Source organism: Coregonus lavaretus, assembly GCF_964263955.1.
Source record: "Coregonus lavaretus genome assembly, chromosome: 7".
Taxonomy (NCBI): Eukaryota; Metazoa; Chordata; class Actinopteri; order Salmoniformes; family Salmonidae; genus Coregonus; species Coregonus lavaretus.
In genome coordinates, this window is record NC_139994.1 from 27,439,645 (window position 1) to 27,583,823 (window position 144,179).

At 43.4% G+C, this 144,179-nt stretch overlaps 3 protein-coding genes across 8 annotated transcripts; 1 reads left to right on the forward strand and 2 right to left on the reverse strand.

Annotated features, from left to right (window-relative positions):
* Nucleotides 1-24,066: 24,066 nt before the first annotated feature.
* On the forward strand, nucleotides 24,067-64,178 carry LOC311131785 (uncharacterized protein; the record flags this gene model as incomplete). Its single annotated transcript, XM_084164916.1, has 65 exons — nucleotides 24,067-24,184; nucleotides 34,219-34,380; nucleotides 35,318-35,528; nucleotides 36,214-36,376; nucleotides 36,937-37,059; nucleotides 40,374-41,621; nucleotides 43,465-43,584; nucleotides 45,073-45,276; nucleotides 46,229-46,282; nucleotides 46,538-46,579; nucleotides 46,671-46,733; nucleotides 46,874-46,948; nucleotides 47,170-47,256; nucleotides 47,479-47,535; nucleotides 47,723-47,776; nucleotides 48,013-48,066; nucleotides 48,358-48,411; nucleotides 48,596-48,649; nucleotides 48,953-49,006; nucleotides 49,242-49,286; nucleotides 49,473-49,526; nucleotides 50,252-50,296; nucleotides 50,428-50,481; nucleotides 50,669-50,713; nucleotides 50,992-51,045; nucleotides 51,301-51,345; nucleotides 51,507-51,560; nucleotides 51,662-51,706; nucleotides 52,319-52,372; nucleotides 52,612-52,719; nucleotides 52,930-52,983; nucleotides 53,098-53,151; nucleotides 53,293-53,337; nucleotides 53,547-53,600; nucleotides 53,806-53,850; nucleotides 53,960-54,013; nucleotides 54,122-54,175; nucleotides 54,419-54,472; nucleotides 54,622-54,819; nucleotides 54,949-55,002; nucleotides 55,130-55,237; nucleotides 55,327-55,434; nucleotides 55,989-56,042; nucleotides 56,204-56,257; nucleotides 56,375-56,482; nucleotides 56,594-56,647; nucleotides 56,777-56,830; nucleotides 57,033-57,086; nucleotides 57,195-57,248; nucleotides 57,381-57,488; nucleotides 57,590-57,643; nucleotides 57,877-57,930; nucleotides 58,472-58,525; nucleotides 58,695-58,748; nucleotides 58,992-59,099; nucleotides 59,336-59,389; nucleotides 59,553-59,714; nucleotides 59,917-59,970; nucleotides 60,248-60,283; nucleotides 60,404-60,457; nucleotides 60,719-61,004; nucleotides 62,784-62,896; nucleotides 62,995-63,063; nucleotides 63,331-63,567; nucleotides 63,976-64,178. 65 exons carry the CDS (start codon nucleotides 24,067-24,069, stop codon nucleotides 64,120-64,122), a joined length of 6,558 nt encoding a protein of 2,185 aa, XP_084021042.1. The 3' UTR covers nucleotides 64,123-64,178.
* Nucleotides 64,179-67,146: 2,968 nt separating this feature from the next.
* On the reverse strand, nucleotides 67,147-71,131 carry hsd17b8 (hydroxysteroid (17-beta) dehydrogenase 8). The gene is made up of 9 exons (XM_084165192.1): nucleotides 71,069-71,131; nucleotides 69,974-70,176; nucleotides 69,630-69,746; nucleotides 69,328-69,423; nucleotides 69,136-69,221; nucleotides 67,976-68,060; nucleotides 67,829-67,871; nucleotides 67,477-67,551; nucleotides 67,147-67,372 (listed from the first exon to the last, which is right to left on the reverse strand). Exons 1-9 carry the CDS (start codon nucleotides 71,112-71,114, stop codon nucleotides 67,353-67,355), a joined length of 771 nt encoding a protein of 256 aa, XP_084021318.1. The 5' UTR covers nucleotides 71,115-71,131; the 3' UTR covers nucleotides 67,147-67,352.
* Nucleotides 71,132-81,960: 10,829 nt separating this feature from the next.
* On the reverse strand, nucleotides 81,961-91,563 carry LOC311132914 (bromodomain-containing protein 2-like). Of its 6 annotated transcripts, none has more exons than XM_084166297.1 (12): nucleotides 91,426-91,563; nucleotides 87,471-87,777; nucleotides 87,021-87,158; nucleotides 86,544-86,691; nucleotides 85,973-86,163; nucleotides 85,234-85,713; nucleotides 84,961-85,089; nucleotides 84,628-84,831; nucleotides 84,078-84,352; nucleotides 83,599-83,924; nucleotides 83,230-83,355; nucleotides 81,961-82,953 (listed from the first exon to the last, which is right to left on the reverse strand). In XM_084166297.1, exons 1-12 carry the CDS (start codon nucleotides 91,455-91,457, stop codon nucleotides 82,835-82,837), a joined length of 2,475 nt encoding a protein of 824 aa, XP_084022423.1. In that variant the 5' UTR covers nucleotides 91,458-91,563; the 3' UTR covers nucleotides 81,961-82,834. The 6 variants fall into 6 exon arrangements, with proteins under 6 accessions (XP_084022423.1, XP_084022422.1, XP_084022421.1 ...); XM_084166296.1 differs by having other exon boundaries at nucleotides 81,961-82,956; XM_084166295.1 differs by having other exon boundaries at nucleotides 81,961-82,956; nucleotides 83,230-83,358.
* Nucleotides 91,564-144,179: the final 52,616 nt, after the last annotated feature.

Here is a 144,179-nt window from a genome sequence, read left to right on the forward strand (position 1 = left end):
TTACACTAGAGGAGGCTGGTGGGAGGAGCAATAGGAGGATGGGCTCTTTGTAATGGCTGGAACGGAGTAAATGGAACGGAGTCAAACATGTTGTTTCCATGTGTTTGGTACCATTCCATGAATTCCATTCCAGCTATTACAATGAGCCTGCCCTTCTATAGCTCCTCCCACCAGCCTCCTCTGGTTTACACCAACGCAAACACAGTACACACACACACACAAAGCTAAGAGTGTGCAAGTACACACACACCCTCCACCTTTTTCCATCTTGAAACAGATCTACTTAAAATAGGATTCCCACTCGGCTGTATTATTTTCAGCCGATCCCCTAGATTGACTTGCAGTCAGCCCTTTCTGACGAGAGGAACGCCTCCCCCATGTAATGTGGATATGGGGGATTATACCTGTGTGTCCTACTCCAAGCCTGTGAACAGGCAATGGGAGCACTGTAGACTATTTACATACCTGTCAGTTTATGTATGTCTATGCATGTGAACATGCTCTGTTCCTCAGTGTCCAGATTGTGAATGTACAGAGAAGAGGTGTGGTCGCTTGTTGTCGCATCAGATTTCAGAGTGGGATCTCTGAATCAAATTCAGAATTAATGCCTGCAGAATAAAATTCACGAGTAGAACGAATTTAGTCCCACAGGGTAGACTATGTTATATGTGTGCATCCTCAGCGTGGGCAACAGCCCTTTCTGCAATTCCCTCATGTTTTTTTGGAGCTTCCTCAGTTGAATGTGAACGCCTTTCACCTCCCATTTCTTTAACACTAGAAAAGTCTGGCCTCGAGGGACCCCCCCCCCCCCCCCCTTCAAGCCAAAACGAGTCCTTTTGACTCCAACATTTTAAGTCTAACAAGTACATTTCATATATGCTATCAGATAAATAATATTTGGTTGTGTTTATGGATGTCTTTATTATAAAAGATGTGTGTTAAACAGACTTATTTAGGAAAAGTCAAGGACAGCGATATTTCAATTTAAAATTCATATAGAGTCAAAATTGCTCACTTGCCTCTTCTAGTGCTAAAACAGTGCATTTAAAGTGAATCCCTTGCTATGCTGTATCTTATCCTATAAAATGCAGTTTTGCTATGAGCAGAGATTATTTAGTACTGTAAAGTATACGTATAACAGCTCTATACAAATTCTACAGGTTTTATAAGCTAAGCATTTTCAAGTTGGTCAGGCACACAGTTTATCAGAAGATGGTCAAGTTATTTTTTAAACTGCCTGTACAGATTGTTGATATGTCACTGTGTTGACTGCGTAAAATGAAGCCTTGTTCTGGTTATACCAGAAAGCTCGGGTGTGCTGCAGCATGGAGAGAGGTTTTCAACAAAACAAAGAGATGCACAGAATAGCAAGGCGCAAGCAAAGGAGTGTAAATTGGCATACACGTTGCCCAGCCCCTTCCTCTTCCCTTGCTAACGGAGTGCAATGTCCGTTTGGTATTACTTGATGGCAGTGTGGCGGCGGTCGTCTCTCTTGGAGACAGACCGCCGGCGTACGGCCCAAAGATGCGTGTCCCTCGTGACCGCGTGCACTCAAGGCAGACGCCTGGACCTTTGATTACATTCAGTATCTCCAACTTACTTTTGAAATCAATTGCTTAAAAAAAAAAAGCTTCTTTATTAAACTGGGGCTGTGAAGCTGTCATGTATTGGTATCTAGCAGGGTGCAATACTTATTTACATAGGCACCCTGGAGCAAAGGCCCTCAGCAATGATCAAAACACCCCATGCGGTTGGCTGGTTTGCGCCATCCCTGTAACACTGCCAAACAGGTGTGAAGGCCAGCGTTGATGCTGTGCCACTCGGAGGTCCCATGGCTGACTGGAGAGTGTTCAGAGTGGTGTGCTTTGTCACTAAAGGCCCCTTATAAGAAGGGTGTCACAGCAAGAGGGTAGAGGGCACTGGTCAGGGGGGTGAGGGCCAGTGGCCCATATGGTGCTTATGCTGTGCGTTGGTGCTTTTTTAAGGGTCGACTTTGCTTTGATTGCCAAGAGGGCAGAGTTACAAGCTAGGAACGTGCACAGATAATTTGGCTATTTGGGTCTTCTGTGTCCAGTGCAAACAGGAGTGTTTACGTAGAAAAATATGTGTTGGACACTGCCAGCAAACCTTGGCTTCAGCTGAGAAAAAAAAGTGGAGCCAATGCATAGACCCTATAGGTGTGCACTGAAGTCACGCCTCTGGATAGTGTCCCATTACATGGAATGAACTTTGAAGGGAGGGCCAACTCAACATGGTAGATGCCACTCTTTGAGGAGGGAGGTCGTGCTCTCCAGTTGAAAGAATGCATTCAAAGTTGGAGAAGTGTTTAGGGTGGGGCATAGGGTGGGACACTTTCACTTGATCAGATGTTGATCAAGAAAAGCTGTTTTCTTTTTTATTAGATCTAGAGATTTCCTGTCGTTGTCTCCCACCAATATACACTGCTTCTTTGTTGTTTGACTCTTTCCGTTGACCGTGCTGTTCATCTTTCTGTATTCAGGAGTATTAAACAAATGCAAAAACTTGTCACGTGGGTTTCCTTTTTCTCATGTTAATTCTTTGTTGAGTTTTTATCTCTGACTCCACCATACAGTATCAGTCAAAAGTTTGGACAAACCTACTCATTCAAGGGTTTTTCTTTATTTTCACTATTTTCTACATTGTAGAATAATAGTGAAGACATCAAAACTATGAAATAACACACATGGAATCATGTAGTAACCAATTTTATATTTGAGATTCTTCAAATAGCCACCCTTTGCCTTGATGACAGCTTTGCACACTCTTGACATTCTCTAAACCAGCTTCACCTGGAATGCTTTTCCAACAGTTTCCACATATGCTGAGCACTTGTTGGCTGCTTTTCCTTCACTCTGCGGTCCAACTCATCCCAAACCATCTCAATTTGGTTGAGGTTGGGGGATTGTGGAGGCCAGGTCATCTGATGCAGCACTCCATCACTGTCCTTCTTGGTAAAATAGCCTAACACAGCCTGGAGGTGTGTTGGGTCATTGTCCTGTTGAAAAACTAATGATAGTCACACTAAGCCCAACCCAGATGAGATGGCATATCACTGCAGAATGCTGTGGTAGCCATGCTGGTTAAGTGTGCCTTGAATTCTAAATAAATCACAGACGGTGTCACCAGCAAAGCACCCCCACACCATAACACCACCTCCTCCATGCTTTACGGTGGGAAATACAGATCATCCATTCACCCACACCACGTCTTACAAAGACACGGCGGTTGGAACCAAAAATCTCAAATTTGGACTCCAGACCAAAGGACACATTTCCACTGGTCTAATGTCCATTGCTCGTGTTTCTTGGCCCAAGCAAGTATTTTCTTCTTATTAGTGTCCTTTAGTAGTGGTTTATTTGCAGCAGTTCGACCATGAAGGCCTGATTCACACAGTCTCCTCTGAACAGTTGATGTTGAGATGTGTCTGTTACTTGAACTCTGTGAAGCATTTATTTGGGCTGCAATTTCTGAGGCTGGTAACTCTAATGAACTTATCCTCTGCAGCAGAGGTAACTCTGGGTCTTCTATTCCTGTGGCGGTCCTCATGAGAGGCAGTTTCATTATAGCGCTTGATGGTTTTGCGACTGCACTTGAAGAAACGTTCAAAGTTCTTAATGTTCCGTATTGACTGACCTTCATGTCTTAAAGTAATGATGGACTGTCGTTTTTTCTTTGCTTATTTGAGCTGTTCTTGCCATAATATGGACTTGGTATTTTACCAAGTAGGGCTATCTTCTGTATACCCCCCCATACCTTGTCCCAACACAACTGATTGGCTCAAACGCATTAAGACGGAAAGAAATTCCACAAATTGACTTTTAAGAAGGCACACGTGTTAATTGAGATGCATTCCAGGTGACTACTACATGAAGCAGGTTGAGAGAATGCCAATAGTGTGCAAAGCTGTCATCAAGGCAAAGGGTGGCTAATTGAAGAATCTCATATATAAAATATTTTGATTTGTTTAACACTTTTTTGGTTACTACAGTTGAAGTCGGAAGTTTACATACACCTTAGCCAAATAGATTTTAACTCAGTTTTTCACAATTCCTGACATTTAATCCTAGTAAAAATTCCCTGTCTTAGGTCAGTTAGGATCACCACTTTATTTTAAGAATGTGAAATGTCAGAATAATAGTAGAGTGATTTATTTCAGCTTTTATTTCTTTCATCACATTCCCAGTGGGTCAGAAGTTTACATACACTCAATTAGTATTTGGTAGCATTGCCTTAAAATTGTTTAACTTGGGTCAAACATTTCGGGTAGCCTTCCACAAGCTTCCCACAATACGTTGAGTGACTTTTGACCCATTCCTCCTGACAGAGCTGGTGTAACTGAGTCAGGTTTGTAGGCCTCCTTGCTTGCACATGCTTTTTCAGTTCTGCCCACACATTTTCTATAGGATTGTGGTCAGGGCTTTGTGATGGCCACTCCAATACCTTGACTTTGTTGTCCTTAAGCCATTTTGCCACAACTTTGGAAGTATGCTTAGGGTCATTGTCCATTTGGAAGACCCATTTGCGAACAAGTTTAACTTCCTGACTGATGTCTTGAGATGTTGCTTCAATATATCCACATAATTTTCTTTCCTCATGATGCCATCTATTTTGTAAAGTGCACCAGTCCCTCCTGCAGCAAAGCACCCCCACAGCATGATGCTGCCACGCCCGTGCTTCACGGTTGGGATGGTGGTGTTCGGCTTGCAAGACCCCTTTTTTGTCCAAACATAATGATGGTCATTATGGCCAAACAGTTCTATTTTTGTTTCATCAGACCAGAGGACATTTCTCCAAAAAGTACGATCTTTGTCCCCATGTGCAGTTGCAAAACGTTGTCTGGCTTTTTTATGACGGTTTTGGAGCAGTGGCTTCTTCCTTGCTGAGCGGCCTTTCAGGTTATGTCGATATAGGACTCGTTTTACCGTGGATATAGATACTTTTGTACCTGTTTCCTCCAGCATCTTTACAAGGTCCTTTGCTGTTGTTCTGGGATTGATTTGCACTTTTCGCACCAAAGTACATTCATCTCTAGGAGACAGAACACGTCTCCTTCCTGAGCGGTATGACGGCTGCGTGGTACCATGGTGTTTATACTTGCGTACTATTGTTTGTACAGATGAACGCGGTACCTTCAGGCGTTTGGAAATTGCTCCCAAGGATGAACCAGACTTGTGGAGGTCTACAATTTTTTTTCTGAGGTCTTGGCTGATTTCTTTTGATTTTCCCATGATGTCAAGCAAAGAGGCACTGAGTTTGAAGGTAGGCATTGAAATACATCCACAGGTACACCTCCAATTGACTCAAATTATGTCAATTAGCCTATCAGAAGCTTCTAAAGCCATGACATCATTTTCTGGAATTTTCCAAACTGTTTAAAGGCACAGTCAACTTAGTGTATGTAAACTTCTGACCCACTGGAATTGTGATAGTGAATTATAAGTGAAATAATCTGTCTGTAAACAATTGTTGGAAAAATTGCTTGTGTCATGCACAAAGTAGATGTCCTAACTGACTTGCCAAAACTATAGTTTGTTAACAAGAAATATGTGGAGTGGTTGAAACACTTAGGTTGGAGTCATTAAAACTTGTTTATGTAAACTTCCGACTTAAACTGTACATGATTCCATATGTGTTATTTCATAGTTTTTAAGTCTTCACTATTATTCTACAATGTAAAAAATATTAAAAATCAAGAAAAACCCTTGAATGAGTAGGTGTTTCCAAACTTTTGACTGGTAGTGTACATGTGCAAATTATTGACTGTTTTGGGGAAGGAAAGCTATAAAAAAAAAAAAAAAAAAAGAGTCGCACACTCGATGTATAAACTCCCAGTAATTTATTGGGTAAAAAAATCACCAACGTTTCGGCATCACTGTGCCTTCTTCAGGGTGAAGAAGGAAGGAAAGCAAAAAAAAGAATTGTCATTTGGAATCTGTTTCTGTTGTATCATGTCGAAGTAAAGGTTTTAATACTGTACCATTCCTGTCTTGGTGGATTTAGTCTTTCTGCGTGCATTTCAGTGTTTGTTTCAAAAGAAGCATTCAAAGAACAATGTGGAACATTTGACTTGTTGGAAGCTTGACAACCATGTACTATTGGACTAAATGTGTTTGTATTTAGATCAATTATACATTCTGATGTTCTGAGTTGATATAAATCAGTGTAAGCATTTTCCCCATGCTTCATACATAAAATAACTGTTGTCCAATAAATGTCATGGCCCGATTGGCCTTTGTGGTCCCCCATGCCAAGAAATCGGATGGTATGGTCCTCAGTCCAGCAGGACCCCCGGGCCTCGGGTGACCAGTGGCGCTGTAGTTTAGGGATGAACCCACCAGAGGGAGCGCCGACCTATGTTAGCCCATTCATTCATCGACACGGTGTCCTTTCTACCCTGGCCTGTAACCAACTGCCCAGCCGCCGAGAGTGTCTCTGTCAGTCGCTCGTGGCTGTTTGGCTATGACTGCTTCTCTCTACAGGTTTATTTTTTGTTCTCGCCCCCCGCCCCTGTCTCCTCCCTCAATTTTGAATCATTGGTTTGAATTGGTCAACAATTGTTTGCCTTTCGCCTCAAATCCCTTCTAGAACGATATGCACAATTATTCCGAGGATTTGGGCCTATTTGACAGTACATTTAGAGTCGGTAAAATGCCGAACATAAATCACAGGCCACATCAATAGCCTAAATAGCAGACTATACAATATAATTGAAACAAGTCCTCGGCCTATACATTCTGCCAACTTTCCATAACTAATTTTCAGTAATGGTCCCCACTTATTGACGCTACAGCCCTCAGATTTACGTACTACAGTTTAATTCCCCATTATTTTGAAATAGTTTCAAATATGTATTGTTCAAAGTCACGTTTTGCAGGCTTGGTCAGTGTAAAGTAGCCTAATGAAAAATGGCGGTATGCTAGTCTAAACGTCTTAGTCAATAACTGTCATACAGCAGCTATGACTGAAATTGAAAAGGCTTTTTGCTATGTACTCGCGTTATTTCGGCACAATACCGAGTCAAACGTTACGTTACACACGCAATACAAATTTGCAGCTTTATTATGAGTCGGTGGAATTTGATTGAAGTGGAGCCTGTCCTCAGTCAGTAGTTGGCCTACTCAGGAAGTTGCGTCTGTTGTTCCAATTGTGTCCAGCAGAGGGCGCACGTACAATAAATAACCTCATACAGAGAAATGATGAGCTTGATGTCAAGCAGTGGTTCAATTGTATTCTAGGCCTATGTGTGGACCCCCATGTATCTTTGAGTCAGGTTTAGTAACATTTTGAGTGCATTGGCTGAAATTCTTGAATGATGGGAATATATATATATAAGTCTGTTAAGTCCAGTGAATCATTTTTCAGAATCTGCAGTGGCTGGCTTCTCACTCTACCTTGCTCTCAGCTGCACACTCTGTGGAGGCCTCTCTTGCAATGGCTTCTTCACCTCTCTCAGGGTATTTTTAACACTTTTCCTTTCCAACTCCCCGTCCCTCCCCAATCCTGTTCCTCTTCTCCCACCCCTCTCCCTCATATCCTCCTTGTCCATTTCCCTATGTGTTAATGGTGGCATAATGGTGCCTTTATGCAGGGAGGGAATTCCACGTTCTTTTTAAACTCTCATGCCTCAAATGTTTGATTACTCTAAATTAATTTTGAAACTAAACAATTTGTTTAAAGTCATATGCCAGCATTTTGGTGGGCAATGTGTGGTTAAAGAACTCCCACACCTAGCTGCATGCAGACAGAACTTTATTGAACCTGTGTACTGATCACTTAGACTCAGCAAATATCCACATATAGAAAGGCTTGAGGTTTCTGTACTGTTTGAGTGCTTTAATCACAGTGCAATTAAGAAACAATATACTCACATTTAAGATATTAAAGCATGTATTTGCATGTTATACACACTATCACTGAAGAACTTGGTTCGAAGGTCATGCTCTAATATCTATTTTAATCAGCGTGTCTGTGTCTCTTAAATCTAATTTCTGTTCCTTTCTGTTTTGTCTAAATAATCTGATTTAGGACACTGGCTCCGTTCCTCTCAGTATTAACCCCACCTTCATTCTATCCAGTTATCACTCACAAAGCCTACATGTTTTTTCTTCTTTCGGTCCCATCCTGTTTCTTTCTATGACAATAAGGTCACAAGTGAAATATGCAGATAGACTTGGAGAAGGTATAGTGCCTTCAGAAAGTATTCATACCCCTTGACCTATTCTACATTTTGTTTTTATAGCCTGGATTATTGTTTTATTGTTTTTTGTCAACCATCAACACACAATACCCCATAATGACAAAGTGAAAACAGGTTTTTATACATTTTTTGCAAATGTATTCAAAATGAAATACAGAAATATCTCATTTACATACGTATTCACACCCCTGAGTCAATACATGTTAGAATCACCTTTGACAGCAATTACAGCTGGGAGTCTATCTGAGTACGGTAAGTCTGTAAGAGCTTTGCATACCTGGATTATACAAGCTCTGTCAAAATGGTTGTTGATCATTGCTAGACAGCCATTTTCAAGTCTCGCCATAGATTTTCAAGTCGATTTAAGTCAAAACTGTAACTAGGCCACTCAGGAACATTCAATGTTGTCTTGGTAAGCAACTCCACTGCAGATTTGGCCTTGTGTTTTAGGTTATTGTCCTGCTGAAAAGTGAATCCGTCTCCCAGTGTCTGTTGGAAAGCAGACTGAACCAGGTTTTCCTGCTTATAGCTAGCTGTATTCCGTTTATTTTTTATCCTAAAAAACTCCTTAGTCCTTGCCGATGCCAAGCATACCCATAACATGATGCAGCCACCACCATGCTTGAAAATATGAAGAGTGGTACTCAGTGATGTGTTGTGTTGGATTTGCCCCAAACATAACGCTTTGTATTCAGGACAAAAAGTTAACAGTAATTTCTTTGCCACATTTTTTGCAGTATTACTTAAGTGCCTTGTTGCAAACAGGATGCATGTTTTGGAATATTTTTTTCCAGTAGTCTTCCTTCTTTTCACGCTGTCATTTAGGTTAGTATTGTGGAGTAAGTACAATGTTGTTGATCCATCCTCAGTTTTCTCATATTACAACCATTAAACTCCATAACTGTTTTAAAATCACCATTGGCCTCATGGTGAAATCCCTGAGCAGTTTCCTTCCACTCCGGCAACTGAGTTAGGAAGGACGCCTGTATCTTTGTAGTGACTGGGTGTAAATATACACCATCCAAAGCTTAATGAATAACTTCCCCGTGCTCAAAGGGATATTCAGTGTCTGCTTTTGTTATTTTTTACACATCTACCAATAGGTGCCCTTCTTTGCGAGGCATTGAAATACCTCCCTGGTCTTTGTGGTGGAATCTGTGCTTGAAAATCATATAATTGAAAGTGTGGGGTACAAAGATGCAACTTATTATGCAATTTGTTAAACATATTTTTACTGCTGAACTTATTTAGGCTTGCCATAACAAAGGGGTTGAATATTAATTGACTCAAGACATTTCAGCGTTGAATTTTTTATTATTTTCTACAAACTCAATTCCACTGACATTATTGGGTATTGCGTGTAGATCAGTGACACAAAATCTCAATTTAATCAATTTTAAATTCAGGCTGTATCACAAAAAGAATGTGGAAAAAGTAAAGGCGTGTGAATACTTTCTGAAGGCGCTGTAGGCCATATCTACTCAGATGTACATTTAGTGGACATTGAGGGCCTCTAAGAATAGCTAAAAGAGGGCAAAAATGAGAATGGAACACAGCCCATAGGGTATAATCATAGATCTGAGAGAATGCCGTTCTGTTCCAAGAAGAAAAGTATACACATCACAAAGCCAGCAGTAGTTAGAGTCCCAATGTGATGAAGTTGCATAAATGAGCATGTTTTTTTGTTGTTGTTGTTGTTTTTTATTGTAAATGTAATAACAGAAAACGAGAGAGACCCACATAGATTTTGTTCCATTATGCAAAATAATAATGAGATTCTGGTGTAGACAAAAAATGTAGATAAAACATTTATGGAAAAAAACGTTGTTTTGGCATGTATGCCAATCATTCACTGCACTGTCACTGCAAAGAAAACTAAAGTATCAGTAGTGGGGTCCTTGCCAGGAGTGAATGTGAGAAGGGTGAAATGGGAAAAGGAAGGGAAGAGTACAGACAGGAAGGAAGAAAGGGTGGGATTATTATTCTGGATCATCATAGTTATTTATTCTTCTAACTGACTCTCTGTGCGAGTGTTAGCATAGGCCGGATGTGACCAAACAAAAATCAGAGATCAAGCAAGGAACCGCTTTGATGACTTTCCAAAGGCAGACATTAGGAGGAATTTCTGACCTCAAACATTCCTTTCATTTTGGGATTGTTTTTATTGTGCTCTTTCCCTGATCTGAATAATTATCCCCAATCTATTTCTTGTTATTGTGGGTTTCATCACTACGGATCACTGAGGAGATATTTTATAGGCCAATCATTTGCCTGCTATTTGGTAACTTTAATGAATAAGCGCTCATAAGATACGTATAGTGTACATACTATTAGTAAATAAGTGATGATTATGCATTTCTTATTAATGAAAGTAGCTTTATTGTGTTACCCATTGTTTTAGTACACTTTAAAAAATGTATACTCTTTCTAGGTTGTAAGATCGGATCACTGTGTGCAGGACTGCAACCGGGAGTCAGGACTTGTCAGGACCAGACGGGCAGCAGCTGGATTAGCTCCAAAGGTAAGATGGGTTTTGTTAGTGATCCAATCAGAAGGAGCTGAGGTTTGCGCCCAGGTTGGGTCAGGGATGGGACCTAATCTGTTACTGTGGTGCCGTGACTAGGATCACATAGTCAGGCTCTGCCTGGTTGCTGAGGTTGAACATGTGCTTATCATTGGTTATTATTTTGTTCGATACATTGATTAAGTAATCGTAGGAATCCGAACAAAGAACCAAGCACTGAGCCCTGGGGGACTCCAATCGTCAAAATGCATTGATTGTGAGGAAAAATACCTGCCCTTGGCCACCTATTAGGAGCTAGATAAGACCTGGTCCAAAAACAATCCATAGCCTCTAGGCACTTCATGTATATATAAATAATTGTATAGGTAAGCTATAAGAAATATGGTAGTTACTCCACCTTGCCCTCTCAATATTGCTTACACCTAACCAATCCTCCTAACCAAGGTCTGGGGGTTGTTTCTAGGGGATTGTTTCTAGAACATGATCACTGGGCCCATCTCTGCGGCTTCCTATTATAATTATATCTGATGGTTTAATTTGTCCAATTCTGCCAACACGCCTTACAGGATCAAAACTGAATGGGGAGGTGGAATCTCATGTACATTGGAATGGAGTGTTGAAACCAATGGACTTTGCAGCTTGTGGTACATTAGCTTTTTTCTGTGGGAATTGCACCCGGTCTCCTCATAAAAACATGTTTATTTTGACGGGTTTTTATTTACTATTTCAAGCGTTGCTCACAGTGGCTTCGTTGTCACTGTTTTGCCAATATTTAGAATTCTTGTTTGACTGCATAGCCTCAAATGATGTGAAGGGGGAATTGAAAACTATTTTACATTTGTGCTCCTTTTTCCCAACCCCCTCCGGCAGTTTGGGAAACGTTGAAGTTGTAGACTTTTGGTGGAATGGCCCTTAAAGTTCATTTACCATGCTGTTTAATATGTGGCATATTGTGCCTACAGTATATGTTGTTCGCCTGAATAATCATTATTAACACATCCAGTGTACAGCTGGTCTTGGATAAGGCTGTATGGGATGAAGCCTCCACAGTTCTTGTCTTCCTCCTCCTCCTCTACACTCACCTTCCTCCAAAGCTCTACTGTACCTCTGGGCCCGTCTATGCTGTGTCCTGTCTCACAAAAGGCCCTTCTGTTTCCCCTGCCACCCCACCCCCTTCCTCAACACCCCAGTGGTACATTCCCTCTCCTCCCCCTATTGCATTCCATATTGACCAGTCCCATTGTGGAGTACCTCATTCACCTCAGTGAGAACAGAACCGTAGAGGTCCACTCTTGAGTATGGTGGACCTTTTTAGAGTGTCTCAGGTAGACTTAACACAGGCCTAGTACCTGTTCCTGTAAACTGTGGCCCTCAGTTGTTTCCTTGATTATTGTCCCAATGTACTCATATCAAATCAAAATGTATTTGTCACATGCTTCGTAAACAACAGGGGTAGACTAACAGTGAAATGCTTACTTACGGGTCCTTCCCAACAATGCAGAGAGAAAGAAGATAGAGAAATAATAGAAATGTAATAACACTTAATAATAAAAGTAATAATAAATACACAATAGGTAACGATAACTTGGCTATACGTACCGAGTCGATGTGCAGGGGTACGAAGTAATTGAGGTAGATATTTACATATAACTAGGAATAGAGTGACTAGGCAAAAGGATAGATAATAAACAGTAGCAGCAGCGTATGTGATGAGTCAAAAAAGTTAGTGCAAAAAGGGTACATGCAGATAGTCTGGGTAGCTATTTGGTTACTGGAGCTAATTCTGAGTCATTTATGTTCATGCCTGGGTGTAGCGTTTCATAGCTATGTTGTTACTTTGCTTTTGTCATTTGTGTTCTCATTGGTGTAGACTTACATTTTGTACCACTGGAGACCCTTTCATGTTTACAACTTTAATTGAGCATTTTAGAATGAAATGATGCTGTACTGAAAAACAATCATGTTGTGGGGGTTTCCATTGTGAAGGATGAAAGATGAGATGCAGCAAGTATGTGAGGTATGGAAACTATGCCATTTGTTGCTGGTGGTGAGGGTATGAAACAGCAGCCAGGCCGGAACTTCAGCGGTCAGCTGGCCTCTGTGGATAGAAGGAAGGTCATGTGGGTCATTTTGACATTAGCATCACGCTGTGCTCTACCTGCCCCTTCTGACCATAAGAATGTGGAGCAGGGCTCACCGACAGAGTTCCTCATTAATTACTCAATGTCTGCATTATTATTTGTATATTGTATGACAATAGATACATTTTATTTGCCCATTGTTAACATTAGATAAATGGCTGCGCACATTCATATTTACGCAATGACTAAAACAAACAATTACTAGTTGCTTATGTAGCTAGCTTACTAGCCCAATAAAGCCCTAATGAAATCAGGTGCCTAAATAATGTGACAGGTTGATCTTAATTAGTGAGTGAAGGGCCCTTTATAAGCTTTGATAAGTCAAATTTACCGTCACATGACTAAGAGGCAACCTATGTTGGATACACTTCTATAGCGAGACAAACAATTTGGAAATATAGCTGTAGCGCTGGTTGGTTGCAGTCTTTTGATGGAAACTTCGTAAATGTAACACGTAAATGTAAATGTAAATGAAACTTCCAAAGAAAAAGACATATCTGGTCAAATTTATAACAAATGTATCATAGATTTGTAATAAATAAACAGATCTTAGTGGCTGTCTTTACATCTTTGTTACATACACAAAGACATACAGTGTCGCGATAAAGTACTTGCCCCCTTTATCATTTTTCACATTTTTGCGTATTTTTTACAACAAACACCTAATATTAAATAAAGGGAACCTGAGTGAACAAATTACACAAAAAGGTGATACTTGTTTCATTCTTTTAATAAACAAAGTTATGCAACACCCAATGCCCCTGTGTGAAAAAGTAATTGCCCTTACACTCAATAACTGGTTGTGACACTTTTACAGTAGCTGCGACGGCAACCAAACACTTGCTGTAGTTGTTGATCAGTCTTTCACGTCGATGTGGAGGAATTTAGGCCCACTCTTCCATGCAGAACTGCTTTAACTCAGCGACATTTGTGGGTTTTTCTAGCATTAATTTCTAGTTTCTGGTCCTGCCCTATCTCAATCGGGTTTAGGTCTGGACTTTGACTAGGCCATTCCAAAACAGATGGCCTGATGTTCTCCTGTAGAATTCTCTGGTTCCTTCAATGATGGCAAGTCGTCCTGGTCCTGAGATAGTAGTGCTGCGCGTTTCGGTTTGATTAATTTTTTTTTAAATCACGGTTTTCGATTTCGATCATTTGTTTTAAACATTAAATGCACTATGCATTATGTGGGTTGAATGCTATAACAACACAGAATAAAACAATTAATACAATTCAGATGAAGGTAGTGACTGCCCATTACTGCTTATCACTTATTAACCATTTATTTGCATTACTTTAATAAAATATTTCAGTTGTTGTGTATATTACATTTTGTTTTATTTGCTGACTTTATTATTTCATTCCAAGTCATCATCTCATCATTAGAGCTGCGGCTTATGCTGTCTGACAAAATCACTATTTTAGTAGTTCTTCAAAGTAATTAAGGCATACTTTTATAACTTCTGAATACTAACTATCAGTCACTCAGATCATGTATTTTCATGTAGCGATACCTCATGAAGCAACTGAGCTCTGTCCCTCTCGATCATGCATTCTTCTGTCTCTTCTCGTAGCAGACGTAAAATAAACACACAGACCGGACAAGTAGGCACGCAATGGATTATGGTCATTTTAGTTAATTACCACATTTTCTGCGCTAAACTAAGCCATGTAGTCAAAGGAATTGTCCGTAGAGCTCCGAGACAGGATTGTGTCGAGGCACAGATCTGGGGAAGGGTGCCAAAAAATTTCTGCAGCATTGAAGGTCCCCAAGAACACAGTGGCCTCCATCATTCCTAAATGGAAGACGTTTGGAACCACCAAGACTCTTCCTAGAGCTGGCCGCCCGGCCAAACTGAGCAATCGAGGGAGAAGGGCCTTGGTCAGGGAGGTGACCAAGAACCCGATGGTCACTCTGACAGAGCTCTAGAGTTCCTCTGTGGAGATGGGAGAACCTTCCAGAAGGACAAACATCTCTGCAGCACTCCACCAATCAGGTATTTTTGGTAGAGTATCCAGACGGAAGCCACTCCTCAGTAAAAGGCACATGACAGCCCGCTTGGAGTTTTCCAAAAGGCACCTAAAGGCTCTCAGACCATGAGAAACAAGATTCTCTGGTCTGATGAAACCAAGATTGAACTCTTTGGCCTGAATGCCAAGCGTCACGTCTGGAGGAAACCTGGCACCATCCCTACGGTGAAGCATGGTGGTGGCAGCATCATGCTGTGGGGATGTTTTTCAGCGGCAGGGACTGGAAGACTAGTCAGGATCGAGGCAAAGATGAACGGAGCAAAGTACAGAGAGATCCTTGATGAAAACCTGCTCCAGAGCGCTCAGGACTTCAGACTGGGGCGAAGGTTCACCTTCCAACAGGACAACGACCCTAAGCACACAGCCAAGACAACTCAGGAGTGGCTTCGGGACAAGTCTCTGAATGTCCTTGAGTGGCCCAGCCAGAGCCCGGACTTGAACCCGATCGAATATCTCTGGAGACACCTGAAAATAGCTGTGCAGCCACGCTCCCCATCCAACCTGACAGAGCTTGAGAGGATCTGTAGAGAAGAATGGGTGAAACTCCCTAAATACAGGTGTGCCAAGCTTGTAGCGTCATACCCAAGAAGACTCGATGCTGTAATCGCTGCCATAGGTGCTTCAACATAGTACTGAGTAAAGGGTCTGAATACTTATGTAAATCTGATATTTCTGTAAGAAATTGGTTTTTGCCAGACATAACGGGACCCATGTCGTCCAAAAAAGTTATACTTTTGACTCATCTGTCCATAGAACATTCTTCCAGGAGTTTTGACGATCATCCAGGTCCTTCCAGGTGCTTTTTGGCAAACCTGAGTCGACCTTTTGGACGACATGGGTCCCGTTATGTCTGGCGAAAACCAAACACTGCATTCCACAGTAAGAGCCTGATACCAACGGTCAAGCATGGGGTGGTGGTAGTGGGATGGTTTGGGGATGCTTTGCTGCCTCATAGTGCTGAGCGATTAACCAAAATGGCTGTCATTTTTTGTTTTTTAAACAACTAATTGACCCACGTAGGTTCAATTATTATAACTTAGAAATGCACCTGTTGTAGACAGACAGGGTGTCTGAGGTTTGCTCTCACAAGGTTCGGCTCAGTGGGAGTGGAAATATTGGCTGTACGCCCAGACTGTGGTTGCAGGTGTTCTCCTCCTCTGCAGTCGGTCTCTGGGAGCAAACACTTTGCTGAGAAAGGATGCACTTGGCTATGTTTGTGTAACCCGTAGTGATAGTATAAATATGCTTAGGGGGAAATACCTCGTCAGAGCTTCTGACTAACCTCCACATGAAGTGCTGTTTGTCTGTAATCTCTCCACTGGCGTGAATAAACATAAATTCATTTAAGCTTTGACTTTGGGGTCCTTAGTGGTAATTTCCACGACAAAGCTATAATCCTTTCTATAATTAATGACAGACAGCAACAAGACACAATTCCATTTGGTTCTAATGATGGCTGCTATAATGTCTGTTAATCAATGATCAGAAGTTTAACCCTTCACTGTCTGTCTCCACCTTGTGTGTTTCGTTGTTGTTTTGTTTTCGACTCCACCAGTCAAAGCCAGTTTTACCATCAGTTCTGAGTAGGTCATTCGGCATTCGCCGCCAGGCCCCTAAATTTGAAATTAAGTGCAAACTCCGCCCAACCAGGCTAACTAGGTAGCACCTGATTGCAAAACCCTTGCACCTATATTATCAAGGAATCCTGCACGATAGACCAATCACAATAAAGCCATAATGTAGAAGGATGCTACCTAATTACCTCATTCTTCCTCATTTCGTGAGGGTGTGGTTTATGGTATATTTAATCTGGAACCTTTTATTGCTTGTGTTTCTGTCTGGACAAAAAAGTGAACTGTCCTTTTAACAGTGAGGTGATTGAAGGAATTAATTTTAATTATTATTATAACATGAAACCATTGTAGGTTTACTGATTCAGAAATACACTGTTTAGTCATGTTGTTGGACCATCTCTCTCACACACACTCACTCTCCACCTCTCTACCTCACTCCAACTCTCTCACATTCTCTCTCCACCTGTCTCCCTCAATCCACCTCTCTCTCTCTCTTTCTCTCTCTCTCTTTCTCTCTCTCTCTCTCTCTCTCTCTCTCTCTCTCTCTCTCTCTCTCCCCACAACTCTCTCTCTCTAACTCTCCCTATCAGTGTCCCCAAAGTTCCACCCTGTTCCCTAGTCAGTAGGTCAGTTGAAGTGAACCCCCTGGTCGCCTGCCCCTCCCTCCCCTCCCCACCTCAATTTTTTCTGGAATCTCCTTGTGTAAATACTGTTTGATCCCTCTCTCTCTCTCTCTCTCGCTTCATCAATGGCCCGCATTCATTCCCCCTCTCGGTCTGCATCCCTCTGTACCCCCTTCCCTCCTTCACTATTCATTCCTATGATTTTTCTTGCCTGTACCTTTCCATGGCTTTCCCTTCTCCTCCCAGCTCCCTCACTCACTTACCCCCCCACCCCCCTTTCTATACATTTAGATGGATGCTGATGTGGGTCTTGTGCTAAAGCAATATGCACATTTTTTAAATAGGAGTTTTGTTGATGCAAACCTCATTGACGGTGTTATAAACACATATAATCCAGTATATTGGTAGGCTCCATATCATAATGATTTCATGTAGTTGGCCCAATTTGCCTCTCTCCCCATGTTATATCAGTGGCTCTGTGAGTATTGCTAATGGACTTTATTATTGTTGCCATTGCAGGCCATCTGGCCAAATTATCTTTAATAGTGATTGTGCTAAATGATCCGAATCAGTGTTTAACTTGCTAAATTTAACACTGGGGATTGGGGAACATGCTGCTCCTACACACACGCACCCAGAAATGTTAAGGCCTGAAGTATTTTAACATACATATAACCCATTATAAAGAAATACCTATAGAGGCAATCACATTCAGTAAAAAAAAAAATCTTATTGTCACATACACCAGATAGGTGCAGTGAAATGCGTTGTTTTACAGGGTCAGCCATAGTAGTACGGCACCCCTGGAGCAAATGAGGGTTACGTGCCTTGCTCAAGAGCACATCAACAGATTTTTCACCTTGTCAGCTCGGGGATTCGAACCAGCGTTCTTTCTGTTACTGGCCCAATGCTCTAACCGCTAGGCTACCTGCTGCCCAGTATGGCCTACTAAAATGCAAAGCTAAGCAGCATCCGTTGGCATCGACAGGTCCAGCTCACCACTCACACAGACATCATACACAGGGTGGCATGCAAACTTCAGACCTCGCAAACAGTCACCGCACACATAGATAAACACACCCACCTATGCATACCCTCTCTCTGTGTAGGCCTCTCTACCCCTCTTGCTCTCTTTTGCTCTCTTTTGCTCTCTCTCTCTCTTGCTCTCTCTCTCTCTTGCTCTCACTCTCTCTCTCTCTCTCTCTCGCTCTCTCCCTCTCTCCTTCTCTGAATGCCTATTTCTAGGCATGTGGTTAGTTGGGTGTGTTCACGGTCATCAGTGACCCATTCTCTCATTCAATTCCTTCTTCTTTACCTGCATCACCTCTATCAGTGTGCCCAGGCCATGCATGTGTCAAACACACACACACACACACACACACACACACACATTCACTCCATGCTAACGTCCTACATTCACCCCCCACCCCCTCCCTCGCCCCATTTCCTCCCACCCCCCTCTCTGATCTATTTCTGTGTTATGTGGCGAGTAGGGTGTGTGTGCGCGGTTTGCAGCCCTGCCCAGTAAAATACAGACTTTTCAAGGAAGTCAGCAATAGAATATGGTCGCTTTATTGTAATTACAAGGTTCCAGTTTTGGAAATAGCCAGGCTATCCACAAGCACTTGCTGTGTCTGTCTCTACGGCTCTCGTTGCCATTCTTTTGCACCCCCCTCAACTCCCCCCGGCCAGCTCTCGTTTGGTTTATTATTATTTGGCACACAAACTCAGAAGCCCATTGGTAGATAAAGCACAGCCTTTGACGTCATCATAGCCAATCAAATGTAATTCCTTTTCACTAGCTGAGTGTTAAATCTGGCACGTGGGATGCCAACCCTGACCACGATGACCCACAGAGCCTTGCGGTCTTTGTCCTAACCCTAAAATTACTGCAGACAAATTAGTAGGCTTTATTAATTTAAAGAGGCTGACCTTCAAGGTAAATTCAGTAATTGGTGGTTCAGACTGAATCCTAAAACCTGCTGCCCAGATTTAGTCTAGTAAGAGCATCTGCCTGTTTTATCAGCAGGTTTTACACTGTAATAATGTTTTTACAGTCAAATCTCATGGTAAAATGTCTTCTTCACATTGTGCCAAAAACGTATTCTGGGTGTGTGGATTCAGTCATTTCTCCCATTTTGGTACATCCATAAGCTGTGGTACATTCCTAGAGTGATATTCACCTGGTTGTGCTTATGACTACTGTTGCTATGGTTGTGTGAATGCCCAGTGTATTTTCTCCAATGTTAGTCAACTTATTTTTGTTGTTCATAATTAAAGATATTCTAAGATATTCTTGCTTAGCCAATGACTGCACAACACATAATTCCCCCTTCACTCTTTCATCCAATCCTCATTCTTATCTGTCCTTTTCTGCCCACCGCTCTCCTTTCCCTGCCACTGTGGATTTGGGAACCACAGGTTCAACAAAAGCTGTGATTATAGCAATTTTAAAGGCCCAATGCAACCGTTTTTGTATCAATATCAAATAATTTCTGGGTAACAATTAAGTACCTTACTGTAATAGATCTCCATTAAAATGGGCAAAATAGATTTTTAGCAACAACAAAAAATTCTCAAGCACACTTATTTTTCTTTTTAGACGTGAACTCCAGCAAGACTTCAGGAAGACTCAAGCAAGACTTTTGCTAGGATTTTTTCTGGGAGTAGTCTGAGTGGAGTTCACGTAACTAGCTGTTATTGGCAGAGAGGTTTGGAACTCTCTTTGTTATTGGTCTAGTAACCAATTTACCACATGGTGATGTCACCATGGAAAGACGAAACTCCCGCCCATGCAAACCTGCTGATTAGAAGGTATTGTGTAGATTGTATTTTCAACCAGAAACTATCAGGAAATAACACTGATCAAATTCTTTCACACTTTTACAGTGTTAGTTTCATCTGCTATTGTTCAATGTGGTATATACCAGGAAAATCCTAATTTTGACTGCTTTGGGCCTTTAGTATGGAAACAACCTAAGGCTACAGTGCACCAGCAGAGCATGGCACAAACACATACCAAGGCTCTCTCTAGGGTGTCTCTTTTTACAGACTGCGGCATCCATACTCCGACGTTAGGGGGCAAAAACACTTGGCCCACAGAGCGTCCAATGTGCTCTACAGTCCAAAATAAAACCATAAAATTGTCACTCAGAGATTTTTGATTGTGTTTACCCCATTGCATGAGAAATTGTGCTCCGTTCAGTCGGCCAAGAACAGAGATGCTCAATACTTTTTTTCAATCCACATATGAGTTCTGGTTGAGTTCTGATTGTCCCTTTTTTGGGTTTCCAATAGTAGTCTTGCTGGTAGCTATAAATATCATCTGAGCGCTGTTGCCATATAATCCCTGAATCATAATTGGTGGATGCAATAGTTGATGGTTGGTGACTCTTGGTTAATTATTCCTTTCATTGTATTGTTTTCATACTTATCCCTATAGTTTCTTATGACAGGGAGCATGATTTCCCTAAGAGGCCTGGACAGTGCCAGTGTGGCCCTAAAAAAGGACCTTAGTCCTTTCTACTTCTAAATGATCCCTTACTTAGTCCTCGGAATTGCAGACTAGCATCTATATTGCAGTCGAGACACAAGTGATTGCGACTGAGAGGTGGGATGGTCAAAATACCACAAAATATAAACTTGTTTGCCTTCAGAGAATCTAAGTAAAAAATAAGGGAGAAATGAGAGGGAGTGAGAAAGAGAACATCAAAGGATGATTATATTTCATTATTGCCTTCTGGCTCTGCATTCAAAGACATGTACTAAACACGGGTTGTTTCGCTGTACAGCAATTTACAAAGCATAGAGCCACACCGGTACATCTGTTCTTATGACAGCTTTGAAATAGAGGATAGTATGGATATTACGTTTATAATGGACAGGGAGAAGTATTAGCAGCCCTTTGAAACGACCTTGTATGAAAGGTTTATCCTCATTCAAAGAAAACTATTAGAGGCAAGATGAAATTAACTGAACATCTTATGATAGAGATTTATTATAACAGTCTATTTGAATGGCTTTTTCTTTAGTGTTGGGCTAAGGTGGAACAGTAGACAGTTTTGATAAACTACGGTTGTTAAAAAAGTGTCACATGCAGATGTTACACTTGGAAAAATAATACCTCTTCAGCAATACTGTTTTACTTATTGCCAGATTGAAATCAAATGTAAAACATCTCAATACACTTAACTGTAAAAATAACAATAAAATAAAACATAAAAAACAAGAAATGTACATTACAACAAAATAAAGTATACAAAACAAGAAATAATACACCTCCATCCAGGACACCAGTCTGTGAATAACTGTCTTCAGGTCACAGGGGAGGTGATTGAGCCAGCCAGTGATCTCTAACTCTGCTACACTATATATACAAAAGTATGTGGACACCCCCTGCAACACTCACTACCAAGTTCCAAACTGCCTCTGGAAGCAACGTCAGCCCAAGAACTGTGTGTCGGGAGCTTCATGAAATGGGTTTCCATGGCCAAGCAGCTGCACACAAGCCTAAGATCACCATGCACAATGCTAAGCGTCGGCTAGAGTGGTGTAAAGCTCGCCGCCATTGGACTCTAGAGCAGTGGAAACATGTTCTCTGGAGTGATGAATCAAGAGAGCTTCACCATCTGGCAATCCAACGGACTAATCTGGGTTTGGCGGATGCCAGGATAACGCTACCTGCCCCAATGCATAGTGCCAACTTTAAAGTTTGGTGGAGGAGGAATTATGGTCTGGGGCTGTTTTTCATGGTTCGGGCTAGGCCCCTTAGTTCCAGTGAAGGGAAATCTTAACGCTACAGCATACAATGACATTCTAGACGATTCTGTGCTTCCAACTTTGTGACAACAGTTTGGGGAAGGCTTGGGGAAGGCCCTGTTTCAGCATGACAATGCCCCCGTGCACAAAGCGAGGTCCATACAGAAATGGTTTGTTGAGATAGGTGTGGAAGAACTTGACTGGCCTGCACAGAGCCCTGACCTCAACTCCATCGAACACCTTTGGAATGAATTGGGACACCGACTGCGAGCCAGGCCTAATCGCCCCACAGCAGTAACCGACCTCACTAATGCTCTTGTGGCTGAATGGAAGCAAATCCCCACAGCAATGTTCCAACATCTAGTGGAAAGCCTTCCCAGAAGAGTGGAGGCTGTTATAGCAGCAAAGGGTGGACCAACTCCATTTTAATGCCCATGATTTTGGAATGAGATGTTCGACAAGCAGGTGTCCACATACTTTTGGTCATGTAGTGTATATCATCAGATCTAGGCAACTGTATGCAATGCAGATTTCCAGCACAAACCACTTGTAATGGACTTAAGTTTGAATACTTGACCATTTCCATCAATGACTATCACAAAATACTTCAAATTGTAGCCGTCAATTCATCTGACGATCAACTCTGAAAACGACTATGGATAATGATAGAAAATGTTGTTTTTGGCAGCCATATATTCTGATGGTCTTCAGTGCCCACTGCCCTGCCTAAGAAAAAATACAGGAACACTAACATCAGTGGCAATCAGAAAATGACATTAAAAGGTATATAATAATATTTGGTAAAACTTTACTTAAAGCATCCAGCTAGCTTTATAACTTGTTATAATCATGTATGAGCCTTTATAATGTCTTATAGCAAGGCTTGTAATGTTTTATGTATTTCTATGCATACCCTTTTCAACTGTCTCAAACTGCTGTTATTTAGTCCGGATCATTATGAGATTATTATAAGACATTTATAAAGGGGTCATACATGCATCATGGCATTATACCTGTAGGCTTCAAGTGGTCCATTCAGGGGATGGATTGATATTCAATGTATGTTTTTAATAAAAAGGAACTGACCCCAACTCTGAACCCAAACCCTGTTATATCTAGCCTACTCATGTAAACCCCCAGTGTCATAAAACAGCTATGGGAATGAAATTGGACAAGTTCAAGTTATGATCACGAGAAATGTGCCTGCTCTGCAATAATGTTCTCACTGTCGCACCTGGGTAGCCGCTGACGCCATGTGGGACTGACCAATCAGACTTTACAGGAGCACGGGAAGCTCGATGGCATCTTATATGGGCGTGGATTAGATGCGTGTGCGAGATCGGACAGCGAACTGATTGGCTGCGGCAATTCCTATACAGATTTTGCGGACCGACCGGTCCTACACTGTCCGGCTGTCTTATCCGGATATACCGGGACAGAAAAAAATCTGTTTGACAGACAGACAGACGCTCGTAATTTAAAAAATCGAGCATACGCCTGGAGAGAGCGCAACACAGTGCCACGGATACTAAGACGAGGATGAAAAGTAGGAAATAGAGAGAAGGTGCGACAGCAATTTGTCCCTAATAAGAAGACCGTGACACAGGTTTACATTCAGGATTATGCATGCATCCCTTGTGCAATAATATTACTCCACATGCATTATAAACTTTCCATTTATCGCATGCTCTCTTCCTCTAGCCACCTCCACCTTTTTCTCATTTGCACACGTAACCTATGTGTGCCGCGCGCGCAATTACGCACAATCTCTCCCTCCCTCCTTCCCCTCTGCCACTCAGTCATTATCTCTCTCCTCACGCACACACACGCTCGCTCACTTTTCGTGGGAGAAAGTAGGAAGGGGGAAAGAGAAAGGAGAGAGAGTGATTTCAGGTCTCTCTCTGCTGTGGGTACTCATATCCACTCCGCTGACTCAATGGAGCTTTAGCACTAGGGATATAAAATCAAATATTTATTGCCCGTACCCCTTTTACTATTTAAATTTGTACATAGCATAGGTAGATATAGGTCACTTATTAAAGAAGCGATAAGGAGAGGTAAAAGACGTGCCTTTTTCTCTTTTTTTTGCCTCACAGAAGGTCCAGTCGAAACTCTCTTCGACTGACTTTCTGTGAGAGAGGATAACTAATTTGAACATATCCTACCTTATAGTCCAACGTCAAACAACTACAAAACTATGGATATTCGAGATTGCCCTTTTCGGAAGAAGCGGAGACCATGGCGTGTGGACCTTTCCTCTTTTGCCTTGGTAACCCTGGTGCTCGCGCTGTGCCAACTACCCGTGGCTCGAGCAGGTAAGATGGCTTTTCTTTTAAGCGTTCCAGTGAGACTTTGCAGCTAAATATTTGTCTGAAATGCCATGTATATTGTACCAAATCTCAGAATTGTCAAGCACTGACTGCCTGTACCGTGCTATTTGCTTTCGAAAAGTGATGCTATTTGGCAAGATTTCCAACGATTGTAGCCTAGGTTTACAGGTGACCTGTGGTAGTTTAGCCTACTGCTAGCCTAAATTACCTAAAAACAGTACATTCTGAATAGGGTTTATAACTAATTTAATGTTTTTCTCAAACAATATTTTGAGGCATTCATGTCTTCTTCCTCAAGAGACCGTGGTGAAAGGCGCTGCGCTGACAGGTGTCAGTCAGTTCCCTGTTGCAGTTAGCCCAACCGCTCAACCATTTCGGGTATATTTAGACGTTTTTTGTGGTGGTTGTAAATGTAATGTTTTCTTCTACATTTGACAATATCTTTAAACGAATTAAGTGGAGGAATTATTGCTTTAAGGAGGAATTAAGTTACCTTTTTGAAATTTTTTGACAAGCTCGTGCGCCATTGCGCATGGATGAGCTTTTCATTCCAGACGGGGCCATAGGATAGGACGGTGCGTTCAGCAGCCAACATTATACTGAGCTAGGCTACTTTGGAGTTCACGTCTGATTTATCGTTCTCTTCACTACTGGATGTAGGTCTGTGCGTATGTGGATATACAGTGGCAACGTCAAAGTAATGACTGTGGACATGTTATAGTGACTTGATTAGATGTTTACCAGTTCGCCCCTCCTTATCACCTCTCATCACCCTTTTGTTTTGTGAGGAGAGTCTACTTGTGATAGCCCATAACTTACGTTGTTTAACATTGGTCACCTCTATTGTTTTTTGGGTTTCTAAAAATAGTTACCATTGTTTTTATGAAGTTACTGTATCATGATTGAATCATTTTATTGATTTGTATGATCCTTTTGAACAATAAGCAGTTTAAAGCAAACAACAACAGTTTATTATTAATAATAGCCTAATAGCCGATCAATAATTGTAATTAGGTATACTAATAATTAGGTTTTTATAATCAGTTATCGTTATGATTATAATACTTTTAATTAAACATGGTTAACTGTTTATTTTAAGATTCAACAGCATCAATGCATAATTGTTTTTCGAAGAATTTGGTGTCAAAGAATGTCTTCAAGGCAGGACGGTAATTCCGTGACTGACCACTAGATTATAACATGCGCATTTGGATCTTTCCGTCATTTTTAACACAGAGGTACCATTCATTCCCTCAACTCTACTAGTTATGCTCTTAGTAAAATGTTACTTTTGTAGAATTTGACATTTATCAATTATTTATTTATTCAGTTGGACATAGGTAACTAATAACAATCTTGGCCAATTTGAATAGGCCTACAATTGAACCATTAAAGTTGACACCTTATTATGCTAATATAATAGGCACTCATATAATTATATTATAACATAATAATATCCTACAGTTTTATATAGCAATTGCATAATGAGCTTTATCCCAAATGTATGAGGCCCACGTAAGAAGAGCACTGCTTGTAGTGCCTGCGTGGGAAACCTCTTGCAAGATATTGGCAATGTAATAGATTAATATAGCCAGCATTTTCAAAAGACAGCTGTTCTCTTCGGGTGCAACATTGGATGAATGCGACTTTCATTTGCAGTTTTGGTTGATTACGCTTTAATGCCCGAGGCGTTTTAAGTGGGAATAGATGCTAGTGTGTACTGATGGGGGTTTCTACCATAATTTGTGCGCTCTTCTGTTTTCCTTGGCTCGAGTTCCAATTTCAGATTGCAGAGCCGATTGCATTTTCCCGTCGTCCGACTGCTGTGTGTATTTTGAAGGAGGATGTCTGAACATTTTTGCTTTTTATTAATAGGTTATTATACGGTAGTGTGCGCTTCTGCAAGAGTTAGTCGAAGAGAGAGAGAGCGGTATCGAGAGTGAATGCGTAAGTGTCTCGGAGTGTATGTTCGCTTTGTACAGTTGTGTTTGTGTATATGCGTCTGTGAACCCTATGGATTTTTTTCCATTTCGGGTGTGGAAATGCCCCTTTCAAATGAATGTGCACCTCTGTGTCTCTGACACCTTGAACTGTTTTTCTGACGTTATGACCTATATGGATGGAGTGTGCTTGCAAAAATGCATAAGATAATTTTAATGTTCAGAAGTGCTTTCCATTTATTAGAATTCGTAGTTAACGAACAGAATATTCGATGGATTCATATAATCTTCTTTCCATAGTTGGGCACACTCGTGCATAATTGCGCGGGAATGGCCTTAAGCACATCAGTACGAAGAGGCAGTATCTAAACGTTCATTCAAACCCCTGCTACTGCCCATGCTACTGTGTGAGAGCTTCTTGGTTTATGATGTTCACAAATGGCATTTGGATATGGGCTATACACTAAAGACTAAACAGGTCCCCACCCAGGCAATGAAAGCCGAATTAAAGATGGACTGTGCTGTGGTGGCTCCCTCAGAATGTCTGGCCCTACTGTTTATGCTCATCCCACTGGGATGTATAGCATGACAGACACAGAGGGTAAAAGGAATGAAAGCAGGGTTTTGTACATTAACAAAATAGGTGGGCAATATTTTCTTAACATGGATGTTCCTTAACCTCATTTCAAAGCAATCATTCTCAAAGAACGGTCTGTCTCACTTATTCTAACCAAAACACCTTCCCTCACACCCGCTTTCCCCTGCGCTCTCTCACTCTTTCTCCCCCTGGCAGTCACAGAGGTAGTGAATAGAGCCACTGTGTGGCAGACCAGTAGGGCCCTGGCTATTTGTCCTCAGCCTATGCCACAGGCATGCTTGTGGGTGTACGTAAGTGTGAGTATTTATCTATGTGTACTCTGCAACTGGAGGCCTGTCCACTTTATTGTCCTTTGTCTTGTATTTTTTCCCGTGTCCTGTGGGACGTATTATTCACATATTTCTTGTTTTCACTCTCTCGCTCTCTCTCTCTCTCGCTCTCTCGGTCTCTCGCTCTCGCTCTCTCTCACTCACTCACTCTCTCACTCTCCGTCGCTCTCTCTCTCGCTCTCTCTGTCTCTCGCTCTCTCTCACTCTCTCTTACTCTCTCTCACTGTGTCACTCTGTGTCACTCTGTGTCTCTCTGTGTCTCTCTCTGTCTCTCTCTCTCTCTCTCTCTCTCTCTCTCTCTCTCTCTCTCTCTCTCTCTCTCTCTCTCTCTCTCTCTCTCTCTCTCTCTCTCTTTTCCCCTCTCCCTCTTTCTCTCCTTGGCATGCTTGTGGCTTTTGTCCAGTTGCATGTTGTCCCTGAAGTTGAGCAGTACCATAGCCGCTTTAGCTGCCTCCAACAGGTAGCAGCAGTGGTGCAGAGCTCATCAGACCAGCACACTAAATACCAGATACTGTTCAGTCACAAGGCCCTAGTGTTAGTGTACCATGAGAGGAGTCCCTCTCCTCCATTCACTTATCATGAGAGTTGATGAGTGGTTCAGGGTCGGTCAAGAACCCACAAAGGAAAACCAAAAGGGCATCAAAGCGTCCACAATTGGTCATGAACCCACACCCCCAGTTGCCCACATTCCACTCCGCACACCCAGAGATAGACTTAGGGCTTGGCCCAGACTGCGGCAATACTGTAGATGTGAAACATGCACAACCGAAGGCCCTAACTGCGTATCAACCATGTAAAGCTGTAAATCAGAAGTCTTGCAGTGTCAAAAGGGCCTACCCAGTTCACTTCGCCGCCAACCATAAATGTCATAGTCACGTTTCAGACTAACCGCAGTAGCCCATCAGACTAGAGGCCCTTTCAGCGCTCTGCTTTTGAGGAGATTATTTGGGTTTTGCGAGAGAGATAGTTAGACATCTTTCCTTCAAGGGTTTTCTGAAAATGGACTTGCCAAAGCATAATCATACACTGTCAGTCTAGACCTACTGTTCCTGGTAGACTAATCACTGTCATTTTCCTGGTTGTAGGAAGTGTGTTGGAGTGTCTGGGAACTCAGATGGGTGCTTTTGCATGTAGATTTGTATCAATTATTTCAGACTGGCAATATTTTATACGTTTTGAAGGCATCAGCTGTCCATGAGTGGACATGCATGAGATGTAAGAATATAAATGACAGATAATGCATTCTGCTATTGCAAAGTCTAACTCCAGAACTGAAGTTATAATTTATGGACCTAGTCATCTAGAATTCTCTTGCTATTTTGTGTCGTTTTTGATCACGATAAGTGTTTTAGAGACCTATGATTTGCACAATGTATGGTTGCAGAGCCCCTGGCGCAAGAGAGTCTGACAGCTTTGCTTTTGGGGACAATTCACGGGAATCCAGACCAGTTGCTGTGTTTAAATGGCTGCTTGTATGGTCTATACCACCCCTGACCCCCTTCATATAACATATTGGGCCATTTAGAGATGAAAAACCATAGCCTGCCATCGTGTCCCACCTCACATGATGTTCTAATTCGAGATAATGTTCACCGATAAAGATTTCAAAATGTTAGGTGATTTTCTGAGGGGAATTTCCAAATTCGGATGGGCTGTTGCCAAGGGTCTCCATAAACGATGATGATACCTTATTGTTCTGTAATCTACATAGTTCCACAGCACTATTTAACAAGCCTGACTTTATCACCATTCCTAGGCTCAGTGATAAATGGGGTGTAAGCTCTTCGGTATACTTTGCTAAAGTCTGGTTGGTTTCACTGTTTACCAGTCAGACTCATGATTGTGTAGAGTGGTGTAAAGCTGTATGGCAGCCATGTTACATTACAAAGTTTATGTTGTGTATCTATATAAGGCATTGAATTTGGACTTAGGCCTACATGTAAAACAGAGTTGTGGAGCACCTGGTTAGGATGTGGGACTAGTTAAGCCATGTGTTTAACATGGAAGGGCACTATCTTGTTACTTCCTGAGTTGGGATTCTTGCTTGTACTTCTATTGGATACTAGGCCTAACTGCCAAGAAGACATGTGCAGTATTTTAGCCTTCCAACTTTGCTTCAGTTCTTTATTTGGCGGTGGCTGTCTGGGCTGTATGTTTTAGTTGACTACCAAGGCCTATCATATTGTGGTCCACGTATCCTCCCTTAGGGCTAATCCTATCCTAGGCCCAACTGAGTCACTGGCTGAACTGCACCACATTCATCGCGGTCCACGTTGGCACTCTGCAGTAGAACTGCCGATCGGGGATATGCCTACCCTTTGTAGCATAGGGCAATGGTTAGGTTTACATCTTCCTAGCCTGGTTAAACCAGACAGAACGCTACGCTCAAAGTAAAACATTAGTGAACGTAGCACTCAGTCTGTTTTAACCAGGCTATAGCTAATCCACCTCCTCACTGGCTTTATGTTCAACAGAATGAGCTGTGATTCACCACTGTCCACCATACTGTCCAGCTAGTCTTATCCTACCATTCACCCAGAATTGCTTGAGGGTACGATCTCATAGAGAAATGGGTATAGCATTGACTTGTGATCTTCTTTATAGCACCGATTGTGACCTTCTACTCTACTGAATGTTTTTTTCAGAGGCTGCAGGTCTCAGACAAAATAAAGTGCAACCGTTACGAGGTTAGGCCTAAGCTGTAGTCAGGGGCTACAATTGATTGTCTGATAATGTGATCTCCTGTCTAGTAATGTCTCTGTCAAATGAAACATGTTTGGAGATATCCATGACCATATTAGGACAAGACATTGAGGTGTGTTAGCTAGGCTGTTTAAAACGTTGATTGTACCAAACACTGCATGTACATGTCAGACGACAAGTTTTTTCTTGAATTATACGATATGGCAAGGTTTCATCAGTTGTTTTTGTGGAATGTTTGATGGTTAGAAGTCGTTAGAAGTTTCTCAACTTGAGGTTGAGTTCGTCAATCTTCAATAGCCTCTTATACTTACCCCAGGCAACCCTTCCAAACATCTGACCCTCTTTGAAATCTCTACCGCATTGTGCATTCTTTCATATTAAATCCTAATTGTATATAAATATATGTATATCATGTCTCAATAACTCCTTTTTATAGTGTGGTTGTTTATAATGGATTTTCTGTCTGTGTACATGGATGATTATAAATACATTATAACTATAGAGAATGATGTAAATTATAGGCCTAACCCCCAGTCTGAGCTGAACACACACGCCTAACTATTGTGGTTGGCTGGAGAGAACGAGAGAGAGAGGGAGAGTGAGAGTTGCACGAAAGAGAGGAAATCGAGGACAAACTTGGTTTTGGTCTGGATTCTTGCCTTTTTTAAAGGCAAGAATCATCTTCAATCATCTTCCATGTCCTCTATGTTTTAGCTCTTTTCACTTCCTATTTTTGTCTCCTTCTCATTCCATCCTGTCTGTAACACTTTTCTGTTCTCTCTCTTTGTTTTTCTCTCTTTCTCTGTCTCGCTCTAACAATGTCAGCTTGGTGTGACAGTAAAGGTGAGAGGTCAGGGGTCAAGGTGTCAGGTTGTGTGTCTGTCTGGTATTTGGCGCCGTACGAGGATGCCCCAGAAGAAAGAGTGAAAGGAGCAGGGGGTCGAGGTGGTAAACAAGAGGTTACCCACGGGGTGAGGTGAAGAACGCTCCTCAGTCCTGGTTTCTTAGCCTCCTTGTTTAACGTTGGACAGGGTTACAAAAGCTCTGCGATGTTAATGGGAACCAGTGCACCGGCCTAGAGGGTCATCTGGAGTGTGACTGGTCTGGTCTGCAGTGGTTTCATAGGGCTCTGTTTAGCATGTGTGTGTATGTCATGTCACCTAGTCTCCTTCAACAGTGTCTGTTCGGAGTCTCTGTGTTTGGACAACAGGATTGTTTGTTTCACTCCGTTGGTTTTGGGTCAGTTAACTGTTTTATGGTCAAAGATGTATTGGCCTGGATGTATGGAGTACGTGTTTAAACTGTGATCAGTTATGTTCAGTTTTATTGGTGTGTGTGGTGTGTGCCTTAGTGTGTGTGCTGTACAGTATGCATTCTGTCATGAATACAATGAAACAGTAGGCTATACCCTTTAGAGTTTTTTGCCATCCTATCAAAGCATAGATTGCTTTTCGGCCTCAATATATCGTTTGTGTTTTAACATTAATTATACCTTTGGAAAGAATTGAAGGTGAAATAAGACATGGAAGTGCAGATAGAAATGTAACAAACAGAGCTAACAGGAGTCCTTATTCTACCTGACAGACAATCACATCTGCTCTACACAGTCCTTTTCTATCTGAGCGTTCTGTCACGTTTCACCCTCCTGAACAGGCTCCTTTCTAACAGCTGTCAGGAGAGTTCTGTGTCTGACCTAGCCCCATCTAGTGGTCAATTAAGTTAATTACATTAAAGCAGCCGTCCCGCTCCTGTTTCTTTACCTGAACTTCATTACATTGCACTACATTTTCCAATAGTCTTACATTTAGGATTGTTTTGATTGGGCTTAATGCTATATGTGAATCATTTTCGTTGATAACAAGGCCTACATATAAAAGACACAATTTCTAACATCCTGGTTGATAATGGTTGGAGTATACTACTGTATGTAGGCTATTTGGGTGAAAGAAAATGGATAGGCTAGTTCAATGACTGTGATTCCATAATCACTGTAGCTCACTGTCCGGTGTATGTGACAATAAAACATCGTTTTAATTTTTAATTTTTACTATGCTTCTGTGAATAAAGCAACTTATGCAACTGTGAATAAATCATTTACAGTACAGGGTGTTAACTCCCTTCACACACCTGGTACTCCCCTTTAATGACGCTGTGTACAGGGTGGTCTCTACTCTGTGACCATATGTGAGTGGTTAAAGGAGAGGGAGAAAGGATAAATAAAAGCAGGCAAAGAGAGAGCGGGGGCTTGCCTGCCTTGTCTACCCCTGTCTGGCTCCATATTTTCCACTCCTTGTATGTTTTTTTTGTGGGTGTGTGTTTTTGACGTTATATTTTCGTTCGTCCTCCTCTCCCAAGGCCTCCTGGCAGGAAGGGCCCATTGAGCAGAGCAGCGGTGAGCGGGCCGAAACAGAGGTGCTCATTGTGCGTGTGATCCTGCTGAGGAATCTGATACCGTATCCAGCATCACAGGGCCGAGCTGCCTGCATTTTCTCTCCTCCTCCCTCTCTCATCCTCTTTCGCTCTCGTCCCTCTCTCACTGTCTCTCTCATCCTCTCTCTTTCTCCCTCGCTCCCTCGCTCTCTCCCTCTTTCCACCCCCTTCTCTCTCTTTCTCTCCCTCTCTCCCCCCCCGTCTTGTTCTCTCAGTTCCTGTTTTGGAGAGTAAATGGGGCATTACAATATCACTCTCCCTCTCTCTGTCTGTAGAGAATTCCCTCTCTGCTACACCCTTGATCCGTCCTCTCTCTGAGTTAGTGTGTTGGTAATAGGCTGAGGTCCCGATTCTCTGAGTCAATATTAACGCACCATTTGAGAGTTCACCATCTGTCATCTAAGGCCTTCAAACAGGTTGCTAGCAGGGTGTCACCTAAACACAATTAGCCTGTATTGGATCATTGTGATGAAAATGATATAATATCATATGGTCCAGTTCATTGGTATTGAGACTCCAATACAGAGTACATGCTGGTTTATGGGAATAATAGTATCCTATCATTCCATATGAATGTGCTTTGGTTGGGACATTTTTTCAATGAATCAAAAGATACATTCCTATTCCAGGCTAGGATTGCTTTTCTCTTTCATTTCAAAGGTGCTGTTTATTAAATAGGCTGGAAATGGCTATAGTAAATGTGGCTTACTGTTTTTTTTATGAAATGGCAACAATAAAGACAAAGTTGTAATTTGAATTCATATCTGTGGAAATTCAGTCATTCCAATAATTCCTGCCTTTAAAATGCTTGTCTGGCATCATAAGGATATTAGGACTAGTGTTACTGCAGGGTGCACTATAAATGAAACTTTGCCGCCCACTAACAGTATAGAAAAATGTACCTAGCGTCTCGAACACAGATAGAGCAGCCAAGACCATCTCTGAATGAAATAATACATCCTTGAGAAAAGTCCCTCCTCTGAAACATAGTGAAGAAAGATGGGAGTACTTAACTTGCTTAGGCTGTACACACTGCTCTCTTGTTGGAGTGTCCAGGAACTTAGTCACATTCCTGAACCAACCAAGGGCCCCATTCCGGCTAAATTGGTAACTGGGTGGAGTCAAAACGATTAATCCTGCTAGGTAATAGAGCATGTTTGAAGGAATAATTGCTTTGTTGAGTACATTAATTCAAGCATGCAAGTTGTTTGACTTATCTCAGAAACTCTGTTTCCTGGTTTGATTGAATAAGGCAGTAGCATTCCACATCTTATCCAACCCAAGTCTTACTTGGGCAGAATAGACAGGTTCAACGTGGCACATTGAGTGAGGGCCAGTTTCCCAGACCCAGATTAAGCCTAGTCTTAGCTAAAGAGCACGCTAAATGGAGAATCTCTATTGAAAGTGCTTTTTAGTCCAGATGTAGGCTTAATGTAGGGAAACTGGCCCTGAGGAGTCAGCCCATTGGTTCAGCCAAGCAAAGTATGGGTGACAGACAGTCATACCTGGTATGGAGGCAGGATGTGAGATTGGCGGTGATGTCTGCGGTCGGTGTATTCTGTTTGCACAGACTTCCATGACTCAGCACTATCACATTTATGGTACTTGTTATGTTTGCTTGACAGACACTGGTAGAATAGAGGAGACTGTTCCTCAGGTTAGATAGAGTGTATAAGATGGTGGACTAGACTTGGGGACTTTCTATTGCCGTAAAAGCTTTTGCATTTATTTTCCTTACAGCAATAATTATGTCTATGATACTTTGACATCTGATGAGTGTAACTGTAGGATATAGGCCTAATATTGAATCTACAAATCTAACTGGAATGGTGGTGGGTCTCAGACCATGACCTATACAGAAACGTATTATGATATGTAAGATGATTCTAATCAATTGCAATCAATGTCAAAACTATATCATGATAGAGTCCATTCATGAATATGTAACAAAGGATCACGACCATAACTCCATGCAGTTTTGTCTATTAACCCTCTCTCTCTCTCTCCGTCTCTCCTCAGATCCAGTAGATGTGTTGCGGATGCTGCAGCTGCCCTCTCTCCCCGAGGGGGTGCGGAAGGTTCCAGGCTTCTGCACCTCCCGCCGTGCCGGCTCTGGTGACCATGCCTACCGCATCACCAAGAAGGCCCAGATCTCTGCCCCCACCAATCAACTCTTCTCAGGTACAGTACCTCTATATCCATGTCTAACTAGGGTCGTGTTCATTAGGCAGCAAATGGAAGAAAGTGGACTCAAACAGGGAGGGATTACCTGGACTTTCCTAATAAGAAACATTCATTTTTGTTTTCTGTTGCAAAACGTTTTAAAATGTTTTCCATTGAGTGCCCTAATGAACACGACCCAGGCCTCAACTGGACTGACGCTACAACATACCTCATCTCTCAGATTGACTTGGAAAGATGTGGTCGACATTACCTGTAAATGGGATGGATTGCTGAAACAATGGACACAGACTGGGGCATACAATGTATGCCACGTGCATTCTGTGAATGTATTTTTGTAATGTGTCGTGATTGCTATTTTTGTTCCTATCATTGTTTTTAGTTTTTAATGTTTATTTTCATCTTACAATTACCATAAGGAGGATAGTTGGGCCATAACTTTGCAGCTTTAGTGTTACATTGCTTTTGCGTTAGGCATATCATTATTTCATGCAAGAGCATGTGAAATTGAAATGGCTTTGGAATAGCCTAAACAAATGAAGAGCCAACTAACTACCGTCTGAGACCCTGAAGCGCACTAGGATAGTAAGTAGCACTTATGTGGTTGAAAGCTCATTTTCTTAGTCTGGGTTTTTGATTTTTCTACACCCACCTCTTATGTCTGTTCACACTTCAATCCTTTAAATTCCAATAAAATGTGCAGCTGTCTGCTCTTAGACACCCCTAACTCTAATTTGTCATCAATCGTCTACCCCGCTACTGTGTCTAATATCCTCCCTCTCTCCTCTCTTCTTTCTTCCCCCAATGCCTCACTCTCTCCTCTCTTCCTTCTTCCCCCAATTCCTCCTTCTCTCCTCTCTTCCTTCTTCCCCCAATGCCTCCCTCTCTCCTCTCCTCTTCTTCCCTTCATGCCTCCTCTTCCAACCCTCTCCTCCAGGTCGTTTCCCGGAGAATTTCTCCATCATGGCCCTGGTCAAGGCCCATGCGGGCCTCCAGGCCTTCCTGTTGTCCATCTACAGTGAGCAGGGTGTCCAGCAGCTGGGTGTGGAGCTGGGACGTTCCCCCGTCTTCCTGTACGAGGACCAGACCGGCAAGCCCGCCCCCGAGGACTACCCCCTCTTCAGCGGCGTCAACCTGGCCGACGGCAAGTCAGTAACAACACATCCCGCGGCTCTGTGTGTGTGTGTGTGTGTGTGTCTGTGTCAGTGTTTGCATGTGTACTGGGTTTGATGGACTGGGGTTTTCAGTGTTTGCATGTGTACTGGGTTTGATGGACTGGGGTTTTCAGTGTTTGCATGTGTACTGGGTTTGATGGACTAGGGTTTTCAGTATTTGTTGTTTTTGTTTTATGCAACTGTATTATATCATATGAATATCTTCTTGATAGGTCAGATTTTGCAGGGTTGTTATGAAATTTGACAAATTTTGCCTCAGTGTCTCAGAACGGTGGTTTTCAAATCGCTCCTCAAGGACTCCCAGACGTTTCACAATTTAGTTGTAGCCGTGAAATAAGTCACTGATTCAACCTATCAAGGGCTTGATAATTAGTTGACAAGTTGAATCTGGTGTGCTAGCTCTGGAATAGTTCAAACACATGGAACGGCTGGGGGTACCAGTGGAGAGGTTCGAAAACAGACTGTTATAAGTCTTTCACACACACACACACACACACACACACACACACACACACACACACACACACACACACACACACACACACACACACACACACACACACACACGTACAACTTACACTGTATACATTGGGGTTTCCTTTAAGCAACCCCCTCCAACACATTACACAGTTGTGCTTTACCTCCTCCCTGCCTATAGGTGGCACCGCATCGCTATCTCCGTGTCGAAGAAGAACGTCACCCTGCTCCTGGACTGTAAGAAGCGCATGACCAGGGCCCTGCCCCGCAGCAACAGCCCTGTGGTGGACACCAAGGGCATCACCATGTTCGGAGCACGCCTGCTGGACGAGGAGGTCTTCCAGGTCAGAGGTCACACAGTCAGGCACTAGTCACTTGTGCAATAGAGCTGTACATGGCACTAGTGCCATAGTGATATACATGACACTAGTGCCATAGAGTTATACCTGTCCCAATATTATTAGACTGCTATCTTTTCTCAACTCCTCTCCTTCCTGAGCATTGATAGAAAGACTGAATATGGGTCTAACTTCTTTCTTTGACCTATCAAGTTCTTATAGGTTTGTGGTATCGAAGGAAAAGGGGCTAGGATTGTGAAGGCTACTGGGACACGGTTGCAGTTAATACCTGTTGTAGTGGTAGCACTTTTATTAAGATGTTCAATCTGCTTCAGTAAACAGGCTACCATGTATGTTATTACCAAGCTGAACCACTCACATTGACAGAGTAACTGTAATGTTCTTCATTAACCTTCATGTTCTTCTTCTTCTTGTTTGTCCAACAAAAACCTGATGAACCCTTATTCCTTCAAAGGCAGCTGATCTGCTTTCAGCTCAGGAACTGATTCAAATGATATTACTTCTCATTTCAATGAAGTTTTCTGTTTGTTTTCTATTTCCCACAGGGTGATATCCAACAGCTGCTGATCGCATCCAACCCTCAGGCTGCTTATGACTTCTGTGAACACTACAGCCCCGACTGTGATTCCCCCCTACCCAAGATCCAGTCCCAGGACCCCAACACATACGTGAGTAACACAGCAAAACACCACATACACTGAACAGTAAACTGTAAGTGAATTAGGATTCACCATTGCACCACTACAAGGCACAACATTTTTATATAGTACTTTTACCACTTAGTATCAATGGCGCTCACGTCACTAGAGTCTATCTATGCAGTCCAGCTACTTCAAACATCACGACCACAACATAAAGCAACTCAGGACCACACAACCCAGTGCAACACAACACAACACAGAATAGCATTGTGCTGCTATCCTTAGCCCCAATATTCACTGATATGAAGGCATGTCCACACAAACCCCTCTGCTCACTAAAGGCAGTGAGGCCTCATCATCTCCAGACATATACAGCTCCAGGAAGTCATCAAAGTGCTGCTCTGTCCTCTCGCATTATGAGTTTGTATCTATCCACTTTCCACCTCACCTATGTGTGTTCTGAGGGAATTAAATAAAAGCAGAGCCCTTTGTTTACCACTACAAACAATACACAATAAAAACATGGTACTTCAGTAATACAGGCAAACGGATGAGAAACTGATCAGAAGTAAATTCATGTCATTTGTTTCCTCTTGGTAAAAATGTCGTAACATTTTTTTTTGGGTTTGTTGAAATCCTAATGCAATACTTATTTCAATAAAGACACACAAGCATTGAATGACAGTTGATTTGCACTCAACTTGAAAAAAGTGCTGTTTTAGAACAAAATGGAAGACAGAAAGGTCATGGAAAGAGGATGATACAATCAGACTGCTTCTCTACTCTTCATCATTTCATTTCATGACTATAAGGAGAAGTATCGCGTTGGATGCACCAATCACAGAAAACATGTATTAGAAATGCTGCTGAAATAAGTGCTGTTGAATGAATATAAATCGCTGTGGTTTTATTCATTGCGTTTGTTTTCTCATTCATCAAGATCCTCCACGTGTCTCCATTACTATGGCTCCAGACATTAATCGACACATGGAGTCCTAATGAATCGAAAAACATTTATTTTATTTTCCAATGCACTCATCCCCACCATATTTCCCCCTTCACTTCTCCTTTCATGCCTTCCTCCTCACCCCCTCTACCTTTCTCTCCCTTTGAAACTCACTCTTCGCCCCTCCTGTCCTTCATTCCTCTGCCTATATGACCCTCTTGCCCACCCCCCATCTCTATCAGTACTTTGATGAGGAGTAAGATGACCATGAGTACCTCTATTATTATGGGGAAAAACAGAACCCCCCCCCCCCCCCCCCCTCTGTCCATCTCCCCCTCCTCCCGACCAGGGGGCCCCACTCAACAGGTAAAGAGGGAGCAAGATAATAAAAATAGAGGGAAAGGAGGGAGAGATAGAGGCACAGAGAAAGAGGAATGAAGGCAAATATAAGGTTCAGGCTCAGTACATGAAAAAAAATGTACATCGTTTTTTGTATATTTATACCTTAAGCAATGAGAGGGATTTCTTACTGTAAGAAATCCCTTTCTGTAAGAAATCCCTTTCATAACCCCTGTATGTAAAAAAAGTAATATATATATATCATATTATAAAAGTTTAGGTCACCATGCCTCTCTCCCTGTCACTCTATTTCTCCATACTCTCCTCTGTAATACTGCCCTTCTCATGGTGTCATTCACATGACCACTCATCCTCTTACATCACCTCGTTTCACCTCACCTATCACATTGTATTAACATTGTGTTATTAATGTTGTATTAATGTCATTTACATGTTGTCATTGTCGTATATATGAGTGTGTGTAGGTATGTTTACAATGTGGGGGCACTGGGGGTTCAGGTACAGCACACACTGCCCCTCTCTCCCTTATTCTCTGGCCACACTGGGCCGGACCAACTGTCAAGAGAAGGAAGGAAAATGAATGAATATGGATTATTACCCTCAACTTGGAAATAACAACCTAATGCAGTACATGTTTTGTATGAAAGTAAGCATTAAAGGTAGACTCAGTGATAGCGTCATATCACTGAGTTTGAGTCTCAGTTATGACAAAACAATGGAGCATTTGTATAAAATAACTAGCTGAGGATGAGGAAGGATTATTCTACTCAGACAGCAGTGGGTGAGAAAGGGCTGCCATGTGTGTCCGTATTAACATATCATTTGCATGTCTGATTCATTATGGAATTAACCACTGCATTTCTGCTTTTCATATGTATAAATATTACTGCATGCGTCCACATATTTGACTGTGTTATCGGTCTACCTGTCTTTTGGTCAATGTAAGGTATCGAAGCATCTGTCCCCCTGTACATCCATGGTTATGCATTTCCCCTGGATCTGGCATAAATATGCCCCTGTCTGCCCATTTGTCTGTCAATCTCTCTGTGTCTCAGTTTGACTGCCTGAGATTGTTAATGTCCCTTTTCTATGTTATATTATCCCTTTGTTGTCAATATCTCATTATGTGTACCATGCATGTTTCCCATAGCATGTCCAATTAGCTATTCTTTACATTTATGCACACACACTGTACATATTTTTGTATTCGCCTGAATTTGAATATATTTGTTCCTAGCTGTGTATTTTCTTCACTAGTTAAGATATCAGATCACACCCCAGTAAAACTAACTTTTGTTCGCCTGACACCCAATGCTGCTGCTTCTCTGTGGCTATGAGCTCACAGCTCTCTCGCAGTTGGACGGCTCAGTGCATCAGAGGCTTCTCAGAGTGTCCTTGGCTACAGCTTTACCTGATCGTTACATCCCCAGTGCCTCCGCAAACCACAGGCTCCAGTTTTCATTAGCACAAAGATGCTGCTTTTTTAATATGGAGAATGGCATTACTGGAGAGATCAGCATCCATGGCACTGTACGAGCTGAGTATTAGGCTACACATTGTATTAAATTGACTATCAAAAGATAATTCTACACTGAACCCTGTTGTAATTTGAGTCTTGTCATTGGCACATAGCAACATTCCTACCTTGCTCCAATTAGTCAAGGTTTCAATTGGCTTTAAAATGCTCAGTTCCTATCTTTCCTGTGCTACATTGAAACAACGTCTCTTTATAGGAACTGTAAAGCACCTTTGCCCACTTTCTGCTGTATCCAGTAATGCCAGAACAGTCTCAGTAAATCACCCAAGCCTAAGCCATCTTTAAATCACTGTCTCAAAACATCCACCCTTGTCTTTCTCTCTCCATCTATCCATCCCTTGTGCTTTCATCCCTTCCCACCCCCAATGTATCTCTCTCTCTCTCTCTCTCTCTCTCTCTCTCTCTCTCTCTCTCTCTCTCTCTCTCTCTCTCTCTCTCCCTCTCAACACCGACCCTCACAAACTACAACACAACACAACCAATACGCATGCACAACAGAAGGATGCCAATGGCAAGGCTGACAAACGCAAACCTGTAGTCGTTAAGGCAGATAAACCTGTAGTAGTTAAGGCAGAAAAACCTGTAGTAGTTAAGGCAGATAAATCTGTAGTAGTTAAGGCGGACAAACCTATAGTCATTAAGGCTCCCAAACCTGTAGTAGTTAAGGCGGACAAACCTATAGTCGTTAAGGCTCCCAAACCTGTAGTAAAGGTGGCAAAACCTGCCTCATCCAAACCTGTGAAAGCAGAGCTTGCCAAGCTTGAGGGCACAGCCAAACCAGCTAAAGCCGCACCTGCTGCCGCCAAGCCCACCAAAGCCAAGTTTGCCCCGGCCAAACCAGCCAAAGCCAAACCTACTGCAATTGAAGTCCTCCTGGCCAAGATCAAACCCACTACAGTCACACCAGTGGCAAAGCCCACACCTGCCACGAAAAAGGGCGAAAAAAAAGTAAATGCCAAACCTATAGTTGAGAAGAAAGTAAATGGTGAGGCCAAAGTCAATGGCAATGCCAAACCTATAGTTGAGAAGAAAGTAAATGGTGACGCCAAAGTCAATGGCAATGCCAAACCTATAGTTGAGAAGAAAGTAAATGGTGACGTCAAAGTCAATGGCAATGCCAAACCTATAGTTGAGAAGAAAGTAAATGGTAATTCCAAGGTCAATGGCAAACCTGTAGTTGAGAAGAAAGTAAATGGTGAGGCCAAAGTTAATGGCAACGGTAAAACTGCTGAGGATAAGAAAGTGAATGGAAATGGCAAAAGCAGCAGTGACAAAAAAGCTAATGGCAATGCAGAAGCAGCAAAACCTGAAACCACTAAAGCACAGCCAGAAAAAGAAGTCACTAAAGTTAAAGTAGAAAAAACTGTGGTCAGCAAAGTGAAACCAGCAAAAGCAGAAACCAAAGTAGTGGTAGCAAAAACCGAAGTCAAAGTTAAAGTAGTAAAAACCGAGGTCACTAAGGTTAAGGAAGCGAAAACCGAGGTCACTAAAGTCAAACCAAGAGAGTCAGTTGTCATCAAAGTTCCTCCCTTCCTCAAACCTGCACCGAAGAAAGAGCTGCCAAGCCCAGAACCTGCACCTGCACCTGCTTTCCCTAAGCCAGAGAGAACTAAGGTGGTGCTTGATGTAAATAACGTCAAATCGATGACCAAAGAAATGCCTCCCTTCGGCAAGACTGCATTCATTGGCACCGTCGTCCCTGTGCCGGAAAAACCAAAGAAGAAACTGGGCAACGGTTATCAACAGGTACAAACAAAGAGCCCGTGGTGGCAGTCCAGAGCTGTATCTTTCACCTATCCCTTCTGGGAACCAGGTTGTTCTCCATCCAGATTTTACTGCAAATGTTTGTTGAACAAGCAGGCTTGTAGTGTCTGCTTTAAATGGATGATAGTTTTAGTGCCACATTTTAGGCGTAAGAGTTTAGACTTTTTTTGACACACTTTTCAAATAAAGTTGGTCTGCAGAGAAGATCAACTATTTGTATACAATGATACATACCTTCACTATGGGTATATTAAGTTTATAGATTACATTAATACTAAAAAGCTGTGACACTTATTTGTTTCATATTCATATCTATTTAAGAAGTAACTGTTTTATACTTGTCTAAATTATACATAGAATTTACAAATCTTGGATTTACCATCTATAAAGCTAAAACTGCACAGTTTGACGCTATTTATGAATTTGCGTTAATTGTGACTGCAATACTTTTTCGACTGAACCACTAACAACTATAGAATTGAGTGTAAAACCTAGCTAGATGGTGGACTACCTGGTCCTCAGAAAGGAAGTTGGCGCATACCAACCTGGACCCTCTCCTCCGTTTATATATCATATGATCTATATGATGGTGAGAACCTATATGATATAGCGGTATAACAGACTGTCATATTGAAGCATGGCTATCTGTACAGTCTCCTCTCCGTTTCCTTACAAACTCCCCTTCAAAGCTCCTGAAACTCAGAACCTGTTCTCAATGTTCACACAAGGCCTGTTGTGTCTTTTCATCGTTAAATAATAATGAGTGGTGCACTAGTGAAGTGATTGAGCTGTGTGCATGTGTTTCTTACACAGAAAGAGGAGACATAAAACATATGTACCCACACAATCTGTAGACAACACAATACAACTTTTCACATTTCTCTCTGTCTTTACTTCTCTCAAACGTGTGTTTTCTCAAAGACGTGTCCCTGTCTTGATCATATTTGAATTAAATATGAATGAAGCAGTCTCACAGAAACGAAGCACGCTAAACATGCTTAGGTGTCAGTTCAACTTCATTCAGTGTACATCGTAGACCTCTGGCTCAATTACTATTACCATGCAAGTTGAATTGAGATGGGCGAGTATGTTAATGTAATGAAGCTCTAAGATGGTTTAAAAATATATATATGAAATGTCAAAACCATATGTATTACAATGATCAGATAAGTGTGCACTGATTGAAAACAAGTAAGTATTTAGTTATTGTGAATACCTCTGCTCTGAGGTTATTTGGAACTAGTTGAACTTGTTCTGTGAGGCTGCTTTTTGTGGTTAAAACTTTTTCCCATGTCTTTGGTTAAAGTCTTTCCCACTTCACAGAGCATACCAAACAAAATATGCATCCGCTATTAATAACAGTGATAATGTATCTCATCAGGGGTGGTCAAGTTGAGGCCTTCTCCAACCTTCTGACATCAGCAGAAGAGCAGACTTTACCTAATGATCCTATCATGGCATTGTGGCTTTTTTTTACAGTCAACATTTTTCAGGAATTCAAGAAAGACATTTTAGTATGGACAGTTCCTAAATCTTGCAGATGGCAACATTTATAGTCATCAAGATTTTTTAACTGCTAAAATGTCTTTCTAACTCAAAGTGACATTTCTAAACTTTGAAAACATGTTTTGCCAGAGAGGTATTTGGCAAAACACTTTGATGTTTGCCTTTTTATCTGACAAACATCCCCTGTAATGTGTCTCATCCTTTCTTTTAACACATCAGTCATAATCCTGACCATCTTTAAACTAACCACCCTTTCTTATTCAAACCTGCCTACCTCCACCCTGGTCCCCCCCTACCTCTTCTTGACCTGACCAATCAGGATGTAGAAACGGCAAATTCTGAGGCTGGCCACACCCCTACAGAGACGGATTATTATTATGAGGAGGCAGTCCTACAGCCAGAGAGTGAGGTGATTGGACAAGAAGCGACCACTGGCCAGGTAAACCGCACATAGCAAAACAGTGGGAGAAGACACCAGCGATATCACACTAGTTCAAAAGACTCCCCAGCTAAAGTCAATACACACATTCATTATTAGATACTATTATATACTTCCTAGTAATTTCTATGTGGAGGTGAGCCCAGCCATCCTGTAGTTTAACAAAGTAGTCTAACAGGTTGTCACGCACCATAACACTCCTAACCATTTTAGCATTTTTTTGCCACCAGTGCCATGAGACATGCCACACTTTTTCAAAGAGGTATGCACCACATTCATTTTGGCGAATCAAACATTTTCATGTGGCTCTCATTTTCCCTAACCCAAGATAATTTTTTGTTCTCATATCAAGATTCTATTTGATAACACATTTAGTCTTGAAATAAGAACAAAAGTCTTGAGAAGATGGGAGTCGCATAAGAATATTTGATATACACGGCAAAGGAATGGATATCATGCATTCTTGTTTGACAGCATATGTAACTGCATTTTTTAGAGTTAATTATAGTGGCTATCCTCAGCCCTATCTGCCAGAATGTGACTCTTTCCTCACAGTTCTGTTGTATGTGTTTTTTAATTATTATCTTCAAAGAAGAAATGGTAAATCGTTTTAAAAATGTCATTTGAATTTGAAAGGTTTCCGAGTTTTGTTTTCTATTGAGAAATAAATAGGTTCCTTTATTTCAATAGCCAGCATTCTATTCAGTCATTTTGATCTATATAATCAATGTTGGACCTGTTACATAAGGTTTTACATAGCCAGCAGTGGTAAGTTGAATAGGAAAAGTAACATAGTAATAGTTTTGCAAAAAAGAAGCAGCTTTTGTTTTCACAAAGTGGGGTGCTTCATCTCATTCTTGTGTGGTTGTGTCAGTGAGTCTTATACAATTAAATATTATACTGAATGACTAATTAGTGTATTGCTAGCCCACAATTATTCTAGTTCCTTTTCAGTAAACTCAATCATTAGACACAAACACACAAGCTGGTGATAAACCATATAAGCTTTGGTGGAAACATGCCATTATTATAAGCCTAATAATAAATATGCCTACATGTGTAAGAGATGATGGCCTCAAAGACCAGAAGGCCCTTAATGAAATTCATGGAGATATTAATGGAGCATGAATAAGCCTTAAGCTTTCCATGCATTGGTGAGGAAATTACCTGAAGAACTGGCAGTTCCTTTGATGTCCACCAGGTGTCACTATGCTCTATGTCCCTCTGTCAGTGTCTGTGTTTTGTAAAAGGTAAGACTTACCACACATTCTGCCATCTCCTTTTCTCCCGGTATCTCTGCTTCTTTATCTATCATTCACTGTCAACCTTTTCTTAATATTGACATTACTGTCACTTTACTTTTCGTCAATATCTTGGATTTCTTTTCTATGATCCTTTTTTTCTTCCTGTCTTTCTCTTCTTCTCTCTCTCTCTCTTTGCTCTTTTTCTCTCTTTTGGCACCTCCATTCCGTCATCGCTCTGCCCCAGGAGGAGGAGACATTGGTGGCAGAGGAGGTAGATTTGGCCAAGGCAGGTGGTGAGGTCGAGGCCTTTACTGAGGAGTATGTGACTGGAGACCTGGGCATGAAGGAATACGACTATTCCTACAAGGACTACAACGAGCCCCTGCCCGAAGGAGAGACCGATGGCAACATGGGCCCCGCCCTGTCCGCTGTGACAGACGAGGGAGGCGTAAGTCACTCCGCTTCCACCAAATTTTAATTTCAATCCTAGCAGGAGCTGAAATAGGATTTGTGTATACTGGGTATATACTCTACTTAGTATGCATACACAAAGAGGTACTAAAGGCGCAGCAAATGATCTGGCTCGGATCGCATTTGTTTTTAATGCCTGTCTATGTGTATGTCTCCATTTGGACTTGCTATTAAGCTAGAGGTTTTAGGTCGCCCCGAGGGAAGGATGCCCTGAATACTTTTTAGTGAGGAGAGTTGTTCAAAGTTGGCGCCCAACGAGGGGCTGGACTTATTTACATGATTTGTTTATACACTTAGACACTGTGGTCTCTTTAGACTACTCTTAAGATTACAGTACTTCGGACATAAAACAGGTGAACTTTATTGCTTCTACAACCTTGTAAATAGCAATATTTTTGCCCACCATTTTATGATTCAAACCCTCTATTCATTTGCCTTTGGGTAGTAAAGACCACAGTATATATTCTGTCTGCACTGAATGGATCTCTCATTAATACTATGTTGTGTATGTGGTATTATCAACCCAGCACACATCATTTGCAGGTATGTCTTCTGTAACTTGTTTATGATCCATTGATTTATCCAGTTTGATAAGTAGCTACAAAATGTCCTATGAAACGATGCTATTGAGAAATGGTTAACCTATAAAATAGTTCCATTGCCTTTACAAACAAACGCTACAACACCTAATTTCTCCAAGGCCGTGCCATAGAACAATTTTGAGCTACCTTTGGGTCACGTGTGAATCAACTGTTTTCATGTTGTTGCTTTTATGACTATTTCTACCTTTATAATTATTTCTACATCACTATGTTGGCTACACGCCATGTCGACAGGTATGACAAAAGCTCTTGGTTGAATGTGTGTTGTGTCTGTAAGCATATGCATTGACTGTGCTGTATTGTGGGTTACATGTGTGTTTTCCTCAGGCCTCAGTGAGTGCCGTAAAAGGAGAGAAGGGAGAGCCTGCTGTCCTTGAGCCTGTGAGTTGCCATTTATGTTGTCATTTAGTTAATACAACTACTCCTGTGCACTGTGACCTCCTCATCTACAGGGGGCACCACAACATTCAGTAGTCACAAGAAGCAGTTTAGCATTCCGAACACCAAGTTACCACAAGACCAGAGGATTCCCTGAATTTCCTGTGGATGGAATTTATATGGAAATAAGTAGCAACGTCTAATATTGAAATACTACCACTATCTCTCACAGTCCCCCATTTTTTACATTCTTCACAGGGTATGTTGATTGAGGGACCTCCAGGACCAGAAGGACCAGCAGTAAGTGCATTTCATCCACCTCTTTCTACTGAAATGTGTCTCATAGAATAGAATACCTTTATTTACCCAACTTCTTCTTCTTTTCCCTTAGGGTCTCCCTGGACCTAATGGCCCATCTGGCCCTCCTGGCTCTGTTGGTGATCCTGGCGAGAGGGTGAGTCTTACTTTAACTTCTATCTACTGTATATCTGTGTTTCTGATCAAGTTCAACTTTATATATTGTTTTACTATGGTTGAGATGTAGTTGTCTTGTTGTAGTGGCTGACTGTGCTGTGCGGGTTTCTCCTCCTGTAGGGCATCCCTGGAAAGGCTGGTATCCCTGGTGCCGATGGCGTCCCTGGCCCCCCTGGAACGTCCGTCATGCTGCCCGTGAGTGAACGACTGATGCCCATCTGGCAATCATCTCTACGACCCTATTACATTATCTCTTTACTTTAGTTTTTGACCCTGTTACATTCTTTCTTTCCCCTTCGTTTCCACCCCTTACCTTCTCCCTCCGTTTCTTTCTCCTACCCAGACTCCACTACTGAGTCGTGGGTTGAAGATGACAAAATGCTGTAATTGGGAATAATTGTATTTTCTCTCTGTAGTTCCGTTTCGGAAGCAGTGGAGGAGACAAGGGTCCCGTCGTCTCAGCACAGGAAGCCCAGGCTCAGGCCATTCTGTCTCAGGCCAGGGTGAGTGATGAGAGTTTAACACTGTCCGTCACACTGGTTTATCACACAGCTTTAGCACGCACTACAAAACATCCCAACATAAGGGCAACATGCAGGTTGAATGTAATCTCTTTTGGTCAGTGTTCTTAAGCAGTTCTCATGTGTTCTTCATCATGTGTTGAAAATGGGCTGAGTAATGGCTAAGTGCTGATATGGCCTCTTGTTGTTTCTCCTTTCTCTTAGCTGGCTCTGAAGGGACCACCTGGACCAATGGGCTACACTGGACGCTCAGGACCCCTGGTGTGTACTGTCACTTTTCCTCCATCACATTTCCTTCATTCACAGTCTGATGATGTATCATAATAATATTGACCATGTATAGATAGTCCCCAGATCATCATGGGGATAAAGTAAACAGAGTGGCTAGGCTATTTGATTAATGTCGGTGTGTTACTCCGCAATAATAATAGTTTCTGTTCTATATCAGGGTACCCCTGGAAGTTCTGGTCTGAAGGGTGAGAGTGGGGATCCTGGACCTCAGGTAAAGAGATATTCATCCCAGAACCACGTTGGTGGACCTTTTCCCTATGTCTGAGACTGAACACAGACTGGCTTTATACAGGTTCCTTGACACCACTGTAGTGCTGGTCAGTAGCAAAGAGAGGGTTGTTTTCCCTCAACTGAAATGTAGTAGTAGAGACTATTTCTCTTTGTGTGTTTATTATTGATACTCAATTTAGACAGGCATTTGTCACAGACATCTATTTTGTTCTTCAGGGTCCAAGAGGACCACAAGGTTTGAGCGGACCTCCCGGCAAATCAGGAAGAAGGGTAAGTGAGCGCCATCTGATCCACATTACTGTCTTTATGGATCTGTCCAAAATGTCACACTATTCCATATAGGCCCTGGTCAAAAGTAGTGCACTATATAGGGAATAGGGTGCCATTTCGGACGCACTCTGTCTACGTTCCAGTGTTGATACTAGCATGCTACTTGTATGCATGCCCAAAACATTGCTTCACACTAAATGGTATGCTATGTCCACAGCCATGCAGATTAGAATAAACGTGAAGGTTGTGACAATAGATGTGAACGCTGTGGTTCCCTCTATCTCTCCTCAGGGTCGTGCTGGAGCTGATGGCGCCAGAGGCATGCCAGGAGAGGGTGGGCCTAAGGTAAGCTCTCAGCTGCTTGTTTTGTTGTAAACATCGTCATTTCTTCCCAATTCTGTTCTATGATCACATATTTCTCTGAAACTGTCTGTATGGTCAAGACTTTGCATGTGTGTTGCTTTTTAATCATTGTTCAGGTCACATTCATAATTTTACCTTCCTTACTCGATGTCTCTGTCGCTCTCAGGGGGACCGTGGTTTCGATGGCCTGCCTGGATTGCCTGGAGATAAAGGACACAGGGTGAGTTCAAGTTCGAAGGTCAACACAGCACACCACCACAGAAACATAGTAGAGGACTCGTCAAAGAGAGTTTGATTATCATAGTAAATGAAATCATGTTACAGCAAGGGACTGGGAAAACCAAGCCACTCGATCTGGAACTATTTTGACAGAACATGACTCATGATTATTAACCAGGAAGTAGGACCCTAGCCTATCAAAGGAAACAGAGTGGAAAAAGAGGAAAACAGAGGGGAATAGAAGTGTTGTAAAGCATGCTGTTGTTTTCATTGTTCTTCCTCCCTCTCTGTTCCACCATTCTAGGGTGATACTGGAGGATTGGGACCCCCAGGAGGTCCTGGAGAGGACGGAGAGAGGGTAAGTAGTTTGGCGAAACATCCGACATTGACCTATCAGTCCCATGTCTCCATAGAGATCTATACAACTATGAGTCTATCAGCCAGAACTACAGTAGAGTGGTCACTAAACCTATTACCTTCATTTCTTCCCATAGTCTTTTAACGTGACCCCTTTTATCCCTCAAACTCCTTCCTCCTTTCTCACATTCTGTCTCTGTCATTCATCTTTGTCTGTCTGTGTGTGTTGTTTCCAGGGAGACGATGGAGACATCGGACCCAGAGGACTTCCAGGTGAACCAGTGAGTGTATTTCTGACGCTACCGTTGACATTAGTTGCTCCTCACCACCGTCACCATTCACATTTCTGGGATAATAGTGTGTGTGTTATGTTGTTTATAGCGACTACCTGTTTTAGCTTGCTTGTTATTGACCAGTTCCTGGCTTTTTCTCTCTGTGTTTGTTTGTTGTTTCACTCTTGTTTTTAGGGACCTCGTGGTTTGCTTGGGCCTAAAGGTCCTAATGGAATCCCCGGACCTCCTGTAAGTACACACATTGGTGCACCACACTGGAATGTCAGTTTTACTCAAAAACTACTTGGCTGTGAAGCTACACTGCAAAAAGTGAAATATAAGCAAGCCTAAATATCTTATATTGAGTGATAATTAACTTAAAATTAGTGTTTTTTTCCTAGTTTTTTCGTACCAAGCTAAATTATCTAACGTCATTGGCAGATAAGTTCACTTATTTTTACCTAAAAAGGCTTAATACAAGTAATGTATCTTATTTCAAGATATCTTACCTTAATCGTCATATTAGGGTCAAATATCTTGGAAAAATATATTGAAATAAGTTAAATGACTTAAGCCTTTTTTTAGGTTAAAATATGCTAAATGATTTACCAATGACAGTGCCCCCGAAAACAATAACATGACCAAGCAAACACTGCACTGGGATAGTTTCACTATATCCCAGAATGACTCCTTTACCCTCATACTACCCCTGAAAGTACTAAGCACCCCTAAAGTATGCAACTATATGACCAAGAACCACACTGGAACAGTATCAGTAGACAGCACAACCCTCATGCCACCCCCTAAAAAGGCAATACAGTATAGGATCAGGTTCTTATCACCAGTACACATCTAGATAGTCATTTTGTAGCAGGCTACTTAAGGTCATGTGTTGTGTTTACCCTGCAGATATCTTTGATAACTAGCAATCTTTTTTATTTATTCAATGTGTTCTTTTCTTTTTCCTGTTTCAGGGTGTGCGTGGCAACGACGGGCCCCACGGTCCTAAAGGAAACTTGGTCAGTGGCAGTGAATGTTTTTCTGTCCTTTTGTCCTCTGTGGAGTTCCCATTGAGAGCAAACCATTCTTAAAGTCTCAAACCATCTCTTCTCCATTCCTCCTCTTCTCTCTTCTCTCTTTTCTCTCTCAGGGTCCCCAAGGAGAGCCAGGTCCCCCAGGGCAGCAGGGTACCTCAGGAACACAGGTGAGAGACGTCACAGAGCAGGGGACACATTATTGGGGACAGATATCCTATTCTCATTTTCTCCTTACAATGTGAGATGATCCAATGAAAAATAAGCAAGCTCTCTAATAACACAACTGTAATCTGTGGTATTGCCCCAAGCGATGGATCTCAGATCAGATCTGACCATATGACGTGTTTGTTTCAGGGAATGCCAGGGCCACAGGGAGCCCACGGGCCCCCAGGAGAGAAGGTAAGAGAACAAATTGATCCATGACTGTCGTGCGTATGTAATTACTATGTTATGAACCTTTCAAAAGATATTTACTGTCCGACAGGCTCCAGTTTGTCTCCATAACATGTCACAACTAGTGAAGCGTCATATTGCGTCATATTCCGAATATTCAGCCAGGAATGATTGACAAAGAGACACAATAGCTCAGTTTGAAGGTGTATTGTATACTTTGTATCTTAGGTCAGTATTGTCATCAGTAGGTCAGTAAGCTCATTACTTCTCATCTCCTCTCCCAGGGCCCTACAGGAAAACCTGGTCTGCCAGGAATGCCTGGAGCCGACGGCCCCCCTGTAAGTCACAATCTCACTGACCTATATTGGACTCATCATTACTGTATGTTATAATAGAACAATGAAAACATTACTGGTTTTAATATGAGAGGTTTTAACATGAGATTACCTTAATGCATTGCAAAGAATGTCACTGGTCAAAAAGGTAAAGTACTTTATTGCATTTTCATGGAACACGAATACACAATCAGCACATCATGAGTTGAAGTTGCCCTCATGCCTCTCTTGACCTCTGATACTCCCTTCGCCTCACAGGGTCACCCAGGAAAGGAGGGACCTGTTGGCACCAAAGGAAACCAGGTGAGTTCCTCTAATCGTCTCTCTCCTGCACAGTATTCATAGAATATAGTCAACCTCCCCGCCAAAATCACCACCAAGATGGCTGCCTATATGTTGTGTCTATTACGTTGTGTCTTGTGTGGCGTAGTGCATCATTAAACCTCTCTCCTATCTTCATACAGGGTCCCAACGGTCCTCAGGGAACTATTGGTTATCCTGGCCCTCGTGGCATTAAGGTGAGATTAGTTTTTTGGGCTAAAGTTGTCATTAATTGTTACTAATCTGTGATGATAATGCCTGATCATTGACTGACCTCCTAATCCTGTTGTAATTGCAGGGAACTCAAGGTATCCGTGGACTGAAGGGTCACAAAGGAGAGAAGGTAGGTGACCTCATCAAGTGTATCAATGATTGACGAATAGTATATGTGACAATAAAACATCTTATCTTATAGATTCAAAGAAGTAGCCTCACTTTGAGAACTGATGCTGGCATCTTAAAAGTAATGTACAATGCTGGTCCTGTGTCATGATGACAGCAATGCCGTGGGCTAACACCTCGTAAACATTTCTGTTTGGGTTAGATTGATGGACATACGTTTAGAAATGTTGAAAAGTTATGTCTCTCAGCCCACTAATATTTATTTTGTGAATGACATAGCAATTGTTATCCAGTTTTAGAGATCAGCCACTGGAATCTGTACCTTTAGGATAGGATCACTAGAGGGCGTACTGTGGAACACTTTCAGACAGGAAAGCCAGACCGGTGTCAAGTTCATTGTCTCTCTTTCTGACCTCAACATGAGACGATATAGATACTGCTTTTTGCACTTTTCATATTATTTCACAAACATTTTCATAATTATTTATGTTGTAAGAGTTCACAGGAAGACTTTATTTGGATTTGTGAATTTTAGGGACACCATACCAAACATTTGATTGACCATACGTATAAAGCCTTTAGTTTTCAATATTAACCACAATTGTCTTTTTAGGGAGAAGATGGCTTCCCTGGAATCAAAGGAGACTTTGGTGTCAAGGGGGAAAGAGTAAGATTAATTTTATTTATTAAATAATTCCTCTAAATAATTGTATTCAAGTATTATGTCTTGTTTTACAATGTCATGTTACATTTTTAAAGTTATTTGCCGTGTGTTTTTTGCCTTGTTATTTGCATACAATTTTATTTATATTTAAGGTTCATTGATTGATTTACATTTGATTGAATTGATGGTTATGTGGTTTATGTATCACTGTTGATTGTTTCCCTGTTTGTTCCTGCTAACAGGGAGAGGGTGGAGTGCCCGGCCCCAGAGGAGAGGACGGTCCTGAGGGGCCAAAGGGCCGTGTTGGGCCCCCTGGCGAGCTCGGACCCATCGGTCTGGTTGGAGAGAAGGTAGGAGTAGGGTTCATATTCTGTATAACAGAAGTTTGTTTATCTTGATTAAAATAACAATATATTTGAAAGTATTTCATAACACACCTACCTGGTTGGCTCATAACAGTTTGACCAACTTTTACATGATGGTGGTTCTATCTATATTGTTGTTTTTTGTCATTTTGATAGGTTTGTCAAAGGGTCATTAATGACATTATCTGATTGCAGGGTAAACTTGGTGTTCCTGGACTTCCTGGCTATCCTGGAAGACTTGGACCTAAGGTAACGACAACCCCTATTTCCTTCTAATAGTTTGCCGGTAACAATTGAAAGTTATCTTATTAAAGGGACTGACAATATGGACGCTAGATTGACGAATGCTTGATGTGTTTTCAGGGCTCCCTCGGTTTCCCAGGATTCCCTGGAACCAATGGCGAGAAGGGAACAAGGGTAACGTTGCTAAAGACGGGAATTCAAACTCTGTTCTACTATGACTCAAATTGTCGCGCTATGTACTATGCATGATGTAATCAATTTATAAAGTAAACTGCACTCAAGTTGATGCTGATGGCTGAGTCTGTGTTTCTTCAGGGTCTGATTGGAAAGTCTGGACCTAGAGGACAAAGAGGACCAACGGTACAGTTCAACTCTTGTTTATATTACTGTTGATTGTCAAAGTCTCTCTTTATAATTTATGCACCACTGTTTAAACCAGGGCTCATATTGTATTGGGAACAAACAACAGTTTGGTTAGTTTACTGAGATGAACCAACTTGAAGTGGATCAGAAACACTCAACCAAATGCCCATACCATTCCTAATCGATTCTCCATATCTCTCCAACAGGGCCCCAGAGGTCAGAGAGGGCCAAGAGGGTCTACTGGAAAACCAGGAGCCAAGGTAAGACAATGTCTAGAATCTCAACAATACACATGAATCACAGACAATTGTGATGATGGAGATTTATGGAAGTTAATGCTCAACAGCACTGTCAGTTCACCTACAGGCCACCACAGGGAAGTCACATGTCAAAATAAAGCTGGAATATTGGTTATTTGTATGTGAAGGTAATAATTCTTGGCTTCTTTTTCTTTCTTTTTACTAGGGTACATCAGGAAGTGACGGCCCATCTGGTCCACCAGGAGAGAGGGTATGTTGTTTGAGTTATCATTTATTTGTTTGCTACACTTTTTCGTGCCACTATAGCATACATGTTGTTGTGAGACTTATACCTGTCCATCTCCCATTGTATCTTTCAGGGACTGCCCGGACCTCAAGGAGCAAACGGTTTCCCTGGGCCAAAGGGACCTCCCGTAAGACTACAATATACACTCTATATAGCAATATTCATTTAAGAATTATTAGTGTAGTTTGAAACTGTAAGTGGCTTCTTTCCCTTAACTCTTTCTATTTCCTCCCAGGGACCACCAGGAAAAGATGGACTGCCCGGACACCCTGGACAGAGAGGAGAAGTTGTAAGTCTGTTTTCTATATTCTTGTCTGGAACAAGCTATCAGAACTATATGAATCCTACAAACAGTGCCATGTCTTCCTTTGGCTCAATTGTGTTCTTTTTTTGTAGTTGATCTCAAATTATACTCTTCATGCTTTACTGTTACTTCCTCACATGATAAACACATGATTAGCTGAGCTGATTGCATTAGGGGTTACACAAGGCTCTATTCAAGGCCCAATTAATTTAATGTTCTCTTCCACAGGGATTCCAAGGAAAGACTGGGCCACCCGGGCCTCCAGGTGTTGTTGGACCTCAGGTAAGATTAATGCAACTTTATTTTATTTACATTGTCCAGTGTCCAATCCATTTTGTATGGATCGTATCCAATGTATGGATTCACCTCCACCGTTCACTTTCCATCTTCAATACTCATTACCCTCCTCTTCCTCCTCTTCATTGTCCCAGGGTCCCTCAGGAGAGACTGGCCCCCTGGGCGAGCGCGGTCACCCCGGGCCTCCAGGACCACCAGGCGAGCAGGGACTCTCCGGACCCTCTGGCAAGGAGGGAACTAAGGGAGACCCTGGTCCCCCAGGCGGCCCCGGCAAAGACGGGCCCCCAGGACTGAGAGGCTTCCCTGGAGAGAGAGGAATGCCTGGCACCCCGGTGAGCAGGCTGACCAACACTCTGTCTGCATCTAAAATGGCACCCTATTCCCTATATCACAGGGTGAGATGTCATACTGTATATAGATTGCACATGCAGTGTTTTAACTTGTTCCTGTCTGGTCTTTAGGGAGGTGGCGGACTGAAAGGAAGTGAAGGCCCAGCAGGACCTCCTGGAACAGCTGTACGTCTGACAATAATTACATCTGAAATGAATCATTGTGAAAATATGTAAAATAATGTGATGTACAGTATTTGTTGACGTCCACGTCACCTTGGCTGTAATCATGCCTGTAACCATACCTGTGCAGGGATCCCCAGGTGAGAGAGGACAAGCAGGCAGCGGAGGCCCCATCGGACCCCCAGGAAGACCCGGCCCCCAGGGGCCTCCAGGACCATCAGGAGAGAAGGGAGTGCCTGTGAGTACTTTTACGAAACATATCCAATATACAGAGCTGTCATTTCAGATTGTCTCGTATGTTCTCCCTCCCACCCCATTCCCTCTCAGGGTGAGAAAGGTCCGATCGGCCCCGCCGGTCGTGACGGTGTCCAGGGCCCAGTGGGTCTCCCAGGTGCTGCCGGAGCCATCGGAGTTCCAGGAGAGGATGGAGACAAGGCCAGTAACAACCATCATCTGTCTCTATCACATATCCAAACTACTGTATTACCACTTGAAACTATATCAAAATGCTAATTTCAAACCACTTGAAACTATATCATAATGCCAATTTCAAACCACTTGAAACTATATCATAATGCTAATTTCAAACCACTGGAAACTATATCATAATGCTAATTTCAAACCACTTGAAACTATATCATAATGCCAATTTCAAACCACTTGAAACTATATCATAATGCCAATTTCAAACCACTTGAAACTATATCATAATACTAATTTCAAACCACTGGAAACTATTTCATAATGCTAATTTCAAACCACTTGAAACTATATCATAATGCTAATTCAAACCACTTGAAACTATATCATAATGCCAATTTCAAACCACTTGAAACTATATCATAATACTAATTTCAAACCACTGGAAACTATTTCATAATGCTAATTTCAAACCACTTGAAACTATATCATAATGCTAATTCAAACCACTTGAAACTATATCATAATGCCAATTTCAAACCTCTCGTAACAAAAGCCTTGTATTACAGGGTGAGGTTGGAGAGCACGGCCAGAAGGGAGCGAAGGGCGGCAAAGGAGAGCATGTGAGTGACATTACCGCCATTATTTTGCTGTCCATGTCAAATCCACAAATCACATTATGTTCCTTACATCTATTGTGTCTGAACAATATACTATAAATATGATTGTCTCTGCTAAAGTACAGTGATACATTTGCCTACCATGAAACATTGTGTGTTGACAGGGTCCTCCCGGTCCACCAGGGCCAATGGGTCCACTTGGTCAACCCGGCGCTGCTGTAAGTAGAAACACTGAACTCCATCAACGTACAGTGTATTATCAATATTGCATCAGACACATTCATAGCATGGTGCCCCTCAGAAGTGACCCCTTCACTATTGTCTCCATTGTTCAGGGAGCTGATGGAGAACTAGGAGCCAGAGGTCAGCAGGGACCATTTGGGGCCAAGGGAGATGAAGGATCAAGAGGATTCCCAGGGGCCCCAGGTCCTATTGGACTGCAGGTATGATGACTGATTTCTGTTATGATTATATGATTTTAGCCTCAATACAATAGACTTGTGATTGTGACTCAATAGGTCAATGGCATCTCTAACTGTGAATGTATCTTGTAGGGATTGCCAGGCCCATCAGGAGAGAAGGGAGAGACTGGAGATGTCGGACCAATGGTGAGTGTCAACGACAAATTGATGATTGGATCTCATCATTATGAAGCCAATCATAATAGTTAAGGAAGAGGTATTGTTCGCATGAAACACACTAGGATATTGCAAACCTCTTTCTATCTGTCTCTTTAGGGTCCACCGGGCCCCCCAGGACCCCGTGGCCCTGCTGGTCCCAGCGGTGCTGACGTGAGTACCAGTCTTCTCTCAAAACGTTCCAGAAGCCTTTCCTCGCTATAGAATAATCATATTGAATTATTTCATTGTAATGGAGTTTTTATGCTACTGGTGAGATTATAAAGCCATCCCACATAAATACCTACTGTAGTTTCCCTTTTGATTTGAAATAATATATGTAATTATGGGTGTGTTTATTTGTTTGTTTATTCAGGGTCCTCAAGGTCCTCCTGGTGGTCTGGGTAACCCTGGAAACCTGGGAGATAAGGTTTACATAACTTCACATTAACTTGATTTCCATGTTTTGTTGTAATAGTTATGATATGTGTTTGTGTGTACATGTATGTTCTGAGAACTGAACACATTGTGTTGACAGGGAGAGCCTGGCGAAGCTGGACCACCTGGAATCGGAGGAGAGCCAGGAAAGAAGGTGAGAGATTGATCCTTACTCTGTCTCTTTGGTTCTTCGAATGGGCCTGCAGGTATTGTCCCATACACACGTATTTGTTTCTATACATGGATGTTTTGTACTGTGAGTGACAGTGTTGTTGTCCAATGGCAGGGCCCACGTGGAGAGCACGGTGACAAGGGAGAGGCGGGACAACCTGGTGCTTCTGGCCCTGCTGGTGGAAGAGGAGGCCCTGGAGACGACGGACCCAAAGGAAACCCTGTATGTCAAACACTGCACTCTAGAGGAAAACACTGTCACGTAAATCACACTTAATCTGGAATGTTTTTGTGTCCAACTTTATGCCATTGTCTCTCTCCTAGGGCCCTGTTGGTTTCCCTGGCGACCCCGGTCCCCCTGGTGAACTCGGTCCCAGAGTGAGTATCTAAACACTCTTCACACACGTTTCATTTGATCTGTTTTGTTGTGGTTAAACAGATATTCCAATTCAGGTGTTCATAGCATTTCAGACCTAGTGAGTGCAAGATTTGTCTGTGCTGGTGTATCTGTGAATCTTTTTCCATTATCAAAACCCAAAAAAAGTATCTACTTTTGACACTATCTTAGCAATTACCATACCTCTGATAATAACTCTGTTTCTCTTCTTTAGGGTCAAGATGGAGCAAAGGGAGAGAGAGGAGAGGACGGTGAACAAGGACAAGCTGTAAGTTGCCTAGTACCCAACTTACTATAGTTACTACATGGGCTCTTCAGGACTGTCCATGTAGCCTTCATTAAGCACTTTGAATTGGATGTTATTGGGTCATATATTGTCCATTTACGATCGCCCTGATTCAAAATGGCTCCCTGCAGCATTCAAGAGTAGTGTTTATAATGTGAAGCACATCCTCTTAAGATATTCCCAAAAACATTCAGACTTAAGCAATGTAATGGGGTCAGAGGAATAAAGGGCCATTGTGGCTATAGGTATGCAAATCTCAGCCCTAAACCATCTCACTTAAAGCCCTAGAAAAGTGTGTTTTCCATGTTGAAGCACCTGTTGAAACATAAGATGGCACTGCAGATTAAAGTTCGATGTCCTTCCTAGCAGTTCACCCTTAGAGCCTGTCTAGAATGTAGATTCATATGTAACTCCAAAAAAAACAGCTACCAGTATGTATATTTTGGCTCAGTTCTTTATAGTTATTATTGACCCATTATAGGTCACTGAAGCGTTATAATCATGATCATACTCTCTGCTGTAGGGATCTCCTGGACCCACTGGTGAGAATGGACCTCCTGGCGGACCTGGAAAGAGGGTAAGATCATTCAGCTCATCAGGCCAAACCACAACTATCATCCACAGACATTTCTGTTTGTTTTCAATGTATTATGTTTGATAGGTGCACATATCTACTCAATGAAGACTACTAGGTGGCCTATAACCAGTCATAACGTTTATAATATTACACATCACTTATTTCCTAGGGTCTTGCTGGAACGAGAGGACCAGAGGGACGACAAGGAGAGAAGGGAACTAAGGTAAGAGTTCAAAGGTCATTGTTCAATGTATTGGCACTGGCAGTTTACCCTCTGGGTCATTTCTATCTATCTAGTGAGTCGCAAGCCATGCCAAACAGACCTGACACCAAATGTATATATCTCCCTCTGCTGTCAATAGTTTTCCAAATACATGCATTTGCTCAACTCACAACATACATTGGGGATTTGGAATATTGAAGTTTATCAATGTTTAATGTTATTTTTCTCTCTCTTGTTTTCCAGGGAGATCCAGGTGCCAACGGACCTCCAGGAAAGACAGGCCCTGTCGGACCTCAGGGTCAGCCAGGAAAACCAGGAACTGAGGGTCTGAGAGGACTCCCTGGATCAGTGGTGAGCGAGATGAGCTCACTCTTCCATGGACAGACTGGGCTGTTCAGTCTGTGGTTCAGTCTACTGTTCTAGTCTGTCTGTCTGTCTGTCTATATAGGTGTCCATCTGTCTTACTCTCTGCTCTATAGGGTCTAATTTAGGCTGTTCACTACTACTAGCTATGAACAACAGTGTAGCTGAGCTGTTTGATGTATTAGGCTGAGTGTCACTAACTTACATCTCATGATCTCTTCCAGGGTGCGCAAGGTTCTCCAGGCCTTGCCGGCCAGAAGGGACCTCCCGGACCACTGGTGAGATAAGACAGTGATATGTACATTAATAGATCTATAATAGATTGTATCTTCCACACCGTGTTGATCTATAGGCATACAGGGCTATATTGATGCTTAAATTGAATATACCCACTTCCTTAATCTGTATAGCTATAGTACCATCTCTCTCTCTCTCCTCCAGGGACCACCAGGCTTGCCAGGACTGCGCGGCGAGGGCGGTGACAAGGGAGAGAAGGGCCACTCAGGTCTGATCGGTCTGATTGGGCCCCCCGGAGAGCAAGGAGAGAAGGGAGACAGGGGACTGCCAGGGCCACAGGGGACACACGGGTCCAAGGGAGAGACTGTGAGTGACACCTGTCTCTCCTTAGCTGACATTAAAGAGCTTTGAAAGATACCGTATCTTTCCTCTGAGCACACGCACACTGGAAATATGATGTTGTTGTGTCTGTATGACACACCCCTATTGAACATGTATTCTATGTCACCCTTCAACAAACAGTTGAGTTCAGTGCTGATGCATTTATTGTGTGGTAACTGTGTTTTAGGGTGTCTCTGGAGGCAATGGGCCTATCGGTCCTGCTGGTCCTGCTGGTATGCCTGTGAGTAACTCTACCCTTTACCAGTTCTACATCACCTCTCCTGGTTCTTTTATCAGTATATCATGTAACATCCTCTATCACCATTGTGCTATTCTCAAAACAGAACCTGTAACATAGAAAGATTTAAGCATGAATGTATCCATGCCTTTTGTGTCTTGCGTGTCTGTTATGTCTCTCTCTAATCATTTGAATCTCCTCTTTTCTATGGCGGTATAACAGTGATAATAGTTAGCGTCTATTGAATGATAATCATTACTTCCCTGCGCCTCTTTCACAGGGTCCCCAAGGTGTCAAGGGAGCTAAGGGTGCTACAGTGAGTAGAACTCCTTCCTCCACACTCTGTAGTGTAATATCTGCTTCAATATTATAATGACTGTGGAGTACCATGTAGTGTATTGTTCAGTCTCTGATATCTCCTGTCTGTGTGTTCCAGGGAGGAGCTGGTCCCAAGGGAGAGAAGGGCGTCTCAGGACCCCCTGGGCCTCCAGTGAGTACCCATCCTTTGCGTAATCAGTTTACTCCATGAAACTAATTAAATACTCATACTTTACCACCATTTTTCAGTAGTTTAGTCCTGTCTAGATCTGTGTCTAGTTGCTTACATCATTCTAGAGCATAGCATATATCTATGTGTACATCTACAGTTTTCAGTTCAAACATAAATAAGTTAACTGAAACCTAAATCTATTAATCTCATTAATCATTATTAACCAATAATAATCTTTCTCTGTGACCCTCCTCCAATCAGGGTCCTCCAGGCGACGTCATCCAGCCACTGCCCATCCAAATCTCCAAGAAGTCCAAGCGCTCCATCGATGCCAGCCGGATGCTGTTCGAGACAGACGAGGAGGCAGTCGCAGCTGACGCCACCGGCACAGAGTTCTTGACAGGCAGTGAGGGCATGGAGGAGATCTTCGGCTCACTGAACTCGCTGCGACAGGAGATCGAGACCATGCGCTTCCCTCTGGGCACCAAGGACAGCCCTGCACGCACCTGCCAGGACCTCAAACTCAGCCAGCCAGAGCTCAAAGACGGTACGGGGCTTTCAGGTGTAAAACAATTCACAAAAATGTGGCAATTCTGACTTCACACAGGGGATTTTTTTAAAGACTGAGGAACTCCTACAAAGACTTTATTAGGTTCACTTTTAACTAAAGTCTAAGTCTATGTTTAGTTGTTTTGGCTCTGTACTCCAGCACTTTGGATTTGAAATGATACAATGACTGTCAGCTTTAATTTTAGGGTACTTCCATCCATATCGGGTGAACTGTTTAGAAATTACAGCATTTTTTGTACATAGTCCCCCCATTTTAAGGGATCAAAAGTATTGGGACAAATTCAGTTGTGTGTATTGAAGTATTAAAAAATGGTGTATTTGGTCCCATATTCCTGATTTAGTATTTAGTAAATGTAGTATTTGGTCCCATATTCCTGATTTAGTATTTAGTAAATGTAGTATTTGGTCCCATATTCCTGATTTAGTATTTAGTAAATGTAGTATTTGGTCCCATATTCCTGATTTTGTATTTAGTAAATGTAGTATTTGGTCCCATATTCCTGATTTTGTATTTAGTAAATGTAGTATTTGGTCCCAACTTGTTGGATACATTTGCTGTTTGTTTTGGTTGTTTCAGATTATTTGGTGCCCAATAGAAATGAATGGTTAATAATGTATTGTGTCATTTTGAAGTCACTTTTATTGTAAATAAGAATAGAATATGTTTCTAAACACTTCTACATTAATGTGGGTACTACCATGATTACGGATAGTCATGAATAATGATGAGTGAGAAAGTTACAGATGCCCAAATATCATTACCCCCCAAAAATGCTAACTTCCCCTGTTATTGTAATGCTGAGAGGTTAGCATGTCTTTGGGGTATCATATTTGTGTGTCTAACTTTCTCACTCATCATTATTCACGATTCATTCAGGACTATCAGTAATCATGGTAGCATCCACATTAATTTAGAAGTGTTTAGAAACATATTATATTCTTATTTACAATAAAAGTGTCTCCAAAATAATGAAATACATTATTTACCATTAATTTCTATTGGGCACAAAATAATCTGAAACACAACCAAAACAAACAGCAAATGTATCCAACAAGTTTGTAGTCACAAGCTTAATGTAGTCATTGTGTGCCAGGAATATGGAACCAAATACTAAACTTTGACTACTTTAATACACATATAACAGAATTTGTCCCAATACTTTTGGTCCCCTAAAATGGGGGGACTATGTACAAAAAGTGCTGTAATTTCTAAATGGTTCACCCCATATGGATAAAAAAAATACCCTAAAATTAAAGCTGACAGTCTGCACTTTAACCTCATAGTTAGTCATTGTATCATTTCAAATCCAAAATGCTGACAGAGCCAAAACAACAAAAAATGTGTCACCGTCACAATACTTTTGGAGCTCACTGTATTAGTTTGTAGCCCAAACCGTTTGGACGCTACAGACGTAATCATGAGGAGACCGATTTTTGGGATGTCTCCTGGTCTGACAAACACCAGTGTAGCTCAGCCACCTTCCACCGCAAACACGGAAGGCCGACATCGGCGCATGAAGTGGATTGAGACGCAGCCCATGCAAAAAACCTATCTCTAGCTTAAACAAAGGATTTCAATGGGGATGTTGTATTATGCTAATTAGGTTGACGCGCGGGTGCGTCAATCAGCCATTAATACAAAGAAAGATAAATGCCGACTTCACATTAAGTCATTTGAGTCACATTAAGTCACATATTAAGTCATTTGAATTCCTTGTTGTTTAGTCGTGCCTCATCTCTCTGCTCCCCCCTGTAGGAGAGTACTGGATCGACCCGAACCAGGGTTGCTCTCGCGACTCTCTCAAGGTGTTCTGTAACTTCACCGCCGGTGGGGAGACCTGCCTGTACCCCAGCAAGGGCATAGACACGGTGAGAAGAGAGACTGCGCTTATCAGTCAGTAATGTACACACAAACTCTACCCTGAAGTAGCTGTATGTTTAAACATACATCTAATTGTCTCTCTTAGGTAAAGCTCAACTCTTGGACCACAGAGAAACCAGGCTCCTGGTACAGTGAGTTTGCAACTGGCAGCAAGGTTAGTTTGAGTTTATTACACCAATGTGCAGAATCCCAGAGGGACATTCATTATAGTCCATTAGTGTGTGATGTTTGACCTGGCTATCAACAAATGGGTAAAGATTAAGGTCAATCGGGAAAATTATCACAGCATTATCATAACTCTGTCACTAAGCAACATTTTTATTTAGTGTCAGGTTGACATATCACACTCTGCTTTTAATGCTTGTTATAGCGTTCACCTCTATCAGTTTTTATCTCATGGGACATCCTCTCTCCCCCCTAGCTCTCGTACGTGGACTCTAATGGAGAGCCGATCGGCGTGGTCCAGTTGGGCTTCCTGCGGCTGCTGAGTGTCCAGGCCCGCCAGAACCTCACCTACCACTGCCACCACTCCGTGGCCTGGGCCGACCGCACGGCCGATAACGGCCACAAGAGGGCGCTGCACTTCCAGGGCGCCAACGATGAGGACATCAGCTATGAGACCAGCCCATACGTCAAGGCCCTGGTCGATGGCTGTTCTGTGAGTCTCATTTCATTGGTTTATTTAAACAGTGTGGTCCACTCAGTAACAATTGCCAGTGTTGGGAACCAAAAGCCATCTCTCTAGCTTACTCACCTCTCTGTGTGGACATTCAAGTTATGATGCTTATCTCAAGTATATCAAAAATAAACTAAGAAACCTGAGATTTTATAGGGGGTCTGGGGTATATCCCCCCTTAGGTTTTTTTAAAAGAAAAATGTGTCAGAAATCCCTGAAAGTTGCTCTATTATTTATCTGATGTAGGCTAATTGAATCATTTCCCTCTCAGCAGTCAATAAGAACACATGCCAATACAAAAAGTACACACAATCAAAGTATAATAATAAATCCTATGCAGATACCCTTGCGTCAGGTGTAGTGATCTCACCTGTCTCTCTCTGTCCGCAGTATCGTAAGGGCTTCGACAGGACAGTGTTGGAGGTGAACACGCCCCAGGTGGAGCAGCTTCCTCTGCGGGACCTCAAGATCACAGACTTTGGGGAGAGCAAGCAGAAATTTGGCTTTGAAGTGGGACCTGTCTGTTTCCTGGGCTAAAACACAGTGCAGAGAAACAGACACGTATAGAATATACACTTACACTGATGCACACACACACTTGTCACAAACACTGATGCACTTAACACAAACATTGACATAGACAAACCAATATACAGTACATGCCCAGTAATTTGTAAATGTATTTCATGATACCAAGCACATTCACATACACGACCATACACACACACACACACACACACACACACACACACACACACACACAAATACTGTTGTGAAACAGACATGCACTCACTCAAGTACATGCCCAGGGGAAAACATCTCCCAAATAGAAATGGACGACAAGAGAAAAGTAGAACACAAACATTCTCACGAAGAGGAGACCAAAGATCGATTGCGAGAACGAGAGATAGCGTTCTGACCGTTAACAGAATAAAACCGTGTTATTTTCCAACAAACAGCTGGCCCAAAGAGCTGTCTCCTCCTTCCATACACGCCAGAGCCCTCTGTCGCGGACCCCCCTCTCACTCCTCTCTCCTTCCCGCTGTCTCTCTTTCGAGTTGTCTCACCCACTCTACCTCTCTGCTTCGCCCTGCCCACACACTTGTACATCTCCTACATCCAAGCCCCGCCCCATCCAAGCATCACTTCCTGCCTCACCACATTAAGGGGAAACCAATGAAAGAATGGGAGTTCCACGAAGAACATGTAGGACCCGAAAACAACCGAGCCTGTAGCCAACCAGGCCTGAAGAAACAGACGTCTGCTGTACGTCCATGTTGTCTAGCTAAGTGAATTTTCTATTCATCTCCACAGTGAAATTCTGTACCAAACAGCCCTTGATATCATACAACTTTATCAGTCTAACATTACAGTTATCCTAAAGCAGGATATAATAGAGGTGGGTGAATAGAAACTTTACGGTGCTTTGTGGAGATCGAGTGGAGTGTAAGTAAAGCTGTGAGATCTCTAGTTTTAACACGGCTTTAACTTAAGGTGTGAATATCAACAGTTCTTTGCTCAGTACTGTAATAATAAAGTCCTAACCGCAATGTACTGTCTCTGAACTGTATGGCTGTTTATTATTGGGCAAATAATGTTGCATGCAATGGGACGGAAGGGTGTCTTTGCCTTCTCCAAGTATCAATGAATCAAAAGCCATTAACCTTGTAAATTGTACTGAACTTGATGTATGGTACATGTATTTTTAATAATTGTTACAACTATCATACAGGCCAGAACTGGAGTTGCTAGACCAGCGAATAGGCCACAATGCCATCAAACCAGTCCAGTATTTACAGGTGTGATGCCTGGAATTGTATTGTTTTATGTAGAACACAGGTTACATTCCAGGATTTGTGACATTCCATCTCTTTTCAAGCAGGGAAGGTATCAGGGTTAAATATGTATATGAGCTTAATAGATGAAGACCAAAAGTTCTCTCTTACAACAGTGAATAAATGCATGCTTTCAAAAACTGTGGCAAGGTGCTAATTATACCAAAGCGTTAATATATTCAGCATGAATAATTCAAGTTTGTCTCTATCACAGCCACATGATGCTGTCACCAGTTCTCCTACTGGAAATGTGCATTAGAATCCATTTGTACAGACATAGTGATATTCTATTGTATTTATTGAAAACAAACAGGGTGCTTTAAACAACGACAAACCAAATATGCCAGTCGAATGTGGTATTTCATTTTGTATTTATTTCCTGTAGTTCTCACTTGACGGTTAAAACAATTAAATACATATTAAACAAACACTAACCCGAGTTATCTGTGCACACCCCCTTGGTCTATGCATGTCAACAGTTATGGTGAAAAATAAAACATGTAATTTGTGGCCATATCACATTGTAACTCTTTAGCATTCATGAACTGTGTTGTTACGATTGCTTCTGTTGTAATGATTAAATGGGGACTCTCCAATGCTGTCACATTTCATTGCGGTTTGCCAATGCTGGGCAGAGCTGTGCTGCAGGAGTATGGTGAGGGCGACAAACAGACACCGGGATTCTACGGTTGTGAGAACACAGTGGGCAGGGGATAGCTAGCGGGAGGGAGGGAAAATTCTAGCAACCACCTGGGGAAAAATTACTAAGATTTTGTTTGTAAGTAATGTAATGTGGCTATGGGGTTGAATATCATTATGGGTATTTTGGTTTGTTTTTCTTTTGATATTGCAGAGAAGGGGGGATTGACCTAAACTAAACCCAGAGGTGAAAAAATAATGTCCTTGTGATTCTCGAGAGAAAATTGCATCTATTGGTTAGTTTTTTTTGTTAAAGACAAATGTTTCAACAAAATATGGTGCTGAAAAGAGAAAAAGTATTATTTTATGTAATTTTTTTTAAATGTTTGTTTCTGTAATATATAATCTTTTTAAAAAGAGCTGCTCGACTCCCTTGTTTTATTTTTCCTTGTCCCTCTCCTTTTTCTTCCTCAACTGGCTGGTGTTGCATGTTGCCCTGGGTTACACAATGGCTAGTATTTTATTTATTATTCCATTCTTCATACAACGGCTCAGACAGCTGAATACAACCACATCATTCACAAATCTCTAGTTAACTTACCACCTGTGTGTGAACACAGAATCAGTCACATCCCAACCTTATTTCCACTATATATCACCCCAATAGATCACTTCTAGTGTTTTCACCCCAGTTTGGTTCTGATCTATGGCTGCCTCCTTACCTTTTTCCCCCTCTACAGTCCACTGTTCTCTTATTTTTTTTGCTACGTTTTCTGTTGGTTTTTGTTTTGCTTCAGTTTCACTGTCTTGGTTTGTTGTTTTCCGTTCGATGTCTCCAATTAAACCACATGCCAACGCATTTTCTCTGTGTGCATACTGTATAAGTGTGTCTGTGTGTGAAGTCAGCCTCTTGAGTTTATAAACATCTCTAAATCCAACCGTGTTAGTAATGACTAAGTTTCCCTAGTTAAATGATAGTAACTGCACATAAATGTAGAGGGTTTAGAGGCGTAACTTGGTTACATTTGGAAACCTCTAAACACTGACCCTCTCTCTGTATTAGGAACTCTCTCCACAACACGAGATCTCAAAAGTTACAAACATCAGTTGAAATTTATTGCACAATCACATTTACCTTGTACATATTGACTAGATTTACAAAACCAGATCGATCCCCAATCAGTTGTATTATTACAAGTGAAGGCACAATGTGAACATTGAATCAATATACAATTACTGGACCTAGATGGGAACTTGCCTCATTGGTCTTAATGAGGATGATGGAAAGTTGTCTCAGCCAATGAAAAGGCCTCCTGAAGGTGAGTAAGAAATGCTTTTGTTAACAGGACAGCAGTAAAAGGCATTTCCTGTTAAACATTAATCAATCATTTTAATGTATTTCAGGTGGGTCCATTACCTGTTACTTCAATACTGGTTCCAGTGATGTAGCGAGAGTCATCTGAAGCCAGAAAGGCACATACATCAGCTACCTCTATATACACACAGAGAGAGAGAGAGAGAGAGAGAGAGAGAGAGAGAGAGAGAGAGAGAGAGAGAGAGAGAGAGAGAGAGAGAGAGAGAGAGAGAGAGAGAGAGAGAGAGAGAGAGAGAGAGAGAGAGAGAGAGAGAGAGAGAGAGAGAGAGAGAGAGAGAGAGAGAGAGAGAGAGAGGGGTTAAGTCTTATAACTTGACTATAAAGGGTACGGAGCTCTGCATTTGTGATGTGCTCTATAGCACAGAGGTGTACAGTATGTGTACAGTATTCTCACCTGCAGGCTCTCCCATCCTTCCCAGTGGCACCATGGATGTTAACTGCACACACAAAACAACACAGCAAGTTAAATACACACTTCTATACAAAAACAACATTCAGGAGGTCACTTTCTATCTAATATAAAAGGAGAACTCAGTCGTACCTGACTGATTACTTTCTCTGGCACTTTATCAGTCATGGGTGTGGTTATAAACCCTGGTAACACACAGTTACACCGGATCCCAAATCTGGAGAAAGAGAGCAGTTGTATTTTAGGTTTTAGGTCATACTTCAAACCACCCTGGGTCCTGTTTACCAAACGCATCTTAAGGCTAAGTTCATTAGAACCTTCATAGGAGCATCGTTAAAACGCCGAGCTGTTTCCCAAAACCATTGTTACTGAAGTTGTACTTGAAAACGCTCATTATTTACAGACTGCCTCAGACCACTCGTAGAACAGCTAAGTGGTCGTTTGATGCTTTTTTTTGCCCCTTTCTGAGTCACTTTTAAACACAGAAGATCTCCGCTAAACATAGAACCAAGCTGTTTATCTGTCGCTCTGTGACCGCCAATAACTTCAGAATGAATTTGACTACAAATACAAAGTTGCCAATGTCTTTGCATTTGTTACAAACAAGCGAAGGATAAAAAGATGCTTCAAATGAAAACTAAGCTGACTGCATAAAAGCATACAGTAGGCTTAAAGGCTACATGGGCCTATATATTTCAGTCAATTTAGTTCTATTTTGCTAATTGTAGGCTACACTGTCTAATTTCATGATGTGTTACAACATGTGCACAATGATGTGATTAAGTTATTATAGGGTAAGCATTACAATAAACCACCTCAATATTTGCAGCCATATAGGTGTTGATATATCTCTAGGAGCTGATCCATCGTCAGTATTGTGGACTAATTCTAATGTTAAGGTAAGAGAAAGCTGATCCGAGAGATCCTATCAGATGGACACATGCTCCAACGACCCACTGGTGTTTTGGGAAACGCATGTTACATCTTTGGCCATAGGAACGATGGATTGTTAACACTCATAAGCCTAAGTTCCATCGCTATCAGGAAACTGGGCCCTGCTCACTACAGAATGTTTATAGCCTATTTATCTTCTCTCTATTGGTGAATGGGTAACATTTGGGGTGTTGAAATCAAATGCAGGATCGTGTTCAGTAGGCACGGCACAGAAGAAAACAGCCCAAAAAGGCTAGGTACCATCTCAACTTGTATAATATAAAATGCTCATTTTTGTTTCTATTGCAAAACATTTAGCTACGGTTTGCCCTAATGAACATAACCCAGGTGTGCCTTACCTGCTCAGCTCCTTGGCTGCAGTTCTGGTCAGGCCCTCCACACCTGCTTTGGAAGCAGAGTAGTTTGCCTGTCCAATATTGCCTACCTGGTAACAGCCAGAAACACAAAGAGAATGTTAAAGAATGGCAGGAAGTCTGTTGAAAGCTAATAACCTATGCCTGGAGGGCCAATAGCTAAGATGTTGGACTCGCCTTGCCCACAATGCTGCCCACTGTAATAATGGAGCCTTTAGGTGCTCCACAGGCAACCAGAGCCTTGCCAACAGCCTGAGTCAGGAGGAATGTGCCCTGAGAGAGAGAGGGGGAAAGATAGAGGAGTTTGTTGAATACGAGGTTAGGAAGCACTGTTTATTTTAAAAACATTTTAACTCTCTGATTTTGGTGTAACAACATAAACGAATCACTGAACCTAAACAGAGAGAGAAACCCTTGCTTCTTTTCTTCCACTCATTTAAATATATTGTGGCCAGGACAATAAGAACAAAGGGTTATACCTTTAGATTGACTTGGATAACCTTGTCAAAGTCCTTGTCCTCCATTTTCAGGAGGAACTCATCCTGAGTGATCCCTGCAGCGTTCACACATATTGTGGGAGGCTGGAAGTACCGACACTGCAGGAGGGTATCACAGCACATTGTTTATGAGTTAATCACTTATGGCATTCAGTGACTCACTCACACAAAATGTCTCTTCTGATTCAGGCAATTTCTAACTTCGCGATTGTGTTGTTGAAGAACTGAGTGAAGTGCTTTAGGTCAAGGTCCAAAAACGTTACATGACTGATTTATTATCCTAGTAGGAGACACCAGCATGTGGTTTAGGATAATCAGTCAATCACCTGAATGCTTGTGAGTAGCTTCTCTACACTCTCCCTTGATGAAACATCCACAGCAGCTGCCATGTGGTCCTGCCCTTTGTGGTCATGGTTCAGACTGCCCAGGGTCTGATTGGCTGACTCCTCGCTGATGTCAGCTACCACTACCGTGGCACCCTCGGAGGCAAATCGCTGGCATACGGCTCGGCCAATCCCGCTGCCCCCTCCTGGAGATAATGGGTAGTGCAAAAATGTAGGCGGCAATCTGCTGCAGCTCACAGCAGGTAAAGAGAGGGCTATATACCACTTGGATGTTCTGTAAATAAGGTCTATAATAAAGGACTGATGATTGGTCACCTACACATGAGCGGTCGCCTATAAGCAGGGAGGGTATTATTTCTATCTTGCCTTTATTTCATCTGAGTGAAGATTCTTGTAAGGCAACATTAGGGAGTTTTTCCTAGCCACCGTGCTCCTACATTTGCATTGCTTGCTGTTTGGGGTTTTAGGCTGGGTTTCTGTATAGCACTTTGTGACATCTGCTGATGTAAAAAGGGCTTTATAAATAAAATTTGATTGATTGAACATTATTGTCGTCTTCACCTTTTATCCAATGAGAGTGACATAGCTGTCTCATCAGGCAAAGGTGAAGACAACTATTTTTTTTACCAATTAAAATGGCCTAGGCTACTCTAAAGAAAATGTATGTTTATGTTAAGTTGACTTAAATGGGATATTGTCATTAAGGTTTCATTAACAAATTGTTTTGGACGGCTATGTTGCTGTTGAGATACCACAGGACAGATATATATATTTTTTAAAGCAAACGTTCTCAAGAATGTCTGAAGATGATATACTGTAACAGTGATGTAGCTTAGTCGAAACAATGTTAACGTTACAACGACTGTTAACTACAATCTTGCACTGCAACGAAATAAAATGATTGAAGCCCAACAACTAGACCAAGGGTCAGCTACAACAACACAAGTTGTTGCGCCTAGCTAAGCACATATATCTGCTCTACTAATTCCCTACAGAGAACTGCAGTTATATTTACCTACCTTACATATGTATTAAGTTAAATATAAAGGCCGACGAAGCGTGAAAGAAGACACTAACCCGTGACAACTGTCAACCTTGATATGAGCCGTGTGGTGGCCGCCATGATGGTTGTTGTTGAAGATCGAGTCGTTCTCTCTTGATCCAGGAGATGGCGCCACGGGACAGGTTTTGTTTGAGCTCATATCTCTGTGACTAGCCAGCTTGTAGTCCTAAAAAAAGGAATGAGTTTCCTCTTGTTCATTCTAACCTAACGTGGGTTCGTTCAGACATTCCTAAGGGGGAAATTAATGGGGAATTAATGGGGTTAGGAGAACACAGACTTAGGAGATATTATACGTTTTGTTGTATGAGATAATATCAGTCAGTGTTAACATTACCTTTTATGTGCTTTATGTGCTTGTTTTGATTGCAGAAACGCTTCAAAAACACAAAAATTAGGTTGGCTGATGAAGATTATCTCACAGCACGAAATCTGCTAAACCTGTGTTTACCACAGACCGTATTTTTGGGGGTTTAACCCCATTAATTTCCCCATAGGCTTTGGCCAATGAGCCATGGCAGAGTAACTGCCTTCAAAAAGACAGCATTACTATTGCTCTCTATATTTTAATTGCAGCAGGTAATACAGAAATAATCCTATTTTGACCTAATATGGAAAGCTATAGGCACAAACATTCAGACAAAGCAATTAAACTTCAATAGGCCTATACAGTATCAGTGTTTTTCAACCTGTGGCTCGCGATCCGCTGGGGTACTGCAGATGGTCTGGGAATATTTTTAGATTTTTTAAGGATTCTCAGCGATGCGAAGCCATGAACACCTATTGTTATTGTCTGAATCCTTCTTATTTCTTGTTTCTTGACATGGTCAAATAACTCAAGCATAGATTGGTAACTTTTTTTCTAATTTGGCATACAGAAACTAGAGGCCATGAGTAAATTGGTCAAAAAGAATGGCACCAATTGGCCTATAGGGGGCACTGTTATAAGCAGTCTCACTTAAACCCTCATATTCAACGCCCCGTTTGACCTAAAGACTTAAAACTTTATATGTAGGTGTCTTTCTTTATGCTGAACAAATTTGCCCCAAGGACCCATAAGATCTGTCAGGATAGATTTCCCTCCATCTTGGACATTTTGAAAAACCATTCAAAACGTATTCTCATGAACCATAAGTCCAAATAACACCATTTATTTATGCTACTATGATAAAATAATATGTTAAATTCTCTCTAACCAATCCTCCAATTCCTTTACCATGATGCACCAATCTAAAAGACAGGCCAAAAAACACAATCTCAGCTAAAGGCTATCATTTTATTTATTTTTTTACCTTTATTTAACCAGGTAAGCCAGTTGAGAACAAGTTCTCATTTACAACTGCGACCTGGCCAAGATAAAGCAAAGCAGTGCGATAAAAACAACAACACAAAGTTACATATGGGGTAAACAAAACATAAAGTCAAAAATACAACAGAAAATATATATACAGTGTGTGCGAATGTAGTAAATTATGGAGGTAAGGCAATACATAGGCCATAGTGCAAAATAGTTACAATTTCGTATTAACACTGGAATGATAGATGTGCCAAAGATGATGTGCAAATAGAGATACTGGGGTGAAAATTAGCAAAATAAATAACAATATGGGGATGAGGTAGTTGGGTGGGCTAATTTCAGAATGGCTGTGTACAGGTGCAGTGATCGGTAAGCTGCTCTGACAACTGATGCTTAAAGTTAGTGAGGGAGATAAGAGTCTCCAGCTTCAGAGATTTTTGCAGTTCGTTCCAGTCATTGGCAGCAGAGAACTGGAAGGAATGGCGGCCAAAGGAGGTGTTGGCTTTGGGGATGACCAGTGAGATATACAGTGGGGGAAAAAAAGTATTTAGTCAGCCACCAATTGTGCAAGTTCTCCCACTTAAAAAGATGAGAGAGGCCTGTAATTTTCATCATAGGTACACATTAATAACTATGACAGACAAAATGAGAAAAAGAATTCCAGAAAATCACATTGTGGGATTTTTAATGAATTTATTTGCAAATTATGGTGGAAAATAAGTATTTGGTCAATAACAAAAGTGCTTTGTTATATACCCTTTGTTGGCAATGACACAGGTCAAACGTTTTCTGTAAGTCTTCACAAGGTTTTCACACACTGTTGCTGGTATTTTGGCCCATTCCTCCATGCAGATATCCTCTAGAGCAGTGATGTTTTGGGGCTGTCGCTGAGCAACACGGACTTTCAACTCCCTCCAAATATTTTATATGGGGTTGAGATCTGGAGACTGGCTAGACCACTCCAGGAGCTTGAAATGCTTCTTACGAAGCCACTCCTTCGTTGCCCGGGCGGTGTGTTTGGGATCATTGTCATGCTGAAAGACCCAGCCACTTTTCATCTTCAATGCCCTTGCTGATGGAAGGAGGTTTTCACTCAAAATCTCACGATACATGGCCCCATTCATTCTTTCCTTTACACGGATCAGTCGTCCTGGTCCCTTTGCAGAAAAACAGCCCCAAAGCATGATGTTTTCAACCCCATGCTTCACAGTAGGTATGGTGTTCTTTGGATGCAACTCAGCATTCTTTGTCCTCCAAACACGACGAGTTGAGTTTTTACCAAAAAGTTATATTTTGGTTTCATCTGACCATATGACATTCTCCCAATCCTCTTCTGGATCATCCAAATGCACTCTAGCAAACTTCAGACGGGCCTGGACATGTACTGGCTTAAGCAGGGGGACACGTCTGGCACTGCAGGATTTGAGTCCCTGGCGGCGTAGTGTGTTACTGATGGTAGGCTTTGTTACTTTGGTCCCAGCTCTCTGCAGGTCATTCACTAGGTCCCCCCGTGTGGTTCTGGGATTTTTGCTCACCGTTCTTGTGATCATTTTGACCCCACGGGGTGAGATCTTGCGTGGAGCCCCAGATCGAGGAAGATTATCAGTGGTCTTGTATGTCTTCCATTTCCTAATAATTGCTCCCACAGTTGATTTCTTCACACCAAGCTGCTTACCTATTGCAGATTCAGTCTTCCCAGCCTGGTGCAGGTCTACAATTTTGTTTCTGATGTCCTTTGACAGCTCTTTGGTCTTGGCCATAGTGGAGTTTGGAGTGTGACTGTTTGAGGTTGTGGACAGGTGTCTTTTATACTTATAACAAGTTCAAACAGGTGCCATTAATACAGGTAACAAGTGGGGGACAGAGGAGCCTCTTAAAGAAGAAGTTACAGGTCTGTGAGAGCCAGAAATCTTGCTTGTTTGTAGGTGACCAAATACTTATTTTCCACCATAATTTGCAAATAAATTCATAAAAAATCCTACAATGTGATTTTCTGGATTTTTTAAAATCAATTTGTCTGTCATAGTTGACGTGTACCTATGATGAAAATTACAGGCCTCTCTCATCTTTTTAAGTGGGAGAACATGCACAATTGGTGGCTGACTAAATACTTTTTTCCCCCACTGTACCTGCTGGAGCGCAGACTACGGATGGGTGTTGCTATGGTGACCAGTGAGCTAAGATGAGGCAGGGATTTGCCTAGCAGGGATTTATAGATGACCTGGAGCCAGTGGGTTTGGCGACTAATATGTAGTGAGGGCCAGCCAACAAGAGCGTACAGGTCACAATGATGAGGAGTATATGGGGCTTTGGTGACAAAACGGATGGCACTGTGATAGACTACATCCAATTTTCTGAGTAGAGTGTTGGAGGCTATTTTGTAAATGACATCGCCGAAATCAAGGATCGGTAGGATAGTCAGTTTTACGAGGGCATGTTTGGCAGCATGAGTGAAGGAGGCTTTGTTGCGAAATAGGAAGCCGATTCTAGATCTAACTTTTGATTGGAGATGCTTAATGTGAGTCTGGAAGGAGAGTTTACAGTCTAACCAGACACCTAGGTATTTGTAGTTATCCACATACTCTAGGTCAGACCCGCCAAGAGTAGTGATTCTAGTCGGGTGGGCGGGTGCAAGCAGCGTTTGGTTGAAGAGCATGCATTTCAGAGTCAACACAATAGCCATTGTGTGCCGGGTGTAGCACGAAGCTAGCTAGCTAGCCGTTCTTCAAACAAAGTCAACACAGTGGCCATTGCTAGCTACCCAACACGACCAGCTAACTGTACGGAAGTAGCTAAATACAATATACTTGTCCTAGCTAGCCAACGTTTAATCATTGCTGCGTCATGAAAGGAACTTGACACAGACACGAATGATCTGTTTAGTGTGTTATCACACTATTGGTGGTTTGTTGTGACCAAGTGTTGGTGCTAAACTGTGTGTTAAACTGTGTGTTATTGGATGCTAGCATGCTAGTTAGCTATGGTGTCATAGTTAGCTAGCTGAATAAAGTGGGTTGAGTCTATTCCTTTAAACATTGAACCGCTGTGGTTCACAACAATTCTGATTTCTAAAGGTGGAAGTTGGGAGAGTTTTTGTTCGGGTGGTTCAGTGAAACAATTTTAGTTTCTGAGGTATAAGTTTTTGGTGAGGGAGACCCTGCTCTCTCCTCTCCCAGATGCTTAGCTCATTTCATTCCGATCTCCTCTGCATTTTTGTAGCCATTTGCTACAGCCTGTCAACTATGCCTCTGCCTATCCCTGTTCTCTCCTCTCTGCACAGGCTACACAAACGCACCACACCGCGCGGCTGCTGCCTCTCTAACCTGGTGGTCCCTGCACGCACCCCACACCTGGAGTTCCAGGTCGCAGGCAGCCTCTGGAACTGCCGTTCTGCTGCCAACAAAGCTGACTTCATCCCAGCCTATGCCAACCTCCAGTCCCTCGACTTCCTGGCGCTGACGGAAACATGGATCACCACTGAAAACACTGCTACTCCTACTGCTCTCTCCTCGTCTGACCATGTGTTCTCGCATACCCCGAGAGCATCTGGTCAGAGGGGTGGTGGTACAGGAATCCTCATCTCTCCCAAGTGGACATTCTCAATTTTTCCCCTAACCCATCTGTCTATCTCCTCATTTGAATTCCATGCTGTCACAGTCACTAGCCCATTTAAGCTTAATATCCTTGTCATCTATCGCCCTCCAGGTTCCCTTGGAGAGTTCATCAATGAGCTTGACGCCTTGATAAGTTCCTTTCCTGAGGATGGCTCACCCCTCACAGTTTTGGGGGATTTCAACCTCCCTATGTCCACATTTGACTCATTTCTCTCTGCCTCCTTCTTTCCACTCCTCTCCTCTTTTGACCTCACCCTCTCACCGTCCCCCCCTACTCACAAGGCAGGCAATACGCTTGACCTCATCTTCACTAGATGCTGCTCCTCTACTAATCTCACTGCAACTCCCCTCCATGTCTCCGACCACTACTTTGTTTCCTTTTCTCTCTCGCTCTCCTCCCACACTACTCACTCTGCCCCTACACAGATGGTAATGCGCCGCCGCAACCTTCGCTCTCTCTCTCCCACTACTCTCTCCTCTTCCATCCTATCATCTCTTCCCTCTGCTCAATCCTTCTCCCTCCAATCTCCTGATTCTGCCTCCTCAACCCTCCTCTCCTCCCTTTCTGCATCCTTTGACTCTCTGTGTCCCCTATCCTCCCGGCCGGCTCGGTCCTCCCCTCCAGCTCCGTGGCTTGATGACTCATTGCGAGCTCACAGAACAGAGCTCCGGGCAGCGGAGCGGAAATGGAAGAAAACTAAACTCCCTGCCGACCTGGCATCTTTTCACTCCCTCCTCTCTACATTTTCTTCATCTGTTTCTGCTGCTAAGGCCACCTTCTACCACTCTAAATTCCAAGCATCTGCCTCTAACCCTAGGAAGCTCTTTGCCACATTTTCCTCCCTCCTGAATCCTCCCCCCCAACCCCCCCCTCCTCTCTCTCTGTGGATGACTTCGTCAACCACTTTGAAAAGAAGGTTGACGACATCCGATCCTCGTTTGTTAAGTCTAATGACACTGCTGGTCCTGCTCACACTGCCCTACCCTATACTTTGACTTCTTTCTCCCCTCTCTCTCCAGATAAAATCCTGCGACTTGTGACTGCAGGCCGCCCAACAACCTGCCCGCTTGACCCCATCCCCTCCTCCCTTCTCCAGACCATCTCCGGTGACCTTCTCCCCTACCTCACCTCGCTGATCAACTCATCCTTGACCGCTGGCCATGTCCCTTCCGTCTTCAAGAGAGCGAGAGTTGCTCCCCTTCTCAAAAAACCAACACTCGACCCCACTGATGTCAACAACTACAGACCAGTATCCCTTCTTTCTTTTCTTTCCAAAACTATTGAGCGTGCCGTCTTTAGCCAACTCTCTTGCTATCTCTCTCAGAATGACCTTCTTGATCCAAACCAATCAGGTTTCAGGACTGGTCATTCAACTGAGACTGCTCTTCTCTGTGTCACGGAGACTCTCCGCACTGCTAAAGCTAACTCTCTCTCCTCTGCTCTTGTCCTTCTAGACCTGTCTGCTGCCTTTGATACTGTGAACCATCAGATCCTCCTCTCCACCCTCTCCGAGCTGGGCATCTCCGGCGCGGCTCACTCCTGGATTGCGTCCTACCTGACCGGTCGCTCCTACCAAGTGGCGTGGCGAGAAGCTGTCTCCGCACCACGTGCTCTCACCACTGGTGTCCCCCAGGGCTCAGTTCTAGGCCCTCTCCTTTTCTCCCTATACACCAAGTCACTTGGCTCTGTCATATCCTCACATGGTCTCTCCTATCATTGCTACGCTGACGATACACAACTAATCTTCTCCTTTCCCCCTTCTGATAACCAGGTGGCGAATCGCATCTCTGCATGTCTGGCAGACATATCAGTATGGATGACGGATCACCACCTCAAGCTGAACCCTGGCAAGACGGAGCTGCTCTTCTTCCCGGGGAAGGACTGCCCGTTCCATGATCTCGCCATCACGGTTGACAACTCCGCTGTGTCCTCCTCCCAGAGTGCGAAGAGCCTAGGCGTGACCCTGGACAACACCCTGTCGTTCTCCGCCAACATCAAGGCGGTGACCCGCTCCTGCAGGTTCATGCTCTACAACATTCGGAGAGTACGACCCTGCCTTACACAGGAAGCGGCACAGGTCCTAATCCAGGCACTTGTCATCTCCCGTCTGGACTACTGCAACTCGCTGTTGGCTGGCCTCCCTGCCTGTGCCATTAAACCCCTACAACTCATCCAGAATGCCGCAGCCCGTCTGGTGTTCAACCTTCCCAAGTTCTCTCACGTCACCCCCCTCCTCCGCACACTCCACTGGCTTCCAGTTGAAGCTCGCATCCGCTACAAGACCATGGTGCTTGCCTATGGAGCAGTGAGGGGAACGGCACCTCTGTACCTTCAGGCTCTGATCAGTCCCTACACCCAAACGAGGGCATTGCGTTCATCCACCTCTGGCCTGCTGGCTCCCCTTCCTCTGCGGAAGCATAGTTCCCGCTCAGCCCAGTCAAAACTGTTCGCTGCTCTGGCACCCCAATGGTGGAACAAGCTCCCTCACGACGCCAGGACAGCGGAGTCACTCACCACCTTCCGGAGACATTTGAAACCCCACCTCTTTAAGGAATACCTGGGATAGGATAAAGTAATCCTTCTACCCCCCCCCCCCCCAAATTGTAAAGTGGTTATCCCACTGGCTATAGGGTGAACGCACCAATTTGTGAGTCGCTCTGGCTAAGAGCGTCTGCTAAATGACGTTAATGTGCCCTTGAGCAAGGCACTTAACCCTAATTGCTCCTGTATGTCGCTCTGGATAAGAGCGTCTGCTAAATGACTAAAATGTAAATGTAAAATTTAGTTTTACTAGTGTTTAAGAGCAGTTGGAGGCTATGGAAGGAGTGTTGTATGGCGTTGAAGCTCGTTTGGAGGTTTGTTAACACAGTGTCCAATGAAGGGCCAGATGTATACAAAATGGTGTCGTCCGCATAGAGGTGGATCCGAGCGTCACCAGCAGCAAGAGCGACATCATTGATATACACATAGAATAGAGTCGGCCCGAGAATTGAACCCTGTGGCACCCCCATAGACTGCCAGAGGTCTTGACAACAGGCCCTCCGATTTGACACATTGAACTCTATCTGAGAAGTCGTTGGCGAACCAGGCGAGGCAGTCATTTGAGAAACCAAGGCTATTTAGTCTGCCAATAAGAATGCGGTGGTTGACAGAGTCGAAAGCCTTGCCAGGTCGATGAAGATGGCTGCGCAGTACTGTCTTTTATCGATCGCGGTTATAATATCATTTAGGACCTTGAGCGTGGCTGAGGTGCACCCATGACCAGCTCGGAATCCGGATTGCATAGCGGAGAAGGTATGGTGGGATTCGAAATGGTCGGTGATCTGTTTGTTAACTTGGCTTTCAAATACTTTCAAAAGGCAGGGCAGGATGGATATAGGTCTGTAACAGTTTGGATCTAGAGTGTCACCCCCTTTGAAGAGGGGGATGACCGCGGCAGCTTTCCAATCTCTGGGGATCTCAGACGTTATGAAAGAGAGGTTGAACAGGCTAGTAATAGGGGTTGCGACAATTTCGGCGGCTAATTTTAGAAATAAAGAGTCCGGATTGTCTAGCCCAGCTGATTTGTAGGGGTCCAGATTTTTCAGCTCTTTCAGAACATCAGCTGTCTGAATTTGTGTGAAGGAGAAGCGGGGGGGGGGGCATGGGCAAGTTGCAGCGGAGGGTGCAGAGCTGGTGGCCGGGGTAGCGGTAGCCAGGTGGAAAGCATGGCCAGCCGTAGCAAAATGCTTGTTGAAATTCTCGATTATTGTAGATTTATCGGTGGTGACAGTGTTTCCTAGCCTCAGTGCAGTGGGCAGTTGGGAGGAGGTGCTCTTATTCTCCATGGACTTTAAAGTGTCCCAAAACTTTTTGGAGTTAGTGCTATAGGATGCACATTTCTGTTTGAAAAAGCTAGCCTTTGCTTTCCTAACTGATTGTGTATATTGGTTCCTGACTTTCCTGAAAAGTTGCATATCGTTCGATGCTAATGCAGTATGCCACGGGATGTTTTTGTGCTGGTCAAGGGCAGTCAAGTCTGAGGAGAACCAGGGGCTATATCTGTTCTTTGTTCTGAATTTTTTGAACGGGGCATGCTTATTTAAGATTGAGAGGAAAGCACTTTTAAAGAACAACCAGGCATCCTCTACTGACGGAATGAGGTCAATATCCATCCAGGATACCCGGGCCAGGTCAATTAGAAAGGCCTGCTCGATAAAGTGTTTTAGGGAGCGTTTGACAGTGATGAGGGGTGGTCGTTTGACCGCGGACCCATTACGGACGCAAGCATGCCCACCTACACGCTCTAATGTCATGCCTAAGTGTGCATGACATTAGAGCGTTCTGCTGAGGTGTTGTTTGCTCTGTCTTTTGGATGGATACATCATAGTACAGGAGCTGGAGGATTGTGAATACATTGAGGACCTCTCTGTGTGCACTGTTCAACCTTGGCAAATACACAATATATACACAAAAGTATGTGGACACCCCTTCAAATTAGTGGATTTGGCTATTTCAGCCATACCCATTGCTGACAGGTGTATAAAATCAAGCAGACAGCCATGCAATCTCCACAGACAAACATTGGTAGTAGAATGGCCTTACTGGAGAGCTGTGACTTTCAACGTGGCACCGTCATAGGATGCCACCTTTCCAACAAGTCAGTTTGTCAAATTTCTGGTGGGAGGAGCTATTCCATTCCAGCCATTACAATGAGCCCATCCTCCTATAGCTCCTCGCCACTGCCACACACAAGCCTAAGATCACCATTCGCAATGCCAAGTGGCTGGAGTGGTTTAAACTCTTCCCAGAAAAGTGGAGGCTGTTATAGCAGCAAAGGGGAGACCAACTCCATATTAATGCCCATCATTTTGGAATGAGACGTTTGACAAGAAAGTGTCCACATACTCTTGGTCATGTAGTTGATGTGTGTCTGTTGCTCTCAGACAGATATGAGAATAGGCTGGCACACATTTGTTTTTGCACTGACTGCTGCCATCTAGTGATCCATGTCCTCATGGCAAGAACTTCACTGTTGAAAACAATTGTCACTGATAGGAGTGAAAGCTCATCATCCCCCCCCTATTGTATCATTCCACGGACCCACTTTCTTCATCAAAACAGACACAAAGTCAGTGTAAAAGAGCTCTTTCTCTCTTTATTTGTAGTTGGACAGTTCAAAGTATTTTTTCTTAGAAAAGAAACAGAACACAAGAAACAACCACTCAATTGTCAGGGGAAAAGAACATAAGAGAAGAAACGCAAAAGAGGAAACCTCAGTGGTAGAAACATAGTGGCTAGAACACTCCACACTTTTTTTTTTTCAGTCTTGCCTTTTTTCCTTAGAGCTGTACACATTTTTGCTTGAGTAGTTTTTCTTTGCCATTATTACCAATATCCAACTTTCTCCATTGCCTTCAAGTAAATGCAATAAAGATTTGGAATGTGTCCACTCAAATCCCCAGGAAATAAATAACTGATCACACATGTACAAAATCTAAATTCTCAAACTATTATAAAAAAGCTTGATTCTTATTAACTAAATGACAAAAATCTGTTTATTACCTCCGAATCTCATGAAGTACATATACCACTTCTGCCAAACGCACCATGAGCAAGGAAATGGTCACTACAATCATCTTCCGAAACCAGATTTAGCTCAGTTGAATAAAACATTCAGCTGCCAAAAAGTTAAAAGGCCAATTTGTTAAAATAAATAGTGTGGTTCTGTGCCGTAAAGCATTGGTATGGCAACGGTATGGGAATCACATCCGGGGGACAAGGAAGGCATGTAAGCGCCCCACTGAACCTTACTAAGATACGACCTATAAAAAGTATTTTTCCCCCAGACAAAGTGAAATTAAAAGGTGAAGTCTCATAATCTAGTTCTATTGTGCACTACCCTTGCAAGTTAAAATGTCTTGCAAGAGAGATGTGACCATTTCAGTAGTCTGTAGACGTCACTAGACATATCTAATTGACTGAACAAAACAAGGGAAGAATCTGTTTGCGTGTGGGTAATGGTGAGTGGAGACATGTCCTCACAATTTATTTGCAGATTGGTCACAAGAAGATCGAAATACGTCATTTACAGAGTGAAACATAGGAAAAAGTGAGTTCGCTTAAACCTTAACGGCTCATTAAATGTGTAACCACGGACAACCCTCTCAAGATGTAAAGTACATGCGTATGTTGCAGTCTTGATGCGCCTCAGTTTCTTCATGTGTGCATTTTCTACATTTATACTGAGCCAAGGTGCTTTACGATGCAGAATGATTTAAAACGCCGGCATCCACAAGATGAGAAACTAAGCAGGGCTGTGTTTACTGTACGAGGCCGTGCCCCACACATTCACTCAGTCACACACCACCAACACACACACACACGTTGCCCTGTATACAGAAAAACTAAAGCCAGCCTGTCCACATCTTTACTTTCTCCCCACATTTGGGGATTCCTTAAAATTCTTCTTTATAAAAGAAAAATAGATATTTATATATTTGTACATATTATATACAGTGTGGAGAGAAAGACATAGTACAAGATGATCCCAGAGTTCTGGACCCATCCACCCTTCTTGCTTTCTAGAGCCTGTAGAGATCCTGCCATCTTTCTAGAGCCTGTAGAGATCTTGCGATCAGCTCTTTTTTCTATGAGACGATGCATAATCTCTCTGTCAACCCTCTAGGTTTCTAGAGCAATGAAACAACTCAGTCTTTCTCCATCCACTCTTTCTGTTGGGTCTGGCTTCTCAGAACATAGGGGAAAAGCTTTAGCTTTCTCTTAATTCCGGGTCAGTTCTGACTATAGTCTGATCCGCCTGCGGCTCTGTTGGCATTTCTGCACTGTCCTATCTGGGGTTCGCGGGCCCAGGCCCGTCCCTCTGGAGCTTTCAGTCCGAGTCACTGGTGTCAGAGGAGGACGAGGAGGACGAGGAGGAAGAGTCTGAGCTGGAGCTGCTGGCGCTGAGGCGAGACGCTACGGCATGGGGCTCCACTGCACTGGGCTTCTCTGCTGAGAGATACACAGAAGGTCAAATACTTGGAATATAAGGTTGAGAAGTCAACCCACACATTTTCCAAAGACCTGAGCTGATCTCGTTCATAACTTTTTTTATGACGTGCTATGTAGGTGGACAAGGCCATTTGTTAGAGAAAAGGAATTGAGCCAGTAATCTTTAAACACATTTTGGCTTGTAGTTCCACATCTCTGTGCATGCTCTGAAATTAGTTGTCATATCTGCCGTGTCTACTCTGTGGGCAGTGATCCAGATGTATTCTGACTCACCTTTGGTTTTCTGAGGCTTCTTGCCAGAGTTGAGCTGCCCGCTTACATCCAGCAACCTCTGCTCCAACTCCAACTGCTTCTCCAGGGCCAGCTCCTCCCGGGACTTTCCTGCTCCACCTTTCTTCCCTACTAACAGAGAGGAGACCAGGGGGTTAGATGATTCAATGTCTGCATTCACCAACTAATCCAAATAAACCGAGACTAAGTCACTATAATGCTACCCAGTGAAATCATTGGGAACAGGGGAAATTTGTATGACATTTGACCGAAATGGTGACAGAAAAAGCCCTATGGTAGCGCCCGTCCAGGACACTTAACAGGGAGAATATCTGAAAGAAGATCTGGCGCTACACAGGAAAGCTCTCTAACCATAGGGTTTGCGAGGCTTCTTGCGGAGGCAGGTCATGACGTATCGTTCCAGCTCGCGCAGCGTGGACGGCTTGAGTGTCTCAAAGTCTATCTCGATCTCCTCTGGGTCGGTGTCACGCAGCGATGGCTCGCGCGCCTGGATGATGTGAACCACACGACCCAGCTTCTCCCCGGGCAGCTTGTTGATGTCCAGGCTGAGCTGGCGCTTCTCGTCGTAGCTCATGGGCGACACCTCGTCCTCCTCCTCGGAGTCGTAGTGGGGGAGCATGGCAGCAGCACTCATCTGGTGCATGTTGAGCATCACTGCCTGCGACTTCTTGGAGGACCTGAGGGTGAAAGTGTGATTTAATGATTAAATCATGATGGTGCACATTTTGTTTTTGTCAGGAATACTTTTGGGGAATTTTGATAGCATGGAGACAATAAATCATATCATGGCAGAGAGATGTTGAAATCGATTGCCAGTAGAGAGCACTCACTTGCTCTTGTTGCTCTTCTTGCCAGTACCCCTCTTGCCCTGTGTGGAGCCCCCTTTACTGCTCTTGGTCTTGGGTGTCTTCGGCGTCTTTGACGTCTTGGTGACCTTGGGCATTTTGGGCGGCCGGATGGGTATATCCTCTTCGACTGGCACCCGGCTTCCCCGATGCTTCTCTGGCTTCTTCTTCTTCTTCTTGTCCTTCTTATCTTTCTTCCTCTTAGGCTTGACGATGGGGCCCTGGGAGAGTGCTGCCAGCTGCTCATGAACTGCTTTCAGCTGACGGGACCGTGGAGGGACCATGGTCAGTTACTGTTGTGGCAACCACTTCAAGCTCAGGCATACAGAAATACTTTTGTCTCACCTAGCTAGCTTAAGATGAATGAACTGTAAGTCGCTCTGGATAAGAGTGTCTGCTAAATGACTAAAATGTAATGTATTGTGGTGAGGATGCAGTGTGAATGTTGATGTGTGTGTGTGTGTGAGTGTCTGGTGCTAAGTGTGTGTCGTGTTGCGGTGGACGCAGGGTTGGGTCAGTCTACCTGTGTACACACCTGTTCCTGCAGCTCGGCCAGGCGGTGTGCTCGCTCCTCCTCGCTGTCCGAGCTGGGGCTGCTATCGCTCTCACTCTCGCTGCTGGGGTCGCTCTCCGACGAGGACGAGGAGGAAGATGAAGAAGATGAGGAGTGTCCACCCATGGAAGCAGGAGGGGCCGCAGGCTCGTCAGGCATCTTGGCAAAACAGAACTCAAAGACGTCCTGGAGAGAGAGGACGATATCAGACCAGTGCACTCATGTCCATTCAGCTGTATGATACTACTGTTCAAAGGCATAAAAACTCAACCAGGAAACGACATATCTCGATGTGTAAAATGTGTCGACTCGCACCTGTAGTTTGCGTGCCATGGCTACCACGTCATGGTCTGGGGGGTTGTACTTGTAGCAGTTAGAGTACATTATCCTCACGTCACCGGCAAACTGCTGGGCGTCCCTGTACTCTCGACTGTCCATTTTCCTCTGCAGAGGAAGAGTGGAGGAAGTTAACGTCACATAATTGTTGACAGTCTACCTTTATGGTGCTTGATGACGCTGTGATCTACAGCTCTACCTAGGGTCCATTGTCTCAAGGATTACAAACAGGCTGTGTGGTGCGGCATGTACCTTGATGGTGCTGAGGTCCATGGGCTGCTTGATGATGTCGTGGTAGTCGTGTAGGCCCAGCATGGAGGCGTCCACTGGTTTGTAAAAGGGCCAGGCGTAAGCCGCGTGTTTCTTGGACAGCAGCTCTTTGAGAATCCCATTGCAGTACCGGAGCTGCTGGCCCAGTTTGCCGCGTCGCACCGGCTGGAGCTGCACAGAGTCCGGCAGGTCCTTCTTCGGGGGCTTGATAGGGCGCCCGCTGACTCCCCGCCTCCCTGCAGCTGCTTTGGCGCCCACCATGCCTCTGCCACGGCCCATACCAATACCCATACCTATCCCCATGCCGAGCCCCAGGCCTTGGCCTACCCCCAGCGAGGTGAGTGTCAACGGGGAGTCGGGTCCGCCGACCATGCCCATGCCAATCCCGCCAACGCCCATGGTGATGGGCATGGCCATGGTGGTGGGGGTGGTGGTGTCCGCTTTCCGCTTCACTCCCTTTTTCTGTTGGAGACAGAGACAGGTACTTGTCATTGGCTGAACACCTGCCATTTCAGATAATGGGCCAATAAATAAAATAGTAAACGACGCTGTCAGATGATGTCACCAACTGCTGCCTACACTTTGATCAGTAGGTTCTTTAACTTATCAGCTGCAAGGCCGTAAGGTAGAGTAAGTTGTATAACAATAGCGTAGTTTAGGGGTAGGTGAACACTGCACAGGCAGTAGTTGACAGTATTTGTGTCTCGCCTGCTGCCATTACCTTGGCTGTGGGCTGTGTTGGGGGTAAGCCTAGCATAGCAGGATTACTGTGGAGGGTGGGAGGTAGGCTCTTGGCCTGGAGCGTCTGTGGGGGGGTGGAGAGCAGCGACTCCGGGGTGTCCGGCGTGGGGGGAGAGTAGGCGGACTGGGACACTGCCGGGACCTGGTGAGCAGTCGTCACTCCTCCTGGTACTGAGGCAAATGGAGAAAAAAAAAAGTGTTACGCGTGGGAGATGACATGTATTCATGTGGTCCTGTGTGGCTCAGTTGGTAGAGCATGGCGTTTGCAACGCCAAGGATTGTGGGTTCGATTCCCACTGGGGCCACCCATAAGAAAAGTGTATGCATCACTAAGTCACTTTGGATAAAACCCTCTGCTAAATGGCATATTATATATACGTATATATTATTCATATTCACATTATCTGACAGAAAGAGTCAATATCAAACAGAACACATTTCCCTAAAATAATCACACAAAAATTACCCCCCCCCCCCCCGGCAAATAATCACACTCAAAAACATCCATTAACCTTACACAAACAGAATCACACAAAAAAACTCATGCTCACCTGTGGCCCTGCGTCCTTTGCCTGGCTTGCCCGGTTTGCCCCGCGGGGGAGGAGGGGGAAGTTCTATTTCCTCCTGGGGCATCTGGGCAACCTTCTGAAGGAAAGCCTTCTCCAGGGACTGGGCCATCAGAACAATATCATCTGTTGGCTGGGAGACAATCACAATGGAAAAGCTTTACTCGGCTGGAGAATACATGTAGGGCATAGAACTTCTCAAAATAGGATGCGAGATCTGCCTCATTTCTATCAGATAGATTATATCTACAGACATTTTAGACTGTTTATAAGAATGTTTATTAGTGACATATCTCTGACAGCTTCCAGGGATGTAAAATATAAATAGATAATATGATGTAGAGCTTTTGAACTCAAATGGAGTCGACTCCCTCTAGTGTCCTGCCAATAACCATAGTTGGTCAAAGGCTCATTTATGACTGTGAAAATGTTGTGGTTACAGCATGTCTCTCTCACACACACCTTATTATAGATGTAGCAGTTGGTGAACATGGTGTTGAAATCCTGCATGCACTCGCTGGCGCTGCGGTAGTAGTTGTTCTCCAGGCGCCGCTTGATGGTCCCCATGTCCATGGGCTGTTTGATGATCTTGTGATAGTCCTGAGGCAGAGAGGAGCCAGTTTACTTAATGCTGCTGTACTAATAATAAATACACTGCGCTCTACAGACCTATTCAGCACTGTATTGTCTTGCAAGCTTGAGAAAAGCTTTTATAAAACTTCCCAACCTAAAATAAGAATATTCTAAAAACCTTAGTTCTACAGTTAGTTAAGAAAACAGTGACATCCTAATATGCAAACAGGATGATAACACTATTTGAATATCTATAAATATTCACTGTTGTCTGTCTTTTTTTGGCTAAAGTACAATGTGACTGGGCTCTCTGGAACAGTGGCTTGCAGAGACACTCACAGGCAGGCTGAGCTTGGAGGCGTCCACAGGCTCATGGAAAGGCCATGCGAAGTGGTGCCTCCACAGGGACTTAATCATGGCTTTCTGGAGGAACTGCAGCTGGTTGGTGGCACGGCCCTGCCGGTTCGTGTCGGGCACTAGGGGCCGTGGCGACCCAGAGGGGGGAGCTTGCCCGTGGGGGAGCAACGGCGGGCCCTCGAATCCCTCAAACAGCAGTGACGGTTTCCGGATGCGCTTGCCGGGGCCCGGGGGGCCCTGCTCCATCGCCATGACACCCTGCAGGCCTACGTCGACCCCGCCCAGGGAGCTGTTGACGGAAAGGGAGGAGGGAATAAGCATAGAGCAGTGGGGCATAGAGAAGAATGGGGAGGTGGAGAAAGTATTGGATGTGACACAGCAGTCTTTGTAGAACAAGCCTTCTACTTAGCTAGCCCACTCTAGACGTCTTACATGAGGACAGGTTAGCAAAAGTGAGTCATGAGCCCTCTCACCATGATTGGGTTTCAATTGAGCTACGAGTCACAACTGCCTCATCAGCATTGCCAGAAACTACAGGATTAGCCTCACTACCGGTACCATCAGAGGCTGTAGAAAATATGATACATACAGCAAACTTACACTGGAATCTGGGTGTGGTTTCGGGAGTTCTTGGACAGCTGGCCTCTGGCAGGCATTTGTGAGGTTCACTTTACGAGTTGCCTAAAAGCTTACTCAATACACCATGACAAGGATGTCGAGGCAGATTTAGTTTTGCATTGTTCCACCATAAACCCAATGACTGATGAATCCTTTGTGCTGGCAGTGGTTTAGTGCCCCTGGCTGATCATATCTGTGGGCTGAAGTAGTCTTAACAGAAACAGTGTTGTCTGTTGAAACTGTGATAAGAGCCTGGCTGGACATGCACAGTAACAGTGATACTCATACCAAACATAAAGTAACATACAAGCAGCCTGTAAATTGAAACAGTGAATTCAAATGAATGCGTTGACCATTGTACTGGTGATATGATCCAATTGTCCTGCCATTATACATCCAGAGGCTTCGAGGGGAGCAATACTATAGAAAAATGGGAAAGACAACATTTGCATGCATTTAACGGCCCATTTCTCCTGTCTCCCTGGCAACGAAGCTAACAAGTCTGTTCCATTGGATGGTAGGCTGGTATAACCATGGTAACTAGGCCCTACCCCCCCCACCAACACTACCTACAATAGAGACAACGTAGAAGTCCAAGTCACTTGTGGTTTGTGCATTTAGCATTATGATTAATATACAATGTGTGCATGTGTTAAAATCAATCTTAAATTGAAGGGTTCAAGAGTGCAGTGATATCTACACTCTGCTCACAAGTGACCTTAACCCTGTTCAAGTGCCCTATTGACAAATTAGCAGAATTATTTACATACACCATACCTCTGAATTAAGGGCAAAGTTTATATACACTAGTAAAACAGTGCCAAAATGTTTTGATTTGTATCAATGCCTTGTGTTATCAGCATTAACTATGTGTACATAGTTGACCAAGTATTTGTTGGCAATTAGAAGCCACTTACAGACTCTTGGTGCGTTCTTCATAATTAATGTTACCTAGAATAAACTACTTTCTCTATAGGGACAAGCTAAGAAACATGGAAAAGTTCTGTCAATCCCCACTACTCCAATTATACAGAATAACCAATCAATTTGGGTTTGGCTGAACCGATTCTCTAATCTCTATCCAGATGCAGTCACTTTACACTGCTTTCATTTACATAGCTACCTCAAGTACCTCTGCACGTTGATCTGGTACTGGTACTCCCTGTATATAGTGCCATTCTTGTGTAGTTTAATTAATACTGTGTTAGTTATTTTATACACAAACTCTGCATCGTTGGGAAAGGTTTGCAAGCAAGCATTTCACTGTAAAGTGTACACCAGTAGCATTCGGCGCATATGATAAATCAAATTTGATTGTGCTGAATCCATTTTATGCTCAACTGAATATCAAGATAGCCAACCATTCCATAGTGTAGGGTCTCGCTATGTCCCTTCATTTGGGACTAGATCAGTTGGGCTGCATCTTCCTCATAAGTGAACACCGGAGGAAACTACTTGAGCAGAATTGAATATTCACCTGTAGCTTACCTCGACAGGAACCCAAACAAATGAACAACACTACTGCTGCACACAGAGCCTATTACTTAACCAATGTGGAAGTCATGCTGTCGTGATTGTTTCTTTACCAATTCTACAAAATGAAGACCGTTTCTTGATGACAGGAAAACTTGGTGTAGACTATACTGACCAAGAGGACAATCCAAGTCACAGATAACCTCTCCCTTATACAGTTTAATATCAGCTGTTATTCAATGATACAAGTTGGAAAACACATTTGACATTTGATGTACTTTATTATAAAAGTTGAAAAAGTTTCAAAACACTTACGTCACTGACACTTGTCAGCAACAAAAACCTTATCAATATAAGTTAAATTGTACATGTGCTACATTTCCTTTAAAAATAAAACGTGGTGAAAGGGAAGACTTTACTACTATTGAGAACTTTGCACTGGACTAGTTCACTATTACGTGAGCAGTTATATATCACTGTCAGATTACAAACTATGTCCAGTACTGTTGTAACATGTTAGTCAACATCTAACTCACATTTTATTTGAATGGTCACAAAAAAGTACACAAAATACATATAAATTGCAGGTTTGGTGAGTGGAAAGGCAAGTGGACTGTGAGGCCATTGCAAGCAACTGATGGGAAACTATTTCCGTCCAATTAGACACGTGACTTGCACACGCTGTTAAAAATACCATTGCATGGACCTGGCGTTAAACTGAAATTATAGGATGACTAAATTATCAGCACTATACGTAACCGACATGCAGCCATGAAATGTAACGTTTACCAAACATTTCCACAAAACAAATGGACTAGCCAGCTTGCTAACTTAACTAGCTATCCCTCCCCATCCAAATATAAGAGAGCTCTCCAAATAGCTCCAACCGGTAACGTTAGCTAGCTAACCAGCTTACCTTGTCTACCAAGCCACCACAATCACCACTAGCTAGATCTACTCAAACACATTGATGAGTCAGTAGCTAGCTACATTAGCTTGCTAACGTTAGCCAGTACTGTGTTATGTGATTCGCAAAACGCTGCAGCTAGTTAGCTTTTACTCATACGAATTTGTCACCTTGAATTAGCGGAAACTAGTTGCTTGTTAGCTAGCTACCTAAAGCAGACTTCCTCGCAATTAATGGCCGTCTGCTAGCTAGTAGCCGTACCCAGCTAACTGACACAGCAAGCCTATCCCCATGGTAGCTAGTGAGCTAGGTACCTAAAGCAGACTCCCTAACGAGCTAGGTACCTAAAGCAGACTCCCTGGCAAGCAATGGCCGTCTGCTACTAGTGTAGCTAGTAGCCGCATCTAGCTGACACTGCAAGCGTATCCCCATGGTAGCCAGCAATAATATACAGTCACAATGTTAAAGAATTTAGCTAACCAACATTCACCCAGCCACTAACAGTTAGTTAACCAACAGGAAGATACAAATAAACAGAACGGCTGATAGTTATGCTAGTGTAAATCTAGTTGAGCGATATCAACAACTAGTTCGTTTCTTACCAAGCCAGTCTGGGCTATGCAATACTACAGCAAGGACTAGCTAGCGGAGACGCTGGGAAGATGGCGTCGGTGCAGTAAAATTTAAACGACAGTCGTCCCAAATAATTGTCTTATTTCGCAGTTTGACGAAGAGTGGTCATATCCTGACAAATGTCCAGTATATTATTTTTCATTGCAAAAATCAATATAAACGCTCTATGCCGGCTGAGCAGTCATGGATGTACACCCAGTGTACATGTCGGTAATCAGAAAACATCAGTTTATGAGTTAATCCTAATCTTAATGCAACAATATCCTCTCAGATCGCAAACTTAAAGTCAATTGTTCCGATCGGTACCTGTCATGGGGCGGGTTTATGGCCGTCTCCATCAGGATGGATCCGGATTCTGTTTAAATACCAATATTCAAGTTCCTGCTTTGCCCGTCCTTTCCACCAGCCCCCAAAGCATTAGACTGATCACTGCTTCAGCGAAATGGCAACTCACGTCTACGCCCGATACTTTATAGACCAACCATTCATTCTATTGGATACGGTAATTTAAGAAGACCACGCCCCGTATTTTCTATTCGCAGTTGAACATGTCCGCCAGAGTAAGCACCCCCCCCAAATACGTTTTTATATTAACCTTCTCATCCAGCCTATTCGCAAATTGTTATTGTCAATCAAACAAAATTCTCGTTATTACTGGCTACCCCTCCCATCACTCAAAAAGTATATATTTTTTACAGATTGTTTAACGTAACTACGCTTTTACGAAATGCGACATACCAAAACCCGCCCTTTCACTCATCAAATTACATTACGTCAACGTGGGCACAGCAACGATAATGATTGGTCGCTGAAACTCTAGCGCGAACTTCCAGAGTAAACAGAAAGCACGCCATTGGTTAGTGAGTCCGGTCACGCGTATCTATCAGATGCCAAACGTAGGCGGAACGCTCAACACACATGTTTTCTCTCCGAGTAGCCGCATTTTGGTCCTTCCCAAGTGTTGGAGCGCCATCTTGAAGTGCAGTGAGTGCGCACGAGCTTTACTGTCTGCATACAAATTATTTGCTTATAAGATGGTGTCACAAAATGTACAATAAATACCACTCCCTGCGTTGAAACAAAAAGGCGATCATAACGCATAGTTGTAAGCCACTCTTATACCAAGTAAGATCCACGCGCTGTTTAACCAGGATGACTTAATTTACAGACAACTGAAAAAGGCTCTCATTATCCTAGGCCTAATATTTCAGAACTCAACCAATGCCTACCATACTACTAATAGCGCAACATTTGATGGATAACTCGCACTGAAGCTGTTTTAAATGTCTTATGGAGGATAAGGCAAACTTCAACCCTAAGCCAAAGTGGCAAAGGAAATTGCCCTCCATTGAATGACACAGCATTTCTCAACTCTTGCTGAAATGGTTATCAAAGCAGATAAGAATTTCGGATTACAATCACTTTTATAAGAATTACTATAAGAGACACTTCAAGCACAAAGGTTGCATCGGTTTGAACAATTTTAGAGTCATGTTGCTCAACTTCAATAACACCCATGTAGGCCGCGATTTGAACACTTCAACTAAAACTTAATTTATTAGCTTTACAATCTTCAACATGAGCTGCCCAGAGAAAATCCAAATTAGTTAGTTATCTACATTCAGACAATTAACTAAATCCCCAAACAGTTCCTATCATATACCTACAAGATACTCATTCTACCAAGTCCACGTGCAACAAACTAGAATGAATTATCAGCTAAATGCCAACATTCGACAAAAAAAAATAACTCGTACAAGTAGTTAAGAGCTGTACAAAATGGTTCCCTAATGCTAAAAGACCCATCCCCCACACCAAGGTTACACGTTCTCTCCAATGTCACTCAACTAAATACTCACGATTTTCAATATATACGGACAAAAGTTATACATTTAAAAGCCTCTAAATACAATGAACCTTGAATTAAACCATGAATTAATGTGATCTTAATCTTGAGTAAATATGGGAAAAAAACATGTTGCTAATTGATTCCCAGGGTTACATAAACATGAACTACTAAAAATCTCGATTTATAAATCCATTATGCAGAGTAAAACTTTCCTTCAAAATTCTCCTTGTCCTCCACCACGATCGTTTTTTTTTTTCAAACACATTTCCCTCAAACATGTCCGACTTCTTCCTCATTCATTGAAGTGGGGGGAAGGGAAGTCATGTGATAAATAAGCTAATGGCGCAATGTTCGGCAAAAGTTGTAGGCTACACACTGCTCCAGGGAAAAAGATATTGATGTATCCGGAAAATGTCATCTTGCCGTAACAAATGATATCCTTTGTCCACATGTTGCTGTATTAAAGTTAATTAGACCGTATTGTCCATAACTTTGCGAAATCCAGAACAAAGGGCATACTTTCGGGTATCAAAGCTTTGCTCCGATAGGACAAACCCAAACCACGTGGTGCGGCTTGGCTTTACAGGAATATTGATTGAAACGTTTCCTCGACACAACTGCAGTAATCCATGCAAGCAGACAATATCCATTTCCAGGTTCAACACGACCCTTATATTTGTTAGAACCGCAGATATTCTCTTGACAACGTTAATATGTTGGTTGCAGGCATAGTGGCTTCCACTGCGACAGCAAACTGCGCATGCGGTAGATATGGGTGAGCCAAGTGGAGAGTGGGATATTGCCTCTATACAGAGTAGACTCTGTTCTAAGGTCAGTTTTCCATTTGGAGAAGGCAGAGATGTTTTGTTAGGAGCTGGGGATCTGTCTTCACTCAGGCAACTTCTACATTGAGCTGTTACTGAATGAAGATTATGAAAAGATGAGTATTTGTGATGTATTGAAAATGTAAAATAAAATGTTTGAAAGAAAGAAGATTCAAGTAACAGTGGGCTAAATGTTATATGATTGTGGGGAAATGATTGTGATTGTGGGTAGTTGTTTAAGACACAAGTGCAATGATCACATATGCTGAATTTATTTCATCTCCAAACTACAAAGAAATATACATTGTTATCTTGCCACAAACTCAAATGTCTATAGCATGACAGGTCAGTAGGCCTATGAACCACAAACTGAGATATCTAGGGGATATTCTGATCAACTTGACTTGGCCATTGCGGTGTGATCTAATCAGGCTTCCAACAGAGAACAAGGTGTCCTTTGTGCTTTCTCAGGACTTGAAAAATGCTTCTGAAGTTGCATGCTCACACCCCACCCTCAGTTCACAGAGCTCACTCAGAGGAAGACATCTCTGAGTCACCAAAGCATTCGGCGCATGAGTCGTGTCACATGATGATTTGGCCAGCAGGGGAAGTGGTTGCTAGGGAAGCTCTATCCACCGCGACCCCTCATTTCATTCACTGGCGAGCCATCCTTGGCAACAACCCCCCTTGACAACTGACGACGCAAGCAGAGTAGTGTGGAAATACAAGGGAGGGTATATGAGCATTAATGACTATGGAAACTTGTTTTCCTCCTTTGCATTTGTTGAGTGAGACCCTCTCTCTTCCTTTCACATTCTATGAATACCATGAACAATTGCTGTTATGGCATAAATGTAATGACTTCATTTGGAATACCTAATCAAACTTGGGATAGGCCTTCTACCTTTATTCATTTGGTCCCTCATGCACCTTGCATTAACTGACTGTTTGTGGCTGTTTAAAAAACAAAAGCTGGAATGGAAATGTTTGGCCTACTGTCATCGTACCAAAGTTTTTCCTACTCCACACCTAGTGTCAGCTGCATTGCTCTATGTAAGGGGTGCTTAAACTTTTGGGCTTGGTGGGCCAAAATATAATCTGAGTGGTGGGCCCGGGGCTGAATAAATAGATATGATGTATTTAGCTTTTTAGGTCTTTAAACAATAGCTTTTTAGTAATCAATCAATTTTATCAATTTTATTTTATATAGCCCTTCTTACATCAGCTAATATCTCGAAGTGCTGTACAGAAACCCAGCCTAAAACCCCAAACAGCTAGTAATGCAGGTGTAGAAGCACGGTGGCTAGGAAAAACTCCCTAGAAAGGCAAAACCTAGGAAGAAACCTAGAGAGGAACCAGGCTATGAGGGGTGGCCAGTCCTCTTCTGGCTGTGCCGGGTGGAGATTATAACAGAACCATGCCAAGATGTTCAAAAATGTTCATAAGTGACAAGCATGGTCAAATAATAATCAATCATAAAATCACACTTCAAACATTAATCAAATTGTAGCCATATAACTTGATACCTATAACACATTACCATTATTAACAATGCATAAAAACATTATAACCATTATATAATTCATAAGGATAATAACTTGAATATTTTTCAATATTTTTTTATTTTATTTTATTTAACCTTTATTTAACTAGGCAAGTCAGTTAAGAACAAATTCTTATTTACAATGACGGCCTAAATGACTTGATTATTGGAAAGGTGTAGCAATTTGTATTTGCAGCAGTAAGTATCTGAAATGCATTAGAAAGGTGTTGGAAAGTTCAGGAAAACATCAGGGAAGCTCATCAGGCAGAAGCGCCTCTAGCCTTTTGGGGCCCCTAAGTGAGATTTGGTTGGGGGGCACAGCAACCACACAGGCAAGACATCTTTTATATTGTAATTTTCAAACTTTTAACAGTAAGTTGAGACCGCGACTGAGTTCCTACATTTTATTTTATTTTTTTACTTGGCGGGCCAAATCAAACGCCCGGGGCCCCAGTTTGGTCGTGATGATCCAGGCTCTGTCGTAGCCGGCCGTGACCGGGAGACCCATGGGGCGGCGCGCAATTGGCCCAGCGTCGTCCAGGGTAGGGGAGGGAATGGCCGGCAGGGATGTAGCTCAGTTGATAGAGCATGGCGTTTGCAACGCCAGGGTTGTGGGTTCGATTCCCACAGGGGGTATGAAAAAAATAATAATAATGTAAGTCACTCTGGATAAGAGCGTCTGCTAAATGACGTAAATGTAAATGTAAATGTTGTTTTGACAACCCTATATTTAAAACAGGGCTCTCTCCTAATTCCAGCACAAATAGTGTATCTCTCAAATTGAAATGCCTAGAGTGCATTTTAAGGCCAATTTCCCTGACACAGATTAAGCCTACTCCTAAAAAGCATGCCCAATGAAGAATCTCTATTGAAAGTGTTGAAAGTGCTTTTAAGTACAGGAATAGACTTACGGTCCCCAAAACCAGCCATGTGTCTAAACCATGGGCTCAAACTCTAATTCTAATTCAGAACTAATTGATACTCAAATTATATAGTGCGATGCAGTGTATGTAGTGCCGCACGGTTTGTACAAATGTGTCCAGGCCTCTAAAACAGCCGTGTAATTATGTATTCATACACTCAAAAGGAAGGCAGCATCCAAAAACGATAATTAGCATCTGAATAGAAGTGGACGCTTCCCCTCAGAAGGTTACTCCAAGGTGTCGAACACTCAGGTTTTGTAGTGTTCTTGGAACAGACACAGTTCACTAAAGCTTTTTCAAAGAGTAACTATTTTACAGTGTAAGGAGCTACATCTAGTTCAACTAGTAATTTAACTACATTTTGCCGTAGCTTGGTGGTAGTTGAACTAAAAGCAAATCTTGGTAGTCTTTTCAGTAGTAAATTACTTTTTTCTAACTACTGGAACAACACACTACTTTTTTTGCAAAAATAAAATGTGGACGAAGTAGATAATAATTTCCTTTATTTTCAGCAACAGACCTGCCTAATTCTCACTTTAAACATAGTTTTTGTGTTAAATAGGCTAAATTACACATTCTGTTAACCAGGGGCGGTGTGTTCATTAGGGCGATATGGGCGACGCACTGCCAAACGGGAAAAGGAAGGGATTTTTTTTCTAATCAATTATATCACGGCAACAGTAGTTATCAGTGTTCTAATCTAGACGTCTGATCTGCCACTAAATGTCCAATCAGGCTAAAGTCGTGCTTCAAATGGTCCCGCCCCTTTTGGGGCGATTTCAGTCAGGTTGAAAATCGCCCCAGAAGTCTCTCATAGACTCTCATGTAAAATCTTTTTTTTTTCAAATATCAGAGCTTTCAATACAATCTCTATGGGTTCCGGGAGGGCTTGCACTTACGCGCTTTCGTCATACGTAACATAACCATGAACGTAACTAAGAAAAGAGCGGGTAGCAGCGTCAATCAATTCACGTACTACTGTCAAGATGGCTAGTGTTCAGTGCAACTCGATTGTCTCTTTGAAAGAAGTTCCTTTTTGTCGGCGAACAAATCAAGATAAATTGGCAACGAAACAATCAGGACCTCCCAGACCAAATGTAATAATTCAACAGGTTTCTACTAAAGGGGGAAAGTCCTACACCCGAGGATTTTCCAAAAATTGGTACGAACGAAAAACCTGGCTAGCAGGCTGCGATGTAGCTAATGCAGTCTTCTGCTACCCCTGCTTACTCTTTCACCCTGAAGGCGGCACGGCAGACAGCACCGCTTGGACAGCGACTGGTGTAACGGACATGCACCATCTTTCAGAAAAGATTAAGAAACATGAGCTGTCAAAGACCCACATGGATAGCTGTTTGAGATTGTCTGCTTTGGGGAAAGTGAACATTGCCACTCAACTGGATGAGGGATACAGGCTAGCTGTCCGCCGCCACAACGATGAGGTTAGCAAGAACCGCCACATCCTCAGCCGGCTAATCCAGTGTGTGAAGTTTTGCGCAGTGTTTGAGTTAGCTTTGCGAGGCAAAGATGAAACTGAGGGCTACACCAACCCTGGTATTTTTCTTGGACTTGTCAACTTTGTGGCACAATTAGATGAGGTGTTTTATGGAAATGCATATTGTTTATGCAGTGTTGAGGAATGTGAAAGAACACCCTTGATTATTTTTACTGTGATAACTTATTTTGCTTTTGTAAGCCAACACTTTTGAGATCAGTCAATAAATGCTTCTGGTATTGACTTATATGCTGCCCCTGTCTTCATGTTGTTGCTGGACATATCTTTTTTTTAAATGTGTGTAGGTCACCTAAATCATCAGAAAAATTGCCCCCCCTGAGAATTTTTTCAGGAGCCACCACTGCTGTTAACATTGACGCCAGAGTGATTTGTTCTTGCAATTTATAGTCTATGACATTTCAGATTTAGATATAATAATTTATCACGAAGTAAACTCAGCAAAAAAAGAAACTTTCCTTTTTCAGGACCCTGTCTTTCAAAGACAATTCGTAAAAATCCAAATAACTTCACAGATCTTAATTGTAAAGGGTTTAAACACTGTTTCCCATGCTTGTTCAATGAACCATAAACAATTAATGAACATGCACCTGTGGAACGGTCGTTAAGACACTAACAGCTTACAGACGGTAGGCCATTAAGGTCACAGTTATGAAAACTTAGGACACTAAAGAGGCCTTTCTTTTGACTCTGATAAACACCAAAAGAAAGATGCCCAGGGTCCCCGCTCATCTGCGTGAACGTGCCTTAGGCATGCTGCAAGGAGGCATGAGGACTGCAGATGTGGCCAGGGCAATAAATTGCAATGCCCATACTGTGAGATGCCTAAGACAGCGCTACAGGGAGACAGGACGGACAGCTGATTGTCCTCGCAGTGGCAGACCACGTGTAACAACACCTGCACAGGATCGGTACATCCAAACATCACACCTGCGGGACAGGTACAGGATGGCAACAACAACTGCCCGAGTTACACCAGGAACGCACAATCCCTCCATCATTGCTCAGACTGTCCGCAATAGGCTGAGAGAGGCTGGACTGAGGGCTTGTAGGCCTGTTGTAAGGCAGGTCCTCACCAGACATCACCAGCAACAACGTCGCCTATGGGCACAAACCCACTGTCGCTGGACCAGACAGGACTGGCAAAAAGTGCTCTTCACTGACGAGTCGCGGTTTTGTCTCACCAGGGGTGATGGTCGGATTCTTGTTTATGGTCGAAGGAATGAGTGTTACACCGAGGCCTGTACTCTGGAGCGGGATCGATTTGGAGGTGGAGGGTCCGTCATGGTCTGGGGCGGTGTGTCACAGCATCATCGGACTGAGCTTGTTGTCATTGCAGGCAATCTCAACGCTGTGCGTTACAGTGAAGACATCCTCCTCCCTCATGTGGTACCCTTCCTGCAGGCTCATCCTGATATGACCCTCCAGCATGACAATGCCACCAGCCATACTGCTCGTTCTGTGCATGATTTCCTGCAAGACAGGAATGTCAGTGTTCTGCCATGGCCAGTGGTCCTCTGTAGCTCAGCTGGTAGAGCACAGCGCTTGTAACGCCAGGGTAGTGGGTTCGATCCCCGGGACCACCCATACACAAAAATTTATGCACACATGACTGTAAGTCGCTTTGGATAAAAGCGTCTGCTAAATGGCATATTAATGTATTAATCTCAATCCCATTGAGCATGTCTGGGACCTGTTGGATAAAAGGGTGAGGCCTATGGCCATTCCCCCCAGAAATGTCTGGGAACTTGCAGGTGCCTTGGTGGAAGAGTGGGGTAACATCTCACAGCAAGAACTGGCAAATCTGGTGCAGTCCATGAGGAGGAGATGCACTGCAGTACTTAATGCAGCTGGTGGCCACACCAGATACTGACTGTTACTTTTGATTTTTACCCCCCCCCCCCCTGACTGCGCCATAGGTCTCCCGAGTGGCGCAGTGGTCTAGTTGACAGTGAGAGGACGTCTCTCTTTTTGCTGAGTTTAGTTTGGATGTAGTAAACTACTTTTTCAAAGTTAAGTAAACTATATTTTTCTTATGGGTACCTTTAGTGTAGTTTAACTTCTTCCAGTGTGAAGTAATTGGTAGCTTGGTAAACTATATTTTCAGAGTAGCTTCCCTAACACTGCTATTTTATTGGATCTAAATAGCTCAATTGGAAGAGGGTTTTACTGAAGCTCCAAAGGACCCTGGTTACACCTGCAGCCACAGATAGTGATCACCAAATTGAATGAGATTAAGATTCTATATAATTTGTCCCATGTTGGTAGAGCATGGCACTTGCAACGCCAGGGTTGTGGGTTTGATTCCCATGGGGGAGCAGTATGAAAATGTATGCACTCACTCCTGTAAATCTCTGAACAATAGCATCTGCTAAACATGTATAATCCCAAAGAGAGCCATCTGTTTTGCAGCATACTGCATGTCTAAGACACACAAGTATACAAAACAAGTGTAAAATAACAGGTAATGTAGAAAAGCACCAATATTTTATTTTACTGGTTTCACGTGTACATCTTATTTTCAAGTGTAGCTAAAGTTTTCCTTCAGGGATAGTTTGCTCAGATCACTTGTGTGTTTGAATCAGTGAGGTCTGGTCAATGATTGATTTCTTGGGTGGGGCTCGACTGGTGATTCTCAGGGTTGTTCTCACTCTTTTATCCCCCATCTGCCAGCTGAAGGCAGAAAGATAGTGCTTCAGCCTGATGGCCTACAAACAGGCCGGGAGGTGTGAATGGCTGGTATGCCATCCCATTGTGGGACCTTCCCTGTTTTCCGCTCCATAGAATGAAATGAAAACAACAAGGGAGCAGCCTGGAAATGCACTGGTAAACAACTCTTCACAATTCTCATATCATTAAATCATTGGGATTAAAGCTTTTCTACAGGAATAGTAGAAAGAGAGTGGTGTTTTCATCGTGGATGTGTAGAATGAGTCTGAGTAGAAGTCTGAAGACTTTTCAGATGTTTTTTTAAAACTATACCTATCAAACTGCTGTGTTTATATACTTTCACAAAAGGTAAGTAAGTTCTTTGTCCTGTTTTGTTGACTGTTGTGAATCAACCGAAAATCCGGTTAAACTCTGAGGTACCACTTCAGGGGGGAAGACATACCGAGATAGTGTTGATTCTGAACATCTTTCATTGTTGTGGTCCTCTGTAGCTCAACTGGTAGAGCATGGCGCTTGTAACGCCAAAGTAGTGGGTTCGATCCCCGGGACCACCCATACACAAAAATGTATGCACACATGACTGTAAGTCGCTTTGGATAAAAGCGTCTGCTAAATGGCATATTATTATTATTGTTGATTTGACCAGTACTTGCCAGACAGTGCAACCTGGACTCAGGGCTAGACGTAACATAGTACAAGTAAATCCAGGACAGTATAAAATGTTACATTTTGTATGGTATGTATTAATTTGTGGATGTCCATCATCCATTTCGTAACGTTAGCTGGTGACTAATGTTAGCTAGGCTAGGGTTAAGGTTAGGGTTAAGGTTCAGGGAAGGGTTAGCTAACATGCTAAGTAGTTGCAAAGTAGCTAAAAAGTAGTAAGTAGTCTTATGTAACCATACCAAACGTAACATATCAAAACTCAGCTTCAAGTAGGCCTGTTATAAGCCCCATGCTAGTGCAGCACAAATCATGTACTATAGTATAACTATTGACCCTGCAAATACCACTAATTAGCTATGGTAATACCAGAGATGAAAGAGAATGCAAGACATTTCACTGGCTAATTTCTTCTGGTTCATATACAGTCAATGAAGCAGACCAGATCCAGCTGCTTCCACATTGGTGCCTATGAGAGAGCCACCCCTTAAACGTGTTGCCAACTCCTCAGTAAGGAAAGTAGCTATTGGCTGTCCTAAAAGTTGATAGAAGTCGCTAAATGACGTCATCATAATTTGCATAATTGGCCATGTGCATGTAATTGTTATGGACGCTGTAGGAGAGAGGAATAACGTTGTGGGAGAGACAAAAAGTGAGTAAAAAGCTGCGCGAGGACTGGGCCGCCTGTGAGTGCTTTGGGACAGGGGTGGGCCTCCCACCCCCACGGCAGCACCTGCTGCTCGTTGAGAAGAGTAAGACCTATACTTGCTTTCACGTCAGTCTCCAATAACACCAGAAAAAGTCGCTCGATTTGTTGCTAGTCGCTTTTTTGAAAATGTGTCGCTAGAGGGGTCTGAATATGCTAAAGTTGGCAACACTGCTTAAACCACGTGTCAAACTCAGCCCACAGAGGGCAGTGTCTGCACGTTTTCACTCCTCCCTTGTACTTGATTTATGAATTAAGGTCACTAATTAGTAAAGAACTCCCCTCACCTGGTTGTCTAGGTCTTAATTGAAAGAAAAACCAAAAACGCGCAGACGCTTAGCCCTCCATGGAATGAGTTTGACACCCCTGCCTTAAGCAAACCGGAACTGTGACCATTTTTTTCAATGGTAAACGGCCTGAGTAAGACATTTTCATTTATCCGCCATCTTTGGTAATACTTCTACTAGATTAATGATATACACAATGGTGTATATACCATGTTACCTTTGGTACCCTGTCCTGCAGTCACCATTTTTTCAAAGCTTTTGTTTTAAATGAACGGATCAATTTCAAGTCACTGTGTACTGCAAGGCCATCTAGAGACAATTACAATGACATGCTCCATTAACACAGTGCTACAGTGCCATCTACTGGTCATCATTATCGTGCTGCATTCTAGATGCCAAAAGGATATAGGTCCCGTTGGGTCTAGTTTTGATTTGCATTTGGTTGAGTTGTCAACCAAGGTGAATTCAACGTGAAATAAAAAACACATTTCACAATGTCATTGGATTTAGGTTAAAAGTTGGGTGAAAAAAAGATTAAATGCCCTTATGGGGATGACTTTTTGCAAATCCAATTATTTTCCCAAGTTGATTCAACATCATCACATTGATTTTTTGGGGTTGAAATGAGGTGTAAATAACGTTGATTTAACCCGTATTTGCCAGTGGGGTGGGCAAATAATCAATAGACTACTACTGATTATAAACGGGGTTGTTCGAGCCCTGAATGCTGATTGGCTGACAGCCGTGGTATACCACGGGTATGACAAAACATTTACTTTTACTGCTCTAATTACGTTGCAATAAAGCACCTCGGGGGTTTGTGGTATATGGTCAATATACCATGGCTAAGGGCTGTATCCAGGCACTCCACGTTGCGTCGTGCTTAAGAACAACCCTTAGCCGTTGTATATTGGCCATATACCACACCCCCTCGTGCCTTATTGCTTAATTATACTACAGAAAAGTATTATGATCATCTAAGTTCGATGCAATGGAGGCATGGGTTGAGTGATATAGTGTAACGTGGGGTAACATGCCCCCCCCCCCCCCCCCTTTGAACAACGTCCAATTGCTGACACAAAAAAGCAAAGTTTGTTACAAATTTGGTATGTGGATGATGGTCATGCTTAGGCAAATACACTATGAAGAGAAATAAGTGTCTACAGTTTACACTTTTTTAGTTATTTAAGTAAATGTTGTTTTTCCCAGGGTAACTGCCCCCCACCCCCGATGTCACTATGCTTTCAACCATCTAAAAGCACAACCAAATTCCAATGGAAAAACAACGTCGGGTTTTTGGTTTAGTTGTTACTAAATGTGTTATCACTGCGCTTTCAACCATTTAAAAGCACAAACAAGTTAAAATGGGAATACAATGTCAGATATTTTGTTTTTATACAAAAACTTTATGTGTTATCACTGTGCTTCATCTAATAGCACAACCAAATTACCTGGGGCCTCATTTATCAATCATGCGTAGGCACAAATCTGTGCTAAACCATGTCTGGGTTCATTTCCAGGCAAAGTGTGAGATTCACCAATTGCCATGTTCGAGAGCATCAAAGCGACTGCAGGCGACTGCCGACTGACTGATCTACAAATCACCTTGCATCATAAATAACTACTCATTATTATTTGGAGATCAGTCAGTCACAATTTACCTATGATACATCACGGTTTTGATGCTCTCAACCACGGCCGGTATGAACGTTTGCTAGAGAGTGTGTACATTTGCGCACAGCCATGACCACACAGTGCCAAGTGGTGGAATAAGGGAACTGCTTGTCCCGCGTAGAATGGGGAAAATATACACTGACTATACAAAACATTAAGAACACCTGCTCTTTCCATGACATAGACTGACCAGGTGAATCCAGGTGAAAGCTATGATCCCTTATTGATGTCACTTGTTAAATCCACTTCAATCCGTGTAGATGAAGGGGAGGAGACAGGTTAAAGAAGGATTTTTAAGCCTTGAGACAATTGAGACATGGATTGTGTATGTGTGCCATTCAGAGGGTGAATGGGCAAGACAAAATATTTAAGTGCCTTTGAACATGGTATGTTAGTAGGTGCCAGGCGTACCGGTTTGTGTCAAGAACTGCAACGCTGCTGGGTTTTTCACGCTCAATCGTTTCCCGTGTGTATCAAGAATGGTCCACCACCCAAAGGACATCCAGCCAACTTGACACAACTGTGGGAAGCATTGGAGTCGACATGGGCCAGCATGCCTGTGGAACGCTTTCAACACCTTGTACAGTCCCCGACAAATTTAGGCTGTTCTGAGGGCAAAGGGGGGGAGTGCAACTCAATATTAGGAAGGTGTTCTAATGTTTGGTATACTCAGTGTATGTTGAAATTGTGAATTCATGCAACATATCTTGACATGCTATATAATTTGACCACATCAGTGCATTTGTTACGATAATAATCCATATAAAGTACAGTAATTTGGTATGTGTGAAAGTGAAAACATTGTTGGAATACTATAAAAGATTGAGATAATGGGAAATCGAATGTCTGATCTTGCCCTGTTTGGATATTTGGTAAGCACTGCATTTCGCAGAGAGTGCGTTTTTAAAGACAGGTGGGACTTTTTCTGCAGAAAGTACAGATTGGCTCATCAGATATCATTTCCCAAAACCAATCTTATAGGATTTTTGCGAGGATTTAAGACCTACTTTAAAAAGGTAAACACATGCCATTCCGGTGCACATCCAAGTGCTATTCACCCTTGGGTTTTTGGCAAAAGGCACGTTTCAGTGGGAGCTTGCTGATCGGCATCTCACAGCCCTCGATAAGCCAATGTTTTGGATGCAATCATCCGCAAAACAAACAGCAACACATACCATTTCCATACATCATCGCACAACAGGTGGAAGTCAAGAGGTGTTTCTTTGCCATGATGCAATCAATAGGTTCCCAAATAGGAACGGAGCAGTAGACGGCACCCACATCGCCATAAAATCACCATCCCAAAATGATTTCAACTATGTGAACACAAAAGGCTTCATGAGACCCCGACTGAGTTCCTAAATATACACTACATGACCAAAAGTATGTGGACACCTGCTCGTCGAACATCTTATTCCAAAATCATGGGTATTAATATGGAGTTGGTCCCCCCTTTGCTGCTATAACAGCCTCAACTCTTCTGGGAAGGCTTTCCACTAGATGTTGGAACATTGCTGCAGGGACTTGCTTCCATTCAGCCACAAGAGCATTAGTGAGGTCGGGCACTGATGTTGGGCGATTAGGCCTGGCTCGCAGTCGGCGTTCCAATTCATCCCAAAGGTGTTTGATGGGGTTGAGGTCAGGGCTATGTGCAGTTCTTCCACACGAGCTTGACAAACCATGTCTGTACCATGGTTATGTGATGCGCAAAAGAGGTTGCTGAACGTGGTAACAAGATGACCAGGTGGAACGCACGACTCGTTCATTCTGCAGAACTGCAATGTTGGCCTATACACGTAGCCGGGGGAAGATGCAATGCTTTATAATAGGTCCCCAAGAACACAGTGGCCTCCATCATTCTTAAATGGATGAAGTTTGGAACAACCAAGACTCTTCCTAGAGCTGGCCGCCCTGCCAAACTGAGCAATCGGGGGAGAAGGGCCTTGTTAGGGAGGTGGCCAAGAACCCGATGGACACTCTGACAGAGCTCCAGAGTTCCTCTGTGGAGATGGGACAAGTCTCTGAATGTCGTTGAGTGGCCCAGCCAGAGCCCGGACCTGAACCCGATCGAACATCTCTGGAGAGACCTGAAAATAGGTGTGCAGCGATGCTCCTCATCCAACCTGACAGAGCTTGAGAGGATCTGCAGAGAAGAATGGGAAAACTCCCCAAATACAGTTGTGCCAAGCTTGTAGCGTCATACCCAAGAAGCAAATTATCAAACATTTCTAAAAACCTGTTTTTGCTTTGTCATTATGGGGTATTGTGTGTAGATTGATGAGGGGAAAAAACAATGTAATCAATTTTAGAATAAGGCTGTAACGTAACAAAATGTGGAAAAAGTCAAGGGGTCTGAATACTTTCCGATGGCACTGTATATATACAAAAGTATGTGGACACCCCTTCAAATTAGTGGATATGGCTATTTCAGCCACACCCATTGCTGACAGGTGTATAAATTTGAGCACACCGCCATGCAATCTCCGTAGACAAACATTGGCAGTAGAATGGCCTTACTGAAGAGCTCAGTGACTTTCAACATGGCACCATCATTGTTAGGCCTACTGCTGCTAGGTAGCTCTCTCTCTGCTCTCCCCCTCCCCTCTGTCTGTTTTTGATTGCAGGAGTGAAGTCTGGTGTGCGGGAGTCAGGGTTCCAGCTGCAGCTCATTTACCATAATCACCTCAGCCTTTAAGACCCGGTCAAACTTGCCACTCATCGTCAGATCATAGTCAAGACGACCATGTTAGTCTCGCTGCCGACTCAACCTGCTTGTTTTCGCTCTTTGTGTTTTTTGGCCTGTTCTATTTACGTTTCTCCTGTGCCACAGATTATTGGAATCTGACTCCTGCCTCCGCTTCACTCCTGCCACCACCATCCTGCTTTCCACTACCGGACCTCCCTTTTGGACTCACCACGGACACTAGGACATTACGGTACCACACCTGCTCTGACCTGGATCTGTTACCCTCCCTGTAACCTGGACTTGCTCTTCCCCTATTATTGGAAACCTGGACATATTGAACATTGTAAATAAACCTGTTAAACCTTCTCTGGCTCGGTGTAGTTGTCTGCATTTGGGTTCAAATCCAGTTTAATCATGACAATCATGGGATGCCACCTTTCCAACAAGTCAGTTTGTCAAATGTCTGCCCTGCTAGAGCTGCCCCTGTCAACTGTAAGTGCTGTTATTGTGAAGTGGAAACGTCTAGGAGCAACAACGGCTCAGCCGCGAAGTGGTAGGCCACAAAAGCTCACAGAACGGGACCGCCAAGTGCTGAAGCATGTAACGTGTAAAAATTGTCTGTCCTCGGTTGCAACACTCCAAACTGCCTCTTTAAGCAACGTCAGCACAAGAACTGTTCGTCGGGAGCTTCATGAAATGTGTTTCCATGGCCGAGCAGCCGCACACCAGCCTAAAATCACCATGCGCAATGCCAAGCGTCGGCTTGAGTGGTGTAAAGCTCGCTGCCATTGGACTCTGAAGCAGTGGAAACGCGTTCTCTGGAGTGATGAATCATGCTTCACCCTTTGTCAGTCCGACTGACAAATCTGGGTTTGCCAGGAGAACACTACCTGCCCCAATGCATAGTGCCAACTATGCATTGTTTGGTGGAGGAGGAATAATGGTCTGGGACTGTTTTTCATGGTTCGGGCTAGGCCCCTTAGTTCCAGTGAAGGGAAATCTTAATACTACAGCATACAGTGACATTCTAGACAATTCAGTGCTTCCAATTTTGTGGTAACAGTTTGGGGAAGGCCCTTTCCTGTTTCAGCATGACAATGCCCCCATCCATACAGACATGGTTTGTCAAGCTCGGTGTGGAAGAACTGCACAGAGCCCTGACCTCAACCCCACCGAACACCTTTGGGATGAATTGGAACGCCGACTGCGAGCCAGGCCTAATCGCCAAACATCAGTGCCCGACTTCACTAATGCTCTTGTGGCTGAATGGAAGCAAGTCCCCGCAGCAATGTTCCAACATCTAGTGGAAAGCCTTCCCAGAAGAGTTGAGGCTGTTATTGCAGCAAAGGGGGGACCAACTCCATATTAATGCCCATGATTTTGGAATGAGATGTTTGACGAGCAGGTGTCCATATACATGTAGTGTATATTTAGGAACTCAGTCGGGGTCTCATGCAGCGTTCACGTGCTATCAGCGTTATCAGAAGCTCCTTGTTCCCAATGGGAAATTTCACTTGAACGACCCTCCAAGTCGGAATTACAAGTGGGAAACTCAGAGAAAATGTTGTTATCTGAGTTGTGATGTTTCACCGCTGACCTTTTAACTTTTCAACTAAAAGATGACAACAAATCAGTTTCTGACTATTACAACCTTATCAACATATATAATGTAGCTAGTATGACCATATTGTCAATGATAAGCAAGCTAGCTAACTTTATTTTTAGCAATGTTAACTAGCTTGTCAAGCTAGCTGAAATCCTATTGGTTGAAGAATTGTTCCGAATTCAAAAGCACTTGAACAAAATCATGTCTGTTTTACGACTTCCCACTTCCCAGTTTCCCATTTCCCACAAGCACGTGATGCCAGCATCAACTTCCTGTTGAGAGTTAAAATAGTAGAATACACAAGGTGCATTTTCAAAATGTGGTTATGCATCAGCAGTTTTTCTCTTGTTATGTCAGTCACTGACCTTCACGCAATTAGCCCACACTCTGAAAACTAGGGGTTCAACAAGGGTTCTTCTAAGATCCTCAAAGTTCCTTGAGGAACGTTAGGGTTCTTGACACTGAAAAATTCCCCCAAAAGGTTCTTCCAAGAACCCCATAGGAGGTGGGGTTCATCGAGGAACCTCTTTAGTTCTTGGGGGTTCTTGCAGGAACTTAACTGCCCAAATGAAAAATGTGGATTTGAGACGACGGAATCGTCAGCAGACTATACAACTATACAACTATTGTAACTCATTTACAGAGTCACAATAAAACAGTGCTGAGACATGGAGGTATGTGATCACTTGACATATTTGTGTAGGTGGTTATGATGATGTGTAAAGCTATTTTACTGTGTTTATTTAAGGGACAATCTGGGATTGGTACTATTCATTTGTGGACTGTAAAATTATTGATATATATGCATTGATTCTTGAAGAATGTAACTTATAAATGCTTCATTAGCTTATCAACTGTCCATCCCCCTCAGAACCCAAAATATACGTTTGTTTACTCCATTGTTTATAAACAATGTAATTGTAAACAAACACTCTATTGCTTCAAAACATGGTTAAAACTATAGTTTTGATATGATGGATGGTCTGTCCTTGCATCAATAGCTTTTTACAAAAACAGAGGCGGGCTGCCCACTTTGTTACTGATTTAATTAAGGACAATAGCTTTAAGGTTAGGATTTAGGGAAGATAAATTGATCCTAGATCTTGTTAGAAATTGCGTAATTCAAATCTGGTATTGGAATAAGAATCAAGAGATCTTCAATCCAAGCTTAATTTATTATATGCAAAATGTATGTATGATAAGTATGAAGGTTCGTATATACGGGTCCGCTGAGATACCACGCAGGGCACTCTGAGAACTGATCCATTGTTCTAAGTTCTTCTTCAAATACTCTGACAGAAAGCCTCCACTTCTTCTGTTGGCCAACCAGAGCAAAGGACTGAGTGTGGTCCAGACTCCATTTCAGCCAATCCGTTCCATTTGTTGCCAGGCATAGTTGCTATGATAATAACCTGCGGAGTCAGCACCGAAAATACACAAATCCACTGTAGCCATGTTCAAGGACAGTTTCACAGACAACAAAGAGAGAGTGTTCTTATCAGCCTGTTATGTGAAACAATCCATATCAGTACAGTGCTCCTCATTAATGCATTCCTTCCAAGCTATTCATCACATACAAATCCAATTAAAAAATAAAACCCAACAATTCCCCCTTTTGACGCCCTCTAGGGTGTCACTCATTAAAATACAATACAAACAAAAATAAACACTTTTATTAATAGACAACTTGATAATAAAAGTCCTTCAGTCCTTCCATCGACACCCAACTTGCAAACTGTTACCAGTCATCAAAGAAGTTCAAACCATCACATAAGGAAAGACAAACATTCACATGGTTAACTTGATTAATAAAGCATAAAACACAGGATTATCCCTAGAGTGAACACAAAACACAAGATTATTAAAACTCTAGGGTGTGATTAAAGATTTTTAAAGGGACATTTTAGAATTCCCTCTTTTGACACCATTTATGGTGTCACTCTAAACAGAGTATAATCACCCTTAGGAATAACAGGATATGGAAATTAAATCACAACATTTAATGTTAATAAAAAATAAAAAATAATAATTTTAACCCTCTATTCCTCCCCTACACCTAACATGTACTGAGTTGGCTACCAGCCACCCAGGAATCCTTTACCTTCACATCAGGAAGAATAAACAATCACAGTGGTTAGTAAAAACATAAGGTAATAAATGAGCAAGAACTGAAAATAAATGCGTGTATGTATTTTACTAGGCAAACCATGGATCATCCAGCTTGGTCTCAGAGTCAGTAGCAGAGTCACCCGCATCATCCTGGGCCGGTAACAACAGCATCATACCTGACGCCTGCACCACTCCTACCACTGACCTCCTGAGACAGGGGACGATGCAAGCAGCACAACACATTAACAGCAAAAACACAATTACTAGGGTCAGAAATCCAGTAACCACCATAGAAGAGTACTCACCAAACCAGTCACTCAGCCAGGAAATAAGACAACATCCACAAAGAACAAGTATACCCATAGAACCTATAACTTCACCCAGAATAGTCACAACAATAGTTTTCCATTTACCAAATATGTTATCAAACCAACCGTTTATGGAGCTATCAATACCAGAGTTCTCAACCAGTTCGTTCGCCAGCGTGGTGATGGTCACTCAAGCGCTTTGGTCACGGGCCCGTCCGGTGCTATATTGTTGGAGATGAAAGTACAGCACATATATCCAAACAGAACACAAACCCCGTCCCGCTCAGCCAAAAGCATATCTAAAGCTGTTCTATTCTGCCATGTCATTAAGCTAGTTGCCGCTGTCCGCTCAGCTAATCCCTTTATTGCATCACGAGTGTGGTTTATACATCTTTTGCTGGTTATATTAAATATAATTTATCCAATCTACATTTTTATTAATTGTTGACCACCAGAAAATACTTGATTCAAACCCAGCTGCGATCTGATTGTGGATCCCATCAATATATATATCCTTTCATCAAAGGATCCCGGGAGGAGGTCCTACTTTCTATGTGACAACTCACCAGTCTCTGACACGTTTGATTGTTTGCGTATGTAGGTGAGTTCACAATCAGTTATCACCACACATCCATCAGATGTCAGCACGGGTCTGGTTTTGGTTCCTAAAATCCTCTGGCTGCAACAAAGAGGAGAGATTAGTCATGGTCTCTTTAGTTGTGACATTCTCTGTGTGGGAGCAGGAGCTAAGAGGCCCTACCCTGTATCCTGTCTTACTAGTCCTAGAAAAACAATTAGAATCCCCTGTGACTTCAAACTGAGGCAACCCAGGTCGGGATGACTTTGTTATCGGGGGAAACAGATAGTGCAAGTTACCATAAGACTCTTTCACCACATTCCCAGGTGGCTTGCATGGAGGATAAACCTAACAGAGAGTCAAAGCCTGTCAAGGGGAACGGAGTAGTTGTTAACCTTGGTTTGGCTGTCCTACAGGCATAACAGTCCTCTTTAGACCGTATACTGAATCCATTCCAACCACAGGTTAAAATCTATTTACTCCATCTCCATCTGTACTACTTCCTTCAGGTCTATAGTTTGCACTGTCTCACTACCTCCCTCAGAGAGGTTTACTCTATAGGGTGCCCCAGTTGAAGAGGATATCTCACCTGTCAGGTCTGTAATCTGTTTTAGCATAATTCAGACTTTCAGACAGTACCTACCCTCATATGGGTCGCACTGCCATTTCTGATAATTCCCTACTTTCACAACCCTAAACTGTGTATGGAGATTGGTGATGTCCTTCCCTAAAGTCCCTAGTATTTCCCCTTTCCCTACGTCTAGCTGTCTCCTATGCCTTTTCAACTTGTGTTAGGTTAACTACCACTTCTGGCTGAAACAGGAGGGTCCGTGTGTGTTAGGAATATGGCCCCCACAATCAGACAGCTACCTACCGTCGGGAGACCTGTGAATCCCCACCCTCGCCCTGAGAACATGTCAGACGCCAGAGGCCAACTCATTGCTTCACCTTCTATCGAACTCACACAGGGATGATCAGACAGGGTAAGGGAATCTTCGTTAAGGAGCCAACCCCCGAGCCCTAGTGGGGATCGGATCTTTCTCCTAACTCTGTGTTTGTTCGTCAGGTGTAGCTGGGTTTACCTTTTTGCAGTGAGTGACATGCACCCAGATGGATCTCTCAGCTATTCTGCTGGCAAAGGCAGTACTTGGTAGGGCCCTTCCCGCCAGGCCTGCTTCAGTCTCCTGGTTAGATAGAATGGGTCACCTTCTCCTTTAGTTCACCTGTGGGGCACAAAACCTCTGACATACAGGTGTGGTTAATAAACTATCATACATGTTTTTTTGTTTGTTTGTTTTTGTAAGTATTTTGTCCTCTCCTTCGTATATATTTAATATTTAATCCTCTCCTTCGTATATATTTGATATTTAATCCAACCATCCCCCTTTTTGACACATGATTTGGCCATGTGTCAATATTACCACCTACCTAAAGAATCACTTTAGTTAATATTGGTAATTCATTATCCAATTGCCATTCCTCCACTCTCTCTTCTGTTATTTTATGGTTCAAATCAAATATACTATTACCAAACTATAATCTTCTTCACAATTTTCACAGTACTATAAATTACCCTCAACTTAGTAAAATAAACTATCTTAAAGTCCTCCTCTCATGCCTTTAGAATTTACTAGTGTGGATGATTAAAATAACACCAGAATGTTAAAACAGAGTTCAGAGGCCATTGAAATCATTTAACGAACTGTTTAATCCCATAGTATACTAAACATTACCATTATTCTAAATATTTCATAAATGTTAGCTATCCCAAGTGTTCATTAAATCCTCATGACATTCATTCTCATAAGAAATCATATATATACCCCAAACTCAGCCAAAACCTAAAAAACTCCATAAAATTCACTGTGTGCTCCTCTAAGACCTATCACCCTTGACCTGCTGAAACCCCCCAAAATTGAAACAACAAGGCTTATAAACATCATACTAGGTGTGTTGTTTTTTGTTTGAAAAACCAATTTGAAAAACAACAACCACAAATAGCTTCCTCCAATTAAACATAACACTACCGGTTCTAACCCTGGTGGAAATGAGTAGATGTTGGTGGTGTGGTTAGATTGGGTTTCTTGGCAGCTTCATTGGGGGTCCTGGTTGGGGTGTTGCATTCCCATCCATGACATACTTGGCAGCATTTCAGGGTTGGGTAGTTGCTGTGGCTGGATATTTGACCCTCCAGGATATTGGGGTGCTGGTTGTGGTTGGAATTGTTGGGCGCCTTGCCAGGTTGGTCTTTGACCTGGGTATCTGGGCCCACCCCCTTCTTGCTGTCCTCCATAACCTCGTCCTCTTGGTCGTTTGAAGTTTGAGGGTTGTGACCAACAGTCTCTAGCCATGTGTCCGTTCTTGCCACAGTTAAAACACCTCCTGTGACGGGGTACGTAGCCAGGATGTTGGGGTAAATCTGGTTCTGTGTACATCCCGACAGAGAAATACCCATTTGGCCCCACAGGAGCCATCATCTGGGGTGCCATCATCCCGGCCATTGCCTGTACTACTGCAGCAGCCGCGGCTGCAGCTGGATCAATACCTGGCACACCCTGTGGATTCGGTGTACTGGTCACAACCATCTGTTTGCCTGTTTTGTCTTCAGCTAGTTGTTTTTTCAAAACTTTCTTCTGTAGCTGCTTTAGTTCATCTTCCTCCTTCCTCTTGCCTTCCCGTTCTTTTCCCCCATTTATCTCGAGGGTGGATTTCAACACTTTAATTACTTTATCTGTCATGTTTGCCAATGTTGTTGTATCTATACTTTTGTTTTAAGAACTTTATTATTTATTCTTAATTGTAATTTAAAACCTTACTGACTCCAATATTTTGTATAAAAAGTGCTTTTAATGTTAATGGTCTAATATTTTTAGTTTAAAACTCAAATGGGTATTAGTAATACCATTAGACCACTTTATTTAACTAAATGACCAAAAATGCTAATATAAATATTCTCTACTTTATCTCTCCTTCTCCTGGTTATATAATACAGATATCCCCAGTCCTAACCCATCAATAATTGTTTGTATCAATCTAAATCACTTCTCTCTCTCTCTTGACTCTTCAAAAGCCACACTCTCGCTGTCTCCAGCCCCTCCCCTCGCAACTCTCTCTCCCTCTCCTCTGGTGGGAGCAGGTTCCTTCGAGGAGCTGTGTTAGTGTTTCCAATATTCTGTCGTTATTTAAAGTACTTTCATCTAGTTATTTTAATCAAATTATTCCCACCTAATTAGTTAAAGTTGGTGCATGTTTATATTTAAATGATAAACCAAATTATTTCAGTCTAATTGTTTAACCAGTATTTTGCAGGGTCAAACATTACATCAAATAATCAACAAAAAAGAAGCCTCAACCCAAGCACCTAAAACCAGTATTATGCTATGTCAAACATCAAACACTGAATCAAATAATAAACCAAATTGTTTCAACACAACTATTCAAAACCAGTTCAGTCACACAATTAATCACTTTAGCTTTATGTTCCCAATTGTTATTGATGGATTATATGGTTTAAACAATCACGAACCCAACAGTTATCCCCAAATTACACAGTTTGGACAGCCACAGACGTTTTAACTTCCAATTAGTTTTCTAACAAAATATACAGGCTTGTCATTCACACTCTCATTCATAAGACCACACTCGCACTGTCTAACTTTTAAAGTACCCCCTATGAGCCTTCAGTCATAGCGTCGCACTATCTAATCTATTTTAAAGTACCTCCTATGAGCCTTCAGTCATAGCGTCGCACTATCTAATCTATTTTAAAGTACCTCCTATGAGCCTTCAGTCATAGCGTCGCACTGTCTAATCTATTTTAAAGTACCTCCTATGAGCCTTCAGTCATAGCGTCGCACTGTCTAATCTATTTTAAAGTACCTCCTATGAGCCTTCAGTCATAGCGTCGCACTGTCTAATCTATTTTAAAGTACCTCCTATGAGCCTCAGTCATAGCGTCGCACTCCCATGGGTTTAACCATCACAATTATCAAACATTTGCATAGTACATTATGAAATCGAAGTAGTATACTGTAATTGTTATTTATAGTAGAATAGGGTTCACTTACATCAAACAGGTGCTTCACAAAATTAATTTGGATAAAGCCAATGTGCAAAACTTCAGTTATATTACAATAGGTGTTTTGCTTACCTTTATAGAAGCCCGGGCAATTTGTGAAACACAGTTCGATGACAGTGATGTCCAATAGGCTGGGTGAATTCCAGCGATGTTCCGCCACCAGATCACAGTCGGAGGTCACCAATTGTTAGAAATTGCGTAATTCAAATCTGGTATTGGAATAAGAATCAAGAGATCTTCAATCCAAGCTTAATTTATTATATGCAAAATGTATGTATGATAAGTATGAAGGTTTGTATATACGGGTCCGCTGAGATACCACGCAGGGCACTCTGAGAACTGATCCATTGTTCTAAGTTCTTCTTCAAATACTCTGACAGAAAGCCTCCACTTCTTCTGTTGGCCAACCAGAGCAAAGGACTGAGTGTGGTCCAGACTCCATTTCAGCCAATCCGTTCCATTTGTTGCCAGGCATAGTTGCTATGATAATAACCTGCGGAGTCAGCACCGAAAATACACAAATCCACTGTAGCCATGTTCAAGGACAGTTTCACAGACAACAAAGAGAGAGTGTTCTTATCAGCCTGTTATGTGAAACAATCCATATCAGTACAGTGCTCCTCATTAATGCATTCCTTCCAAGCTATTCATCACATACAAATCCAATTAAAAAATAAAACCCAACAATCTGTAATTTCGTAATCTCTGACCACCTACCCACTTCTCCAAATACATCTAATTCTCTCTCTCTCTCTCTCTCTCTCTCTCTCTCTCTCTCTCTCTCTCTCTCTCTCTCTCTCTCTCTCTCTCTCTCTCTCTCTCTCTCTCTCTCTCTCTCTCTCTCTCTCTCTCTCTCTCTCTCTCTCTCTCTCTCACCTAGCCACCTATCTAGAATTCACAACATATCATATCAAAGGTTGTGAGTTTGAATCTCATCACGGACAACTTTAGCATTTGAGCTAATTAGCAACTTTCAGCTACTTAGCATGTTAGCTAACCTGAACCCTTTTAGCTAACTTTAACCCTTTTAACCTAACTCCTAAACTTAACCTATAACCTTAACCCTAACCCCTAACCCCTAGCCTAGCTAACGTTAGCGAGCTAGCCACCTAGCCACCTAGCTAGAATTCGTAACATATCATACGTTTCGCAAATTCGTGATATATTGTACATGTTGTCATAAAGTAATCATCATCATCGACTCTCCTCCTCTTGTCCAGTCAGGGCCAGATCTTTGAGTCTTTCAACATGGCAGCTCTGTGGAAGCTGCCGTGTATCTTAATCTGTGAGAACAACAAGTTCGGCATGGGGACATCTGTAGAGAGACTATATTCCTGGCCTCAAGACAGGACACACACAGTCAGTGAGTGTACAGTATCTCTGCTATATTGACCTTCCTGTCTCTGGGTGTAGGTGGACGGCGTGGACGTTCTGTGCATGAGGGAGGCCATCAAGTTCACTGCAAGACCACTGCAGAGCCGGTAAGGTGAGCTATGATTGGTTGTAGAGCTGGAGAAGAGGAGTTTTGATTGGTGCAGAGATGAGAAAGCTAGAACTGGATTAAGAGCTTGAAGAGTGTTAAGAATCACTTTGTCTCAGATAATCTAATCTCAGAACAGTGATCAGCTTCTAGTATCACACCAGTGTCTCTTCCCTGACAGAGGGAGGCTATGTGACCAGTATAGATAGAGACACTCTGTGGAAGAGACTCCAGTACAGAGCTGCAACTGGTTCCAGGACTGGTGTGCTGCAGGGCCAAAGAGCATAGATATAGGAAGATGCTGAGGAACTGCTGCTCCAATACAAATCCCAATACTATTCAGCAGTGTCATGGCGTTGGCTACCTTGTTGAGTCTCTTGGTTTGGAAACCTCTCTGGCAGGGTCCTATTGTCATGGAGCTGGAGACCTACCGTTACTATGGACACAGCATGAACAACCCCAGGGTTAGGTGAGATGTGATCTCTGACCCCTGACCCTGTAACTGTCACATGACCCCCGGTCTCTCTCTGCCCCCTCACTCCTCCCCACACATCCTCTCCTCGTTCTCTCTCCTCCCTTACTCTGTTCTGTTTTAGTCTTACCCACCTCCTTGTGTTGCCACTCTCCCTCACTCCCTATGTTAGCCTGCCTAGACACCCCTCAGTGTAGTGCAGTGTTGGTTTGGGATGCATCCCAATACTCTACCCAATACGCTTTCTTTCCAGGGATCTGTGTCTCTCTCTCTCATCGGCCAAGGGCTGGAGCTGAACCCTGCTAAACAGGTCAAACCCCTCTTCCTGTGTGTGATGTAACTTCCTGTAGCTATCTAGAACCTAAAAGGGTTCTTTGGCTGTCCCCATAGGAGAACCCTTTGAAGAACCCTATTTGGTTCCATGTAGAACCCTTTACACAGAGGGTTCTACATGGAACCCAAAAGAGTTCTACCTGGAACCAAAAAGGGTTTTTACCTGGAACCAGAAAGGGTTCTCCTATGGGGACAGAGGGTAGCGTACCCCTGAGGAGATCCAGGAAGTGTGCAGTAAGAGTGACCCCATCACTATGCTGAAGGAACACATGCTGTCCAACAACATGGCTTCTGTGGAGGAGATCAAGGTACGCACACTTTCACTGACACACACACACACACACACACACACACACACACACACACACACACACACACACACACACACACACACACACACACACACACACACACACACACACACACACACACACACACACACACACGGTACTGGTCCAAGTACTCCAATTCATACAAATAAATAAATGCTATTCCTTCCATCCTTCCTCCCTCCCATTAGGAGATACAGAAGATGAAGAGATCAGGAAGGTGATCGAGGATGCGGACCAGTTTGCGATCTCTGACCCTGAGCCACCATTGGACAAGCTCTGCAACCACATCGCCAACAAACCGCCAATGGAGGTCCACAGGTTCAACCTCTTTGTCAATCTAAAGTCTATCAGGTAGACACACACACACACACCTAGACCAAACCACAGTCCATCAGTTACACATCCGCTCCGACCCTCTGAGATACCAACCCATGGGTGAAAGTCTACTCCTCCTCTCATTTTCTCTTCCTTCTCTCATTCCCTTCTCTCATTCCCTTCTCTCATTCCCTTCTCATTCCCTTCTCATTCCCTTCTCTCATTCCCTTATCTCATTCCCTTCTCATTCCCTTCTCTCATTCCCTTCTCTCATTAGTTCTCTAAACGCACAATAGGAGATTAAATCGTGACCCTGTAGGTCAGAGTTCAGTCTGTAGCACAATTCCAAACCAGTTATACCCTGTGATGTCACTGGTATTTATTCACAATATGTACTGTATAGTGTATAATATGTTGTTTTAGAATTATGTCAGAGTTGGTATGCATTCTCCTGATACTGAGGGATATGTCTGTGAATGGGAAGTGAATGGCATTGGGCAGGCTATTGTTCTAGCCCAGCACTAACACATCTGATTCAACATATCAACCTCTCATCAAGTCTTTGATAAGCTGTATCATTTGTGTTAGTGCTGATATGTAACTTACAAAGCTTGCACACCCTATAGCTCTCCAGGACCAGGGTTGGCCACCCCTGGCTTGGGGAGTGTGTGGGAGGTCTCAGTTAAACGTCTCTCTGTTTATAAGGTTTCTGACTTTTTGCATGTATTACGTTCCTCTAACCCAGATGCTATTGTAGCACTCGTTGCACTTTGACTAGATAAAGTTAAGAGGCACCAGACTGCAAGTCATAACTTCATCATAGGAAAAGAGAACTGCACTGGTCTATTTGTCTGAACTGCTGCTGTCTTCCTCTCCTTCTCCTCCTCTGACTCCCTCCCTCTTTCCGTGAGGAGAGGAAACGGAAACAAGCACTATGAAACTGAAGCGTCTGTGTGAACTTTAAGACTGAAATTGTTGTAATACAGTTTGACGTGATTTAACTGGAGCAATAAAGTTGGCTGAGACTTTGGGTGTTAAGTGACTTTGGGTGACTTGAAAAGCGCTTAAAATAAAATGTATTATTTATTATGATTATTATGATTATGTGTTTGTTGTTTGTTTCTGATGACACTGGAGAAGTATGTGTGCTGAGAGCTAATAATGTACCATGCCAGGTAAGTGAGGACATCTTAACTAGTCATAACTAGTGTTTATAGTGTTTATATACAGTACCAGTCAAACGTTTGGACACACCTACACATTCAAGGGTTTTCCTTTATTTTTACTATTTTCTACATTGTAGAATAATAGTGAAGACATCAAAACTATGAAATAACACATATGGAATCATGTAGTAACCAAAAAAGTGTTAAACATATCAAAATATATTTTAGATTTTAGATTCTTCAAAGTAGTCACCCTTTGCCTTGATGACAGCTTTGCACACTCTTGGCATTCTCTCAACCAGCTTCATGAGGAATGCTTTTCCAGCAGTCTTGAAGGAGTTCCCACATATGCTGAGCACTTGTTGACTGCTTTTCCTTCACTCTGCGGTCCAACTCATCCCAAACCATCTCAATTGGGTTGAGGTCTGGTGATTGTGGAGGCCAGGTCATCTGATGCAGCACTCCATCACTCTCCTTCTTTGTCAAATAGCCCTTACATAGCCTGGAGGTGTGTTTGGGGTCATTGTCCTGTTAAAAAACAAATGATAGTCCCACTAAGCGCAAACCAGGTGGGATGGCGTATCGCTGCAGAATGCTGTGGTAGCCATGCTGGTTAAGTATGCCTTGAATTCTAAATAAATCACTGTCAGTGTCACCAGCAAAGCACCCCCACACCTCCTCCTCCATGCTTCATGGTGGGAACCACACATGCGAAGATAATCCGTTCATCTACTCTGCGTCTCACAAAGACACGGCGGTTGGAACCAAAAATCTCAAATTTGGACTCATCAGACCAAAGGACAGATTTCCACTGGTCTAATGTCCATTGCTTGTGTTTCTTGGCCCAAGCAAGTATTTTCTTCTTATTGGTGTCTTTTAGTAGTGGTTTCTTTGCAGCAATTCGACCATGAAGGAAATATATTCCACAAATTAACTTTTAACAAGGCACACCTGTTAATTGAAATGCATTCCAGGTGACTACCTCATGAAGCTGGTTGAGATAATGCCAAGAGCGTGCAAAGCTGTCATCAAGGCAAAGGGTGGCTACTTTGAAGAATATAAAATATAAAATATATTTTGATTGGTTTAACACTTTTTTGCTTACTACATGATTCCATATGTGTTATTTCATAGTTTTGATGTCGTCACAATTTTTCTACAATGTAGAAAATAGTACAAATAAAGAAAAACTCTGGAATGAGTAGGTGTGTCCAAACTTTTGACTGGTACTGTATATTGTTATACAGTAGAGATCGTGTTTTAAGACTGTTAGGTTTCTAGCTGAGGATAGCTGAAGGCACCAGAGTTATAGCCTCTCACTTTGCCAGAAATTCACACACACACACACACACACACACACACACACACACACACACACACACAGTCAGATTTTTGTTTAGTTGTGTCAGTGTTATAGACTGTGGTCATTCAATAAACGTTACTTATGTTAACTGTGTAATTTACTATTTTTATGCGTTCTGCAATTACACCATATTGGATGTGTGTGGCCGAAAATAATGGCCACATCTGTGCTGCCTCTCTTTCCTCTTACCACCTGTGGCTTCCTGTAAGTTCTCCACAGACCACAAAGCCCTTGACATTTTCATATGTTTAAGTGTAGCCATTTTGTAACAATTTCAAAAAGTAAAATGTGTTTCCATTGACACATAATATCTTTCTATGATCGTTTCAGAATTAGTGTCACAAAAAAGTAGCTGAATGTTGCCAATAAGCATTTCGCTACACCCACTATAACATCTGCTAAACACGTGTATGTGACAAATAACATTTGATTTGATTTGATAATGTGGTTGTTTGCCTAAATCCAATTTCATCCACTAGACAGCAGCAAAGACCATCTATTTGTGCCTCATAACTCTTGGCAGTAGTTTTGGGTGTTCTATGATTGGGCTGCTATTACATAATTAGTGACTTACTATGGGAGAAAGGAACGATCAGTTTCTGATGAGCCAGGAAGTAAGAAACCGTCAACTAAGGAATCTTTTGAAGCAGAACAATTCTTGCATGTAGCAGACACCATCTTTTATTAGTTAAAACTGCAGTTGACTATCCCTTGAGATTGTCCTCAATTTTGTTATTGTGCCAGTTCCCTCCCCTTCTTGTCTCCTACATTAGTGACCTAATTTCAGATCTGGAGTTTCAATTCTTTGAAATCACGTGGTGGGGGCAGTGTGCTGAGATACCTCTGTGGGGCGCAACTCCCTAACTACTGTAATCCTTAATTCAGCACACTCATAGGGACTTTCCAGCAGACCACATTCATGTATGTTTTGTAATGAGACAGGAAACTGCATGTCATCTTGTAAGATGATGAACCAATAAGGGCCAATAAACATGTGCTGTCTTCAGGGAAATCTAGGGGGTTCACAACAACACATTGGGAGTTTACCTGACCCCCCCCCCCCCCCCCCCCCCCCCCCCCCCCCAAGCATGTAATACTAAATTCTGTCCTCTCAGGAGGTGGAAAAGGCTGGTTTCAAATCCCCAATCATGCATAATACCACTGTGTCTTAGTCAGAAATCAGGAAAATCTAAATACTGTAGCTGGATAGCGATAGGTCCATTATATCATATGATATCGTGGTGATATAATAAGTTGGAAACCATTTTCAGTTATCTTGGTTACTGAAATGGATTTGGCAAATGCGGCTGCTGCAGGTACAACAAATTCAGTAATGGCCCAGTCTAGACTATCTAGTTTACTGTAGCTTTAACACAGGGCAACCGTAAGTGTCATTCTTACATGAACTTTGGCCAGACAGAAAGATATTTTACATAATCTTCCTAGTTTGGTTTGGTGTGCCTCATCCTCTGTGTCTGCAAACTGGTTTCACCTTACAGTTCACCTATGCTGTTTGTTTACCACCATCAGCATGTTTGATATCATCTTCTGTGTCAGGAAGCAATTGTGACTCACCATCAACATGGGTTTACCTAAGGTTATGCTTTCTGATGATGAGGCTAAGAATTTGTGCTTCATTTGCTAAGACTATTCTCAAATATCTACACCAGAGCAAGTCTGTTTAATGTAATCTAATGCAGCCTATTGTTTATTACAACGAGATAAGGTGTCCTTGTTGAACAGCGATATTGTGTATCAAAGCCTCAATATCAGTCACAAGACCCAGGGCTTGGCTTTACTTGGTGAAATGTGCTAACGTGAAAATGAAAGCAAAGGCAGAAGGGACTTTCCAATGTAGTGCGATTGCAAGCCAACTAATTCGGCATTGAGTGGTTACACAACTGCCACTTACATTTTAGTCATTTAGCAGACGCTCTTATCCAGAGCGACTTACAAGAGCAATTAGGGTTAAGTGCCTTGCTCAAGGGCACATCGACAGATGTTTCACCTAGTCGGCTCAGGGATTAGAACCAGCAACCTTTTGGTTACTGGCACAACGCTCTTAACCACTAAGCTACCTGTCACCCATGTCAGATACAGATCAAGTTATTGTCAGCCATTTTGTGATGCCAGAAGGTCTTGAGATGAGATGGCCGCTTCTGCTCTCCCTCCCTCCTTGTTGGTATCCATAGGCAGTGGGTAGGTGGATTGTTGTTGATAAGTCACCAACCTAAAGGGACAGGAGAGGAGAGGATAATGTCTATGTCTAACTGACAACGCAAACTTCTTCTAGTGAGAAAATAATTGATTTGATGAATGTTGCCACTTTACAGTTATCTCACGAATGTCCTGTGCTCAGATCGCAGCAGCCCCAAAATAAACAAACCCAGGCACTTCTTCTCAATACTTTGATTGATTAAGTTGACGATTTGGATGACTCGATGATGAATGTCTGCCTGCACCAGTGCTGCAGATGCACAAAAAGTAAAGGTGAGCAGAGACTCTCACAAGACACTGACCAAGTGAATACTTCAAAACAGTGTTTTCCAGATCAGTGTTAAGGATTCTCAAAAGGAAATGCTCAATATTGGTATGAGACTCGACAGCCGCCATTTCATGGTGATGTTTACTAGTCGCAGATCTGGTCACAAAATGGTTGCCAAATATCACCTAAGGTCTATATCAGTATGTTATTGTTCTCCGGTAGGGGGTGGTGAAGTACTGACATCTTGTTGTGGCTTTTGCCATGGTGCAGACAGGCAAACTGCCAAAAACATCGGCAAAGAACAAGGGACGGGCCTCCAGGGACTTTCCAAGGCTTTGTGCTCTGTGTGGTAAAATTAGAAACATTAATCCCATACCATAATATAATGTGCTCATGTATACACACGTAGACCAGACCCGCCTCTAACTCTTGCCCTAAATTAGATTTGGTTGCCCCCAGAGCCATGTACCATATTTAGAGAGTTGGGCCCATAGATATAGAATGGTATATCTCTATTGTTGAGGTTTCTACATTTTGATGCATTTACATGAAACTATAAACATTCAATGCCAGCCATGTTAGCGCCCCATTAACATTATATGGGGGAAAGAATATATGGGGAATGTTTAAATAATGCTATGTAACTGAATGTCTAGAATTAGAACAATATTCAAAATTCTTAAAGTTAGTCCAACTCTCTAAACACATGGCTCTGGTTGCCTCCACCCCCCAGACCCCCCACCTCCAAAACAAACTGATGATGCAATTTTTTTTTTTTAGGGGGTAGATCAGCTTTAATATTGCAGATAGATTGTAACTTCCATCAATGTAATTGTACATGTACACATATGATGCATTACCAAATTAAAAAATTGCACCTTGTGTATTCTACTATTCAAGGTACTATTCAAAAAGTAAGTTGAGAGCCTGACTGTTTTCTAAACAAATGTATTTTATAATAAGTGGTGGGGGCCCCTCATGGTCAGGAGCCCTATGTGCAGCACGTGGTCCGGGTACCTTGCTGTCAGCCATTTACAAGTCCTGCTTTATGTGAGGATTGATTTAGAAAGTTGGAGTTATACAGCTGTGCAAGTTCAACTATTTTTATAAGATAACATTAAAAGCTTCCGATTGAACCAGTTAAAGGTTCTTTCATATTTTAATGTGTGCATTCTTTTTCCATTAGACTCATTGAGCACCATTTTATGGATGTAATTGAGGCTTTGATCTTGTTATGAGATGGCTGCCTTCCTCTCCCCCAATAGGCAAGGGGATTGGTTCCTCTCCCCAATAGGCAAGGGGATTGGTCCCTCTCCCCAATAGGCAAGGGGATTGGTGGCTGACAATAATAATAATATGCCATTTAGCAGACGCTTTTATCCAAAGCGACTTACAGTCATGCGTGCATACATTTTTGTGTATGGGTGGTCCCGGGGATCGAACCCACTATCTTGGCGTTACAAGCGCCGTGCTCTACCAGCTGAGCTACAGAGGACCACCAATCACATGATGGCACTGCCAGGCAGATTGAAATGAGGATGGAAATGTCCATCTCAGCTAACTGTGCAAACACTGTAGTCCCCAAAAATGTATTGAAGAAGGAGGAAACTATTTCTAAATGTGAACATGTATTTGAAAGACAATTTGAAAGATTTTCTATTTGTAATATTTGAAAGAAAATACTTTTCTTATACTCATAACCACAATGTTTAAAAAATGACAATGACAGTTCTCTAAAAAAAATATATTTTATTGATGACAGTGACTGCCATATAATTTTGCCTGAGAGGTCACGACTCCATGAAACGTACTATTTTACATACTTATTTGACTATGTTTATGATGTATTTTATGGTATTGATATGACTGTGAATGTAGTTAGAATGGGCCAGATTCACTTCTTCTCATTGTAAAAGCGATGGTACAGGTCACCAATATCCTCTTGAGAAACTTTGATCCAACCAGTCTCTCTCATGTGATACACTGCAAAGAACAAAGACAAAGTCACACACACACACACACACACACACACACACACACACACACACACACACACACACACACACACACACACCACCGCCACCACCATTATAAACCAGGTATTACAGTTTTTTACAATCACTTTGGCACTAATTTCAGAACCTTGACGTCATTTTTCAAAACTCTAGACACAAAACTCAAAACGGTCATCACTTGTAACACAGGCTGTCCAATGTTCAAAACATTGCATTCATATCTTTAAAGAAATCTTGCACTTGCACAATCATTGGTTCAAAAAACTAATTTATTGTGAAATACCAATGAAACGTTAATTTAGATCACCCACACACAAGCAACCGATAGTTTCACTGTGTCATTGTTCGTACAATCATTAAATATTGTAGTACAAAATAGGTGATACATGTTTCATTATGGTACTACATGTAAATACATCCCTGTAAAAGTACTGCTGCAGTAGAGAGAATACTACAGACACAGTGGAATCATTGAACAAAATCTGAAATATGTTGATGAAAAACGATACAGTACTGTAAAACATCAAATGCAGTGTTCCTCAACTTGCTTGCTTGTACTGTAAAAAGCAAAACATAGGAGTGATTACAGTTTTTTACAATCACTTTGGCACTAATTTCAGAACCTTGACGTCATTTTTCAAAACTCTAGACACAAAACTCAAAACGGTCATCACTTGTAACACAGGCTGTCCAATGTTCAAAACATTGCATTGTGCTTCATGTCTTTAAAGAAATATTGCACTTGCACAATCATTGGTTCAAAAAACAAATGTATTGTGAAATACCAATGAAACGTTAATTTAGATCACCCACACACAAGCAACCGATAGTTTCACTGTGTCATTGTTCGTACAATCATTTAATCTGAGCTGAGCCCCGCCGATCCAACACGACTGGTTTGCCGACGAAATAGTCTGATGTGGTTTCAACCGGCTTCCCGTTGCGACGACCACGAAGATCCATCTGCCAGCCCCGGCCCGCTAGCACAGGCAAACCACAACTGTGCTCCCTGCTAGCTGTGCTGAAGCACCAATTTGAACTGCTCGCGGACTCACATATTGCTGTTCACTGGACCTTATGATCACTCAGCTGCACAGCTGATGCCTGCTGAACTGTTCCTTTACACGGTACTCTGTCCTGTTTATTCTGTTTAGTCTTAGCCCAAACGTTATCGCTATTTCCAGTTGTGTCTTAGCTCTCTCTGATAACACGTGACTGCTTTATGCCTCTCTCCCATGTCAATTATGCCTTGCCTATTGCTGTTTGGGTTAGTTCTTATTATACAATTTCAATGTAGAACCCCTAGTCCCTCTCAAACTGCCTCATATAGTTCCTTTGTTCCTCCCCCCATACACGCCGAGACCGGCTCAATCGATGCCTCCAATGACGCTATCTCTTTCATTGTTACCCAACGCTTAGGGTTACCTGAACTGTACTCATATCCTTCCATATCCTTTTCTGTACATAATGCCCTGAATCTTTTCTACAACGCCCGGAGAACTGCCCCCTTTATTCTATGTACTGGGTCTGAAGTTCAAATGTATGCAGATGATACAGTGATATATGTGCATGCAAAGAGCAAACAACAAGCTGCACAAGAACTCACTACTGTAATGGTCCAGGTTACAAAGTGGCTCAGTGACTCGTGTTTGCATCTCAATGTGAAAAAAACTGTTTGCATGTTCTTCACAAAGAGGGCAACAGATGCTACTGAGCCAGAAGTCTATGTGTCAGGGGAGAAGCTCCAGGGGGTATCTGATTTTAAGTACCTTGGCATCATACTTGATTCCAACCTCTCTTTTAAAAAGCATGTGAAAAAGGTAATTCAAATAACCAAATTCAACCTAGCTAATTTCCGATTTATACGAAATTGTTTGACTACAGAGGTAGCAAAACTGTACTTCAAATCTATGATACTCCCCCACTTAACATACTGCTTGACTAGTTGGGCCCAAGCTTGCTGTACAACAGTAAGACCTATTCAGTCTGTCTACAAACAGGCTCTCAAAGTGCTTGATAGGAAGCCCAATAGCCATCATCACTGTCACATCCTTAGAAAGCATGAGCTCCTGAGTTGGGAAAATCTTGTGCAATACACCGATGCATGTCTTGTATTCAAGATCCTAAATGGCTTGGCTCCCCCTCCACTCAGTATTTTTGTTAAACAGAAAACCCAAACATATGGCAGCAGATCCACAAGGTCTGCCATGAGAGGTGACTGTGTAGTTCCCCTAAGGAAAAGCACCTTTAGTAAATCTGCTTTTTCTGTGAGAGCTTCCCATGTCTGGAATACACTGCCATCAGACACACACAACTGCACCACATATCACACTTTCACAAAATGCTTGAAGACATGGCTAAAGGTCAATCAGATTTGTGAACATGGTCCCTAGCTGTGTGTTGCCGCTTTCCATGTCTGTTGTCTGTAACTTGTGAGGTGTGGAAACATTTTGTTGCTTTTATGAATTTTGTCTTGCTGCTTTTTGTTCTATGTTGCTCGGTCTGTATGCTACGTCTTGCTTGTCCTATGTTGCTATGTCTGTATGCTATGTTTTGTTCTATGTTGTTATTGTCCATATTGTAATTGTTTTTAATAACCTGCCCAGGGACTGCGGTTGAAAATTAGCCGGCTGGCTAAAACCGGCACTTTTACTGAAACGTTGATTAATGTGCACTGTCCCTGTAAAAATAAACTCAAACTCAACTCAACTCAACTCAACACTAGAAGACCAGTTCTTAAAGCCTTTAGTCGTATCCTTATTCTAGTCCTCCTCTGTTCCTCTGGTGATGTAGAGGCTAACCCAGGCCCTGCAGCCCCCAGTATCACTCCTACTCCCCAGGAGCTATCATTTGTTGACTTCTGTAACCGTAAAAGTCTTGGTTTTCTGCACATAAATATCAGAAGCCTCCTTCCTAAGTTTGAGTTATTCACTGCGTTAGCACACTCCGCCAACCCTGATGTTCTAGCAGTGTCTGAATCCTGGCTTAGGAAGGCCACCAACAATTCTGAAATTTCCATCCCCAACTATAACATTTTCCGTCTAGATAGAACTGCCAAAGGGGGTGGAGTTGCAATCTACTGTAGAGATAGCCTGCAGAGCTCCATCATACTATCCAGGTCTGTGCCCAAACAGTTTGAGCTTTTACTTCTAAAAATCCACCTTTCCAGAAATAAATCTCTCACTGTTGCCGCTTGCTACAGACCCCCCTCAGCCCCCAGCTGTGCCCTGGACACCATATGTGAATTGATTGCCCCCCATCTATCCTCAGAGTTCGTACTGCTTGGTGACCTAAATTGGGATATGCTTAACACCCCGGCCATCCTACAATCTAAACTAGATGCCCTCAATCTCACACAAATTATCAACGAACCTACCAGGTACAACCCTAAATCGGTAAACATGGGTACCCTCATAGATATCATCCTGACTAACTTACCCTCTAAATACACCTCCGCTGTCTTCAACCAGGATCTCAGCGATCACTGCCTTATTGCCTGCGTCCGTAACGGGTCCGCGGTCAAACGACCACCCCTCATCACTGTCAAACGCTCCCAAAAAACACTTCAGCGAGCAGGCCTTCCTAATTGACCTGGCCCAGGTATCCTGGATGGATATAGATCTCATTCCGTCAGTAGAGGATGCCTGGTTGTTCTTTAAAAGTAATTTCCTCTCAATCTTAAATAGACATGCCCCATTCAAAAAATACAGAACTAAGAACAGATATAGCCCCTGGTTCTCCTCAGACTTGACTGCCCTTGACCAGCACAAAAACATCCTGTGGCGTACTGCATTAGCATCAAATAGCCCCCGTGATATGCAACTTTTCAGGGAAGTTAGGAACCAATATACACAAGCAGTTAGGAAAGCAAAGGCTAACTTTTTCAAACAGAAATTTGCATCCTGTAGCACTAACTCCAAAAAGTTTTGGGACACTGTAAAGTCCATGGAAAATAAGAGCACTTCCTCCCAGCTGCCCACTGCACTGAGGCTAGGAAACACTATCACCACCGATAAATCTACAATAATCGAGAATTTCAACAAGCATTTTGCTACGGCTGGCCATGCTTTCCACCTGGCTACCACTACCCCGGCCACCAGCTCTGCACCCTCCGCTGCAACTTGCCCATGCCCCCCCCGCTTCTCCTTCACACAAATCCAGACAGCTGATGTTCTAAAAGAGCTGCAAAATCTGGACCCCTACAAATCATCTGGACTAGACAATCTGGACCCTTTCTTTCTAAAACTAGCCGCCGAAATTGTCGCAACCCCTATTACTAGCCTGTTCAACCTCTCTTTCGTAACGTCTGAGATCCCCAGAGATTGGAAAGCTGCCGCGGTCATCCCCCTCTTCAAAGGGGGTGACACTCTTGATCCAAACTGTTACAGACCCATATCCATCCTGCCCTTCAAAAGTTTTTGAAAGCCAAGTCAACAAACAGATCACCGACCATTTCGAATCCCACCGTACCTTCTCCGCTATGCAATCCGGTTTCCGAGCTGGTCATGGGTGCACTTCAGCCACGCTCAAGGTCCTAAATGATATTATAACCGCGATCGATAATAGACAGTACTGTGCAGCCGTTTTCATTGACCTGGCCAAGGCTTTCGACTCTGTCAACCACCGCATTCTTATTGGCAGACTAAATAGCCTTGGTTTCTCAAATGACTGCCTCGCCTGGTTCACCAACTACTTCTCAGATAGAGTTCAATGTGTCAAATCGGAGGGCCTGTTGTCTGGACCTATGGCAGTCTCTATGGGGGTGCCACAGGGTTCAATTCTTGGGCCAACTCTTTTCTCTGTGTATATCAATGACGTCGCTCTTGCTGCTGGTGACTCTCAGATCCACCTCTACGCAGACGACACCATTTTGTATACATCTGGCCCTTCATTGGACACTGTGTTAACAAACCTCCAAACGAGCTTCAATTCCATACAACACTCCTTCAGTAGCCTCCAACTGCTCTTAAACACTAGTAAAACTAAATGCATGCTCTTCAACCGAACGCTGCTTGCACCCGCCCACCCGACTAGAATCACTACTCTAGACGGGTCTGACCTAGAGTACGTGGACAACTACAAATATCTAGGTGTCTGGTTAGACTGTAAACTCTCCTTCCAGACTCACATTAAGAATCTCCAATCCAAAGTTAAATCTAGAATCGGTTTCCTATTTCGCAACAAAGCCTCCTTCACTCATGCTGCCAAACATGCCCTCGTAAAACTGACTATCCTACCGATCCTTGACTTCGGCGATGTCATTTACAAAATAGCCTCCAACACTCTACTCAGCAAATTGGATGTTGTCTATCACAGTGCCATCCGTTTTGTCTCCAAAGCCCCATATAATACCCACCACTGTGACCTGTACGCTCTTGTTGGCTGGTCCTCACTACATATTCGTCGCCAAACCCACTGGCTCCAGGCCATCTATAAATCACTGCTAGGCAAATCCCCGCCTTATCTTAGCTCATTGGTCACCTGTCACGATCGTCTAATGAGGGAGACCAAGGCGCAGCGTTGCGAGCGAACATATTTACTTTAATAGTTAAAGCACAACACTCAAAATACAAAACAATAAACAACGAATGCGTGACGTCTATGGTACAACACGAAACCACACGAACAAAATCCCACAACCCGAAAGAAAAACATACAGATTAAATATGGCTCCCAATCAGAGACAACCAGCCGACAGCTGACACTCGTTGCCCCTGATTGGGAGTCACACCGGCAAACATAGAAAATAGACAACCTAGAACACCCACCCAAAGAAACAGAAAACATAGAATGAACACACCCTGGCTCAACATAATGAGTCCCCGAGCCAGGGTGTGACAGTACCCCCCCCTAAAGGCGCGGACTGCGACCGCGCCTAAATACGAGCAAAAACAGGGGAGGGCTGGGTGGGCATTCCTCCTCGGCGGCGGCTCCGGCTCCGGGCTTGATCCCCACTTCCTCTCCAACCCCCCAAAGTACCCCTGGTCCTGTCTAGCCCCGCTGGCCGGAGCCGGACTGACGACACGCGCCCCTGGCTTGGTGCGTGGAACAGGAACGGACTGGACCGGGCTGACGATACACACCCTTGGCTTGGTGCGTGGAGCAGGAATGGACCGGAATGGGCTGGCGACGCGCACCACAGACTTGGTGCGGAGAGCAGGAACGAGCCGGACAGGGCTGACGAAACGCACCACAGACTTGGTGCGAGTAGCAGGAACAGGTTGGACCAGGCTGGCGACTCGCACCCCTGGCTTGGTGCGAGTGGCAGGAACAGGCTGGACCAGGCTGGCGACTCGCACCCCTGGCTTGGTGCGAGTGGCAGGAACAGGCTGGACCAGGCTGGCGACTCGCACCCCTGGTTTGGTGCGAGTGGCAGGAACAGGCCGGGTCGGGCTGGCGACGCACACCGTAGGCTTTGTGCGTGGAGCAGGGACAGGCCGGGCTGGGCTGGCGACGCACCCCGTAGGCTTTGTGCGTGGAGCAGGGACAGGCCGGGCTGGGCTGGCGACGCACACCGTAGGCTTTGTGCGTGGAGCAGGAACAGGCCGGGCTGGGCTGGCGACGCACACCGTAGGCTTTGTGCGTGGAGCAGGAACAGGCCGGGCTGGGCTGGCGACGCACACCGTAGGCTTTATGCGAGAAGCTTGGATGGGCCGAACTGGGCTGGCGACGCGCACCACAGACTCGGTGCGGAGCGCAGGAACGGGCCGGGCTGGGCTGTCGACGCACACCGTAGGTTTGGTGCGGGGAGCAGGAATAGACCGGACCGTACTGGGGACACACACCACTGGCTCTACACCGGGATCTGGAACGGGCCGGACCGGACTGGCAACACACGCCAGTACCTCTCGCCGTGCCTCTACGCCTTCCATCCCCTCTTCTACCAGTGGCCCCCGTAACCTGGCGGCCTCCTCTGCAACCCCGCTGGACCGCTCCATAGCGGCCTCCTGCTGCCCCGACGTCGTGAGCCCCCCCCTAAAAATTTTCTGGGGGTCTCTCCTCCCCGTGGACCAGGCCTCCAACATTCTCGCCCACCTCTCGCTCCTCTGTCTCCAACCCTCTTCACTCAGCTCCTCAATGGGCTTGACCCAGTCGAAGCTGCCACGGAGATCTATTAGCGATGGCTCCTGGACACGCTGCTTGGTCTGGTCTTGGTGGGATTTTCTGTCACGATCGTCTAATGAGGGAGACCAAGGCGCAGCGTTGCGAGCGAACATATTTACTTTAATAGTTAAAGCACAACACTCAAAATACAAAACAATAAACAACGAATGCGTGACGTCTATGGTACAACACGAAACCACACGAACAATATCCCACAACCCGAAAGAAAAACATACAGATTAAATATGGCTCCCAATCAGAGACAACCAGCCGACAGCTGACACTCGTTGCCCCTGATTGGGAGTCACACCGGCAAACATAGAAAATAGACAACCTAGAACACCCACCCAAAGAAACAGAAAACATAGAATGAACACACCCTGGCTCAACATAATGAGTCCCCGAGCCAGGGTGTGACATCACCATAGCAACACCCACCCGTAGTCTGCGCTCCAGCGGGTATATCTCACTGGTCATCCCCAAAGCCAACACCTCCTTTGGCCGCAATTCCTTCCAGTTCTCTGCTGCCAATGACTGGAACAAATTGCAAAAATCTCTGAAGCTGGAGACACTTATCTCCCTCACTAACTTTAAGCATCAGTTGTCAGAGCACCTTACCGATCACTGCACCTGTACACAGCCCATCTGAAATTAGCCCGCCCAACTACCTCATCCCTATATTGTTATTTATTTTGCTCATTTGTACCCCAGTATCTCTATTTGCACATCATCTCTTGCACATCATTCCAGTGTTAATACTAAATTGTAATTATTTTGCACTATAGCCTATTTTATTGCCTTACCTCCATAACTTGCTAAATTTGCACACTGTATATTAATTGTATTTCTGTTGTATTTTTGATTTTGTTTTGTTTTACCCCATATGTAACTCTGTGTTGTTGTTTTTATCGCACTGCTTTGCTTTATCTTGGCCAGGTCGCAGTTGTAAATGAGAACTTGTTCTCAACTGGTTTACCTGGTTAAATAAAGGTGAAATAAAAAATAAATAAATAAATAAATATTGTAGTACAAAATAGGTGATACATGTTTCATTATGGTACTACATGTAAATACATCCCTGTAAAAGTACTGCAGTGGTAGAGAGAATACTACTGACATAGTGGAATCATTGAACAAAATCTGAAATATATTGATGAAAAACAATACAGTACTGTAGAACATCAAATGCAGTGTTACTCAACTTGCTTGCTTGTACTGTAAAAAGCAAAACATAGGAGTGATTACTGTACTTCTACATTTTCATCAACTCTGTCTTGTGGATTTGGCCACAGGTTTTCATCTACATCACAATGGATGTTTTCATTAGCCAAACATCTTGGAAAAAACCTTTGTGCATGGCGAATCCAGGCCCGACACTGGTCTGCCGTGATGTCATTGCATGCGTCATCCATGGCCTGGAGAAGAGTGACTTGTTCATGAGGGCGCCTATCATAAACCTTCCAAATCGGGTTAAGGAAAGGAGAGTATGGGGGTAAATACAGGGTGGTAAATTGTGCATGGGCCTGAAACCATGCTTGCACCATATGAGCATGGTGGAACCTGACATTATCCCACACAATGACACAGGTCACACCATCAGCTCTACAGACCTGATCGAGCTCATCAAGGAAGGTTACAAGGAGAGCTGCATTATATGATCCAATACGAGGTCTGCGTCCCACCACACCATCTTCTGATGTAGCCGCACACATGGTAATGTTGGCCCCACGTTGTCCAGGTACTTGGATGGTTGCCCGCTGGCCAATGAAATTCCGACCTCTCCTCCTTGTCTTGGCCAGGTTAAAGCCTGCCTCATCCAAATATATGAATTTGTGATGGTTGTCATTTGCATCCAGCTCCATCACCCTCTAAAAATACATTTTGGAAAGAGATTTACTGATTACTGTACAATGTAGAATTATTAGGGAATTTATTACAACAGCCATCTTGAAACTGAACATACCTGAACATACTCAGTCCTCATTTGCTTCACTCTGTCTGCATTTCTTTCAAAAGGCACACGGTATAGTTGTTTTAAAGACACCTGGTGCCTTTTCAGCATGCGTTCAACAGTCGGCAAACTTATGGATTCCACATTGTTAAACATGTCTTCATTGTCCAAGATATGCTGGCGAATTTCTGTAAGGCGAATATCATGTCTGGCCCGAACCAAATCGACCACAGCCTGCTCTTGTTGGTCAGTCAGAATTTTGCCTCTGCCTCCCCTATTTCACCTAGTCTCAATTCTACAGGGAACATTACACTTGGTCACATCACCTACTCTGTGATACACATTGGTATGCAGTCATTTGACAATTGAGAGTAGCATAATGTTTAGTGCATGCTGACGACTTACCGGTTCTCATTGCGGAAAGTTCTGATTATTGAGGCCACGGTTGACCTTCTGAGGTTTGGTTGTATCATTGTAGCCGCCTCAGTCAATGTCATGCCATGATTTATGACATGGTCTACAACTATTGCTCGGATTTCATTGGACACTCTTTGCTGTTGCTGCCGCTGTCTTGGTCCGTGGCCTTGTCCTCTACCACGTTCCCCCACACCTCTCAAACGAGGCCCACGACCACCTCTCAGAAGGGGTGCTTGTCCCCTGCCATTCCTTTGACCAACACGTCTTCCTCCCACCACTGCTTGACCTCTATTGTGACCTGGATCACCTGCCGGCTCCATGTTACAGTACGTATCGCTATGTTGTTGCAAGTGGATCCCAATCAATTCTTTATATACTCGTTCCACAATGTGAACTCAATCATCAGTAACGAGTTGGCAGAATTGGACAAGCAATTACAAGGGCCTGCATCCATACAGTGCAGTACTGTCAATACTGTAAACAGTCTGAAAAGGTGGTACATGGGACCATAGAAACGGTGTCTGATAAAGAATGATGATGAAATATTACATCCATAGATAATGTAGTCTAATTGGTTCATGCTCCACGCTAATTGGTGACAATGAATCTCGTTATCTTGAAACTTTTATGATCTAAACATGGAATATTGTTTGTCTGTTTCCATACAACTATGCATTAAGAGTAATGCAACAGTTACTTATCATTTTGAGCAGTTGTATCAATTGATAGTTGGATAATTGTAATGAAATAAATAGACACTCATCTGAAATGTAATGTGTGAATTGCCTTTTGAAATAGTAGTACTTTGATGTTAAGTTGTGTCATATTGAACAGGTGATTTTTGTTAAATGAACAAATTATCTTAGTTTTATGTGTATTGTATCCAAGCAATTGAAAAAAGTGTTGGAGTTTTGAAAAATGTGCATTTTGATCATTGGTTGTGAGATTTGTGTCTAGAGTTTTGAAAAATGACGTCAAGGTTCTGAAATTAGTTCCAAAGTGATTGTAAAAAACTGTACTGTACTTCTACATTTTCATCAACTCTGTCTTGTGGATTTGGTCACAGGTTCTCATCTACATTACAATGGATGTTTTCATTAGCCAAACATCTTGGAAAAAACCTTCGGGCATGGCGAATCCAGGCCTGACACTGGTCTGCCGTGATGTCATTGCATGTGTCATCCATGGCCTGGAGAAAAGTGACTTGTTCATGAGGGCGCCTATCATAAACCTTCCATCTCCATGTGGAGAAAAATTCCTCAATCGGGTTAAGGAAAGGAGAGTATGGGGTAAATACTGGGTGGTAAATTGTGCATGGGCCTGAAACCATGCTTGCTCGGATTTCATTGGACACTCTTTGCTGTTGCTGCCGCTGTCTTGGTCCGTGGCCTTGTCCTCTACCACGTTCCCCCACACCTCTCAAACGAGGCCCACGACCACCTCTCAGAAGGGGTGCTTGTCCCCTGCCATTCCTTTGACCAACACGTCTTCCTCGTCTTCCTCCCACCACTGCTTGACCTCTATTGTGACCTGGATCACCTGCCGGCTCCATGTTACAGTACGTATTGCTATATTGTTGCAAGTGGATCCCAATCAATTCTTTATATACTCGTTCCATAATGTGAACTCAATCATCAGTAACAAGTTGGCAGAATTGAACAAGCAATTACAAGGGCCTTCATCCATACAGTGCAGTACTGTCAATACTGTAAATAGTCTGAAAAGGTGGTACATGGGATCATAGAAACGGTGTCTGATAAAGAATGATGATGAAATATTACATCCATAGATAATGTAGTCTAATTGGTTCATGCTCCACGCTAATTGGTCACAATGAATCTCGTTATCTTGAAACTTTCATGATCTAAACATGGAATATTGTTTGTCTGTTTCCATACAACTATGCATTAAGAGTAATGCAACAGTTACTTATCATTTTGAGCAGTTGTATCAATTGATAGTTGGATAATTTGTCATGAGCACTCTCTCTCCCTGGTAGCAACATTAATTGCATTCAATTCTCTGCCACTCTGCTCACTCTCTCCCTACTCTGCCTAACGAGCTCCACCTGGCTCCGCCCTGCTCTGCTCTTGTTACCTGGCCAGCTGCACTGCATTTCCCACTCACCATCCTCACCTTGCCTCACTCTGTTCTAATTACTCTGCCAGCTGAACTGCATTTCCCCACTAACCTCTCCCAGTATATCAAGCCCTGTTTTTCAGCCAAGCCCTGTCAGATCGTCTTCAAACCCGGACCAGTAACCTGCCTGTCTGCGCTCTGACTCCTGTTTGTGATACCGATCCTTTCTTGACTGCCTCCTTGTTCTACTGCCCCGTCTATCCCGACCTGCCTTCTGGACCTCGACTACTCTCCGATCTTCAGCCCCTCCGGTAACTCGATTCTGCCTTCTGTCTCTCACCACGATATTTGCCCAGCCCTGATCTGTACTTCTGCCTGCCATTCATATTGCTGTTGTGTGTGTGTTCCCCCAGGTCTCCGACCACCAGATGAGCGTGCCCAGACGCTTCACCACCCTCAGCCCGATACGCCGCTCCATCACTGGGGAACACACACACTAAGCACTTGGACTGGACACCCCCGGACATTTGGTGACCCCCGGAGCACAGGTACCCACAGGACCCTGTAGCACCCTTGGAACCCCTGACACCCCTGGCACTCCTCTTCCCGCCTGAAACCTTCAATAAAGAACTCTGAATTTGAACTTGCGCTCTTGGGTCCTCTTCTGTCCGTGACAGAACGATCTGACCATCATGGACCCAGCGCACTCCCTGACCACGATGGAAGAAGAGCCAGAGATGACTGCCCTACAGCGACTGGAACGCTCTGAGGGAGACATAAATCGGATGGCTGGCGACATCGCTTCCCTTCTCCAGCTATTCAACCAGCAGCAACAACAGTTCCAACTGCAGCAACAACAGCTAGCCCAAGCCCTGCAACTACTCTCAAACCCGGCTACTCCACCTGCACCCCTCCCTGGTCCTTCTGTTCCTGTACCACCGACACTCCTTCATCCCTCCGCTGGAGGTCCCAATGCTGCAGGCCCGGCAGTGCTGCCACCAGATCCCCACGCTCCTGAACCAAAGATTGGGAACCCGGAACGTTTTGATGGCAACCAGAAGCAAGTAAGACCATTCTTGAGCAGCTGCCGAATCCAGTTTGCACTACAGCCCAGGACTTTCTCAACAGAGGGAGCCAAGGTGGGGTATGTCATCACACATCTCACCGGTCGAGCTCGGTTGTGGGGAACGGCGGAATTCGACCGGCAAACCCCAGCCTGTGCCTCCTTCAGTGCCTTTGAGGAGGAGATGTTAAAGGTCTTTGACCTAGGCTCGCCAACAGCCGAAGCGTCACAAGCTCTGCTCACCATCCGTCAGGGCAATCGGACAGTGGCAGACTTCTCCATTGACTTTCGTACCCTGGCCAGTCAAAGCTCGTTTAACCCAGAGGCACTGGTGCAAGCCTTCCTCCATAGCCTGGCGGACTATATCAAAGACGAGCTTGTTTCCCATGACCCGCCCTCAACGCTTGATGCCGCCATTGACCTTGCCGTCCGCATTGACCGCCGTATACAGACCCGGAGGAGGGAGAAGGGCCGTCTCAGTCAACCTGCCATCCGCACTCGGGTCGATACCGCTTCTGTCCAGCCCCTGCCTGTCAAGTCCCATAGCCAACTCAATCAGCCTGAGCCCATGGAGATTGGCCGTGCCTCTCTGACTCCCGAGGAGCGTCGGCGCCGTCTAAGCTCCAACCTTTGCCTCTACTGTGGTGGCGAAAATCACCGTGTCGCCACTTGTCCGGCAAAAGCCGCAGCTCACCAGGTGTAGGGGAGATCCGGGTGAGCTCAACAAGCCTTCAGTCTCCCTCCATCCGAAAGACCCTGCTTCATCTCCGCCTTCAGCTTTCTGACAAGACTCATACATTGGCCGCCCTTGTGGATTCCGGAGCCGAAGCAAACATCATGGACCCTGAGCTTGCACAGCAACTGGGCGTGAACCATCATCAACTGACACAACCCATTCCTGCACGAGCCCTGGATGGGCATCATCTTGGCACTGTCACTCATATCTCCGCCCCTGTGACAATCCTGCTGTCAGGAAACCACCAGGAGTCCATCCAGTTTCACCTCCTACACTCACCTGGCCAACCACTCATTCTTGGATACCCGTGGCTCCGTCAGCACAACCCCCACATCGACTGGGAGACAGGAACAGTCCGTGAGTGGGGAAGGAGTTGTCACCAGACCTGTTTAAGGGGGGCCACCCTGCCCGTTCACCGGGAAAGATCTAGCGCTACCCCCGACATATCCAATGTTCCGGCCTGTTACCACAGCCTGAAAGAGGTGTTCAACAAATCCAAGGCGACATCTCTACCCCCACACAGACCCTATGACTGCGCGATTGATCTCCTGCCTGGCACAGCACCTCCCAAGGGTCGTCTGTATTCACTGTCAGCCCCGGAAAGAAAGGCCATGGAGGACTACATTAATGACTCTCTTGCCGCCGGGATAATTAGACCGTCATCTTCCCCCGCAGGAGCGGGATTCTTCTTTGTCGGCAAGAAGGACGGTTCTCTTCGTCCATGCATAGATTACCGGGGTCTGAACGACATCACGGTTAAGAATCGCTACCCACTGCCCTTACTTTCGTCTGCCTTCGAACTGCTGCAGGGAGCCACTGTATTCACAAAGCTGGACCTTCGCAATGCCTACCATCTGGTGCGGATGAGGGAGGGAGACGAATGGAAGACAGCGTTCAACACACCAACCGGCCACTATGAATATCTCGTCATGCCCTTCGGCCTCACCAATGCCCCAGCAGTTTTTCAAGCCCTAGTGAATGATATCCTCAGGGACATGCTAAATACGTTCGTATTTGTGTACCTTGACGATATTTTAATATTCTCAAAGACTCTGTCAGAACACACGCACCACGTCCAGTTGGTCCTGCGCCGCCTGCTGGAGAACTCTCTTTTCGTGAAGGCAGAGAAGTGCGAGTTCCATGCCAAAACCGTTTCATTCCTGGGGTATGTGGTGACCGAGGGCAGCATTCAGATGGATCTCACGAAGGTGTCGGCTGTCACTTCCTGGCCAGTTCCTGAGTCTCGGAAAAAGTTGCAACAGTTCCTGGGCTTTGCCAACTTTTATAGGAGATTCATCAGAAACTATAGCACAGTGGCTGCACCCCTCACGGCGCTAACCAGCACTAAACAACCGTACCAATGGACATCAGCTGCTGATAAGGCCTTCAATATCCTCAAGACATGTTTCACTTCTGCTCCCATCCTCCAGATGCCAGATGCAGCAAGGCAGTTTGTGGTGGAGGTAGATGCTTCGGACGTGGGAGTGGGTGCAGTGCTTTCTCAAAGAGCAGCTGAGGATGGCAAGATGCACCCCTGTGCCTTCTACTCCCGTCGGCTAACCCCTGCCGAATGCAACTACGACATTGGGAACCGCGAGCTGTTGGCTGTCAAGCTCGCCCTTGAAGAATGGCGGCACTGGTTAGAGGGGTCAAAGGAACCATTCGTAGTGTGGACAGACCACAAGAACCTGGAGTATATCCAAACAGCCAGGAGGCTGAACTCCCGTCAACAGCGGTGGTCTCTGTTCTTTACGCGCTTCAATTTCACGCTCTCCTACCGCCCGGGATCTCGCAACATCAAACCTGATGCTCTTTCCCGGATGTTTCAGAAGGACGAGACCACCGCCATGACAGCCCCCATTCTTCCCAGCCACTTGGTCGTAGCGGCCCTCACCTGGGAGATCGAGAAGCAGGTCATGGAGGCTCTTCGGGACCAGCCAGGTCCAAGCACCAGCGCCCCCAACCGTCTGTTTGTTCCAGCAAATCTCAGGTCACCTGTGATTCAGTGGGGGCACGAATCCCGTCTGGCCTGTCATCCCGGCATCACTCGCACCCTTCATCTGGTCCGCCAGCGGTTCTGGTGGCGGCGGATGAGACGGGATGTCCGAGAATTCATCCGAGCTTGTCCCACTTGTAACCGAAACAAGACCCCCAACCAGCCTCCTGCTGGGTTGCTGCAACCCCTACTCATACCCAAGAGGCCCTGGTCCCACGTTTCACTGGACTTTGTTACGGGCCTTCCGCCCTCTGACGGACACACAGTCATCCTTACCATTGTTGACCGCTTTAGTAAGATGACCCACTTCGTGCCCCTTCCCAAACTACCCTCTGCTAAAGAGACCTCCCAGGTGGTCCTGGAACATGTGTTTCGTATCCATGGCCTACCCCAGGATATAGTGTCAGACCGGGGCCCGCAATTCTCAGCAACCTTTTGGAAGGAGTTCTGTCATCTCCTTGGGGCCACCGCCAGCCTATCGTCTGGATTCCACCCGCAGTCAAACGGCCAGACTGAACGCATGAACCAGGAGCTGGAGAAGGCACTGAGGTGTGTGGCTTCCCAAAATCCCCGGGCCTGGGCTCAACACCTGCTCTGGGTGGAATATGCCCATAATTCACTCACCAGTTCCTCCACCGGGCTCTCCCCCTTTCAGTGTGTCTACGGGTATCAACCTCCACTGTTTGCCAGCCAGGAGGCGGATGCCACCTGTCCGTCTGCTCTTGCGTATGCCCGCCGCTGCCGCCGCACTTGGGCCCAGGCTCGCACTGTGCTCCTGAAGTCTGGAACCAGCTACGCCGTCGGTGCCAACCGACGGAGGACCCCAGCACCTACTTACCGGGTTGGTCAGAAGGTCTGGCTGTCTGCCCGGGATCTGCCGCTGCGGGTTGAATCACGAAAGCTGGCCCCTCGCTTCATTGGTCCTTTTCTTGTGCAGAAAGTCATCAGTCCAACGGCGGTCCGACTTCAGTTGCCCGCTTCCATGCGGGTCCACCCCACCTTCCACGTCTCCAAGGTCAAGCCGGTCCATGAAAGTCCCCTGGTCCCTGCAGCTCCGGCGCCACCTCCTCCGCGCCTCGTAGATGGCGGTCCTGTCTTCACCGTCCGGCGGCTGCTCCGCTCTAGGCGAAGGGGTAGGGGTCTCCAGTACCTCGTTGACTGGGAGGGATATGGTCCAGAGGAGAGGACCTGGATCCCGGCCAGGAGGATAGTGGACCGGACCCTTATCACTGACTTCCACCGACTACATCCTGATCAGCCTGCAATCCGTAGGGGCCGTCCAAGAGGGGTTCCTAGCCGTCCTGCCCGCCCTGCTTCCTGTCCTGTGCCTGACCCTGCTCCTGTCTCAGTGCCTGTCCTGTCTCCCGACCGTGACCCTCCAGCTCCTTCTGAGGATGAGGAGATTCACTCGGACCGCTCGGAGGAGTTCTGACCCGCCGCCTGCTCCCCTCCACCCTCCCGGCATGATGTTGTTCTTGGGACTTCTGGGGCCGTCCCTTGGAGGGGGGGTCCTGTCATGAGCACTCTCTCTCCCTGGTAGCAACATTAATTGCATTCAATTCTCTGCCACTCTGCTCACTCTCTCCCTACTCTGCCTAACGAGCTCCACCTGGCTCCGCCCTGCTCTGCTCTTGTTACCTGGCCAGCTGCACTGCATTTCCCACTCACCATCCTCACCTTGCCTCACTCTGTTCTAATTACTCTGCCAGCTGAACTGCATTTCCCCACTAACCTCTCCCAGTATATCAAGCCCTGTTTTTCAGCCAAGCCCTGTCAGATCGTCTTCAAACCCGGACCAGTAACCTGCCTGTCTGCGCTCTGACTCCTGTTTGTGATACCGATCCTTTCTTGACTGCCTCCTTGTTCTACTGCCCCGTCTATCCCGACCTGCCTTCTGGACCTCGACTACTCTCCGATCTTCAGCCCCTCCGGTAACTCGATTCTGCCTTCTGTCTCTCACCACGATATTTGCCCAGCCCTGATCTGTACTTCTGCCTGCCATTCATATTGCTGTTGTGTGTGTGTTCCCCCAGGTCTCCGACCACCAGATGAGCGTGCCCAGACGCTTCACCACCCTCAGCCCGATACGCCGCTCCATCACTGGGGAACACACACACTAAGCACTTGGACTGGACACCCCCGGACATTTGGTGACCCCCGGAGCACAGGTACCCACAGGACCCTGTAGCACCCTTGGAACCCCTGACACCCCTGGCACTCCTCTTCCCGCCTGAAACCTTCAATAAAGAACTCTGAATTTGAACTTGCGCTCTTGGGTCCTCTTCTGTCCGTGACATAATTATAATGAAATGAATAGACACTCATCTGAAATGTAATGTGTGAATTGCCTTTTGAAATAGTAGTACTTTGATGTTAAGTTGTGTCATATTGAACAGGTGATTTTTGTTAAATGAACAAATGATATTAGTTGTATGTGTATTGTTTCCAAGCAATTGAAAAAAGTGTTAGAGTTTTGAAAAATGTGCATTTTGATAATTGGTTGTGAGTTTTGTGTCTAGAGTTTTGAAAAATGACGTCAAGGTTCTGAAATTAGTGCCAAAGTGATTGTAAAAAACTGTAAGCTCGACTTACTGTTTGAGTGTTCCACCAGAGTAAGCGTCTCTGAGCGTAGCATAAAAGATGGCCCTCTGTGCCAAATCATAGGCTTCTGGAACAGATAGGTCATATCGGTAGCCAGTGGTGGAAAAAGTACCCAATTGTCATACTTGAGTAAAAGTAAAGATACCTTAATAGAAAATGACTCAAGAAAAGTGAAAGTCACCCAGTAAAATACTACTTGAGTAAAAGTCTAAAAGTATTTGGTTTTAAATATACTTAAGTATCAAAAGTAAATGTAATTGCTAAAATATACTTACGTGTTAAAAGTAAAAGTAAAAGTATAAATCATTTCACATTCTTTATATTAAGCAAACCAGACGGCACCATTTTCCTGTCCAGCTAAGTATTCGAAATGTAACGAGTACTTTTGGGTGTCAGGGTAAAGGTATGGAGTAAAAAGTATATTATTTTCTTTCGGAATGTAGTGAAGTATAAGTAAAAGTAGTCAAAAATATAAATAGTAAAGTAAAGTACAAACACCCCAAAAACATCTTAAGTAATACTTTAAAGTATTTTTACTTAAGTATTTTACACCACTGTCGGTAGCCGCTGTCCATCACACCATAGGCGTAGGTGTTACCAGACCCAGTGTAGAACATGTTTCCACACAGTTTCAGGCCATTGTCGTCCATGTAATACAGCCCAGGACCCTGCAATCATAATAATAATAATAATAATAATAATAATAATCATGAATGTTTATTAGTGGCAGACTGACACTACAATTTGAACAAATGGGTGTTTGTTAATTACCCACTAAAAGAGCAAACTTCGTAGTCAAAACATATACAAAACAAACCCATCCGATTGATGATATTACTGAATATTGACATTATCAAAATATTGACTATATCATTGACTACATGTTAATAATAGACTAGACAATCTATTCTAACAGTGGGGTACACAAACCCAGCAACCTGAAGTACCTAACTTTAACTTGCCTTCTTGTCCCAGCCACATATCATTGTGTCCATGGAGACCACCATGTTGGCAAGGAGCTTAGAGGCAGCAGATACTGAGATCCTCTCCTTGTTCCTAAGCTTGTATATCCTTAAATAAAGTCGGGGTCGAGGGAGAATTAAAAAAGATAGGATGGAAATATACTGTATATACAC

What these genes read in the sequence shown, in the direction of transcription:
- hsd17b8 (XM_084165192.1), bottom strand. Translation starts at nt 71,114, where the DNA reads ATGGCGGCCACCACACGGCTCATATCAAGGTTGACAGTTGTCACGG. An exon ending in TTATCCAAGTCAATCTAAAG is followed by an intron (nt 69,424 to 69,629) that starts GTATAACCCTTT and finishes TCTCTCTCTCAG; the next exon opens with GGCACATTCCTCCTGACTCA. An exon ending in AAGGATGGGAGAGCCTGCAG is followed by an intron (nt 67,552 to 67,828) that starts GTGAGAATACTG and finishes GTGTGTATATAG; the next exon opens with AGGTAGCTGATGTATGTGCC.
- LOC311132914 (XM_084166292.1), bottom strand. Translation starts at nt 91,457, where the DNA reads ATGGAGACGGCCATAAACCCGCCCCATGACAG. An exon ending in ATAAACCCGCCCCATGACAG is followed by an intron (nt 87,778 to 91,425) that starts GTACCGATCGGA and finishes TTCCGTCAACAG; the next exon opens with CTCCCTGGGCGGGGTCGACG. An exon ending in CAAAGGACGCAGGGCCACAG is followed by an intron (nt 86,164 to 86,543) that starts GTGAGCATGAGT and finishes CATTTGCCTCAG; the next exon opens with TACCAGGAGGAGTGACGACT.